This window comes from Scardinius erythrophthalmus, assembly GCF_964197995.2.
Source record: "Scardinius erythrophthalmus genome assembly, chromosome: 12".
NCBI lineage: Eukaryota > Metazoa > Chordata > Actinopteri > Cypriniformes > Leuciscidae > Scardinius > Scardinius erythrophthalmus.
In genome coordinates, this window is record NC_138232.1 from 9,872,072 (window position 1) to 10,016,250 (window position 144,179).

The 144,179-nt window shown below is 38.3% G+C and overlaps 5 protein-coding genes and 1 long non-coding RNA gene across 10 annotated transcripts; 3 read left to right on the forward strand and 3 right to left on the reverse strand.

Annotated features, from left to right (window-relative positions):
- Positions 1 to 5,238: 5,238 nt before the first annotated feature.
- On the forward strand, positions 5,239 to 12,050 carry tnfrsf18 (tumor necrosis factor receptor superfamily, member 18; the record flags this gene model as incomplete). Its single annotated transcript, XM_081379716.1, has 11 exons — positions 5,239 to 5,366; positions 5,508 to 5,582; positions 6,503 to 6,570; positions 6,671 to 6,752; positions 8,727 to 8,792; positions 8,908 to 8,990; positions 9,345 to 9,518; positions 9,721 to 9,808; positions 9,905 to 9,972; positions 10,621 to 10,779; positions 11,040 to 12,050. The coding sequence occupies 11 exons, from the start codon at positions 5,239 to 5,241 to the stop codon at positions 11,192 to 11,194; spliced, it is 1,146 nt and encodes a 381-aa protein (XP_081235842.1). The 3' UTR covers positions 11,195 to 12,050.
- A 671-nt stretch (positions 12,051 to 12,721) lies between these two features.
- arl8ba (ADP-ribosylation factor-like 8Ba) lies at positions 12,722 to 26,655 on the forward strand. Its single transcript, XM_081381120.1, has 7 exons — positions 12,722 to 13,043; positions 22,206 to 22,286; positions 22,403 to 22,476; positions 22,577 to 22,670; positions 22,763 to 22,830; positions 25,337 to 25,407; positions 25,504 to 26,655. The coding sequence occupies exons 1-7, from the start codon at positions 12,921 to 12,923 to the stop codon at positions 25,551 to 25,553; spliced, it is 561 nt and encodes a 186-aa protein (XP_081237246.1). The 5' UTR covers positions 12,722 to 12,920; the 3' UTR covers positions 25,554 to 26,655.
- A 494-nt stretch (positions 26,656 to 27,149) lies between these two features.
- edem1 (ER degradation enhancer, mannosidase alpha-like 1) lies at positions 27,150 to 38,071 on the forward strand. Its single transcript, XM_081381541.1, has 12 exons — positions 27,150 to 27,780; positions 28,259 to 28,331; positions 31,006 to 31,109; positions 31,419 to 31,590; positions 31,666 to 31,849; positions 32,595 to 32,769; positions 33,175 to 33,295; positions 34,445 to 34,615; positions 34,711 to 34,784; positions 34,870 to 34,966; positions 35,120 to 35,281; positions 36,648 to 38,071. The coding sequence occupies exons 1-12, from the start codon at positions 27,317 to 27,319 to the stop codon at positions 36,735 to 36,737; spliced, it is 1,887 nt and encodes a 628-aa protein (XP_081237667.1). The 5' UTR covers positions 27,150 to 27,316; the 3' UTR covers positions 36,738 to 38,071.
- Positions 38,072 to 39,468: 1,397 nt separating this feature from the next.
- Positions 39,469 to 45,249, reverse strand: gnat1 (guanine nucleotide binding protein (G protein), alpha transducing activity polypeptide 1). 4 transcript variants are annotated; one of them, XR_014031219.1, is made up of 10 exons: positions 44,543 to 44,746; positions 43,567 to 43,609; positions 43,304 to 43,445; positions 41,938 to 42,095; positions 41,697 to 41,825; positions 41,387 to 41,516; positions 41,129 to 41,282; positions 40,723 to 40,934; positions 40,158 to 40,605; positions 39,478 to 39,785 (listed from the first exon to the last, which is right to left on the reverse strand). XR_014031219.1 is itself a non-coding variant. In XM_081380854.1 (9 exons), exons 1-8 carry the CDS (start codon positions 44,646 to 44,648, stop codon positions 40,744 to 40,746), a joined length of 1,053 nt encoding a protein of 350 aa, XP_081236980.1. In that variant the 5' UTR covers positions 44,649 to 45,249; the 3' UTR covers positions 39,469 to 40,605; positions 40,723 to 40,743. The 4 variants fall into 4 exon arrangements, 1 of the variants encoding a protein (XP_081236980.1); XR_014031220.1 differs by having other exon boundaries at positions 40,141 to 40,605; XR_014031221.1 differs by having other exon boundaries at positions 39,478 to 39,773; positions 40,124 to 40,605.
- Positions 45,250 to 46,337: 1,088 nt separating this feature from the next.
- Positions 46,338 to 93,157, reverse strand: sema3fa (sema domain, immunoglobulin domain (Ig), short basic domain, secreted, (semaphorin) 3Fa). Of its 2 annotated transcripts, XM_081381656.1 has the most exons (19): positions 92,806 to 93,157; positions 91,848 to 92,017; positions 61,889 to 62,049; positions 61,683 to 61,745; positions 61,455 to 61,574; positions 60,530 to 60,619; positions 59,256 to 59,349; positions 59,004 to 59,123; positions 57,971 to 58,110; positions 56,685 to 56,799; positions 53,228 to 53,297; positions 52,207 to 52,351; positions 51,890 to 52,112; positions 51,451 to 51,539; positions 51,159 to 51,200; positions 50,750 to 50,907; positions 49,325 to 49,392; positions 49,090 to 49,223; positions 46,338 to 48,122 (listed from the first exon to the last, which is right to left on the reverse strand). In XM_081381656.1, exons 2-19 carry the CDS (start codon positions 91,975 to 91,977, stop codon positions 47,700 to 47,702), a joined length of 2,385 nt encoding a protein of 794 aa, XP_081237782.1. In that variant the 5' UTR covers positions 91,978 to 92,017; positions 92,806 to 93,157; the 3' UTR covers positions 46,338 to 47,699. The 2 variants fall into 2 exon arrangements, with proteins under 2 accessions (XP_081237782.1, XP_081237783.1); XM_081381657.1 differs by lacking the exon at positions 60,530 to 60,619 and having other exon boundaries at positions 92,806 to 93,103.
- A 25,137-nt stretch (positions 93,158 to 118,294) lies between these two features.
- LOC308699088 lies at positions 118,295 to 119,816 on the reverse strand. Its single transcript, XR_014031141.1, has 4 exons — positions 119,756 to 119,816; positions 119,225 to 119,281; positions 118,686 to 118,760; positions 118,295 to 118,595 (listed from the first exon to the last, which is right to left on the reverse strand). It is a non-coding gene; the product is annotated as an uncharacterized lncRNA (long non-coding RNA).
- Between the last annotated feature and the right edge of the window lie 24,363 nt (positions 119,817 to 144,179).

Sequence of the window (144,179 nt, forward strand, 5' to 3'; positions counted from 1 at the left end):
TCTTGTAGTTGTCATTCAGTGCAATGGGTCTGATTATATAGTGTCTGATGTACAATTTTAAATAAAGGACTAAATCTAAAAGATTGTTTATATTCTCCAGTATTGTTATTTTTCCTGTTGTTCACATTTAAAAAATAAAATTCCTCTGGTCTCAAAACTCTTCCCAACGTTGATATTTGATTGATTTCATAAAAACTAGGACTAACATTTATAATAGATCATGCATTTTCATCATAATGGATTTTTGTATTTGAAGTGCACTTAGCAACGTCAGAGATGGTATTGTCCCCTCCTACATGTATGTTTCTTTCCGATAGTCGACAACGTTCCCTGCCTCTGTCTCTAGAAACGCGAAACACTCTGAGGTTCTGGGGAGGCGACAGCTTTCGCTTGAAAATTTCCATCCACGCACAAGCACTCACGTTCCTGAAGCTAAATGGCGTTCTGCACCTTCCACTTATGAAACCACAAGCAGGTGCTTTACACTGAGGGCTGTTAACAGTTTAATTCTAAACCTTGCATCTGCTTATTTGGTTAAGAGTCTTTACTAACTTCTACAATAATATTCTTAACAGTTAGGGTTGTGAAATAAGGGACACCCATTCGTGGCCCCCTATTCCCAGTTTTTCAATAATGTTACATTATGATTAGAATCAAAATTGAACAAGATGTTACAAAGAGAACAGTTTATCATTTATCTCAAACATCTGTTTTTCATATAATTCTTCAGATTTCTGTCTATGTGTGTTCTACGTTGTTTCTGAATGAATGAATTTTGTCCATTTCCTAAGCGGTAGGCCTATCTGACAAAAATTGACAAAATTCATTTGATTCTAATCATAATGTAACATTATTGAAAAAAAAAAAAAAATCAGTACAAAAATGCTAAACTGTGACAAAGAGTATTATTTATTGTTATAATTGTGATTTCATAATATGTATATGAGTCCAACTAGAAAAAAAATAGTGTAAAGATGTCTTTTTGTTAGGCAAATAGTGGAGCTCTGAACCCATCTACTGGCTTAATTATAATTTTTTACTTTTAAAACTGCATTTTCCAAAAGATGGGCAAAAATCTTTATTAAAATGAAAGAATTTTACTAAAATCAAATTATCCATGTTATCCCCATGAATGAAAGTTAGAAATTTGGTTCCTTTTTTGTATAGATCTGAAGTGTTGACAACTTTACAAAGTCTCATGCCATATGGACAAAGATCATTTTTTTATTATTATTATTTCAGAAAACGTCATTTGGGGTCAAAATGACCCCGAAAAGCGCACAGGGGGGTTAAATGGTTAAAAACCGGCAGGTTTGCAGCGCACGTTCATGGAAACAAAAGCGCTACAATGCAATCACGCATAAATTTACTAGGCATATTGTTGTTGTGAAATTGATTTCTTTATATTTGCTCTATTCTCTACACTGCAAAATCCTTATGTTTTTGTTCAACTAGGCTATGTGTGGGTCTGTGAAAAATACGGGACAAACTATTGATTTGATACGGACGCCTCATTTTACGTTAGGCCTAAATAGCCTGCGGGACAATTCCGTATTTTAAGGGACGGGTGGCAACCTTATACAGTAACCTATACAGGTGAGATGTATACTGAAAATCAGTTATTTTATGATAAATATGTTATTTCTGTAATATGCCACGGAGGTAATTTCTAAGGGTTTTCCATTTTTTCTTGGTATCACTCATAGACTATATTTAAACGTGGTGATGTCTCTTTTTGCATCAGAGTGCGACGTTGGTAAAACGTTTTGTAAAGGGATCTGAAACGAGAAGTCAGATTTGTTAACCAACCATAAAATTCCAGACAGGCCGTGCGGCTCAATCCAAGATGAATCTCAGAAAGAATGGAGCCCTTTTGTGAGAGTAGAAAGCATGTGAAATACTTGAAAATATTTTGTCTTATGTTGTTCATAGAAGAATATTCATAGCTAAATTAGTCTGATATTCATTTCCTCTTTATTTGAAGTAGCAGCACCATCTGCAGGGCTGCACGGTTGCAGATGTCAAGAACAAGCTCTGCAGAGTCAGACCAAAATCACACTTCCTGATCTATAGCCTACGCATGAGCAATTTGTTTTTATTTTTATTTGATCTAATATGCCCAGATAACTGCTCTGCAATGCTTTCGTGAAGAATAGCACATTTTTGATGCAATCTTGTAGCATAGTGGTCTGAGAGCTTGGTAATCTTGGAACTTGTTCATTTCCTTACTTCATCTGTTGTTCAAGAGAATGAACCACATCCCTTGCCTTCTTGTCAAAGAGCCTCATTGTCACGAGATCAGCGTTTCCCTGACATTCTTCAATTGAATTCTTGTAACAGAGAGTAGGCCTTTGCAAACTTATGACACCAACTAATCGTTTGACTGCAGAGACTGCCGTCGAAAATAAGCTGAATGATGCGTTTAGAGAGTCGTTTTGAATTTGCACAGTCCCTTTAAATCTAAACCTTAAAGATGCAAACAAGAACACTCATTCTATAAAATGGCCTTTGTCATTTTGGAAAATCTGATTGTTAGATCAGGATTTTAAACTTTTTTATCAGAATGCTTTTAAATGTTGACGTGGAAGGAACATTTAAAACAAAACACAGCAATATCAGCAATCTTTTAATTAAAAGACTGGCTATACCTCCCTGTAAAATGCATATACTTATATAAAATATGTATTATAAATAATTTTTTATAAATAATATTTTTAGTTTAGTAATTTTGTATATTTTGAACAAACAGCTAAAAAAAATACACATTCAGTACATTTTTCATGCTTTAATGAATTGCTTGCATTAATTTTTTTTGTGTTGAGCAGCTTGTATAATTCGTATTGCAATATATGGTAACATGAACTCTGTGATAGGCTACTGTGTGGTCACAATTATTGTGACGTACATGTGCTCATCAATTTTATTAGCATACACTGAACCGAAAAAAAAACACCCCTATGAAAAAGTACAGTGTGAACGTGTCATTGCTAGATGTATGCTTTCGTAAGATTAACCTCATGCTGTGACATTTCGCTTAGACCACTACAGTCAGCTGCACCGAAACGGCAGTTTTGCCTGGTGTAGGCTACCCTTTGAGAAAGACGCGGGGGGAAGCTCGAAATGAAACCACCAGATAAGTGCAAGTGACACTGCAAGACGTCGGCAATACACGCAGACCACCTCTTCTTTATGACATCAGCATAATTTTTTTTTTTTTTTGCAATAACTTTTATGATAGTTGACCTTCAATACAAAAGAAAATATCACTTAAATATCAGTTTTATATTTTCATTTCAACCCTCAGCCTAATTTTCTATCAGATAATAATGCATGGGTAACACTTTATTTTGATGGTTCCCTTTAGACATCCTGTAGGTTGAATTAGCCTAAATAAATTTTAGCCTAATTTTTTTTTTACATCCCTTATACACAACAGTTATACAATTTCTTTTGTCGCTCACACAGATTGAAATGAAAATATAATAATCTCACCATAAATCAAACTACTATTTTTTTATTTTATTTTTTACTTTAAGACCGGGGTAAAGCAAGGAAAACTATAATTTACCTCAATAAGGCGACATAATGAACAGCACTCGTCTCATTCGTGGAAGTGGAAAAATAAGTTATTTGTGACATGCAAGATTTATTGCATTAAAATTTAAATGCAAAAGAAAAGGCATGAGAGTCGGCTGTTTTTGTCAAGTTTAAGTTTTAATTTATTTTACCACTTGCTTGAGCAACTTAATATATAAATCTATATAGAACAATGCTGACACAACTTTTTTTAAATTAAAGTTGCTGATAACTTCTGGATTTGAAATACAAATGAGTATGTGTTTGTGGTAGAGCCGCGGATCAGTTACGCAATGCAAACGCAGCATGTGAAAGCACTATAGCGCGTGCTGCTCCTGCACCGCATAGGCTACGCACTGCAACACCAACGCATACGTACTGCAAGTATGTGTGAAACGGGCGTGAGGTCTTCAAATCTCAGGCTTTTCCCCTTGAAATCTTATTAAAACAATTACAATCACATAAGATGCAGATACAAAGCTTAGCTAAAATGGTTGGATTTAGCGCTGTCAGTACAGGGGTGTGAGGTGTGAATAGTTGATGTTTGTGCGGGTTCATGTGCGTCTTTTATTAAAGGTCATAGCTCACAAGCAAATCTGCTCGATTCATCCTATTCTCTCTCAAACACACATACACAGAGTGATATTTAAGCATCCATTAGCTTTCAGTTAGCAAAGATGTTTGTTCCAATAGTCTTTGTTAAAAATGAATTTACTTTTAATTACAGGTCAAGCAAAGAATATAAAGGTAAAAAAAGTAAAGAATATAATATAATTCCACTGATGTGACAAAGAAAATGACAATGGAAGAACAGTGGAAAAGACAGTGGAAAAGGAAAGTTATTTCAGAGGAAACAAGTCATTTTGATTATGAAAGATAAACAATGTCCAACACAAATGTCAAAACAATTTTTGCTTTTGAATAAAATGCATCAGTGTCACAACAATACCATACATGCATTAGGAAAATAAATAGGACCAATTCCAATTTCATGTTGAATTTTGGTTTCATAAAAATAGAAAAGATGTAATATGATTATCCGTAGGTCAATATAGTGTGTAAAGCAGGACCTGTAAAAAGAAAAGAAATAGAGTTAAAGAAAAAAATGTTTAGTAATCTTTAGTCAAAATTTAATAAATTGAAATGTCTTTCTTTTTTTACATTATGTATATTTCTTTTTCATTCTAATGTTAACCAGTAGCTGAATAGCTATTTGGACATTTTAGCAAATGCAAATTCGGTCTGGTTATTCTGTTATGGAAATCATCTTGGGGTTATGTATCTGTTCCCTGAGAAGGGAACAAGACGCTGCATCAGTTGCTGCCACTATGGGGACACACCCAAGTGGACTCAGGTGTCTGAGGCACGTGCACAAACACTCCATTCAATGGTTGACGCAGTGCGATGACGTTGCAAGGTGCGCCCCAGCGCCGTCTGAGAACACATCATCAGATTCGTATTGTCTGAAGGAAGATGTGCCGGCATGCCCGAAGCATGGCAGCTTGACGCTTCTCTGGGAACCGGGATTACATATGTAACCCCAAAACCTTCCCTCTCAAAAAAACTTTTACGCTGCGTCAGCTGCTAACGCTCTGGGGATACCATACTAACTACGCCATGCTGACTCATACCTTGCTGACCAATGCCTCAAACTAACAACCTATGCACTACGCTCAGAAGGCTCAGCCCCGAACCATTAAAGTGTCAGCTGGCAAGCACTACAGGGTATCAGGGAGCCGAAAAGCAGGCTTCTTGGGCTGTAGTAAAGCAAGCTCACCTCTTTTTTCAGGGTAAGGAGTGGGCCCAACCTCAGTTTAGATAGCCCACGTCCTAAAAAATAGTCACAAGTGCCAGTCTCTACCTGATGCCAGTCATCTCCTACTTTTATTCCCATCTAAAAACAACCCCTTGTACCCCAACACCTTCCTCAGAGGGGAAGGGATGGAGGGGGAGACTGGAAGAAAGGAAGAAGAAGAAAAAGAAGAAAAAGGGGGCGAGGGCTCAGCGTATGCGCTTTTTATTTTTGCAACCAGATCTGTGTCAGGCTTCTATATTACGGTTTCGCTTAGATCCCAGAAAGGGAACAGACGATTTAGGAGGAGCTAAAAGGAATGAAAAAAGGGGGTGAGAGCTTGGGCCGCAGCCTTGCTCAATCAATTTCCTCTTTCTTCGTTGCACCCGCAGCATCCCAATCTGTGTGCGGATTTCTCCTATTACAATGTTTTTTCCCCCCATTCCTCGAAGGGGGAACTCGAGCAGTCACACTCGCCTTCTGCTTTTCTCTCCAGGAACTCGTTGAAACCTCAGAAACAATCCAGAGGGCAAGACAGGGGCGGAAAATTAAGCCACGGATACTTCTCCGTTGCTACCATAGCAGTCATGGACCGGCCCTGTATAGCTGGCCGCCTGCTTTGTGGCACAGGGAGTTAGATCTGTGGCTATACACAGTTCAGAGACCGCCTCAGGGATAAGCCCGCCCCTTGATCCAGGTCTTTGAGCAGATCTGCCTGGTAAACTTGCAGTACAGCCATATCACCCTGTAGCCCAAAACTGGTTGCCCACTGAAGCTAAGTAGGGTTGAGCCTGGTTAGTACCTGGATGGGAGACCTCCAAACTAGGTTGCTGCTGGAAGAGGTGTTAAAGAGGCCAGCAGGGTGTGCTCACCCTGCGGTCTGTGTGGGTCCTAACGCCCCAGTATAGTGACGGGGACACTAGTCAAAAAGCACCGTCCTTCAGATGAGACGTTAAACCGAGGTCCTGACTCTAAGTGGTCACAAAAAATCCCAGGATGTCTTTTGAAAGAGTAGGGGTGTAACCCCGGCATCCTTGCCAACTTTGCCCAGTGGCCCCTGTCCATCATGGCCTCCTAATCATCCCTATATACTCATTGGCTTCATAACTCTGTCTCCTCTCCACCAATAAGCAGGTGTATGGTGGGCGTTCTGGTGCAATATGGCTGCCGTCGCATCATCCAGGTGGATGCTGCATATTGGTGTTGGTTGAGGAGATCCCCCCCTTCTATGTAAAGCGCTTTGAGTGCTGAGAAAAGCACTATATAAATGTAATAACAATTTTTTTTTATGAATTATTATAGTGTGCAAAGCTCCACCAGTCTTCCCAGCCGCCGCATATACTCTGCCCACAAACTTCGATGTGCATCTGACATGGTTCAGAGGGTAAAATAGGAGCCATCAGCAATGGGGATATCCTCGCTAAATTCGCTAAAATTCCTTTCCACCTGAGGCATCCACCCATAACCCTGCTCGCCCAGCCTCAGCAAACGTAAGGCTAGAGCTGCGGGGTTCAGCGCCCGGGAGCGGAGTTTCCTCAATGGCAAATCATGGAGGAACACAGTGTTTGAATTGTCTGCTTGCCACATTCGGCTTACCTTCATATTCTTCACACAGCACACAAATAAGCAGCTTCCTGAAGACAAAAAAGTTGATGACATATTCTTAGGCACCCTATACAGTGGGGCGCACCTTGCGACATCATTGCACTGTGTCAGCCGCTGAATGGCGTTTTTGTTCACGTGCCTCAGACACCAGGTTCTGCAAGGGCGTGTCCCCATTAACATCTTTTTTCACATGGAAATACATCACATTACCATATTAAAATGGGTTGTGAATGGTATTTCACATCAAGTAATTTTACAAATGACACTAAAAAAACTGTTTACGACGCAGTTGTCAAATCAACGAAGGGTTAAGAGATCCTTTGACGAAGTGGTACATCCTGTTATAGGCTACTACGCAGTCTAGATTACCTCGATAACACTTGTTATCAGAGACAGAGATGTTTTTACTACCCATAGCAGAGCTTTTTGTAGGTGGTGGAGAAATGTAAATCAGACAGTGATTAAATAGTTTCTGTGACATGCCACTCAAAACTGGTGATAGTGGTTTGCTTAGGTTTCCTAGAAATATACACCAACCAAGGCCACTGCTTCAACAGCAATAAGGACGTGATGCTCAGCTGTATCGATCCCACTCTGCGTGCTGGTCTGAAAACGAGGTGTGTTCTGGCGCATTGTTGGCACGTTTCTATTTTGAGGCAACAGAAATAGACTGCGCCATTGACCAACTGAAACCTGGTCTAAAGTCAATGGCGCAATATTTTTTTATGTGGCGGGTCCACAACGCGCGTACACTCTGCTTATTAAACACACAGGGACGCACAGCAGCACACAAACATGCCAAATATTTAAAATAAAAGGATTACAATGCAAAAGATTATTATTGTGAACATAAAGATATGGTGGAATCTGGCTTGTCCCGTAGATGGTCTGCTTGCACACTTTTACCTCAGATGGCTTTGTTCTTTCCACTATCAAATTCCGTCATGTAAATAGCGAATCTGCCATGGCGCGAGCGCAACTGGCATTTAAAGGGAATGGGAGATTGACTCTGATTGGTTTAATACACGTAAATCCAAAAACAAATCCATTACTCATGTGACTTTTGCTGACATTAAAAGAGAAGTTGTCCTTTCACCAGAACGATAGGTAACTCTTCCCTATTGGCTGCCTCATGTGATAAGACCCGCATGATTTCATTTTTTTTTTTTAAGAACACAAGAGAAGAAATTCTGAATTTTCACTACTAAGAACATAAATATTAATTATCTTTCATTATAAAGAACCTTTTTGTCCAATGGAAAGGTTTCATAGATGTTTAAGGTTCTTCATGGAACCACAGATGCCAATAAATAACCTTTATGTGTAAGTGTGTAATGAAAGTTGAATAAAAATAAGCTACTTTAACATACATTAGGACTATTCTATTGCATTCCTCAGAAGAAAGAAAACTCCAAAGTTTGGAAACAACATGAGGATGAGTAAATGTTGGCAGAATGTTTATTTTTGGATTGACTATGACCCACAACCTCATGCTCTATGAAACTGTGAATTATAGTAAATGTCTTTGATATCCACATCCAGCCATACTTTCCATGTCAACCAACAGCATCAAATACATTGTCCTTAAAAGGAAAATATGAAAAACTTTCAGGGGTATTTATTTATTCCACCCTATAAAGTGAATTACACAGATCTCATGCTTTCCAAAGAAATTCTTGGAAAGATTTTCAGTGAGCTGAATAGAAGAATTTAAATTCACATATTCTTGCATGTCTTTGCATGTCACTCTCAGTTCTGTTGGCTCTTTGGTTTTGACCTCTGTCTTCCTCATCATGCTCACGCCTCTGCGTTTGCGGGTGTAACGTCAGACTATAAAGAGTGAGAAATGAAAACAGAGAGCAAACCTCAATCTACCGCTGTGATACAATGGACACTGCTAAGCTCTGGTTTACACTGCTCTGTGTTTGTGGCAGCTGGATTTCAAGTTTGGCTATAAACTGTGACTGGACCACTGAGTATGAACTTGAACAGAAATGTTGTAAAGCCTGCCCTTCGGGTAAGATGACCATGATATTCTCAAGACTATGATAAACACTGTAATTTATTCTCTGTTCATGATTTTTGCATTCAGAGTGTTAAAGTTGGTGATGTTTTGAGCTGAACTTATGTGTCTAATTTAAGTTACAGCTAATTAGCATTATATTTGATAGCATTATATTTAATAGCATTATTTTTATTTAAACACTATTAGATAATTGATACCTGAGACATTATATGGAGTTCCTTGGTAGAACCTTATGGAGAAACTCATAATATCATCATAATATTCATCATAATACATCATAATACAATCATAATATTAAAGTAAGATGTGAAATGCTCAAACTTACTTTAAACTTTGTTTTGACAGGTGAGTATCCCAAAGGCTCATGTCAAGAGAAATGTGAGAAATGTCCACAAAACCCTGCTAGTGCTTCGGATAAGGTCAAATGTTTCTGTACTAATCAGTTATGCTTAAATGAAGACTGCAGCAGTTGTGAGAAAAGAAAAAGCTGTAAACCTGGACATCAACTGAATAGATATGGTAAGGCATTTGATTTTATTTAATCAAACAAAATGTCTCCACAATGATTAATATTTAGAGCTCCTCCTCTCTATGTGTCTTTCCTGGGGGCTTTTTGTCAAATGGTCATAGTGTGTAAAAGGCATGAGGACAGAGAGACATTAAAGTGATTCATGATACTATTTTAAACCATTCAATTGCCTTTTTTCTGGTGTTTTGACAGGTGCCTTTGTTTACAATTACGTTTGTGAGGAATGTCCAAAAGACACTTACAATGATGCTGAGGGCGGCAGGTGTAAATCCTTTACAAAGTAAATCTTTGTATTTGCTACATTTCATTGGAGTTCTTAAATGAATAGTAATGCCTTGAGATTGTTTATCAGGTGATAACTGAGTTTCACAATCAGGTGTGCTGGTGATAAGATCTTCCCTGGAAACAAGACCCACAATACAAGATGTGCACAAGACTCTTCTGGTTTGTACATTTTACTACTGAAACACATACTGTCATTATGGGGTTCCATTTCCATTCATATAACAAATTTGTAATTAAAAATGTATGATACACTACTGTTTAAAAGTTTGGGGTCAGTAGGATTTGTAATGTTTTTTGAAAGAAATCTCTATTAATTAATTAATTTAATTTATTAATGTGATGGCAAAGGTAATTTTCAGCATCATCATTGCTCCAGTCTTCAGTGTCACATGATCCTTCTGAAATCATTCTAAAATGCAGATATGCGCTCACGAAATATTCTTTATTATCAATGTTGAAAACAGTTGTGTTGAAATATCAGGATCCTTTGATGGAAGTTAATTAACAGCATTTATTTGAAATTCAAATCTTTTAACAGTACTGGCACTTTTGATCAATTTGATGCATTCTTGCCAAATAAAAGTGTTAAAAAGCTTTTTAACCCAAACTTTTGAAATGTAGCGTGCATATATTGAAATCTGAAAGTTTATATGTATATATACTATATATTTCAATATATTACCATTGCATTTATTGATGAGTCGTTGAGGATTTTGAGGAGGAATCTTAAATTATGCTCTATCCGAAATAGTTATCTTACAAGGCATTTCTAACACAACCCTGGTACTTCTTCTAAATTTCTCATAGGTGTAAGAAATGATACAGACTCCTCAACAAAAAAACAAGAAAATGGGATCCAGTCTCATCCGCTCATTGTGACCTGTTTAATAGTCACCGTGTTGACCTGCTTCGTTTTTATCATGTATACTGCTTTCCAAATTTTCAAATACAAGATGCTCCTAAAATGTAAGTAACATTTTCATGTTTGTCAAATTTCTAGTTGTCTAATGGATGTAGAAAATGGTCATGCAGAATAAGGCATTAATATTGACTTTATAAGTAATAAACAGTCAATATCCTTGTAATATGCATGTTAATAAGCAACTAATGAGAATTGCACCCTAAGCCAAACCGTTACCATATCCAAAATGTATTGTTGTATGTAATATGAAATCATTTTTTGTAAATGAAATTCCTATGTCTGATATAATCACACCTTTCCACAGTAAGAAAACCATGCACACACGTATTGCCCTCAGATACACGCAGTTGCAAACTGTCCAAGGAGGAAATGGGTGATGGATCTGACTCCAAGTCAGAGGTATCAGAAGAATATAGCAAAAGTGTGATGTCAACAGCTTTCCTTGAATGTTCTTTGTGATGTGAAGAACACCCAATGAATTGGTTGCTTGAATGAATTGGATCTGTATTGATCAGGGTTCTTGAGGTCTTATCACTTCAGTTTCCAAACAGATGCACATGAGCTGAGATAACAGGAAAATACCACGTTTGTTTTTATCTTGATGGAACATTTGCTCTCTGAAGCTGAGTCATGCAAGAGGATATTTACTGTTAACTGTATCTTGTAAGTGTTAAACCATTAAAGGACAGCCTTTCAGATTTTCGGAAAGAGCAGAGGACAGTTAGTGAATTATATATTTAAGCTAAAGTAGTCAAACATTACATATTTTTACAACAGATAAAACCTTTGGGATGCACAACTACCAGCATCTAATGCTCATGTTTGTCTTATTGTATTGATGTTCTTCTGATCACATGTGTAAATATGACGTATAGTTTGCTCTCTGTCTGCTTGTACAGCTATTTCTGCTTTAAGGACAGTTGTTTCACTTTCACATCTGTTTTGATTTGACTGTCAACTATTATTCATTATTGTATCAATATGCACCATGTTCTACAAATATATATATATAAAATCCATCACTTTGATATTTTTGCTAAACAACACTTGAGTCATCTTGTTGCAGACATATGTATTTTTGTGAAATAATTTCATCGCAATTTTGAGTAGTTTTATTTGTAGTTATTAAATTTTATGGTCATTAGCCATTAGAGTTACAATGTAGACTTTTTTTTTAGAAAGGAAATGTAACTGTATTTTAGTATTTTTTATTGTGAATTAAATGAAGTTTTATGTAACAAAGTTCGGGAGGAGCATGTTCAGGTAATCATCCAATCAGCACAAGAAGAAGCCAGTATAAATAAAGCCTTCCCTTACCTCCTGTCTCATGACAAATTTCTCAGCATCCCGCCATCACCCCATCACCTCACATTCAGATGGGTCTGCTCATAGATACCCATGATCTATACATTATAGGGGGGAGTACTCTGGGGTCGGGCCGAATTCCGAGCTAAGCAAGCCAAATACGCATTATAATATTACATCAGATTTCATTAACATGTGAACTCGTGAAATGTTATGTTCTGCATTAGTTTTATGAGCTGTATGATGGAAACAATACATTGATCTGACATGTGAAATTCAAATAAAGTGGTAACACTTGACAATAAGGTTCTATTTGCTAACATTAATTAATTATGTTAAATTAACTAACAATTAAAAAAGCTTCTAATTTATTAATCTTATTTAATGTTAACATTTTTTAAATGAAAAGTTAATATTATTTAATGGACCTGTCCTGAACTAACAAACAATAGGCCTAGTGTTTTTTCATCAACAAATACATCATTCTTAGTTTCATTAACGTTAACTAATGGGCATCATACAACTTAATAAACCAATAAAAGACTGCAGTATGTGCCTAGTAGCCTACATATGGTTTTGTTTTAAAGTTGTTGAGCTTGTAAAATGCCACACCGTGCTTCATGACACAAACGAATCACTGGATTGGCCTTTTTTGTAACGGACTTTTCGAAGGAACCGATTCCCGAAATGAGTCGGACTGCAGGCCTGCGCATAAGGGGCGCAGCTTCAACGCGAATGAACACACATTCAGTTCGCAAACGTATCACAGTCAGTCATATGACAGCGGTCAGTTCCTCCCAAACACTACATTACGTTTCTAGTGGTGAAAAACAGTGCAAACAACACAAATCAACACAGACCTGTAAAATCTTACATCAAAATGTTGGCACTCATTAACCGCCTCTTGGACTGGTTTAAGGCTCTCTTTTGGAAGGAAGAAATGGAATTAACCCTCGTCGGGCTGCAGTATTCGGGCAAAACAACGTTTGTTAACGTAATCGCGGTGAGTATTTGCGGTTAGCATGAGCTAGTTTAACACATCTAAGGGACTGAATGCCATTCTAGTACACTCGACAATTAACATAATTGCTTTACTAACAGATAAGGAAGCTAATTTTACTTAAATTCGCAGTAGGCGTCTGGAAAATACCTACTTAGGGACTGTAAATCAACGTTTTTGGGAAAGCTAACTGGCTAACGTTAGCTCCCATATGACCATCAATAATTTGATTGCGTAGGTAGGCGATGGTTTGTGTTGACAACAGTTGACAGTTTACTGTATACATCCTGTGAAATGTGCTTCACGTCCACATATTTTCGACCCTATAAACTTGTTATAATGTCAGCTCAATTTAACCCTGGAACATTTTTGTTTTCTTGATCGGAGTTCTAGAGATAAATCAAAATCCAACTATTGGTGGCAGGCAGCTTTCTGTAAAACTAACTCGTTGAATTAGTTGTTACGTATTCCTATCCCAAGCATGTGAATGTACAACCCAATGTGTTATTCTCAGCTTTAAGGGTGCACTCAGTCGTTTTTATAATAAAAAAATATGTTATACATTAAGAAATCAACAACACTTTTTAGAAATATGATGGCGTGAAGACTCTAGAATGTATCAGTCTTCTAGAAAAATATTTAATTGTACATGGAGGGGGTCACCCCATCATGGGCGCCGCCATGTTGACGTGAAATGATCATAGCCATAATTGATAAACAAACTTTATGCATCAACACGGAAAGACGTCAGTATAAAGTCTAAAACCACTGCAGGATTTCATGCTCAAATATTGTGTTGTTCCCTTGATGAGCTTGTTTTTGCTGATGGGAAACGGGATGTTTGGTTTAGGAAGCACACAAGTAATCACACTTGTTTATTTTCTCCATAACATCAGTTTTCATCAATCCAGGTATCAATCAATAAATCAAAGAGTCACTTATTAAAATCTTTGCTCATATACAGGCAAGGCAGTGTAATAATAATTTATTACATTTATATAGCGCTTTTCTCAGCACTCAAAGCGCTTTACATAGAAGGGGGAATCTCCTCCTCAACCACCACCAATGTGCAGCATCCACCTGGATGATACGACAGCAGCCATAGTACGCCAGAATGCCCACCATACACCAGCTTATTGGTGGAGAGGAGACAGAGTGATGAAGCCAAATACATATATATATATATATATATACATGGGGATGATTAGGAGGCCATGATGGACAGAGGCCATTGGGCAAATTTGGCCAGGATGCCGGGGTTATACCCCTACTCTTTCGAACTCGATAGTGTAACTCGATACTTGTAGTATTAAAGGGATAGTTTACCCAAAAATGAAAATTCTGTCATCATTTACTCACTCATCTTGTTCCAAACTTGTATGAGTTTCTTTGTTCTGTTGAACACAAAAGAAGATATTTTGAAAAATGTTGGTAACCAGACAGTTGACAGTAGTCATTGACATCCATGGAATTTTTTCCTACTATGGAAGTCAATGGCTACTGTCAACTGTCTGGTTACCAACATTCTTCAAAATGTCTTCTTTTGTGTTTAACAGAACAAAGAAACTCATACAGGTTTGGAACAATCTGGGGGTGAATAAATGATGACAAAACTTTCATTTTTGGGTGAACTATCCCTTTAATTGCATATGCCTATATGTGACTAATAATTAATTCCTAATAATACTGTTTTATCTGCATAGCATTGTGTTATGTTGTTGATTGGACCTCCTCTGTCTTGAGGCAAAAATAATAAAATATAACCTCATACTCTGAATCAAGACTACATGTACTGTAGTACTTGTTCTGCAAGATCATTTCCAATCCTAATCTAACAAGTAGTTCCACTCTCTGTTCTTGCAAGCACTGTACGTATGTTTCTAGTTTCTGGCATTAGTCATAAGACTCACAAACATTTAATGCGGTTCTTCCTGGTCAAGTGACGTCCTCCATCATGTGATTTGGTGCACGAGTAAGCAAAATGTGTAGTCACAGTAGTTCATTGTTTTTTTATTTACCATGGTAGAAGACTAGACACTATGAATGTAATGTGGTATACCAACTTTCAAATTGTATTTGTGTTGCTCAAAATGCGCATTAGTTGTTGGCTGAAGTGTTCAGTGTAAGCATTGGTCTCATGTGTTGCCTATATTTGTAGTTCTCTCTTCTGTAACCACTTCCCTCAAATTGTCAAAACAGATTTTTTTTTAAATTGAAAAATCAGAATGATCTTCTTTCGAAAAGGTCTAATTGACCTTTTGAGGGAGAGTTCTTATGAATAACAAGCATGTCAGGCTTGCAGAAGATCTTGAGCTTCAGAGTATGCTGAAGGAAGGGAATTTGTAAAACTTGGAGTCCCTCATAAGCTGTGGCGTAATACAAATCCTGTGACTACATAAGTCGGATTCGTCACCTAAACTTCACATGAATTGGTCACATTAGCCCATTTTTGTGTTTTGCATCATGTAATATGAATATTCTGTTGTATATTTGTTTTCATTCATTTCAACTGAAGAGGACTTCGATATGTAGAGATAGATACCATTTATAGATTTGACATTAGGTGTGAGTTGGGTCAATGCAGCATAATAGAGTTCAAGGAGTTCCTTTCGGAATATAGGATGGAATAAAAACATGTTACATTTACAGTTACATTACATTTTACAAAATGTTTTCTGATAAGAACTGCTAGAAATGTTGTTACTACTAGACATGGAAAAGCAGACATATAGGACTTTCCCTCATCAAGGCAGACCACCTTAACTCTGAGTCATTGCAGGAGGGTGGTCATGTGGTTTAAACAAGCATCTTGCTCACTTTTTTTTCTATAGTAGTAAATACTAGGAATTCCTCAAGATAAAGATACATAATGATCATCATGAGGCTATTTATTCGTGTAATTAATTATATAGTTAAACCAGTATGGTACAGAAAAACTTCTACACACACATCAATTATTTATTTATTTAGTGTTTTCTAGGCAGACATACTGCAGCTAAATTTGTATTATGCATCATTTAGGGAATTGCTGTCTCACAGCGTTCAAGAGAATAGTTTTTGCTGTCTTCGCCCCATCGTCTCTATAAAAACTCTTGCTGTGTAGGCTAATCATTCATTTCAGCGCTTCAGGTGGGAATCACATCTTCTGAGGTGACCATGTGTGCATCTCATTAATTGTTTAAAGGAACACTCCGACTTTTGGGGACTTTAGCTTATTCACAGTATCCCCCAGAGTTAGATAAGTCCATACATACCTTTTTCATTTCTGTGCGTTCTGTAAGTGTTATTTGACGTACCCAGCGCTAGCCTAGCTTAGCACAAAGACTGGATGTAAATGGATAATGGTAGCATACTAATCCCAATAAGTGACAAAATAATGCAAACATTTTCCTATTTACATGTTGTGATCTGTATAGTCACAGCGTGTACAAATAACAAGACCATATGAGGCAGAGACCATTTTTAATCGTATAAATACTGGGAACTATATTCTCACTAGGCGTAGGAGCACAGCTAAATCAACAACAGGGTGTCTCGTGTGCTGCGCTAATCACTCCGCCCAAGTAGCCACTCCGCCCAAGTAGCTGTGCTCCTACGCCTAGTGAGAATATAGTTCCCAGTATTTATACGATTAAAAATGGTCTCTGTCTCATATAGCCTTGTTATTTGTACACGCTGTGACTATACAGATCACAACATGTAAATAGGAAAATGTTTGCATTATTTTGTCACTTATTGGGATTAGTATGCTACCATTATCCATTTACATCCAGTCTTTGTGCTAAGCAAGGCTAGCGGTGGGTGCGTCAAATAACACTTGCAGAACGCACAGAAATGAAAAGGGTATGTATTAGGGATGTCAACGATTAATCGACGATCGATTAATTGTCGATAATACATTTAATCGATAGAACTTATCGATCATCGATTAAGCAGGTCTTCATGCGGGTTCGCGGCGTACTGCTCAACCGCGAAACATGTAAAGCGAGCGCGCCGGAGTTATGTTTGGGACCATTTTACACCTTCATCATCATGTAAGTTTGCGTGTGCATTCGCAGCCTTTTGTTTTGTTCAAATGTAAGTTGTAATACTGTTTATTTTGTGTATGCCTATCTATATCTGATTTATCTCATATTGGATGCATTTGGTTAAGAACTCTGTAGTAAAGCGTCAGCTTCAGCGCGCGCAGCTCAAACGGCAGTGCACGACTAATAATGACTATTGGGACTGTAATATTACATAACATTATAAAGAGAACAATATTGTTATAAAACATTGTGAATTATTTGGGTTTAGTTGCCGTGTCGCGTTGCTCCAGGAAGCGCGCGTCCACAAAAGGAGTAGTTCTGAATGAATGGCACGTACTTAGTTCAAGTTCACTTGTGCATGAATTTGCGTCATTTTGTGCAGATATAATTTGTAATATTGTTTATTTTAAATATATCTGATTAATCTCATATAGGATGCGTTTCTTTTAGATAAATAACGTGCTAGCAAAGTGCTCCAGTTTAACGGTTGCAGATTCATTCAGCGCGTGCAGTTGTTTCAGGAAGAGCGCGTCCACAACAGTCACACATTCTAGCGCATGAGGCGGCGCTGGTGACGCGTTGTATTAGTAGTTATATTTGATTATTCAATAATTAATTTAATTATCAATCACATCGAAACATTTTACAATCCTACTAGCCCTTTTATTTAAAACCATTCTAATCGATTTGGTGAGGAACATTAGCATTTGCAGACCCTGTCATGCTGTTGGCCATATGCCTCTGCAGTTGACGCATATCGCAGTATTAAGCTAACGATTAATCGATTAATTGATCGTTAATTTAAACGACGATCGATCATGGGAATTTGTGAAAATTGACATCCCTAGTATGTATGGACTTATCTAACTCTGGGGGATACTGTGAATAAGCTAAAGTTCCAAAAAGTCGGAGTGTTCCTTTAAATGGAGTAACAAGTGCAATTAAGTTTTCATCAAGGCACAGAGATGCGAGAGATTGTGCACTCAATGTCCCATTTGCACCTGCCTGTTTGTTTCCCAACCACTGTGCACACTAGTGTGACAGGTTGTCAGGTGCGCCGTGGAAAAGTATCAAATGCCAAATAAATAAATTCTACGATATAAGAAAATATCGTCGCTGTCACCTTCTATATTTCATAATTTTTGTTTTATTTTATTTAAAAAAATCAATGCTATTGGTCAAATATTTTGGTTTTACAAATATTTAACCAATGAAAGTATTAGGCCTAAAAAGAGCTTGTGACTAAACCTCGTAAGTAGTTCTACACGATTAATCAATATTAAATCGAATGTGATTTGGCAAAGGCTGCGATTTGAGTTTGGAGTAAAAACATGTTATTAGATGTTCCCTTTTGTTGGACAACAGGTTTTTAAATGCTTCTCATTTTTGGAAAGATGTTTGACGCTTGTTTCTTTTTCAAAGGCACGTTATAAGCGACTCAAACACGCAGTGCTTTTAGCTGGAGCAGCATTACTACTCATCACTGAGCCGTGCTTCACTGACAAGCTACGCATAGTAAAATAATCGCACTAAGACTGATCGGTTTAAGCGCGATTTAGTGTTAATTCCAAATCGTGCAGCCCTACTCGTAACTCCATTGAATCCTCAAACTGTCGGTCAAACCCATAGGGTCAAACTTTATAACTCCACCCGCCTCTATTGTGAATGTAGTGCCACACACGGTTTGGAGAGTCTCTGCTTGTTTGCAGTGCAAGGGTAAATACAGAACTGATGTTTGATTAACTACAGCATTTTATTTACTCAAGAAACACTGTCTATAAAGGCTAATGTTTTATATATTCGAAGAGCAGATAAGAGTCTTGTATTTGCCGTCTAGTTCTGTTTTAAATAGCCTTTGCATATGTAATGAACAACACGAAAAACTAAGCGCCCACTAGAGCTGCATGATTCTGGGTATTCTTGTTTTGTTTTAAACAGAGATACTGCCTCAGACAAATCTCTCATTCGCTGGTTAAAAACTTCGCAACTCCATCTGAGCTTGATTTTCATAAAATGTTAGGCTAATATTATGACGACTCGTGCACGTGTCGGACCATATATAAAGCCACAATACCAACTTTGATGACGCAGTATTTAATTATTGAAAAAATTACGACGATATGTAAATTTGTTGTTTTATCATCACAAACAACATCATATAACTACTTGCATGACTGTATTGTGTTCTCCTACCTGACTTAAGTTTAACATTAAATGTGAGTGCTACTTTAAATACAATATCCAGATTAATATGCCATTTAAAGCAATGCATGATTGTGCATTAGTGTGCCGTGAGATCTCTCTGAGTAATGATGGCTGATAGTGTGAAGGGGCTGGTTATCTTTCTCCCTGTTGCCACACAGTCTGAGATAGTGTGCTGACTCAGTAACCCTTTGTTCACTATTAGCTGCAAGAGCCGTGCAGCCAGAGCTGTTGACACCGCAATCTTGAGCAGCACTACATGTATATTCTCTTCAGTTATTTTCCTTAGTTAGCCTACTTTGCAAACATGCTGTCAAATACTTAATTTAGTTTTTTAGTGTCCTTGATTGGGTTACAGAACATTTGTCAAGGGCAGTTAGTTCCATTGCATGTAATTGCTTTGGTATGATACTTACTGTACACTTTGGGATGCTGCAACTTCAAACGACTCTTTTTAAATTCAAGTTGAGCATCATTTGCTTCGTCACGTGAAGGACAAAAACAACAACAAAAACAAATCCAATAGGCTGTTTTGTGTACCTGCCCTAGAAAATGAGTAGGCTATATTGTTTGTTAGGTTGTTGGAGTTAACAAAATCCTATTTCATTATGAGTAATTTTATAGCACGGTATCAGTAAGCATTGTGATATAATCTTTATTATTGGAATAATTTTCATTATCAGGTTGAGGTATATAATTGCTAATATTAGCCAATAGAAGAAATTACATCTACAGATTTGACTATGCAGTCAAGAACTGAATGAGTGTGTTCGAATGCTTTGTGGTGGTCCTAATGTTTAGAAAGAAAGTTTTACTGACAACTGTGTGACGAATAAGGGAAAGTGTTTATAGGGAGGGAATTTTCCCTTATTAAGGCAGACCACATCAAAACTGAATCATAAATGGAGAGGTGGTCTTGTGGTTTAGACCTGCCTCATAAATCAGGCAGGTCTAAACCAGGTCAGTAATATACTAACAGGGAACTACACTAACCTTTTCCACTGGTGGCACTTGCACTACTAACTTTTTCAGTTACTGGCGCAAAACATGATTTGGTCGCACAAATTGTTTATAGTAAGCCGCTCTGGATAATAATGAACAATAATGAAACTGTATTGCATACAGATGTGCTTTTTATTTTACTTGCCATCTTTTAAACCACATGCCTTCTTGTTTTTGTTTTCTTTAACATTGGTTAGGATAGATTTACTGCAATAGAAAATACAGTACACAATAAAGTGCAAAATGGATTTCAACATGCTATGGTTGGCACAGATGGGCAGACTCCTGAACTCTTAAGTAGTGATGCGCCGATGTGAAAATTGTGGCCGATACCGATAATAACCGATATTAATATTGCTGTTATGGTCGATATCGATATCTCTGTATAGAAAACAAATTTACTGATAATCAAATAAAGAGAAATTTTCCAAAACGCTTTTCTTTTTTTTTTTTTTCTTTTTTTACTTTAGAAATGACTTATGTTGGGCACCTTTACCTGTGTGCAAAATATGTCACACATAGGACACACATGCATTATATTGCATTGCATTGCATATAATGTGTGCTGGTCTAAAATTAAGAAACCCCTAGAAAACAGTAAAAAAACAAAGGAAAAAAAAAACAAAAAAAAAAACAGGTGTACAATAAAGATAGGCTACTTAATTTATTATTCCAATAACCAAATATGATACTAAATAGCACAGGGAAAAGGGCTTCTATTCGTGTCGTGCTGTCTTTGCCTTTGAACATTGCACATTTTAAACAGGACAGGCATCAGCTGCATAAATGTTAGCCAATACAAACATATTTATAGAAAACAGTTGACAATGAATAGACAGGAGTCCAATAATAGCATAACGAATCACTTATTCTAAAAATAATATCAAGTAGGCTAAGTTTGACGAATCCGACATATAACGAGGGCTGTGTTGTAAAACGTCCGTCATTTAACGAATTTTAAAAACACGGATGGATAATACAATATGCTTTCCGACATTTTGAGAGAAAAAAACCCAAGCAAGAACAAAATTTAAACTATAGCCCGTCAATTTTCATTTTACAATTATCTTCTCTCTGTGTGTGCGCGCGCGCGTCCGTATTAGTGAGAGAGAGAGCTCTCGAGTCGTGCAGATACAATGGTACGTTTTAATCTAAGTAACGGTCGCGGGGCTAAAGCCAACTTGATGTGTTGAATGCTCAGAGCACGTTATAAAACGTATTCTTAAAATACACATTTCTGTTTTAATAAATGCTCATAGTAAATCATAGCACATTGCCTAAAACATAGGTACAAAAATAATCAGTGATACATTTGCGACCCATTAAAATTTTTGGTCGCAATGGCATTTCAAAAGGTCGCAGTGTAGTTCCCTGACTAATAAGTTTTTATTAATGATGTGACTAAAATACTGTGATTGCGGACTACTAAAGATGAATTCCTAAATGGTTGGCATTTGGCAAATATCTTATTGAGATTGAGTGTCTTGTTTGAATAAACATTAGGAATGCAAGAAGTTTTATTAGAATCGCAAAATATTGTAATTGTATAATAATCACCATATTGGCACAGAACTTTTAGAGTTGACTGTGGCAATGGCCTGAGTTTAAGAATCTCTGTAGATTAGTACAGTAGGTGGTAATATACCATGAAAATTTCCCAGAGCGGTCTTGAGGTTTTTTGTTTGTGAACTTTCATTATGAATCATAGATAAAATAAATGTTTCTGATGGGAAGCCCTTAACTACCAATCACTGCAGGCCTACGCTTACAGCAATAGGAAAAGAAACTGGGCGTCAAGAAATCCAAAACAAAGTAAAGAAGTTGTTTTAGGTAGAATAATGGAAACATTTCATCACAAAAAAGTCTAAGTCCATGAGTTGTTCATATATTATATTATATTATATTATAGTTGTTCTATATTATCCCCCCCCAGTCAGGCCAGTTCAGCGAAGACATGATTCCAACCGTTGGGTTCAACATGAGGAAGGTCACAAAAGGCAACGTCACCATCAAGGTTTGGTCCTTTTTAATGCATAATCTTGGTTTCTTTGGATTCAGGAGAAAAATAAGGTGCAAGTTTAATTGTAAATAATAAACACTGAAACTAACGTGGGTCTGATTACTGTGCAGATCTGGGATATAGGAGGTCAGCCGAGGTTCAGGAGCATGTGGGAGCGATACTGTCGTGGGGTGAATGCAATAGTGTAAGTATCTCTACATTCATATCCTATAAGGGAAAGAGGAAAGTTTTCACACTACCAAAATAATAAAAAATGTGCATCCTTTCTCCATTTGCTCTCAAAGGTACATGGTGGACGCAGCGGACCGGGAGAAGGTTGAAGCTTCCAGAAATGAGCTGCACAATCTTTTAGACAAGCCACAGTTACAAGGAATCCCTGTAAGACATTTCCTTGTTTTTTCCCCACATCATTGCTCAAACATATCTTCATCTTCACTGCATAAGTTCCTATGGATGTCTTTGTCTTTTAGGTGTTGGTGCTCGGCAATAAGAGAGATCTACCCAATGCGCTGGATGAGAAACAGCTAATTGAAAAAATGTAAGGAGCTGTACACCACACATGTAGATGTTTCCCCGCTGCTTTTTTAAGTAAAGTCTACATTAAATCAAAATGGACAATACCTAAATTGATTTATCAGTGCAAATTAAAAAAACAAACAAATGTTGATTGAAAAAACTGTAATTTACTTACTCCACCTCAAATTTATTTTATTTTCGCCTGATGTCACCCTGGTCAGATTCCTGGGGAAAGTAGAATTGTTAACCAGTATAGGTTTTTATATTACTGTCTCTCTAGGCTACTAGTTCTCAACTGGTTTGGCCATGGGTCCCACATTCTCCCATTCGACCTAAATTTTTAGGAATTTGAACCAAGCAAATTTATTTCTCAGAAATGGTTGAAAATTATTATTATTATTATTATTATAAGGCTGTTAAATAGAAATCCTAATTTTTCACATTACCCTAAAGTTAGTAAATTGGTATGAGCCACCACAGTCATCAAAAATACAGAATAAAATACAGTGAGAAAATTAAGTGGTATTTTGGGGTTACGATAATAGTTACCATGGTAAATACACAATACTAACATGAACTGTTAATAAAACATAGACACTGATCCTGATAAATAGAATGAACACACAATTTATTGGTAGTTTTTGGTAATTTCATGACCTAATTGACAGCGTAAATACAACGTTGTATGCTCGTAATTTCATTATATATATTGAAGTAATATACAGCATGCGCCTCTGCATTTGCACTCGCACAGTGTGCACAGGATACTGTCCGACAGGGCAGGAAAGTTTGTTTTTCTGAGGTGAGAGACTTTTTCATAACATTTTACTAAAATGTTAGAATAATCACACTGACATATAGCCTGACAACATCTCATCTGACAGCAGATACTAAATCAGGACAATGCATTTTCTTTGCCACGCTTTACTCAAACTGTGTCTGACAGAAGTGTCATCAGTATTAACACACGTCTTTCAAAATAAAAGTCTTGCATCAGAAAAACATTTACAATTCAGTTTTAGTTGTTGTTTCTTTGACCACACTCTCCGCAACCCAACCTACTTTTTCTTATGTGACCCACTTTTGGGTTGTGACCCACCAGTTGAGAAAAGCTGATACATAAATGTTTGTGAAAATTGTTTCAATAACTGATCCAGCTTATTCGTATGAACGTTCTTGGTGGGACATACATTCCTAAAGCTGCCATATTGAACGTTATGATTTCTCCCATTCATGTACGAGTGGACTATCTCGGCCTCATACAGCCTCTGATTATATTCTGCCAAATCATATGATGCTAATAAGATTGCCTTGCCATAATAGAAAACTTAATATCATTATAATAATTAGGAAATTGCATTACTGGCTCTGCTCATCCCTGTTTATTTTTTTCTTTTATCTTCATTACAAAGGAATGCTCTATTTAAAAGACAACAACACACAATTTAAATTCTCTCTCTAAAATCATCTTACTGTACGTTCACACCGCCGCCGACTTGAGCTTCCAAAGTTACCGGAAGTCATTCATTTTCAATGGAAGCTGGCTTCTCTCAGCTGCAAGGAGCGTCAAATCCATCGGCGTCGCGTTTTGGGCGTTTTGAGCGTCAATCAGAAAGTTGAAAGTAGCTCAACTTTATGGTAATGGGCTATGACGCGGTTCAGCGGCAAGCAGCGGCAAACGCCAGCAACCAATCGGAATATAGACGTCCTTCGCGCTGGCTGATTCCGGAGAAACATACGATGTAAACTTTCGTTCCTACCAAAACATTACTTCCGAGAAAAAATTATTAATTGCAGAGTTTAACCATCATAGAGTGAAACTGTATCATTTGCATGTGTTTTTAAGTCCTGTCAGTTTAACAGGGCGCGCTTGACAGGGTATAACGAGCAGAGAGAGAGCCCCGCTGTCTTGAATGCAAGACACTTTGCTCTCTCTCTCCCTCGCGCATATTAATCAAAATCAATTGATATGATGGTGTCGAAAAAAAAAACTCTCCAGTGATGAAATGCATTGCTTGTTTTTTCTGTTTGCATTTCATGGTGTGACACTTCTCTTCTCCCATGATCGAACATAGAATGCTGCTACGTCAGAGCGGCTAAAGCGTCAACAAGCTTCCCCGTACTTTTTGACAAGCGTCCTTGACAGGGCAGCCAGAGCTTCTTTGCAGCTCAAGTCGGCGGCGGTGTGAACGTACAGTTATGCATTTAATAAAAAAAAATAAAAAAAACATTGGATCAGATTGAGAATTTTTGTGTTTTCTAAGAATTGTGTGAGAATGAGATGAGTCACAATGACCAGTTTAACCATCTGTCTGCATGAAATGGAAAGGTCATGGGGTTTTGGGGTCTTGTGTTGTTGTAAGAATTACTGCCATCTATTGGCTAAGAGTTGTATCTGCTTCTATATTTTCCTGTTGCTGGACTACACTCTGTTTACAGCTTTTCCTGAAATAACTAGTAGGCCTGAAATGAAATACCATACCATATAAATTGTTTTATTGATCCTTTCTCATGTTCTATTTCTTTAGGAACTTGGCTGCTATTCAAGACCGGGAGATCTGCTGCTACTCGATTTCCTGCAAAGAGAAAGATAACATTGGTAAGTAATGTTCCATGAGGATGAGTTGAGATTGCTGTATGGTGTTTCTAGTCTGCTATACTTACATGGCACTGTTATGTCCCCTGATTCTCACAGACATTACTCTTCAATGGCTAATCCAGCACTCAAAGTCAAGAAGAAGCTGAAAGTGTCTTCTGAGGGCCCGCTGTCTATCCGCTGCCATGTTCCTCTCACACCACATCCTGCTCGCTTTGTGAAACTGTACAGTTCTCCGTACCGCTCCCCTTACACTACCCTGTTCGTCTGATCCCATAATTCTTCACCAGCTCCTCTTCCCAACTGCATCAGTTATGTCAATGATACATCAGTCGCTAAAAGACGCTAGCCTGCAGAATGAGTTCCTCCACCTCTTACAGCCTGCTGTCGGATGAACATTATGGATTCATGGTTTTGCAAATCCCCTCAGCTCCAGTGATCTCCACTTGGGGTTTCCTGGACAAATCTATTGAAAAACTGAGAAGAATCTAAACTTTAATATAGTGTTAAGCCTATTGTTCTCTTCAGTCTGTCAGGTTATGCTCATGAGAGAGTATAATATCATTTGGACTGTTGCTTTTATTTCTTTCCACACACCCCCCCACACCCCACCCCACCCCTTCGTCTCTTGAGAAATCTGTCAAATCTAAATGGGGAGCAATCTAGTAAATAAACAGCTCAACAGAAATGTACAAATGATGATCCAGAAAGATTTTTACAAAAGTGAGTGTACGTATATTAGAGAGGATGAATGTTTTGCTGGTAAAGGTTTTCATTTAGCTCAGTGATGCCTTGAATCCTGTTCATGAGCTGAGAGAACGAGTAGGTGAAGTTAAAGTGCCTTGTGCAGTGTCTCTGTCCCTCAAGCTAAACAGTATACCAGGTGTGCCTGCCTGGAACTAGATTGGATCAAGACAGCTTACTTTGAACTGCAAGAACCGAAGAAGGCATGCTTTTTAAGGTAGATTGTTGTACTGTTGTCATTATCAACTAAATATTTGTGAAAAGAGGCAAATGTTGGAAACCCCACTATTATAAATGCACTTTTGTAAATACGATGAACCAATAAATAGATTGTCAACATGTAGGAGGAATCTTGCATTGTTGTGGTTGATTTCTTTTTATTTCTTTTTTTTATGTTGTGGTCAGTCAAGTAGTCATATCTAAAGTTGACCATTAATGTTATAAATCCTAAATATGCGATCTCAAGTTGTCAAATTTCAAGTTATAAAGGTGCAGCAATTTTTCTTGCTATTGCTATTTCCATATAAAATCAACATACAACCTGTTCTCAAGATTTTGATATAAAATTTATTTCAGTTATAATTATATTCATAATATCAATTTGATTATAGTTATATTCATAATGTTATATATATATATATATATATATATATATATATTAAATTTAGTATCTTAAGTGTTTTTTTTTAGTCTGTAATGTATTTAGTATAAACTATTTATTGTAATACTAATTTTATAAAACTTTAATTAATATATCTTTTTTTACTTGTAACATTTAGTAGTATTATTAGGTTATAGTAGTAGTGGAGGGGGTAATGGTTAACTGTAGCTGTAGTTACAACTAAACATACAGATAAGACTTTATGTACTCCGTCACTTCACACATGTGATTTTCTCATTGGCTTAGAAATGCAGTTTAGTTAGTTCAGCTGCCACGACATCTCCGCTGCTCACTGCGTGTATGAGTAACGCCTACATTAACTATTCGCCCTCTTCGTCATGACGTTGCCGGTGGCTGACCAATCAGCGTTGAGGACCAGGGAGGGGCTGGTTTGTTGACAGGAAGTGTGTGAGAACTGAAAGCGGGATGAAAACTGTTGACTTTTGCGCTTCGGTAAGTCGCAACGTCGAAGTAAATTATGACTTTTAAGGACAACAGCAGGCAAAGATGCAATGGAGGTCAATAGTCGTGGGTCTTCTTGTTTTGAGAGTGGTGCTAAATTGCGCGGTGTGGCTAGTGTTTGGACTGGGACCCAGCTGGGGCTTTGACTTCCCCATTAAATTCTCGTTCAACTTGCATAAAATTGAACTTCTCAATGATGGCGAGAGAGCCACCGTCAAAACTAACGAGTGGCCACAGCACGTGTACGACCACAGAAACCTTCAAGCAAAGACCTGCTCCAAGATTAATGGGAATTCACCAAAGAAATCCTACCTCAGCTTCTTTCAGGAGGGCAGAGATGAATATGACAGAAAGTACAGCTCCTTCCCCGACGAGCTGAAAGTGAAAATGAGGGGAATGGCGCGAGACATGTTTTATTTCGGATATGATAACTACATGAAGTTTGCCTTTCCAAAGGATGAACTTAACCCTATAGCTTGTGAAGGTCGAGGGCCTGACGTGCTCAACCCGTAAGTTAGGCTACTGACTAATCCATATCAACCTTCAAAACGACCATCTGTAATGTTTCATTTCATGTTAACTATATGCTTTAGTGAATTCTCAAGAGGAACTGACTGAGAAGATCTTGGCATGACCCGTGTATATGAATTTATATTCATCTACACTTTACAGTCTTTCTTTATTCCCTTTTCTTCCATACATTGTTCCGGAAAAGAAGTGTCCTGTGAATCAAATGCCTGTGTAACAAAATGTTGCTAATCAAGCTTTTTTCCTTTAGTTCCTGTTTAGATAACAGGTGAGTAACAAGTAGAAACTTTTCAAGTCAGCCCCAAAGTCTGTGCATAGGAGACATGGAAAAGGAGAAATATCTCTATATCCAGCACCACAGATTTTTTTGGCTTTAATTTATCCCAATGTATTTGAATAATGGCAGCATATCAAAACCGAATAGACCTAAGGATACATTTGCTTGTGTATTTCTACTAGGTCAAATATCAACATCAACGATGTCCTTGGAAACTACTCCTTGACCCTCATCGATGCTCTTGATACGCTGTTGGTAAGTCGACCTCTTAAACAGACAGATGACTTAAGGTTAACTTAAAGGTAGGGCAGGCAATCCTTTTATAAAACCTTTTTGTTATACTGGTTGAAACTCTCTTCACATCCTGATAGCAATCAATAATATAAGTAGGGGTGTGCGATATTACAATTTTTGATCGTGGATGTTTAAAATGTCTCCACGATCTGCTTTTGAAGAAATATAGTATCAAACTAGTTGCAGTTCTGGTGCCTCTGTCTCAACATACTGTACACGCAACACATTCACATCACATATTAATGCAGAGGTAGACTTACACTCACGGGATAGTGCAATTCACAAAAGTTCATTATTTGCATGTGCTTTAAAGCCTTGCCAGTTAAAAATTGAATTTGTGTGCTGTTCCTCTGTTCTAACATTTGCTTTTCTGAGCGCATACACAAAGCTCACGGGCACTAAAAGCCTGTCAAACAGTGTCTGGATACTGGACTAAGTTATCTTTCGAGTCTTATTGCGCTAATACTGTCAAATACACACAAGGTTTACATAAACACAGTTGATTATGTCTAAAGTGAAAGCAAACATTTGAGAAAAAATGAGGTGCATGTCATATGCGTGTTTATTAGATGTGTGCCGGACACTGCCGGTCCTAAAGTAGCCTAATAGTAAACATGCTACCGCTTGTCCTTAAAAGGATAGTTCACCCAAACATGAAAATTCTGTCATTATTTACTCGCTCTAATGTTGTTCCAAACCTGTATTAATTTCTTTTTTGTGCTGAACACAAAAGAAGATATTTTAAAGAAAGTGGCTCTCCAAACAGTTGCTGGTCCCCATTAGTCTCAGCCTCAGACGTGAGACGCCCACGGACCGTTGGCTGAACGTCTGATGCATATGGCACACTTTTCTGGAAACACTTCAGGAGTTTCGAAGTTGCGATCTGATTTGTTGAATTCTACAGGATGTGTGTATTGCGATCTTTATCGGTCCGCCTGGAAACAAATGCCATAACCCCTCGTGAAATAAGAAAGCCGTTGTGTTTACATCTGTGACAGTGAGCGCTTACCAGGATCAACTAAACGCTGGACCAGAAACTGTTTGGTTACTTGGTTACTTATTCTTCAAAATAACTTTTATTTTCAACAGAAGAAAAGCTTATTCAGATGTAAAACAACTTGAGAGAGTAAATGATGACAATTTTCTTCTTTGGCGAAACTATCCTTTTAATTTTTGTTTCCTTTTTTACATGTTGTTTCCTTTTAAGGGTTTGTTTTTAAAATGGGGACATTATTTTGGCTGTAATGCTCAGTCACTTGCAAAATAGTAAAACCAACATGAAAAAGAATCGTGATAAAATTGTGACTTGTGATTTTCCCGGAAAAAAAATCGTGACCCACCCCTAAATAGAAGTTTTATGATATACTTACCAGCATCAGTTATGTAGCCTCACTGCCATTCATAAATCCTCTCCCATTGCCTCATGGGATAGTAAAGTGTCCATCATATGCACACTTCAGAATCTCGCTGGAAGAAGTAGGTAATTTGGGTACTTTTTGCCTCCTCTTGGTATGAGTACTGTGAATTTAGACACACTACTTTTGTCACTTACTGTGTTTCACCTAGTGTAGAGTAGGGAAGTATGTGACTTTGGATGAACCATGCTGCATTCACGCCATGTCATATCTGTAATTACGAGATGGCAACCTGAGACTTTCTATCCAGAGCTGATCTCAGACTCAGATTTTTCGCTTTTCTTTGTCAACACTATCAATGGCGAAATGAATCTGCACTCTGCTCTGTGCGTTCATGTGTTTTGAAGGAGGTGTGGCTTAGGAGACGCTCTGAAGGGAGAGTGGGATCTCATGCTTTCAAAGCTAGCTTGCGATTGCTAGCCTCTCCGAAATTGCCTACCCTACCTTTAAGGTTAAATCAGTTCTATTTAATTCTCTAGAGTTAGAAATAATTAGTTGACACTGATAATTGTACAAGCCTTCTAGTTTAAGTATTTTTTGTCTTTCTTACTATTAGTAAATTATGTTTTGTGATTTTGACTAATTTTGCTACAAAAATCAGCTGAACTGCCTAATAGTGTAATCTTCTAAAAATAAAATAATTTGTGCCATTCTGTTTATAGTCCTAAAATCCAGAACATATTTAGCATTTTTGAGCCATGGGTTCCCTCCCATAGATGCTGGTTTATGATTTATAAGTAAAATAAGGTCTGCGTTTTGTATTACTTAAAGAGACTTTCACATTTTATTCTACAACATAAATTACAGTCGTTTTTTTTTTAACTGTTGCTAAAATTTGTTCTGCTCATGTTTCATGAAAAGGCCCATTATTTATCCTTTACTACATGAGAAGAGAAAGAGGGAGTAGCTGTTTTATGTGTGTCCCAGTAAACAACCTTGAATTTATCTGCACTTATGATTAACTTTCAGTTATCTAGTGAACAAAAACAAAAATTGGCTATTACTTACAGAAAATCTCTAGCCTGGGAAAACCCAGACAACTTCCGGCAAATTTAGATTTGATCTGCAAGTAAGTTACTACTGAGAATGGTCTGGTTTTAACCAGGCTAGAAAATCTCAGGAATTCCTCACTTCCGTGTCACCTCAGCTTAATTCAGTAGTCATCATAGTATGTACATGGATGTATAATGTACTCCCATGTTTGGTTTCCATTTCTGCAGGTGCTTGGAAATGTGACAGAGTTCCATCGAGCTGTTAAGCTGGTGATTGAGACGGTGTCTTTTGACAAGGACTCCACTGTTCAAGTCTTTGAGGCCAACATTAGGTGCAGTATTTCACTCTTTTATTCAGTCCGTCAACACCCTCGTCGATTAGTTGATAAAGGAATCCTATCCATTCCCATTCAATCATTGTATGGAAATAAGAAGTGTTCTCCTTTTGTGTTCTATGAATTTATTAATTTTTTTTTTTTAAAGAGCTTTGTCATTTGACAAAACAAACCATTTTTGTAATAGAATAATTAGGCTGATCTGCTACGGTTCTATTCACACTTTTAAATAAAGTGAGAAGTGTGTTCAAAACAGCATCTTTGTTGTTAACCAGGAAGTAACTGAAATAAATGTTCCCTTTTCAGAATTCTTGGCAGTTTGATCTCATCCCATATTCTGCTGACTGACCCACTGCATCCTTTTGGGGACATAGGGCTAAAGGACTATGACAATGAGCTACTGCACCTGGCACATGACCTTGCTGTTCGACTGCTACCTGCCTTTGAGAACACTAGCACAGGCATCCCCTATCCCAGGGTCAGGCCCACGTACATAGACATGGCCTAGTTTTTGCTGCATTTGACTTTTGTATCTTACCATGGTTTTGTGCAGGTGAATTTAAAGAAAGGTGTTCCTCCTGACAGCATTAATGAGACGTGTACGGCAGGGGCGGGTTCTCTGCTCGTGGAGTTTGGCATTCTTAGCCGTCTGATTGGCGACTCCACATTTGAATGGGTCGCCCGGCGGGCTGTTAAAGCTCTGTGGAACTTGAGAAGCAATGAAACTGGGCTGTTGGGTAAGTGGTTGCATTTTTTATCTGTTTTAGGGTCAAAAAAGTTTTTTGCTTATATGTGAGACAGGTCTTTTTTTTTTTTTTTTGTCATAACAGTGTGAACAGCACAAACCACATGGAATCTAACCTTTTTGATTCTGATTTGGGTCACTTCCATATGGGGTCCTAAATCAGAAATGGGTCTGATGTTTTGCAATGCGACCTCAGTCTGAATAGTCATGCAACATTTATGTCACTCTAGATCAACACTATGATTTATGATTCTACATACCGGCATTTGTTTGGTCACTCAGTGAATATGGAAGACTGCAGCAAAGTCTATAACTATATGAGAAAAACTTTGCTCTCTTCCTCGTCTGTGTCCTCCTTTTCACCTGCGCACAAATTCACTGGCTTCCTTAGCACAAAACGCCTTAAAAGAATGTGTTAATCCTGACTTTAGTAACCTCTGTTTACATCTGTATGACAGCGTGCTGTGTGCCATCTTTGTTATTGTTCTTTTGCGCGTACGGGTCAGTTCAGGATCGTGACCTGTTTCCATTCATATCTGATATTGGCCACATTTTAAAAATAATGTGAACAGCCAAACAAAAAAATCTGAATTGAACGCTAAGGCTTGCAGTGTGATGTCCTTCCTTAAACAATAACTACAGACCTTTTCTTTTTCTTTTGTTTTGGATCCAGTATCTTTAATTTGTGATCACATGTCTTTGTCTGACCAGTGATGATCCTTTTGTCCCTTTTCCAGGGAATGTGGTGAACATTCAGACTGGTCAGTGGGTGGGGAAGCAGAGCGGTCTTGGTGCCGGCATGGACTCATTCTACGAGTACCTTCTCAAGTCTTACATCTTATTTGGAAAGAAGGAAGATTACATGATGTTCTCTGCAGCTTACGAGAGCATTCAGAGCCACCTGAGAAGAGGGTGATTATAAACATGTGCATGGGACCACAGCTGTTTGTGGCTGCAGTTTGAGCTTACAAAGACCAAAGGAGTTTGCATGTGGGTGTCTAACCACCTGCAGATAAAGTGTGTCACTTGGAATTTTTTGTAGTTTGGCATGGTTTGCAGCCAATGAGTGTATTGCTTGCAAGTTAATTTATTATAACCATTTTTGGATGTGAATGTGTCATTCAAATTGGTTTAGGTTTCTAGACTGACATTTCAAGGTTTTTATTCATTTTCTATAACTATACAGATATGCAGAAGTTTTAGCGTGACACTTTCAGGGTGTGCATTAATGATTTCTTATTAAACTATTGTAATGCTTTTGTTGACACATCCTGGTTCTAATTGTGCACTTTTTTTTTCTTTTCTTTACTTTTACAGAAGAGAGGCGTGTAATGAAGGAGAGGGTGACCCACCACTGTATGTGAATGTGAACATGTTTAATGGGCAGATCATGAACACATGGATTGACTCTCTGCAGGCATTCTTCCCTGGACTACAGGTCTAAAACATGTCTTAATTGTCTCCTGCTTCTCTCGTTCAATCTCTCTATTGTCTTTATTTAATCTAATCTAAGTACAGTACATTCTGAATACAGTCTAGCCTTAGGTCTTAAGTACTAAATTTTTTACCTCATACCTCAAAAAAAATGTGGTAACACTTAACAATAAGGACTCATTTGTTAGCATTAGTTAATGTATTAACTAACATCAACTAACAATTAGGAATACATTTGTTCCAATATTTATTAATCTTAAAAAATAAAAATCTAGCTGTTCATTATTTGTTCGTTAGTTCACAGTGCATTAACTAATGTTAACAAATACAACATTTGATTTTAATAATGTATTAGTAAATGTTGAAATTAACATTAAATAAGATTAATAAATGCTGTAGAAGTATTGTTAATTCTTTAAGTTAACTAATGAAACCTTACTGTAAAGTGTAACCAAAAATGTTCTAAAATCTAGTATTATGTCATTATTATAAGCAATAACTTACATTACCGTTCAAAAGTTTGTTTTTTTTATCACAAAGGATGCAAATAAATACTGTTCTTTTGAACTTTGTATTTATTAAATCACAAATTATTTTTGATCAGTTTCAATAAAAATATTAAGCAGCACAGATGTTTTTAACATTGATAATAAAATATATAAATAGAAAAACAGTTCTTTTAAATCCTGATAATATTTCACAATATTATTGTTTTCACTGTATTTTGATCAAATACATGCAGCCTTGGTGAGACTGCTTTGATAAACATCAACAAAATCTTACTGACATCAAACTTTTGACAGGTGGTAGTAGTATATATATATTTTATGTTTATTAAAATATTTTGTCGTTAGCTTAGCAACCATTTGCTCCCTATTTAGAGTGCTTCAAAGAGGCTCCATGTGAGGTTTTGTTTCTATTTCATCTGAAGTAGCTGCCTATGAATAAGAGAGTATTGGTGATAAACATCAACTTTCTGATCTAATATGAAAATCCAGTTGTTCAACTAATTGGACAGTGTTTCAGTTATATCTGTGGAATCTACTTGACTCAAGTGCATACAAAAATGGACCAAACCAGACCTGCTGATAGCCTTTTTCCATTGTTCATTAACCAGGGTTTCTAACCAGGTGCACAAATTTCTGTTGCTCAGGTTTTGAATGGAGATGTTGAAAACGCCATTTGCCTTCATGCCTTCTACTATGCAATCTGGAAGCGTTTCGGGGCTCTTCCTGAGAGATACAACTGGCAGCTTCAGGCCCCAGATGTCCTCTTCTACCCTTTAAGACCTGAACTAGTGGAATCCACATACCTGCTCTATCAGGTACAAACCTTTTCTAACTGCTCTTTTTCGATTATGACCAGCTTTTTAGACTGCAGCATTACAGTATAATTACAGATGAACTTGACTTTCTACAGGCAACCAAGAATCCTTTTTATCTTCACGTTGGGATGGACATTCTTGAAAGCCTCGAAAAAAATACCAAAGTCAGGTATGTGGATTAAAATGTCAGGAAGGGATTTGATCGGGATGCTGGTATGTTCTCAAGACAGATGTTTTGTTTGACTGCTTCTCAGGTGTGGTTATGCCACTCTCCATCATGTGGTGGATAAGTCCAAAGAAGATCGCATGGAGAGTTTCTTCCTCAGTGAAACCTGCAAATACCTTTTTTTGGTAAGTTTTCTGTTTCTATATGCTCTCCATTTTAAAAATGTTCTATTCTCACTTAAATCTTATAGTTTAAATTTATAAACTATAAACATGGTCAGTCAAGTTTTATGCTGCTGCCATGTCAATCACTAAATTATATTTTACAATCCTTTACAGCTCTTTGATGAAGACAACCCGCTGCACAAGTCTGAGAATAAGTACATCTTCACTACAGAAGGCCATATAGTGCCGATAGATCAACGCTTCAGGGAGAAAAGTTGGGAAGAGAAATTCCCATGTGAAGAGCCCAACAAAGAGCCCCCAGCCAACATAAGCAACGTAAGAAATTGGTTTAATAGACACTAGCAGTCATCCCACTTATGAATATGAATTATAGTGGCGATCTCAATGAATCTTTTGAGTCATTCGTGAATGCAACGTCTTTAATCAGAAAAGTTTTCTTTTATTAAACTTGTTTAGGTGCAAGTTAATTCAGTCAGCTTGTCCAGTCAATTATATGCTCCTTCACAACCTGCCCTTTAAAGATATTCACTTAAATGCTGATTTTTCTCTTGCCACAGGCAAAAAACACCAAAAACAACAAAGCAGTCACCTTATTTATCAAAGGAGGGATTCAGTGCTTGGAAGTGAAGCAACTGCAATAATAGTGAAATTATGTGAATTAAAGGGGTCATGATATTTTTTATTATTTTAAATGTTTCTTGAGGTTTACTTATGTTAATGAAAGTTTTTTTACACGCGCACAAAACAGTACAAACAAAAATATATATGTATATGCAGAAAAATGAATATTTTCACGCCCTCATTCTGACCGTTTTTAAGGGGCTGCTCCTTTAAGGCTTGCCAGTTAAGGGCAACTGTTATGATTGGCTAATATCACTGCATAGAAAACAATATCAACGCCCACTTGCTATTGCACATGTGTAAGTGTTTTGAAAACATTATCCACTAAGCTTTCTGAAATCATTTACTTCAGGTTTGTGATGCAGCTGTTGTCAGATCCAATACAGTTGGGTGCTTCATCTTTCTACAAAAATTTATTTCTAAAATCTCCATTACACTGTGCCTCGTTTACAAAACAAAATGTTCCGAACTAATATATACAGTATATTCCTCAGACGCTATCCGGGATGCCATTAAAAACCATCCACTTGTTTCCGATGCTGTGATCCTTCTGAAGACTGTAGAGAGATGCAAATGAGCTGTTTAAACTAGACTCGTCAATGCACATGTCAGCCATTAAGACTCTGAATGTCAGTGGGCGGGGCCTATCATGCAATGTTGTATATCTATTTGTTGAGGTCCTGCTCTGGAGGCAGTCATATGCAAATGTATGTGTGATCTCACAGATCTCGCAATATCAAAACAAGCTGTTTTTGGAGAAGGATAAATGCCTTGTTTGTACTGAGGACATTTTAAGCTCTGAAAATGACAGAATGTTTTAATGGTACGAATACCTCTTATATGTCAAAAGATCATGGCAAATTTGATCATGTCATGACCCTTTTAATTTATATTTCTTTTTAATTAACAAATTACAATTAGCCACTACCAGCATTTTTTTTTTCAGCTTCAAATATAATTTCAATATTAAAGTGTTTAATCGGGTATTTTGTTAGTGACAGTATGAAATCTAAAAAGCGGTCATAGAAATAAGAATGACATATTTTCATTTGTCCAATAGTGTGAAAGGATTTCCGAAGAGAGACGTTATGGCCTTCCTCTAAAGAGCATGTACATGAGGCAAATCGACCACATGGTGGGGCTGTCCTGACATCAGTCCTGCTCCCTGGAGGTCTCAGCACCTACAAACCCCCTGGAGGGGTTCAATAACTCTCCCATCAGATAACTTTGCAGTCTCTTTTTGCACATGGAGTGGCAAGGTATTTGGTCAACAAATCGACCAGTACGTTTTGTTGTGGCGTTGTATTTTTTTATTTTTTTGACATGAAAGTGTCATTCTTAAGATGGACCAGGTGTTTGGGTTTGGTTACATATTCAGATCCAGCCAGCAAAGTCCACAGCATAAAAAAAAGCACATTCAGGGAAGTTTGGCTCTTCAGAATCGTAAAAATCAATCACAAAACTGTTTTTGATTCCTAAGGCTGATCGCCTTCTGCGCAACGAGTGTGTTACATGTTTTCTTCAGTGCCATGTATAATGAAACTTGACCTAGTATTATTATTAAGGGCTCTAATGGGTTGACAGATGGTATGCATGTTTCAGTTTTCTTCTCAAGGAACAAGCATTCAAATAAGCTTTATACTAGAAAAACCGTTGTTTATCCAGTATATGTCTTTCAGGAACACACACAACAGATGGGCTTCATTTATAACAAATCAAACTGCATTCTGATGACTTGTTCACTTTGCAATTTGACACATTCTTCATTGTTAATTTTGTGCCTTGGTTTGCAAGGTGTAGAACACTGTGGCCTATTTTTAGTTTATTTGCATGATTCCATATTTCCAACTGTACCCATTCTGATGTTGCTGTCAGTGTATTGTGATAAAATTGGAACGGTTTTGTTATGTAGCATACATGTTTGGTAAGTTTGAAATCTCCACTCATTCGTGTATTTTCACAGAGCAAACCTCATATAATTTGGTACGTTTTGCACCGCGGGTCGAGGAAGTGCCGTAGATTCTCTCTCAATTAGGTCTAGTAATTAGTCTCCACTCTTCTATTTTGTGTTCAAACAAACAAGAAAATGTAAAAATGTTCTTGGACCAAATATGACAACATTTAACAAAAACATGTGCCTTTAACAAATTTATTTTTCATTTTTCTTCAGTCCTCAGGATCAGTAGTTTGCCATGATGCAGTCACTCGAGGTGATATGCATGTAATGTGTCAGTAACATTGTTAACTTTTTCTCTTTTAATGCTTAGATGTCGTCGCATATGTTTTCTGAACAAAAGTCGAAAATAAGGGATTCTGAGAATGATCATTGTGCTGATGAGATAAGAATTCATTTCTTCGGTATTCCAGATTATTTCCTTGGGGCACGTTTGGAGGATACTCTCAGTAATTAGGGGTTGATATTTATTCCAAATTTGTTTTTATCAAAAACAAGTATTCTAATTAAAGTTTATTAGATTAATGGTGTTCTGCTTGTTGATTTTATTGTGATTAAAGAGACAAAGGTGGATGTCTACACTGTGCATTTTATCAAATCGACATTAAAACCATGACTTGGCAAAACTGTTTGATAGTCTAACTTGATTGAGTTGAAACTGCAAAAGGAACAAAATAGAATCGGTGTGTTTGGTACTGTACAATCATTCTATTAAACATAATTGAAACTGCAAAAATGCTTTGAATATTTATAACACTGTAATGCAAAGCCATTGGAACAGATCCATTAATAAACTTGGATAAAGTGGTGTTAATGGGCTTTACTTTTGCAGGTTGCGCTCGCAAATTATCTGTGGGGTATTTTCAGTTAAAACTTCACATACACACTCTGGGGACATCAGAGACTTATTTTACATCTTGTAAAAAGGGGCATAATAGGTGCCCTTTAACACAATTTTTTATGAATAATTAAATTGTAATTAATTTTTTTTATATATATATATTAATTATTTGTGTGTGTGTATGTAAAGTCTATATTTATAAATCAAATAATTCTTAAAAAAAAGAATGTAAGGGAAGGTGTAGGCTATACTGTATAAGCTAGTAAATAATGTGTAGCCTGTTTTCCACCTGGATTTAAGCTGTTCATGGGTTTGCATTCTGCCAGACACTTGAAAGACAAACATAGCCTGGAAAAACCCAGACAACTTCCGGCAAATTTAGATTTGCTCTGCAAGTAGTCTGGCAAAGAGCTCATTCAAGCCCATTTCCATGCCGTTGAAATCGCGGCACCAATCAGAAACGTTGAGGCGGGCTTTACACGATGACGATCGCTCTGATTGGTTTTAGGTCTAGCCTATCCAATTGCGCCCAGAGGCATTTGAGCGACGTCCGTTCAACTTTTAAATGCATTATTATATTCAAATTGCAAACACATGAGGACAGTCTCCATGAAAGACCCACTGGCAGATGAACGTGCTACTACATTTCTCTCCGAAACGGTAGGAAATTAAATTAGATTTAATAGAGGATTTTAACTGTGACAAGATGATTGACGGCAGTTTAAGTGACAGATTGCACGCGACAGATCCGTCCGATAAAGATGATGACGAAGTAGTATGTCCCAAAGCTTGCCTACTTTTTTGCTACACATTCAAAAGTAAATACATTTTCTTCACAAAAAGAGTACATACTTTTATGGCGTAGTGTAACTTAGGCGAATTGGGACGCAGTATATGGCTTTACACGATGACGATCGCTCGGATTGGTTTTAGGTCTATCCAATTGCGCCCAGAGGCATTTGAGCGACGTCCGTTGGTGACGCCCCTTTGGAAATGAGTTATTAATGAAGCTTTGCCAGACCATAACTCAGTTACTACTGAAAATGGTCTGGTTTTAACCAGGCTAAGATAAAAATACATCAGGCTCAGTCTTTTCTACAGAAGCTTTATTCATTCAATTTACATTTACATGGTTGGTTCTGGTTTTGCAGTCAATTGTGCCATTTTAATCAATATTCGCTGTTGTAATTTAATCAATGCACTCAAAAACCGTTGTCTCGCAGCTAACTAACTGTGCTCCTGATAAGCATCTTATTGAAATATTATCACAAGCTATCTTTTCATCAAAGTTATCCATCTTACATAAAGATTCGGATCATGGGACATAACATGATATAACTCCTCTGTAAATAACACAGAACATAGCATCCCAGTAAAGTTTTCTCAATCAGCTTAAAGGGTAACTAAACCCCTGGTCAGAGCCTGACTCCACCCACTGGCAATATTTGAAAAATGCTGGAAAAGTGGGCAGAGCCCAGTGCATCTGAGACACATCTCTCTGTAGGCAAGGGCGTGGTTAGCTGGTTCCCTCTGACGTCACAGGGCACCACAATTTTCAATAGGAAAATTCAACTGCAGTAGCCACTGTTCAACCTGAAGAGGGCAGCACTCAGAAGACGTTTTTACACCATATTGTAGAAACCCAAATGTCAAAAAAATTACTTGAATCAATGAACAGCATTAATAAAGCCCCAGTTTTACAGATCATTAACTAAAAAAAGTTGTTTTAGGGTTTAGTTACCCTTTAAAAGTATGAACTTTACACAGTTAGTAACTGCTATAACGTATAACTGAAATACTCTCTGGACTTCATAATGTGTGCTCTTGCAAAACATTATGCTGAAGTGCATATGCAGGTGTTTCAGAAGTTTAGTTGTTTGGTTTGCAGCTGCATGTAGTTGCAAATCTAAAGGATAAATCACTGCGAAAAACTAATAGGGCCAAACACCAAACACCCTCACAAGGGCCGGTTCTTCAAGCAGGGTGACGCTGCATGTGTTGTTATATATGACTTGCTGCAGTGAATATGTATTAAGCTCTGATATTTAATTAAATGCAGTGTTTAATCAAATGTATAGCAATATAATTTTCTTCTTCCAGATGCAATCAATTCAATTCCCTTGTGTGTGTGTTTTTGTGTTTGGTTATGTGTGTATGCATTGGATAATCCCACATTACCCAGGGAGGAAAACAAGGAGGGGCAATGGGTCAGTATTCAGTACTCTGTAAAAGAAGAGACATTTTAATTATACACATATAGAAACTTTACTGATATTTGATATGCTATAATACATTAATTATTTACTATACTGTTAATATATTATATTGTATTTTATTCACCTCTTCTCACAAATGGCTTGTTTAGAAGAGACCGCAGTCTTTGAGATTTTCTTTGATGATAATGTCTGTTACGGCATCGAACACAAACTTGACGTTCTCTGTGTCTGTGGCACAGGTCATGTGGGAGTAGATTTCTTTGATATCTCGTCGCAAGTTCAGATCCAAGAACTGCAACTTGATGTAGTTACCCGCATCCTCAAAGGTGTTGGGACCTGACAGAGGCATGCATTATATTTTTAGCGTAGTTTTGCATATCATATGACACAAATAGTTTTGACATTTGGTTTTGTTCCATGATAGATCCTCACTGAAAATGTATTGATATTCCGAGTTAAATTGCCTGGTTTAATGCCTATTTTAAGAACATTTATGTTAAAGAATCAAGCTTCTGATTTTGAGGTCTCACCATCATAATCAGGGAAGCACATGCTCAGATGAGCTTTCTTGATCTTCTCCAGGAAGACATCCTTTTTGTTGAGGAAGAGTACAATGGATGTGGTGGCAAAGTAACGGTGGTTACAGATGCTGTTGAACAGGTGGAGACTCTCATGCATTCGGTTCTTTGGTTGAAAGGACAAGATAAACAGGTTGCTAAAAGGCATAAAAGTAATTCTGTAGTTCATGTGGTTGGGGTTTCATTCTTGGACCACAAATGGCAACCTACCACTTCATCATCCTCCACCAGCACCATGTCGTATGCGCTCAGTGCAGCGATGAAGATGATACAGGTCACACCCTCAAAGCAATGGATCCACTTCTTCCTCTCTGAGCGCTGACCGCCCACATCAAACATCCTGCAGACCAACATCAGTTAACATGGCATTGGTGTCCTTTTAAGCTTGTCTTGAAACTTCAACTTTTTTTGTTTGTTGCTTTGATTCTCTAGACTAGAGTCTAGATGATGATGGTCATTGGGCAGTTGAACATGCCATTGTTATCATTATGAAAGCTCTAGATGACTTTGTTTAGAGTACCTGAAGTTGAGATCCTTTAAGCCGAACATGGTCTCGATGATACCGGTGGTTTTCACTCTTGATCGCAGGACGTCCTGTTCAGTAGGGACATAGCCAGGCTGGATCAACCTCTCCAGGTCACTCAGATAGCTTGGAGATAGAGTAAGAGAATCAATACAATATTTCCCTATACTTATTCATTGAAAAGTTAGCCTTGCTGACTGGTATTTAATGCTTTAAAAGACTAATTCGAGGTCCATACTATCCGGCAGAGTCGTTGAGCTGGTATTCGGAGGCTCTTTCAAAGCACGCCTTGATGCCCGAGTCCTTCCACAACCTCAGGATGATGTCTGACAGCTCCTTGGGCATGGTGCCTTCCTCGATGGTGTCCGCTAAGTGCATCAGCTTCCTTCCATCATCCTGCAACAAACAGATAAAAACAGTTGGATCTAAAAATCTGTATAATCCTTCATGATTTCATTGTCTCTTTCTTTTAATAGTTTCTTTCAGATGTCTATCATTCATGACCTCTTCTAATAATCTAATTTGATAAATCCTCCAGTTATTATGTACAATTATCTTTTGTTGTATAATCTGACTAGTGTGCTATCAAATTTACTTTCATTATGGTTTTGATAAAAGAAAAATTGGCAGGAGATTAAAACAAAACTCCTTAGAGTTATAGTACTATCCACCTTATTCTGCTCTAAACAATGGGCGCTGCCATAACGACGACTCCGGTTCCATACTTCCGGTTCGTAGCGCTTGACCTGTACTAGTAGCGAGAGAAGTTCAGTTTTAACGCTAACCACTCTAAAAGTTTACTTTATTGAATGTATCTGATACTGAACTGGACATGGGCATTATCTCCTTCTTATCTTATGCTCGAAACACTCAGTTTCTAAAAAGTTTGAAATCTTCTTTGAATTGTTAAAACAAATAACAACAGCACATGAGGAGCTTATACTCATTCTCTCGCTGCTTGTACAGGTCAAGCGCTACGAACGGAAGTAGGCAACCGGAGTCGTCGTCATGGCAGCGCGCATTGTTTACTGAGCAGAATAAGGTGGATAGGCTATAGAGTGAATTTGGTTAATCTGAGGACACCTACACATTTTCACATAGGTGCTACTCTTTATTTTACAGTCCTCTTTTGCATGCACATTCTATGTACTTATTGAAGTAATCACAATAACTGGGTAATAACTAGGTTCTAATGCTGAAGCTACACCTAAACCTGACCTTAACCCATGGAGTTGTCTTACATTACACCCAACTCTCGAAAGTGGCAACATTGAAAGTGCACGTACTGTAAAATAACATGCAAAACGCAAAAAGTGCAAAAAGTACAGTACATTGTTACAAACAATGTATTTGTTTTGATGTAAAGTATACAGTAGTTAAACACAACTGATATATTTTTGCGCAAGGAGGATGAACAATACCATGGTGTTTTGGACATGCACTGTACATTGGTAATACAATACCTGAAATAACCTAGGTGTGCCATCATTCAGTACTTTGGCATTACCATCTGATATCATAAATGTGCCATGGTATCACCAACGGTATATTCCATACTTTAACTTATTTATTTCTATAAATGACTAATGAATTCTGTAGAGCACCTGTGCAGCAGCGTCTCCATAGGAAATGTTGAGTGTGGTCATGGCCTTCACAACGGCCAGCATAGACTGCAGGGTGTTGCTGTAGATGATGACAATGAACTCCATAGACTCTTCAAGGGAGTAACCATCTTGGTGAATAATTCTGTGATGGAAAATAATTGACATTTAATTGAAGTTATTTGTTGGTTATGATATAAAAGAGCACTGAACATGAATCATTAATGAGGATAGCCTCATGTAATACTTGTTTTCTCAGCACTTACTTCATCTGTTTGACAATTGTGCTTTTACCCGACTCGCCAGCACCTGAATGGAAAATCATCACGGATTAAGGATTATCAAGGTTATTTCATCCGTACACATACTGTTTAAACGTTTGGAGTTGGTTAGATTTGAAAACGTTTTTAAAACATCTCTCACCAAGGCTGCATTTATTTAATCAAAAAAATCACAGTAAAAACTGTAATATTGTTAAATATTCACAATTTAAACAAAATGTAAAATAACTTGTGTATATATATGCAATTTTTAACAAAAATATAAAACAATTTACAGTATGTGGTACAGTATACATCTGACCTCCAGGTCTGCGGACACCCGGTTAAAAACCACAGATCTACATTGAGCCAGTTTTGAGGGGTAAAACCCTCAGTGAACTACTGAGATTTGTCAAACTAGATGTTTTTTTAGAACAATCACACTGTAATATTTGATTTATTTTGGCATGAATAAGAGAATTAATGCCGGAATACATCCTCCTTCTCTCCTCTGTCTTTGTTTATCTTTTGGTGGATTACATTAAGAGGCTTGAGGCTTATTATTATTGTCTTAAGCCCCTTCAAGCTTGATGTCCCATAACCCTGACCCACATCACTTCACGGACAAAGACGCAGGCAGTTATGAATGTACATTTAGATATTGTGCGGTCAATTTTGTGTCTTCAGTTTATTTAGCTCCACTTTGGTTTGAATTTCAGTAAGGCGTCCATTTTGATGAGCTTTTTTCTTGTATTTAAGCTTAAGATATCTAATACTCCTTTCATATCGCAAAAATATGTACAAAAATTAAACATTAAATGTTGTTCAGAATCTTTATGCTCGCAACATGAAGTCATTGCCTGTTTATTATGAGGTTTTAAATGGGAAGGCTACACAACAAATCTGCAATATACCATTTTCCAAATCTAGCTGTTCTTCATGTTTTGGCTTCAAAAATTTGAGTCTCATCATGCGTTGTTACCTAGCAGCAGAAGTTTGACGGTCCTGGCATCTTTGTCGGCATCATCTTTCAGCTTCCTCTCTAGCTCCCTGGAGTGCTTCTCCTCGGCGCTCGCCCCGGCCCCCATACTGACTCTTGATCAGGGAAAAGAAGTCCTTTCTGGATGACCACTCGCTTGCCCAGAGGCCTCCAGGTGCTGTCGACGATACAGCTCACACCTCAACTGGATCTTGGTGATCTGATGAATTGTTTTGAGTCTTAGAGGGATTTTGGGGATGTCTCTGACCACCTGGGTTGGTGGGGCCAATGAAGAACAAGGACAGAAGGCGTTCAAAGCGTGGAGAGGTCATCCAACCTCAGATTTAAGGAGAAGGTGCTGTGCTCAGCAAAAGGTGATAAGCTGTCGGTGTCTTCGCGAGCACATTAAAAAGGACTGTGCGAGTGGTAAAATGTGACGCTACGAATGTTACAATTGTTATGCTATACAAGAAAAGGCAGAAGGAGACTGAAAAGTAAATGGGTCTCATAAATGATTGGATATGTTGTCTGCCATCTTTATTTTCTGTTGAAAATATGCTCGACATCATGAAAGCAAATTGCGTCTGTTTGGCTTTTTCAAAATAGCCAGAATTTTTGTAATTTTTTTAATAAAACGACTGAATGTGAAGGTGTTCTGAAATCTCCATGAGTAATTCTAATCTCACCTTCCCACTGTAGTCATCAGAATCAGTTTCCACATAGTGTACAGTGTGTGCAGCGCAGCGTTTAAAGAGCTTTAGTCTTTTACCTGACAGCTCATTGACCCCAATCTGAAGATTGATACATTTTAATCCTCAGGCATCACAGGTAACAGAGACAAAGAAACAGGAACACTTTTTTTTTTTAGGGACTTCATTATTAGCAATTCATTTGATGTCTCAATGTTCTGAGAATATGCCTGAAAGAACCATTTATGCACATAACGTTTATGATCCCATTTATCATAGTAAACATTTAGCTTAAAGATCAATCTAAAAAAACGACTACCAAGAAAGCTTTTCATTGGCTACACTGGGTTAAAAATGTGTTCGCATAAACCTGAGTATTAATTGGACATTCTTAGGAGCAATTTGTGCAACATTTTTACAGAACCGTCACATTATTTGATAGATTTATCTTTTAGTTTAGTTTAGTTTGTAATGCAAAAATAATTGGGGATTTTTTTCAACTTTGAGAATTTGCATGTCACAATTACATTATGCTTCATAAAGTTACAGTAAAAAAATGATTTTAACTCAGTGATCAGAATGGTTATTACTTTAATAATTTATTTTAAGATGTCCTTGTTACAGTGCAATTATACATTTAAGTTCTGAGTAATATTAATTAACAGAATATACTTGCTATACAAATCGGGTTAGGGTTTAGTAAGTTTGGTTTAGGTTTAGTTGCTTAATTATGCATAATTTACTGCTATTACAATAGTAAGTACATATGTAACAAGGACACGGTTACCATTTTTGTTTACTTGGCACAATGTTTGCAATGGTATGGTCTGATGACATTTGCTAATTAAGACAGTTTTTTATTATTAATAGTAAAGAAAATAAAATTTTCAGGCACAAATCATAAATGTTATTGTGAATGACCCTAATGTGAAGTTCGGTTCATAAAATATGCAAATCAACAGCTTCCTTAATCCACTTTTGGTGTAAAGTGAAGACGCTATTGCTTTTTTATCAACCGTAAACTCTTCAGGGAAAATGAAAAGTTCACATATACAGTAGGTATACCCAGCAACATTTCTGAAGAACGGCCAACCTAGATTTGTTATAAAATATATAACTTTAATTAGTCAACGACAAAGATGTAAAATAAAACAAATAAAAAATACATTACGATAACGTTAACTGTTCATAACATCTAATTCATGATCTTTTTCACATTAGAATATTCTAAAAAAGACAAAACAATAGGACAAACCACAGTGATGAATAATGTCTCACAAATGAAAGAAAAAAAATACATTTACAACAACCATTTCACACAGCTTGTTTGCTGTGTGTTTTGAGAAAACACAACAGAGGCGAAACACACACATCAGGTAATTGTGCTTGATTCCATCACTAGTTCGGCAAAGTCCTCTGTCTTCAGAAAACAGTCTCTCTCTTCATCTCTCTCTCTCTCTCTCTCTCTCTCTCGATTCATTGTCAAAGACCATACAGCAACACATCCAGAAATCGACTACATATCTGTACAGTACAAATACAGTTCATGCAAACTCAAACAAGTTTAGTTCCAAATGATTTAACGCTTCCAAATGATCACCTATTAAAGTTTTTTTTGTTTTTGTTTTTACATAAAATGTCTGGAGTTACATATTTAAGATTCGCTTTAAAAAATTTTTTTTTAAACACCTCTGCTCTGCAAAGAGATGGACAGGTTTTGAACCCCCAACTTTTTGAGATTCTTTGCGTGCAATAGTACATATTTCTATAAATGAAAAGAACAAAACAAAAAGTGATGTACATACTGTACAGGAGGCTGTAATTAATAATAAACCAAATATATAACGCACAGAAACGACTTTATATTTAACACACATTAGCATAGCAAAATATGGAAGATCAAGAAGATTAAAAGATGAGTGATAAAGTGTTTCTCAAAGTCTTTTGGGAGGTCACAGAACACTCAAATAGACGTGGAAATGCCTTTATCCGAACACGTGCTCAGCTAAAAGAGTCAACGGCTTCTGACGCAGTCCCATCGCAGCTCTGGTATCGAAACATCAAGCGCAGTCAAACTGTCCATCGGGAGTTTCAAATGTCCAACTATCCGGTTAGTGGTATGTACACAACGTTTTATAACAGTCGCACGGTGTTTTATGACGTGAATACCGTTGTAATAAATATATTGGAAGGGAAGTACAATGATAACAAAATATTTGCACAGATCTATACACAAAACTTTTTTTTTTTTTGCTCTATTTCCATACAAAGATATCCACAGAATCTAACTATGTACAACCTACAATAAATACTATGCATTTTCAAAAACGTACTGTTTATTTTCTCCTCGGCCGTAATGGTTGTGGGTATACGCTGAATATTTTGTGTGTAATGGCGGTCGGAGACTTTGAGGTCAACCTCAAGTCTAGCAGGGAAATCTCTGTTTGGATGGAGCGGGATGTTTTTCCCTCTCATGTCTCAGCCATGCTGCTCTGCTCCTGGTGGTGTCTCCTGTTCCTTGGCTTCCGTGGGTCCTTCTGTACCTCCTTGAGGTCCTTCTTCTTGTGTTGGTCGTCCCCCATCTGCCAGTAGTCTTGGCAGTACTGGTTGATGAGGCCCATCTCTGGTTGGCTGAGGATGGTCAGCAGGTCTTTGTACTGCTCTGCGCTGGGCGTCCAGGCGCTGGACTGGAGAGGCGGTGTGACGGGAGCGCTGGATTCCGTCTGGATGCTGTTGATGGTGCGGGCGGAAAGAACCACTAGCTGAAGCTTGACCAGCGTGTGCTTGAAGTTCTTCTCGGTGGAGGTGCACTGGTACACCCCTCCGTCAGACAGCTGGAGAGAGCGCAGGAGGAGACCCTGCTCCGTGCGAACGACGCGCCCGTCAGAGCGGATCTGAAATACATGGGTTGGTGATAAATATCAACTTTAGGTTAAAATCTATATTAAAGGGAATTCTCTAGATTCATTGTCAAAGACAGTTCAGCAACATATCCAGAATTTGACAAATACAGTTCATGCAAACTCAAACAAGCCCCCTAAAGTTAGTTCCAACTGATTTTACGCTTCCAAATAATCACCTATTAAATTGCTTGCTTGGACAAAATGTGAAAATAATTTTTAATGTAACTAGTAAAATTCTATCAATTAGTATGAGGCCATAAATATTCAATAATACAATGCATATATAAATATATACATGTACATATATATACATACATATATTTATTTATTTAAAAATTTGTCAATTAGAATTACTTTTGTTTACATTTTTATATATATGTATTTTATAGGGAGCATAACACTGTACATCACAATATTGCTCTAACTGCATCAATTAGTATGAGGTCATAAAAATGCCATAATTAAATAAAATCATTTTGTTTAAATGTTGTTTTTAATATTTTTTTTACAGAGAGTAACACTGCACATCACCACATGGCTGTAACTGCTTATATACACACAGAAACTAAATGATTATTGGCAAAATAATATAAATTGATTATTTTACTTTAGTCAGAGGGGAACCGTCAGGGCCTAAACTATTGTAAAAATAATATTTGTAAATGATGATTTGCATTTGATTTTTTTTTTGTTCAATTTTGGTGATAACTCACGCTCTCTCTGGTGTTTGCTTGTGGCATTTCCTGTCAAAGGTAGCATGCAGTATTATAGAAGAGGACACAGTAAGCTAGGCTGATTTTAGGCTGAGTTGACTTTTTTGCAGACGAGGGAAGGGGGTGAGAGTCACGGTTCGCTACTGACTTCAGTAAATAACATCTCAATAAATAAATGCATGATTAAAATGACACAAAATTCATTCTAACAATTATGGTATAACGAGACATTATGCCACACATACCTCTCTCCTTCTATCACTGTTCTCTTTCTGGAAATGCCACTTGATTGACACATGAGGAGATCTGGCCTGGCACTCCAGGAAGGCTGTGCTTCCCTCTACTCCATACTGTACTGTCTCCAACGTGTTCTTATTAGCTGGGAGGAATTCAAACAAAATATCTAAAACAATAACCAAAATCCAAAGATTTCTTGTACTTCTTCCAAAGTAAGTTTTACTCATCAATATCATTCCTCACCATTGGAATTGTAGCCCCTGCATTGTCTTATAGGGTTGCCATACTTCACATCTTGCCTCCGACTCCGCCTTCAAGATTTAAACCACCAATAGCAAATGAGGAAATGAATTCAAACAAATCTCATGGTGAGTTCAAGTCCTCCTGGGAAGTTCGCATTTACGATTTGGTAAGTCGACGATGTCAGCAAGATTGTACCTTCTCTTAAAGGGTTAGTTCACCCAAAAAAATTCTGTCAGTAATTACTCACCCTCATGTTGTTCCAACCCCGTAAGACTTTCGTTCATCTTCAGAACACAAATTAAGATATTTTTGATGAAATCTGAGTGCTGGATCACTCCTCCTGCAGGCTTATGGACACCTTAACTTGCTGGCCCAGAAAATGTATTAAAGACATTGTTAATTTAGTCAAAGTGACTCCAGTGGCTCAATCTTAAGTTTATAAAGCGACGAGAATACTTTTTGTGCGCAAAAACAAACAAAAATAACGACTTTATTCCACTTTTCATTTCCTTCTCTCTGGACCTCGAGTCTTTTCACGTAGTGTTTAAAGCGTAGCGTGTCTGTGTTGCACGTCACCACGTAGGCTCACTATCGGGTGACTCAGGTCTTGTGTTATACGTGGTGACGTGAAACACAGACGCGCTACGCTATTACACTACGTAAAAAAAACTCGAGGTCCAGAGAGAAGGAAATGAAAAGTGGAATAAAGTCGTTATTTTTGCGCACAAAAAGTATTCTCGTCGCTTTATAAACTTAAGATTGAGCCACTGTGGTCACTTGGACTATATTAACAATGTCTTTAATACATTTTCTGGGCCAGCAAGTTAAAGTGTCCATAAGCCTCCAGGAGGAGTGATCCAGCTCTCAGATTTCATCAAAAATATCTTAATTTGTGTTCCGAAGATGAACGAAAGTCTTACGGGGTTGGAACAACATGAGGGTGAGTAATTACTGACAGAATTTTCATTTTTGGGTGAACTAACCCTTTAATTAAGGGTTTTAAACTCTACTACTACAAAACAAAGAATGTGCATCAGGTGTGCTTTGCTTTTTTATGTTTTTAATTCATTTATGAAGCCACTAAAAACTTTATTGTTAAAAACAATGTTATATTACAATGCTATTATATTTTGTGCAGCCAATTAATTTGCTTATTTTGTCGTTAATAAAAAAGCTTGACAATGTGCTGCTAAATACCTATAAGTATTGTGGTATTCCGCTATGTTTCTCACTGATCCCCCAACTCGTAAACTTAAAGAAAATCCCGAGCTTCCCACTCGTGTTTACGACTTTGTGGTGGTGTTCGTCTGCTTTAAACTCGTAAATATGATCTTTCTGACATGACTTGAATGCACCATTATATTGACTTGTATTTTAAATTCAATGACGTGATGATAAAGATATTTACACACATGCAGCGCTCACCTTTTTTGGTTTGCAGAGTAGCGGGAGCAGGACTTTCCATCCCAGGCACAGTAAGGGTCTCTGGCCAAGCAGCAGTCAGCGCACGCCTCTCCGTACACATCACACCTGTGCAGAGCCAGATGAGTGACACCCGCCGCTGAACTTACATACAGCTGTTGCTACACACACACAAAGACAGGAAAATAAAAGTTACTTTCATTCAAAACACATCTAGTGATTCCAAGAATCCCAGGATGACGAATGTTCCTCATTTGTAACTAACTTTAAATAAAGCATCTGCTAAATGACAATGCAATGTAAATATTCAATTTTAACCTCTATTTAACATTATTAACAAATTTACTATTAATATTTCAGAATTAGTTTTCTTTAAGTTTTTAATTCTAAATGAATTTGTTGTGCAGCTTACCCGTTTTGGGGAAATCTTCATAGTAATGATTGGAGTTGGAACCTGCAATATGAAAATAATTATATTTTTATCAAATACAATAGTATAAGATATATGGGTGAATTCAGGTTGATTGGGACACTTTTTCTAAGTCATCTCATTGGCAAAAAGTCTCCCAATCATCCTGAATTCACTGTATAACATAATTGTATATATTTTAAATTTTATAAAATATAATAAAAAAAACAAATATAAATATAAATATAAAACACAAAGTGACAAAAATGGAGGTGTAATGGAAAGATGATCTTACTCTAAAGACCTCCACCTCCTCCAGAACCAGCTCTTCAGTCTGCAAATCATCTCTGGGCAGGACAATAACTTTCTGAATGGTTCCTCTATCTGTAAATGACCAAAAGAGAGGGATCAGAAATATTTATAAAACATAATATTCTTTGGGACTGAATAAAGAATAAATATTCTTTCATTTTCTGAAAAGCCATCAAAAACAGAAGGTGTCAATGACTGTAGTTCACTACTGCATTCCTAGATCTAGAGCAGCTTTATTGTGTACAAAAGTGTTAATATTAACTATGTCACACATTTGGTTGTTTGGAAATAAACAATGATTTAGAATTAGAAACATTTTCATTGTAGTCTCAGACTTTTTGGCTCCACTGTTTATGTATAAAATAAATATAACTATATAACTTAACAAGCCATCTGTATGTGTAGATGGGTAGTAAGTTCACCTGTTCCTAAGAAAAGAACTTCATAGTTGCCATCAGCAGCAGCCACTTGGTCCACTGTGATGGTGGTGAACTCATAATCCACATTGGTACGGACCACTAGAGGGCGCTTGTGGACTGGATAAACAGAATTGAACATGGTGGGATGGTTGCGCATGAAGTTGATAACCTCATCTGGGTAATCTTTAGTAGACTTCATGTTGGGGGTGAACGTCCCTCCTGGACACTATGAATAGAAAGATACACATCAAATGTATATCAGCTTCTAAGAATTTCAAACATGAATGATTATTATTCTAAATGTTACTTGTGACACTTACTGTTCCTGGTCGGGGGTAAGGGATTTTACCCTGGTAGGCAACCCACTGGTAGTTTGGCCCTTCCTTATGAGCGAAAGGGCCATTAAAGACCATGCGAACATCAGCCATTGAATACACACATACTGCTGAACCTTTGAATACAGACCTAGAGATGTAGAAAGAGAAAGATTGATGTGTTGAGAAGATCTAGACACAGTATTAGACCGAATCACACAGGCCTTGAAAATGCACAATTAGCAACATATTCACTAGTATTTTCACTTTTGACAGCACTGTATGTCATAGTACAGATGTAAAATGAGTTGGGAATGCCTTTTAACAAATTAGCACAAATACAGATACAGATTTTGAGAGAGAGAGAGAGAGAGAGAGAGAGAGAGAGAGAGAGAGAGAGAGAGAGAGAGAGAGAGAGAGCAAGAGACAGAGGGACAGATAGAGCTGTGAAATCACTAGCAGTTGATGGAGAGAGTCTTCACTATTATCACCAAGAATGGTACTTTTGGGTTTAGAGAGCTCAGACAGAGCCTGAGGGCTTCGCTGATTTAATCTACAGCTAGACTGTGAATTGTCATAACACACACAGTCTTGTGTATTTACAGTGGATGATTAGCATGTGAACCTCATCTAAAATGTTGCTTCCTCTGAGGCCATTGTATAATATTTTAGCGTGTATGAATATCCTCTCATAACTGCATCTGATAGTGGTGGTATTATGTAGATAAGTCCTTATGAGAATATCACATCTCAGATTCACAGAAAAGCTTCTTCCTTTGTGCTGTTAGCGGACTTGTACTACCGTCTGTGAAGCCTGCCAAACACTTGTTATTCAGTATGTTAGAGACAGTCCTCAGCAGTGGAGAAATGGGGGTGTTGCCCCGCGGGCAACTGGAGTGTGAATATGAAAGCAAATCTATTCAAGCTCCCTTGCCAATCTGATAAGTGGCCTGATTAGTAAGAGGCATCGAGGAGAAGTGAGGATTGGATCTCATATTTTGGGAGAGACCGTTGTGAACTTACGCACCCAGATACGGAGAAGACGCCGTAAATGACAGGATTCTTGATGTCTTGGGTTTTCTGGATGTACACGTCCCCTGAAAAGAAGATTGAATTACTTTAGTAAAAAACAAATGAGCTATTTCACCTACTTCTGAAGTGTGTACTTTGGTGGTGACATTAAAAAAAGTAAATTCTTTTGAGTATATGGTGAGACAGTGAGCAGGTAATGGGACATATGACTGCATCTAGATACCACAGATTCCTTTGTTGCATAGCACCTTGAAACATTTAGCATCTAGCCTAATTCATTATTACTTAAGTGTTGTCAGCATTGTTTTTGGAATATTACATAAAACGTCCTTACTACCTGACTGATATCACTAAAATAGGTTTCCTTCGAAAATTGCATTAGTCTCTGTGACAGCTATAGCTTCACATCAAAAAAGAGATAGTGAAGTGGCTCGCCCTTTTTCAGTCACTCACAAAATATAGAATGTTTTGATACTGCTGATATTTGGTTAGCTGACAAGTATTTGAAGGGCAGAGTTTTGGTGTGTGGTACATGGATGGGGGATCTAATGTAGTGGCTAACTGATAGCAGAAATTAGCAAAACAGCTAAAATTGCTATCAGCCCCTTTGAGTTTTTAAATTTAAAATCTGCTATGGCAGCTTCGTTATTGCCTTCCTCACTACTTTTGTACAGAAAAAGTAAAACAAAAAACAGTCACAAACTCATCTCTGTTTGCACAAGGCATTGTGGGAAATATTAGCACACTGGAAATTCATTGGAAATTGAATGCCGTTTAGGCACCTCTGGCATGCTGTTCTCTATGGAGCCTCAAAAGGTGGTAGAAAAAATTTGATGTGAGAAACAAAATATTTTATTGCAATTAGCATTCTTATGCAAACCTGAGAAACTTTGCGCTTACTTGCAAACTTTTTGTGATTGAAATAATATGAGGTGAGAGAAAAAACTATATTCTATTTAATTTCTGAAAGAATGCAAAGGTTTTGCAAACCAAAAAATGCAACGTTTCTTGGGAAAACGCAATACTTTTGCTAGAGAACACACAAGTATTGAAATGTACTGTTCTTTTTCCTCAGATCTCTTTTTTTTGTCCACTTATGGGTTCTGTAGTTTTCAATGTACTATGATTCAGGACACACTAATTCCAATTTTGAGCTTTATTTACGGTCCGGTATAGCAACAATGGCTAAACCAACGTCACAAGTTTGGGGGCGGAACTTCTTGTTTTTCCTGAACAATGGAAGATTGGCAAATTGTCAGAGAAACCTGATTGAAAACATTGATTATTTGTGTAACTCAATTTAGCACAGCCAGTGACACTGAAATTGACACTGAAATTACTGTAGCTTAATGTCAGCAAGGCGCACAAAAAGTCAGATGTCAGTGAGTGTACAGTATGTGGGAAGACAATCAAATCTATCTCAGTTCAATTACATCACACAAAATACTTTGCATTGAGAAGACAATCCTTCCCTCTTACTGTTCTCCTCTGTCTTTTGTCTCAGTCTCCGAAATTCTCCTGCTTGTTTCGACACAAATTAACTGGTCCACAAACGATCAGTGATAGTATGCTAGCCAAAATGAGAAAGATGGAACAAGGCCATTGGGAGAAACAGAGTGTAATGGGCAGAGTGGGGGGAGGTAAGAGCAGTTTCTTGAGGGAGATTGTAAGGGGGATGAGAGATAGAGGTACGTAGAAGAAGGGTGAAAAAAGGGCAGAAGAAAAGGAAACAAAAGGACACCCAGATAGTTTAAAATGTAAGGAGGGTGAGTGGTAAAAGAATAGACAGATGTCCCATCAAAAACAGAAAGAAGATGACCTCAGATGGATAGTCACGGCTAAACGGACTATTAAGTAATCAAGCACTGAGGGAAAATCCCACACTACATCGAACAAATCTCGCTCTAGCCAAGCCACAAAAAACAACCCATAAAACCTCACTGCCCCTCTGAGGATAAGGGAAAACATCCATGCAGTCAAAAACTCCACTGACAAGTTCATTCCTCAAACACAGTGACAGAGGGAGGGTGAATGCCCAACCACAGTGAGAAAGAGAGGGCAGAGACGGGGAAAGGAGTCCTGAGGGTACCTTGTGCGCTGTTACAGGAGCTGGGAAATGAAGCGCATAGAACGGTCGCTTACTCAATTTATGCACGTTGCAAAAGCAATAAAATTCCAGCATTCATGCGCTTACATTCATTTGCCTCTTAAGAGTGGCTGAGGCTGTTACAGCTGGTTTATCAGCCAATCCTCTTCAGTCCTGTCAATCAAACTCTCCCACAACGGGAAAGACTCCATTTTGTGTAAGCCTGTTAAGATGCAGCTTACATGTATGCGTTACTTCACACATGTGCACATAAATGCACAATCATGTATGTAGCATAATGTCAAACCACAAATATAAGACGGTTTTATATTAAGACAGTTTTAGGACAACTTTTTAAAAGCCTAATTTGTCATTTAAAGGTCTACAGAAACTACTCAGAACTGCTTGCCACTTTATATTTCTCACAGGCCCTTGTGGCACCTCACGCTACAGCACAAGTGCTAGACACTGCACATACAGGAAAGAGAGGAAATTACTTTTTCCAAGTTATACCCTCTGGAGAGACATATCCATTGAACCATCAGACATGAACGGTTTCCACAAATGAGCTATATCATGCCCTATCCTGAAATAAGAGGCCTCTTATTTCGGCAAGTATACCGTGAAAATGAACAGAACAGAACTGATTATAATGTGCATTCGGTGAACACCTCACTGTATATATGGAGTCAATCAAATGTTAAAGCTGTTTTATTCTATATTTTGTAATACAAGACTTGTCCATAGAAATAAAACAGCATAAAATGTCCTCAAGGTAAATTAATTAGACAGAAAGATTTATCAAATAATCAGTAGTGCACTAACAAAAAGCATCTTTTTTTTAGACGTACCATGACAATACGTTAAGCTGGATGTTAGATGTTAGTACCATGGTATTCTTGGAAGCGCCATGGGGTTCCTTTTAAAAATCATGCATAAATTTAAATGTATTGTATTGTCAGAATGTTTTGTAAGGGTCAGTATCATGGAATACATCAAGGTACCATGGTATTACACTTACTTAAAATACTTTAAAGTACCATGGTTTAATTGGATCATACCAATAGATTTCCATTGAGTGTGTTTTTTTTTAGGAAACTAGGAAAGGACATTTAAAGACAATTCAACTACTTTGAATTGTCCACTTGGACTGCTTGTATTTAATTTAAAATATCCTGTTAGAAATAATCAAATGCAAGCAGTCCAAGAATTTTTTTTTTTTTCTGATGTTAGAACATTAAACCAGATTTGCTTTTGTCAGCATCCTGGTCTGAAGTCATGTAATAAAGATCAACTATGTAAAATATTCAACACCAGTCTCAGGAAATGATCCATAAACTACAACTTGGCAAAAAGAGAGACTTACGGAGCTCATCAAAATGTGTCTCAATGCCATCAGAGCCGGTCACAGAGCAGATGAGCCGAGCCTTCAGGAAAGTACTCCACTTATTCACCAGACAGCAGTGTCCTCCATCATCATTCTGTAGAGGAAGTGAGGTCATGTTAGCCATAAAGAATCACTGTTAGACACCACACAGATTCTAGCTGTAAAATTTGATATGATGGACACCTTGACACCCATATCTGTGAAATAGAGACATTTCTTAACATCAGTATCTGTCCCTCTCTCAGGGCTATTTCTGTGGGTTTGCATTAACTGGCTGTGACTGGGTTGTAAACATTGGCTTTGAGCACTGCGCAGCCCCATCTGCTATGGACAGCAGCCAACTTCAATAATGAGACGCAGCGATGCCCGGTGACCAGCCGCCAGCAGCTACCCACTTATTACAAACATGCTTCTTTGATTCACATTAAAACAGCAAAAAATAACCAAGAAACAAGCGGTTGCTCATGTAGGAGGCATTGGACAATGATGGATCTGAGGACACTGAGAATCTGCCAATCAACAGTTATGTCCTGTAGGACATGATTTCTTTAGCATCATGTTCAGCATAGGAACACCCAATAATTGAAAAATGTATAGTAAATCATAAGAATATTGAATGGGAATACGTCAACATTTATTCACCCTCATGTTGTTCCAAACTCATGTGACTTACTTTCTTCTGATTAAAATTTAAAAAAAATGTACTTTTCTGTGCAGTTACAAATGTGGAGTCTTCTGAAGCCACATGAAATCTTTGTGTAAGGAGGACCGAAACTTATAAATAAAGAAGTATGATATCAACAGCCACCCCAGATCTCTTTGGCGTGTTAGAGATGTAGCAATTTCCAATGTGAATGAGTCATACTTGAGTCAGTTATTTACAATGAATCAGTTTACAAAAAACAATCTAACTGATTTGTTCTTGAAGAAGAGTATAATCCTGTTATTGAGCTCAACTCACTGACTGACTGATTTGGATGCTTTGACTGGAGGGGATGATTATCAAAGAATAATGACTTAAATTTTAGTCTGTTATGCATACAACGCTATTGCATATTGTGGCAATGTGACATGTTGTCCGGACACTTTTATGATGCTTTTATAGTTCTTTTTGAAGCTCCAGCCCTCATTCTTCGTAACTGCATGGAAAAGTGCAAGCACAAAGAAAGTTATGCAACTTGAAGGCAAATAAGTGAACTATTCCTTTAAGGATATGCAGATATGTTGTACTGGAATAAAAGACAAAGGTTAAGAAAATGTCACACCAAACAAATTCTGCCAATCCTGGACTGAGCCATGGGAGTCTGACCCATCTCAGAGGCCTTCTCACGGAAGAAGAAATACAGCTTGTCGTCATTCTTTTCTGCACTATCAGGGATGAGCTGAGCATGGACGAATGTTGGATCTGAAGGAAAAAGAAAAAGAGGGATAGGAAGGGAAAAACCAGCAAAAGAGATAAATCATAGATGGAGCAAAAAGCAAAGAGGGAAAAAAAGGAGAGCCAAGGGATGATATTAAATAACATTCACTAGAAAAGTGCAACTAATACAAAGTGCATGATGACCTCTCTCACTGTTAGTCTACCCTCTCATTCACTATACTGAACAGTCTGAAAGAATCTCTTTGAAGCCTGTGATGATTATTACAGTAAATACTAGTAACCAAAAAGGCAAAACTAAAGTAAAAAATCTGGGCCAAAGAGACACACTTAATTCAAGAGAAACCCAGTCTAAAACATTGAAGAATTAGTGTACTATTTGTGAACCATTAATGAAAACTATTAGATGAAAGGTAGCTGTAAAAAACACATTTTTGTTAACTACAATAAAAATAAAAGCATGAATTTGAAAAAGAACATTATCAGCAAGTCCTGCAGCATGCTGTTGTTGTGAATTTGGCAAATAAAACTCAGAATTAATTATATTGTTTTGAGTATGGTGCTGTCATATAGTGTGTTTACTCACTAGTAGATGGAACAATCTGTGGTTATACATATGAAAAATAAACTATATAGAGCATAAATTAATAAAAAAATAATTTTCTTAAAAAAAATAGTGAAATTCTCGCAGCAATGATCCAGTCAGGCATTTTAATAAAGGTCAAGGATTGAGCTTAACTAAGCAGTAATTGCTTGAGGGAAATTGTCCCCCCCCCCCCCCCCAAGTTTATTAAATATGAGGTTAGTGTGCAGGAGGTAGGATGAAGGGTCAGTGTTGAATATTCATATCTGGCACTTTCTCCACTAAACAAAGAACTTTTTCTTGGTGGTACGCCACGGTTCAAACATTTTGTGCATACCGTGGAGCCAGCGGGAGTTATACTGGTCGGTCCTCATGGCTGTGTGTTTGCCCAATGTGCGAAAGATGGCCGAGTCTGTTCCCATAAAATCAATGTAGACGCCGGCATACAGCTGGCCATCTGCCAAAATGGAGTGAGCATAAGGGAGATAAAGAGATGTAGACAGATAAATTGAGAAAAATGAGCTCATCCAAGTCTGAAACAAAGGAAATGATGCTTTGTATAAGTATGATGACAATGAGAGGTACGTACTTATCAAAGCTGAGACGCTGTTTAGTTTGGGGTCGTAGGGGCATTTCCCTTTCCCAGAATCTACTTTACCAGGCTCCAGTCGGAAAATGTATTCCTGGAATGGGGAGAGCATGAAGGTTTCATTAATGAGAGCACAATTGATCACATTAGATGAGCAGTATTGATTCTCTTTCCAATGTTTAAGAGTGTGTGAAGGTATAGCCAGGAAGTGAAATGCGGACAGGTTCTCTGGGATAAATGGAAAAATAACTAGTTGGGGCTGTAATAAAACTGAAATATGTTTAGGTAACCTATTGCGTGTGTGATTTTTTAATGTTGGCTTCTTACATATTGTCTAATGCCAACACCAATATCTTACCATTTGACAAAAGGGAGCTGGTGAAAAACTGCCCAGAAGAAAGAAATTAATGCCATAATCCAAAGTTTCCAAGGTTCTTGGTAGTTGCCAAAGAAAATGAACAGTTTCTTACAATCAGCTTCTCAACATTTGGATATAAAACTGTCTATATGGCTTCTTTGGGTTAGTGACAATTATTCAATTCTGGTATTTAGGAAAACAAGATCTTGCTTCATGCTAAAAGCTTCACTCTACTCCATGCAGTTTGCATGCTAGCTACAGTCAAACAGATGCAAACATTTTTTTTTAAAGTATGGTGACTGCTGTGTTTGCACCAAATATGTAGCCTACAGCAAGTGGAAATGTCTACCATGAATTAACACATTAATTAAAATCCAAGCAGAGGTGTAGAAGGACATCTAAAGAGTCTACAACATGCCGCTAAAAATATATCAGCAATTCAGCAGATTCAAGTCTCAACGAAAGACTTGTTTTGGATAATATACAAATATTTTTTGGATCCTTTGTAAGATTTACACGCACACCGCAAATGTAATATAAGCCACCGATCAAATCTGAGCTGACTAACCACTTTTTAGCATGATGGAGTGTGGGTGTGGGAGTAATCTCTGCACGTTCTGCTAGATATCTGCGCCAAAGGCAGGCTTTGGACAAGTGTAGGCAAACTTGAGAAAGACAAGCTCTAAAGACAACATTTCCTCTGCTGTTTCTCTCAACACCTAAGAAAACCAGCTGTTGAAAAACCAAATATTGTGAGAACAGAACCTTTCCTTAAACTCCTAAGTAGTAAAAAAAAAAAAAAGACCCAATCATCTAGAAACTCAAATGCATCTTAAGAAAAAATAAGTCTAAAATAAAGTTCAAAAAAGGACTTCAATCCCATTGTTCAAAACAAAGGGAAGAGTTCATCTCCCACCTTGGGTGCGTATGGTTCTGGTGAGGCACTAGGGTCTGCAGCTCGACTGGTTCGGCCTCCTGCGCGAGGCATCTGATCTTGGAGCAAGCCCTATAAAACAAGGGGTGTGCCTCAATAAAGTCCTGTTTCTATGAATTCAGGACCCAAAAGAACATCCCAGACTGTGTCCAAACAAGGAAGATGCTGATAAGCTAAAAAAAGATGGCTGCAGTTTGGTGTATCAATTGAGGACAAAGAAGATGAGCAGATGTTGTGTTTAAAACATGCACATGCTGGGAAACCTTGTGAGCACATGAACTACCCTTTGCATGCATATGAAAGAAACAGATATGCAAATTTAAGAACCCCATTAAACATGAACAAATACAGCAGGATCCGAAAACCTGAAACCACAAGTGAAAATGCTAATTTTTCATTTTTCTAATTTTCATAAAAAAAATTGTTCATTACAAATCAATATGTGACGGAAAACTGAAAAGGGGTTCACATGATTAATGTCCCAAATTTGCTAATATTTGAATAGTAACCAAGAAAGAGCACATGATTTGAATAATTTTTCATTATTCAGTTTAAATTTGAAAAAAATCCCAGATTTGCATTGTGATTTCAGACCTTTTTCCACCACAGTATGTATGAACAACTTTCTGAATAATTTTCCAGTGGTCAGTGGTTAATGATGGTATGTGGTCATGGGAAAGAAGGGAGGTGGAATAAGGACTGTTTAAATGCTATTGCCCTCCTAAACACTAGGAAGAGTTTTTAAGTAACAGTGTCAAAAGACATGCAGGTGGTAAAGATTATCCTGTTTGTTCTAGGGTGGGGAAACATTCCTCTCTAATGACATAATACCTTTTGACTAAGGTAGCCAACAGTTTGAACCCTTGACCTGCAAATGGTAGCAGGTGACCTGCGAATGATAGTTTACCTGTGCCCTTTGACCTCTGTCCACATAGGTACAGATGGGGTTATAAGCTCCCGTTCCACACACATACAGGTGAGTCCTGTTCCATGACTCGATTAGACGGATGAAATTACCACACTCGCCCTGACAACACAGAACATAATGATATCAGTGATGCTGTCATCGTAAAACAATACTTCCATGTTGGAATAAATAGTTTAGGATTTACAAATACTGTGGTACATTTCTTACATTGATGTCTTTCCCTGAGAGGACACACTCAGTCCTCCTCTGAGGAGCCACAGGCCAGTGAATCTGAGGAGAAAGACAATGATAAATAAACAGTCATGCTAATCCAGGTCATCATAATCCAAGGAACAGATTCAAATTTACTACTGCCAAGCCTTGCTTATAGTTTTGTTTGTTGCAATTTGTCTGGTGTAATTGAGAAATCTTACAATGAGGGGCTCTTTGTTGATGTCATTCAGGTCAAGAGACAGGATGTAGTCCTTGCTGCCCACGTACATGCGATCATGGTCCTCGTCCATACGAAGGATTCTATAGTCCGTCGAGTTGAGCAGGAAGGCAAAGTGATGGGCGGTTCCAGTAGACTTCAGCTCTATAAAAAAAAATATATATTTTTTTTTAATTTCATTGACATATTTAGCAGAGGTTTTTATTGAAAGTGACACACAAATTAGGAAAAACAACTTTTTCAACTTAGAATTTTTTTTTTTATATAAAAACCTTTTATATGGTTATGGAAATGCTGAAATGTCATTTATGCCTCTCGCAGCACTAAATGTAACTGCAAAAATAATGACCGTTTCAAACAAGTTTCCACATCTGCATTCGGCTCAACCGACTGCATGGGTTTGGGGTGGGGCTACCCAAAGTAGCCAGTGTAGCTGTGTTGCAAACTCTTGGTTTTGGGCACTTAAACTGAACAACTCTGCAGAAACGCATCCCAGATGAGACTTAAACCCACAGTTCTGAGCTTAGGAGGCCAGAACCTTTTCATTAGCCCACTGGGACTGTTGGTCGCAGTGTTTTATTGCCTATTTGTTTTATTTACAGTAGTTTCTGGAATTCTTATGGAACAGTTGAACTTGTCAGTACAATAAATGAAATGCAACACATTATTGAAGATAACAAGGGAAACAAAAAAAAACAGAAACAGCCTGAATACTTATCAACACCTCAGAAGATTTTTTAAATATAATAGGCTTTCTACCGGATACATGTCCATGCTCCAAATCCACAAACGCTAAAAGGGCTCACATACAATAAATCCAAACACAGTAAGTGTTGCCAAGTCACAGTAGTTCCTCAATAAAACAGCATCTGTACAGCTGTATGGATATGACCAGGCTGCAGTCTCTGCTGAGCTGGCTGGAGGGTTTCCCTGAGGTTCAATGCCCTGGATACATTCCTAGGTCTTTTGTTATTATTATTTTTTCAGCCCTGTTTTTACAGGGTGGATTTCTTATGAATTTTTGTCTCTCAGAGAGTTCTCTTGGGGCCTCCCTGATTCTTATATTTAAATACTACTACTAAAACTGGGGTGTCATGCTTTATTTTCCTCTTCCTCCAACAAGCTTAGTTCCTTTTGTTGGAAATTGAGTAGAGTATGTGGTCTGAGACCTCCATGCATTGCAGCGATATGGGATATTTAACTATGCATGCTCATATTCGTTTTAACTATGCATGCTCATTTTTGTATTTAGATTAGTTTTACTGTAATCTAACACTCACAAGTTAATCTTCAAAAACACAAATAATTTAATAATGTAATCTTTAGAAAAATATCTAAATGAATATCCATTTTTCATAATGCAATTCTCAATGCATCCCTCCAGTTATCATGAACCAATACCAATACATATGTTATGGTTAATGGAGTCCACCGCGCACTCTCTTCGGATGACCATGGAGGACTGTGTTGTAAGTTCCACTATTGCAGAGGTAGAAGGAAACCTTTGGAAACCTTCACTATTGAAGGAAACCTTTGGAGAATGGAATGCCACGACTTAACACAGCATATTGGCTTCTGTCTCTGATAAGGTCTACCTGAGAATCAACTGCAGAATGTTGGATGGCTTAATAATGCATTGCAGATAGTCGGCAAAGCATACAAAACAAAGAATGGCCAAGCAAAATTTCAATTTCAAATCTTACTGTAACAGTTCCCCAACCATTCAGTTGTGAAACAGATCTGTGCTGAAAGTCTTGACCAAAAAAACAAAGGTCAAATTTTCCACTTCATAATAAAAAGAGACACCAGACCACGTAACACCATCATCAGAGTTTAAAAAGACATCATTTCTGATTGCTCAAGGCCTAATGGATGGAAAAGTGCCTTCAAAATGTCTTTCAAAATGTACGAAATAGTCTATAATATAACCGCAAGTACATGATGTCTACATAGATGTAACAAAACACTTTTAAAATAGTATAAATGCGGCCTCGGCTTACTTTCTTGACTTGGTAATTGTTTGTGGTTTGTATAGCAATGATGATTCATGAAATTTTGCTTTAGAAAGAATCACAAAGTCAAACAAGACAAAATGACATAAAATATCTCGGAATTTACTTTTCCTAAAACATATTATGTTTTGGATCAACTGTCTTATGAAAAAGGAATCAGACTTAATCGTCACAGGAATTAGGTTTTTTAACATTTTAACAACAACAACAACAACAACAAAAGTTATTCTACAACAAGATTCAATAATCAAGCTTGGCAAATGTTTCACTGGAAAGTTTGGGAATCTAGAAGAATGTACAAGCCACAGAGAAGCACTCGTCTCTGCTAAGTACCAGTATATGAACGTTCTATCAGAAGACATAATCTACTCTGCTCTTATACAAAGAGATTTCGCATGGGGCCGCAGACAACATACAATCTCATTTACCTGTGTGGGCATTCCTGGCACATAGCAAGAATTCCTCATCTCTTTCTCTTTTCAGGGTTCTAATTAAGCACAAGGGCAGGTCCACCATGTTCCAACAAGTTCTCAGCCATGTCTCTGTCTTTGTCAGCACTAATAATGCAGTTAAGTAACAATCTCTATAAAGAGAATAGCAATGGTAAGTGAACATTTTTCCATGACATAAGTGTTATTATTTTTAATGAGAGCGAGTTTTGTACTGCCACACTTTAACCCAACATCTTTAACATCTCAGACCTGAAGCTGGGGGAATGTGTTGTAAGCCAGATTTGAACTGGCTTGTGTCAGAGCACATGCTCTAACTGCTAGGCCATGGCTTCAAACTTTATTTCTCTATTTTTTTATTAAAGTTTTAGTTTTTAACTGTTTTATAACCTGCTTTAATTGTAAGAACTAATTATTTGAATGTCGGTATGAAACAGAGGTTGCAATAGCCTTTTCTTCCCTATTGTGAGTGAAATGGCTTCTCAAACAAGAAAAAATGTAGGACGGGACTTGAGTTTGTTCATCAGGAATTGATTGGATTATTGTGGTTTGCTATTGGTCGATCTCATGTGAGTGACAGGTTGTCCCGCCCTTGCGCCACTAAAGACATCATCAGAGAAAAAAAAGAGATGCCGCTACAAGAGGGAAGGGAAGTTATTATTAAAGATTTTGAGAGTACATGAATTAAATTATAATGATGTGAACGTATAAATCATTTATTATCAATACTGAAATGTTCCATAAAATTTAAAAAAACAAAACAAGAATTGTCCCGTTTGATTTCATGGTGACTTCTGTATAAGAGCAGCAAAGGCATCTGGACACTGAGGCAACTAGTTTTTAGTACTATGAGGACTCAGTGAGATCTAAATTTAAACACACACACATACACACACACACACACACACACAGAACTTTATCTTTGGAGTCTTTGGATCTTTATTCTTTACCTTCAGCTATCCAGCCTAAATGATCACTAGAAGATTAGGTCTTATCTCTTGGCTTCAAAGGGCTGTCACTTGACAGCTCGCATGGATTTGAGTGACCAGTTGAAGGACGGTGGACCAAATGTAATGGAGAGAGAGACCTTACCTGCACTGCCTGCCATCATTGAGTTGTGTGTGTGATTCAATCTAACCGAATGAAAACTTTCCTGTCACGTTCGGCATGTGTATGAGGCATTGATTTTAACAGCCCTCATCCCTGACAGAGGATTACCCTTATCTTCTGGGAAGACAGGGCAGGGTGATTAAAGTAAAGGATTTAATCAAACCACACAGATAAAATGTTTTTTTCTTCTCTCTCATCTGTCCATCAAAATCTTATGACAAATAAGGGCAAAATAAACAGACAAACTTACAACTTGCTGAGTGCCCACCTGGTAGAAGTTCCCAGCTCAGAAGTCATGAGGGACACATTCAAACTATTTAGATGAGAGGGCCACAATATATACTGTACATATACACAGTGGTCTTAGTATCTCGGCACTTCAAATAATCCACACTTCAAATAAATGTATTTCATTACATTAAATAACAAAACATCAAACCAAGTGGCAACTAACTGAACTTTTCATCTTTTAAGTGGGCCTGTAAAAAAAAAGTTAAATAAAGACTGACCTCCAAACCCATTTTCCCTTTCTTTCTTGCTACCATTAATTCAAATATAAAAGTATTATAATACTTTTACTGATGAGCTCTCATTATAAATATTTTTATTAAATATAAATATAAAGTTTTATTGAATGTTTTGACATTAAGTGCAAATAGCCTGCCTATGAAAAATAAGAAAAAGAAAGAGTGAATTGGGGAGAACAGTGATGAATTAAAATAACACAATAGGAATAAGAGAACCAAAATATCACAGATGAAGAAAGAGAGGCAAGGGGGGTGTGTGAATCTCTTTGGTCGGGAGTCTCGCCTCAGGGAGTGATGGGAGCCACTGTTTGCTTTGGCCCACAGTTTCAGTGAGAGTGAGGGTCATAGATCACGCTCACAGACACAGGCACACACTTAACGACAAATCGAGCACCGCGTGTTACCCTGACCCATGTGATCCTACAGTGAATTGTTTCTGAAAATGGGATGAAAAACTTCATTCCTCCCTTCTCACAAACCTAACAGCAGATACATGGTAATAATTAACAGGCCACGGCTCCATTTGGTGCGATGACCCAAAGTCCTTGCTCTAGTTTAAAGAGCTTATTAAAGATGTCAGAATGTGTTTTCACAAGATCACAGCTCATAATACACTATAGTTAGGCCTATTTATTTAACATAAGAATTTGATGTGACAGCCTATTATGTATGGTATGTCTGGTAAGCCCTGACCTTTCTCATTTCGCCTTGTGTATAGAACACAGCCAAAAACAACACCTCAGATTCTTGATTCATATCGATTAATGTGCTTGAAGAATCAGGTTTAGCCTTGGTGAACAGTTAAACAAACTTTAGCAATCTTTCTTAGGTGTTAAACCCAAAGAAATGTGGGAAACGATGAGCAAAAAACAATCCTAGCATGATGTGTGCGATCGATTTAATTTCACATGCTACACGACATGTCAAATATATGTGAGGCAAGTCCATTCATAACAAACTTTTCTGAGTTCTCGTGACCAAAAAATTTTTTTCCTTCTGCATGCATCCAACATTGCTCTGCCTGATGAACCTGATTAGCTTTCACTCTACAGAAGACCTTGAGGTGTTTATCTCAACATCTTCTGATATCACAGGGATGGTTCTTCTTAAATGAGGTTGTCAACAAACAGACACTGATAAGCGCAGCTCCTCTTCCTGTTTAACGTTATCATATTGGTCAATCTGATGGTTGCGGCAAATCTTTTCAAATAAGCATTCCAACAAGAAATGCCATCAGAGATCTGTTGTTTCCTTCTCTCCTTTAATCTTTTTCCTTTTTAACATGTTTCAACACCAGATCGGTCCTCCCTCCTATGTTTCACACCATCATGGTAGCGAGCGACAATGCGAAAGTCATAAAAATATCAAAAATATCTTTGAAACAAGAATCATTTATTTGAAAAAACAAATAGATATACAATATTAAAACTCTGAGTTTGAATTTTATTTGCTATATCACTAACAAAATGTTGGACTTGTTTTGAGCATAATCAGAAATTAAGTGAGGTCTGTGAAAAATTGGGGAGAGCAGTTGAATTAAATTGAATTAAAGACAAATTCAATTAACCTTGACATCTTGCACATTTACTTTTCAAAGATGTTTTGATATTTTTACTGGAACAAAAAATAAAATCATCCTGATTGAAAAGAAATGATAGCATTAAATAGATTTCATTAGTTTGGTCTTGCCTTTTGCCTCTTTAGTTTCTTTCTCTTTCTCCAGTGAGTGTGTCTACATACCAGGGAAGAGATGATAGATAATTCTGATTCTTCTCACTCAATCTCTTTTTTTCACACTCTCACTTACATTTTTCTATCTTTTGCTTTTCCTGGGTCAGATGAGAGTGTTAAATAAAGAACAATGACAGAAATACACCATTCCTATTCAGCCAGGGAATGCAAATTTGCTTTTGTTGTGAACAGACCTTGTAATAAGACACTTTTGTGAAAACCATGAAATTATCTTTTTTTAACATAAGTATTAATTTCTTTCAAAATGATTTACTGTAACTATAATGAGCCTCATACATACGGTATGCCCATTGCTACATGTACTGCAATAACATCCCTCTCTGAAGAGAATGACCCATTCAGAAAGTATAATCTTTTAGACAGCCGTACAGAAGGACCATACTTTTGTCTTGGTCTTCTCTTGACGTGTTTTTGAATTAGCAACACATGAGTTTACGTAACATGTACTGTAAAAGGCTGTGACATTCAATCTTCTATCCTGATTTCAACACGCTCACGCAATGTTGCATATTTCTGTCACAAGACATGAGACCTCACTGAAGAAGAGATTGTCATCTGGATAAGTGAAATACTGATTACCAAATCACAAATTCACAGAAGCATTGTTCCTTATAGCAGGGTGTAGTCCTAATCTCAGGAATCTCGAGAAGCATGTTCAATAAAACTGGAAGAAAGAAAGCTTTTTTTCTGTTTGTTCAGTGTCCTCTCATTTTAAATTAACCTGCTGGGGTGTGAAAATCAGTCTTTTCACAACTCCATTGTGCTTTAGTTTGGTGGCCATCTCTCTGACACCACAAAACCATTCAACACACAATGACTACGCTGGTTAGTTAGATCAGGGTCAAGGGGTCACAAAGGTTATCATACACACTGGCACTCCAGCCAGAGGCCTCTGGGTCATTAAAGGTGGGGTCAGTGGATTGCCTACTGGATACTCAACACACATCCACTTGACCTCTGTTGCTTGGAAACAAGGAAGAGGTCATCACTGGAGTGAATAGTCACAGCGACCCGTAACCAAGCAGAAGACCTTAACGGCATGTGACAGGCGAGAAACAAGCATCTGAAAGCGGCAGCCGCAGCTCGCCTGCTGATTAAGAGTGTGTGAGAGAGCCTGTAAGCTTTGATTTGGCCGTTGCGGTCCACTCATTCATTGAGTGCCTTTCGTTTCTGTCTTTGCCTTGATTGTGAAAGCTGTAAAAACATGTGACAGACAACAGTCTTAAAGGGATAGTTCATGCACGAACGAAAAAGTCTTGGTCTGCATATCTTAATGTCGCTCTAAACTCATTTACCCTTTCGCATATTCAAACAAAGCATGAGTTCATGAGAAGTTGGAGAGAAATTTCTTGTCCTCCTTAAACGGTGTCAAGTGTGCTTTGCTTCCTGTTCCTATCTTTAGCAAAATTTACAAAGAAAACTATCACTTTCATTCTATAGAATAAAAGAAGCCTGGCTATTCTGCTAAATATCTCCTTTTGTGTTCCATGGAAGAAAATCAAACAGGTTTGGAATATCAATGAGTATAAGTGGATTATTCATTTTCATTTTTGTGTAAAGTAAACTATTCCTTTACAAAAAATGTCCATTATTCGCTTAGTGTGAAAAAGAGAGCTTAGTTTTATAAGAAAAGCTTTTACAAAGGTGCCTCATTGACAAGCTTGAAAGGTTATATTTTTGCACATTTTTAGTGTAATGAAGTATTATCTTTAGCTTAGAAGTTCCAAAATATGCATTTTAAGAACTCTTAATGCACTACCGTTCAAACGTTTGAGGTTGGTAAGATTTTTTTACGTTTTTGAAAAAAGTCTCTTATGCTCACCATGGCTAAATTTATTTGATAAAAAAAACAGTAAAACAGTAATATTGTGAAATATTATTACAATTTAAAATAACTGTTTTCTATTTTAATATTTGTTAATGTAATATATTCCTGTGATGGCAAAGCTGAATTTTCAGCATTCTGTGTTACATGATCCTTCAGAAATCATTGTAATATGCTGACTTAATGCTCAAGAAACATTTTTTATTATTATTATCAAATGTTAGGAACAGTTGTGCTGCTTAATATTTTTGTGGAAATATACATTCTTTCAGGATGAACAGAAACTTCAACATTATTTTGATAATTAAGTAAGGAATCATTTATAACATTATAAAATTGTCTTTACTGTCACTTTTGATCAATTTACTGCACCCTTGTCGAATAGAATAGGTTATTAAATTCTTTCAAGAAAAAAAATAAAACAAACAAAAAACTTTTCTGAACCCAAACTTTGAACAGCAGTGTAGGTGGGTGTTAAGATGTGGGTTGAGTAAATTTACACCCTTATTAATTGTCAGTGCAGTATCATTTAAAGAACAACATTCTCAAAACTAATTTAGTATAAAGGCACTGATTCTCCGGTGCATCCTGCCATGCGTTTTCAAAAGCAGAGGCTTTCAAAGACACAGCATGAGATGCATCACAGTGCCACCATACAGTGTAATAAAACAACCAAATGCATCAATGTCTCTCTTCGTTTCACCGTTTCTCATGCCTCTCGCATGCACAAACACACACACACACACACACACACACACACACACACACACACACGTGTGCAAATTGAAGCACATTAACATATGTAGCTCAGTCTCAGGGGAGAGAGACCATAAGAATTGGAAAGCGTAGCCCCACCCCCCATATAAGAGTTGTCAGTCAAAATGCATATTAACCACTTAAGGCACTCAAATGCCTGTGAGAAAAAAACCTGTGAGGAATGACTCTATTTAATAAGGCCTGATGCCGGCGGCAGCAAGCCATCTTAAAGACAATGAATTAGAATAAATTCACAAGTGGAAATGAAGAATATATAAAGGTTTAGACACATACTGAAAATTTTATTGTGTTTTTGTGTTTTATAGATGTGCATGTGTGTGCATCTGTTAAATTCTACTGCATCTAAACATCATATTCATCTCCTATTTCAATGACTTGGTAAATAACATAAGTCAAACATGTTGACGCCAACTTCATAGTTCCTATAATGAACTGTATTGCATTTAAATGATTAATTTAGCTTTTTAACCAAAACGACTAACAAATGTGGAAAAACAAAGTAATATTAGCAAAGCTCCAATACCAGTCAATGACCAGTTTTTTAAACAAAAATAGTTAAATTGTGCTTTCAGCAGAAATATAATTTAAACACATGTTTGAATCTTAAAGTGGATTTTAAAATCAAAGTAGTTCAAATCCCATTTGTCCACATTTTCCATAGAGAAGCTATCAGTCAACAGACAGCTATATTTTCACTCCTCTGAATGACACAAATCCAGTTAAATTTGTGATAAGCAATGAAAGTGGTCTTTGGCAGGTTGAACATGCTAAACTTAATTGCAATGCAAATGGCCATCACCTCTAGACACTGACAAGAAGTAGGCCTATATGGAGAAAACTAACCCACAACAACTCAATTTCAATAAAAAAAGAATTTCAATAAAAAAAGTCATTGCATATTGAAAAACAGTCCCTGATTAAGAGAGCAGTCTCTATTTCGCTTTTATCTTCAGCATAAATACATAATACCCCATGCTATGCTAAGCTGATTGACAGCTTGACAAGCCAATGGATTACTGCCTCTATGCAGTTCATGGTGACAGACAAGCTAACCCCGCCCACTAAAGGCAACCATGAGCTTTAGGGCTAAAGCCCTCTTTTTCATTTGACAGACAAGTGGGCAGCTCTTTCCAGTGACCCTATGATCTCTGAGCCCTGACAACAAAGATCATGTGATTTGCACAGAGAGGTGGCATTGAACTTCTCTTTAGTTCTGCTCTTCTTTTGTTGCATTAAGCGCCCCCATCCAACACCAGCTCTTCTAGAGGCACTTTAGCTGACAATATCCAGCAGAAACAGAAGGAGCAGATGAAAGAAACAGAATAGCGAGTGTCTCAAAGTGGCTAAATTCCTATTATTAGCATGATGGAGATTAACATGAAAAGGGAGAGAATAAAGTGCATTTAAAATCACAGCCAGTGAATAGAAAAAGTTAACAAGCTTCAGTGCAGGAGAAAAAACATCCTATTTATCTTCTTTCATTTGCTGGTTTGACATCTGCAACAGATAGTCCCAGAGGTTAGATGTGCCCCCATAAAAATGGATCACCTTACATGTTTTAATAAGACCAATCATTTAATCCATGTTACAGGCAATTAACTCCAAACCAGCCATGAAATTATCTAATGCGATTGTCTCTTGTTCGGATAACTAATTGAAATCACAAGCCAAATGAAACAAGCTAGTGATAAACGACCTGTGAAGGAAAACAAGAAAAAAATGAAATGATAGGGATAAATAAGGTATGCTTTCGTTGGCAAAGTCAAAATGATCAGTCTTCAGACGTTATGATGTGGGAAATCGTAAGGCAAAGTCTCAACATGAGGACTTAATTGGGACATTTTGATAAGGAAGTTCAAATACACAGGTCTTTCTTCCTGCGTTTGGTTTCTCAGGACTGTTGAAAAAAGGAATGTTATCTTAGTCAAAATGCTTCTTTTGAGTATTGTCAGTATGCGTTAACTGCTGCTAACAGCTATTCTGATAATCATTTAACTATAGGCTATTGTGTTAAACTGTCGATCACTGGTTTAATCAATTGACTAAACAGATAAAGATGGAAAATAAATCTTGTACAGCATGCTGACTTTTTCACATTTTCTCAGCTATTTTGGATAGGAAATCTGTAGAAATGGGTTTAAATGTGCGGTCAAATGTGTTAAACAGAGCTAAGAGTACTACAATACACAAATTTATCCAAAGAATTTTAATAAACAAACACCAAAGTGTTACTTTGGACCCAATTGACTTTCATTTTATAGAATTGCATGTATTTTTTTTTTTTTTTTTTGCATGTTCCGTAGAAGAAAGAAAGTCACACTGGTTTGGAATAACATAAGGGTGAGTAAATGATGACTGGTCATTTACGGGTGAATTATCCCTTTAAGTGCCTTGGACAACAACGGCATTTGTTGTCAACCATTAAGTTACTTTAAGTTTATTTATAAATGACTAAACAAGGCAACCTCCCAACACACACACACACGTCAGAGAAGCAGCTTTGAGAGCAGTAAATATGTTTTCACTTGATTCTCTCTGTAACAAAATCAGCAGGCAGAGCAGACATCACGTTCAAAAATCGCAGAAACAGATGTTAGCCGACTCTAGACAGACACCTAACACATTCCTCCTGGCGTCTCTCCAGCATGCACCTCTCTTATCCTATTACGCTCTTTTTCCCAATACATCCCATCTACATTTCCATCTTGTTATCAAGTCAATGCGTTCTCAACTTACAGGAGACTCACAAAAAGACTTTGAATTGTGGGACGGTTTGAACATTTGGACATACACACAAAATCCATCTTGCTTTCCTATATCACATCTGTTTGTGTCTTTTTTTCCAGCAAAAGGTATAATTTAGTGTATCTATTTTGCAAAGTCTCCAGTGGGACCAGTTTGATAGACTCAAGATTCAAGCTGTAAATCACCGCTATAAAAAGAAGAAAAAATAATAATCTGGACCCTGTGCTATTTTTTAGCTTGTGGTTTTAACCTAAATGTGTCTGTAAGAGTGATGATTTTGACTTTATAGCTTTACCGTTTCTATGATGTGAGGCTCTAAAAGTCTTCAGAGGTGAAAATATGATCCAATATCCTGTCCAAGTACTGAACTGAATCAGAGCGCAATTAATGAAATCTCAAGTCAGGCTCCATCCCAAAAGACTTCCTCTTGCAGACATATTTGACATGCTTCTGAGAAAATAGTACTTTCATTTGATGCCTAATATGTATATGGCAATGTTAAACTAATCTGAGAAGAACATTTTAAATCAGGGGTCTCAAACTGTGAGCCAGGTTTGTACAGCACAACCCCTCAAGTGTCAATAGCTTATAATTCAAAACCAATTATCAATGTCTGCGTTGGCCTTTAATATTATTTAAAAGTTTTCTTAAAAGGACTATTAAACAGTAGCATAATATATCTTTTTCCACACAAATAAAGTTGAATTGACACGTCCGTCAAGTTGTACATTGTATACGTCTACCAAATAACTGTATACAGATACAATTCATGATCATAAAACATTTTTATTTGCTGAGTTTGAGACACTTGCTTTAAATAGCTAAATGACAAGTATCAGAATAGAATTATTTGATTGTTCACTTAACTCACACATTGTGTTGTTTTAAATCCTAATAGCTCCTTATCAATCTATTAATCTCTTTATAACAAATGCAAACCCCACTTATTAACATCAATTTATATCCACATAAGATAAGAACTCATGTCTGGGACTGAAAGATAGTCAAGAGTATTCCCTTCTTGTGTAAGAAGAAAAGGGACAATCGTTTTTTTTTTTTTTTTATTAAAAATGAATTCCCAGAGTAATTGTAGCCAGCAATATTTCACTATAGCAATATCAGCATGTCAGTCAAAGTTTCATCTGCATTTTTTGTTTTTGTTTTTTTGCAAACGTGCACCTGTCCATGAACAGGAACTGACCCAGACCTCACTATTAATTAATTGGATGGAATACATAATTGTATCAAATTATGAAACATTCTAAAAAATATATCAGTTAGATTTATAAAGTTACATAAAGAAATATATAATATGTGAATAAATAAATTACAATTAATTGATTTCCATATGGGCAACAGAAAAAAGAGAGGAATGAGAGAGACAGCCGGGACAAAAAGAAGAGAGAAGAGACCAAAAAACAGACAGAGACAGCGGCCAAGTCTAGAAGAACCAGCGCAGCCTTAGGGCCGTCTACATTCACAGCCCTTTACTTTAAAGTGCAAAAATAGAGGAAGAATGGAAACGGCATCATCTCTTTTACCTCCTAAACAAACTTTGCCTTTAATGAGCATGAGATCAGTTCATCACACAACAACATGAGCAGACAGCTCGCAGCCACCACAGATGACACCAACAATTCCAGTCTCATCTCAGACACTCACAAACACACATCCACAATCTACTCACCATGTAAAGGCATTTGAGACTCCAGCTGAATTTGGCTCGGAACCACAAGCACATCTTTCCCACCCATCTAACTCTCCAGCCCACATGTGCCATTCCTCTGAAGTGACGAGGAACATCTGGAGGAAAAACTTACCTGAGAGATGCCGAGACACGCACAGATGCATACTCTCACTGAATTAAACATAAGAGTAGATTGCCAGTGTGCTTCCACTGATTATGATTGTTACCTCTTATCCACACTATCATTAAATTGTCAGGTATGTAATTCATTCTAACTTGTAAATGCTTTAGAAAGCACTACATCAACATTTAGCAAGCACAGTGAAATCAGGTTTCCTATTCGCTCTCATTATGTAAACGGTCAAAAGGCCAGTAAACAGCAATATGGTTCCAGCAGCATTTAACAGTGCTGGTATCAGATGACAATACCATGGTGCTTTGATATACTGATTAACATATTCATCTGACACATTGATATTTACATGATACTTTAAGGTATAATCAAAGAATTTCCAAGGTATTTCATGGTACTGATGTTTCTTCTAAAATCCCTTCCACTGAAATAAAAATTAAAAGTGAATGAGACAACTGGTGACAGAGTACTAGTCAATTCATTTGCATAGATTATTTGTTCTTGAGAGAATCTGATGGGGAAATCATACATATTGCTTTTATGAGTGAGTCATTGAATCATTTATTCAACCAATTCATTCAAAAACACTGATTCAAACACCACCACTGTGTGTTGCTTGGAGACACAGAGCAGTTTTGTTTTGTTTAAAGCTTTTTGTGATAACAGCAATGTTAAGTTACTCAATATTAACTTACAGGCTGATCTCAAACTGTTCAGAACAGCGTTTCTACTTGTGATATTGCATTTAATCAAATTAAATAAGCAGCGTCTCTCTATTAATAGTGAAGCTGTGGGTTTTATTTACTAAGAAATATATGCTAGAACTTCTCAGTTTCTAAGCTATTTTATTGATATATCACAGAACAGTGTTGACAATACATTTCTGTGCTACTGAATGATTCTGTGTGTAGCGATCTGTGTGCGGTGTGCGAGCAATGTGTGTACAATGAAGCAGTGCATTAGTTTAGAACAGTGATTAACTTATGTGTACAATAAGCTGTTTAAAAAGTGCATTCACCCGTTATGTTTTGAGCATCCGGATGGAATAATCAAACATATATTGTGGAGAGCTCTAGGATTATGCATTTACTTGTCATTTTAATGGTTGGAAACGGAGCGTAAAAGTGGACTTTCAACCTGTTGCGCCCTCTATAGGTCATGATCAGCAACTAGTCGACGTCAAGCTTAAAGCACCATGGCAGAGCATTATAGTCGACTAGTCTGTGCAACCCGTAGTGTGTGGAAACTGTGAAGCCATTTTCAGGATTCTTTGATGAATAAAAATTTCAAAAACACAGCATTTATTGAATAAAAATGTCAAAAACACAGCATTTATTTGAAGTAGAAATCTTCTGAAACACTGCATATGTCTTTAGTCACTTTTGATCAATTTAATGCTTCTTAACTTCTTTTTTTCTTACCCCAAATTTTTAAATGGTAATGTATTACGGTGTCCACATATTAAGCAGCAAAAACGTTTTTCAACATTGATAATAACAATGATAATTTAAATTGTAATACAATTTCACAATATTACTGTTTGACTTGTTTTTAATCAAATTAATGTAGCCATGGTGACCATAAACTTTTTTCAAAAACTATTTAAAATCTTTATAAACTTGGTCTGTGTTTATACATGTATGTATATTATATAAAAAAATAAAAATACATTTTATTAATACATTTCTGTTTACAGGTTAAGGAAAAACAAATGCTGTTTTTTTTGTCTCATTCTCTTTTCTGTCCTTCTCTGTCCTCTAACATGATGGAGAAATGCCAGCCAGTCAATGATTGACACATTTTTCCTTTTAGCACCCCATAACCCCTGTTGTGAATTCACATTATGTTCCCTCCATCCAGTGGTGTCCCTGCTCTGTGATTGGCTAACTTTCCCTCTGTTTCCACTGTCATGATGCTTTGGTGTGTCAGCACAGGTCATTGTCTGAGTCTAAGTACTGCCATGGTATTAAAGTCTGTGCCTGACTGACAGATGGTAATAAATGATGGCAGTCTAAAACAACATGAAGGGAGAGGCGCCCTTGACCTCACACCCCTCTAAGGTCGAGCATGTCTGGTAACCTCATAGATGTAACTCCCACACCCGGACCACATCTGGAGGGAGAATCTCTTTCTCTGTCGGTTTGTGTGTGTGTTGGGGAATGTAACAACTCATCTTCTCACTGTTGTCTACCAAGAATTAACGTTTATATCTGTTGTCACTCCCATGGCAATACTTAAAAATAAGACCTCCCCTATTTGGTGAGATCAAAGGGTGTATTTTACAATTTCCAAGAACTTGATGTACAAAAACATAGCTATCAAATAAAAGGTGAAATGTGCCGTAACGCAGTGACAGGTAACAGAATAAATGCTGCCATGGCAACCAAACCAGTAGACACACAAGGGAAAGGCATTGTCTTTGCTGATGGAAAGGGTATATGCAGTGCACACAGACACACACACACGCATTCATCGTAATAAGCACACACACTTTTTTTGTGGGGGGAAATTATTAGTAAAACCCACCTTTCTGCTCTCTCTGGCTGTTAAGGGGAACAATCTGTCCTTAAATGGATAATTGACCAAAAATTTGAAAAAATCATTTATTCACCCTCATGTCATTATGAATCTGTGGCCATGTTCACACTGCAGCGAAATATGGTTGTCAGTCCTGTATTTGAGTCATTAATACAGTTACATTCACACACAGTTCAGTTATTTACGGTGACAACCGCATTCTATAACCAAACTCACACCCAGAAATGTTCAGGACAGCCGCATTCTGGTTGCTGTGTGAACGCAACCGGACTGGACAACTAGTTGTCTGTAACGTCATGCAATGTTAAAGCCGCTCTGCCCTGCACAAACACTTATCTACCATGTGTGTTGCGGGTTTTCATGTGTGTTTTCGGTAACTTAAAGAGACATGAGCTGTGTGTCATCTAAAGGTTTTAGATCAGGTCACTGTTCTCCACCAAAGCTGCTTCCATCAGTTTTTTGTTCAACGCACGACTCAAATACTCCGCCCAGATATAAAAGCTGCTGTCAGTTAATGAAGATTTGAAGGATTAACTAATGCCTCTATTGGACTCTTGTCTTGTCAAAAGTAATACGACTTTTCAGTTTTATGGACCTTCGCAATCTTTGATATCACTTTGGTCACTGTCACTATGGTTAAGTGTAAGAGAATACAGGCTTGACTCCTGTTGCACACGTTCATACAGACAGTTTGAGACGCTGTTCGTAAGTTGCTGTGTGAACGGGACATTTCGAGACCCACAACTCTAAGTAAATCCCAAAAACTGACAATGTGAATGTAGCCTGTATGTTCATATTTTTTCCATGCAACACACACACAAAAAAATCATCATAAAAGTAGTCTTTATAACTGTTTTTTTTTTTTGTCCTTTTTAGAGCTTAAAAGTCACACGCTAAATTCTTCAAATCTTCAAAAATTTTCATTTCATGCTCCACTGAAAAAAAAAAAATACAGGTTTGCAACAACACAACAGTGAGTAAATGATAATTGATGTTTTTATCGTACACTAATGTTTGGGGTCAGTAAGGTTTTTTCTTTTCTTTTCTTTTTTTTAAAGAAAAACAATCGTATTCACCAAGGATCCATAAAATGAATCAAAGGTGACAGTAAAGACATGTAAAATGTTAACATAGATTTCTGTCAAATTCTATTTATCAAAGAATCCTGAAATAAGGCAGCACAACTTGTTTTCAACATTGTTATTAACAAGAAATGTTTTTTGAGCAGCAAATCAGTATATTAGAATGCTTTCTGAAGGATCATATCTGTTGCTGTTGACGACACTTGTCTTTGCATGTGTCTCCATTGTCTATATTTCTCACATTGTTAAACAGCTGCCTTAACTGCACAGAAGATGTCATGGGGGTCCAGGTCTGGGGTTCAGCAAAGCTGCCTGCTGACAAAACCTATTGTAACCTCTCATTATAAACAGACCTGAATGATGGTCTGTCTTACTGAATCAACTCACAGTGGACCACACAGTCTTTCTCTTTCTTCATTTTTGGCAAAAACCACAATAGGAAGAGACAACATGGATACTCTCTGAGCAATTAAGGTCTGGGAGAAGACAGAGACCCGCTCTCACCAGAACAGTTGTCACTACATTTTACTGTAACTAAAGTTTAGTTTAGGGCTGCAACAGCTACTCAATATGATATTCCATAAAATCCACTCAAAATAAGTAATAAATGTTAAAAATTAGTTGGGTATTTGCATTGTGCACAGAGAATGCCTGTTTGTGTGTCCTCTAAGAAATAATGCAAGATGCATTTCTATAAAATAAAAAAACACACACATATTACTACTTGCACTAATGTCCAAATGTCTGGGTCAGTATGATTTTTTTTAAAGGAATTAACACTTTTATTCAGCATTTAGAAATGACAATAAAGACACTTAAAATGTTACAAAAAAACTCAATTACAATTTATACTGATCTTTTAAACTTTCTGTTTAGTGTTTCCCATACATTGATTTATTTGTGGCGGCCCACCACAATATCAACACTGACCGCCACAAATACATTTCAGTGTTTCCCATTTATTAACTAGACTGTGGTGGCCCGAAAATATATTTAAACTTCTCATAATAACATAAAATTAATGTCTTTAATGTCGTGTTTTGCACCATTGCTGTCAAACAAACTAAAATCAAAAGCTTGATAAGGCTTTGTGTCTTTATCAAATCGCGAAAGACTGCCTGTTTGCGCTGCGCAAAGATAAGTACGCGCTTCGCTCACGCGATCAGCTCCGCGTCTCAGTTCACAGTGTGTCACAGAGTTTAGCGTGCATTTGGCAACGTAGCGGGCACCAGTTATGCATCATTTCACATCAATATTACTGTTTTTCCTTCATCTTTGACTAAATAAATGCAGCCTTGGTGAGACTTTCAAAGCATTAAAAAAAAATCTTACAACCAAAAAATTAAAATGTAAGCTTATTTAAACTGTTGATCTTTCCTATTTTCAGTCTAAAGAGTGATGGGACATTTTAAAGGAGCGGAGTCAGGAAACATCTATCAGGTTATTTCCATTCTGTCTGACACATTTCCATCTGTCCTCACAAAACACAATCAGCATGGGAGGGCTATAAGAGACACTATCACACACACAGAAACTTAGAAACAGAGCATCTTTGTCTTGCATCAGTGCAGAACACCAACCCTGCCTGTTTCTCAAAGTGACAAGTGAGAAGATTTGCCTCTTTTTCCCCAAAGCTGCTCTCCAACAGCAATAGAAAAATGTTTTGATACTCTGCATGAGTTTTTGCATTAGGTTACAGAAACCCCTGTGTTACACTCCAGAAAGAAACACATCAAACTGGCTGACAGTGCAACCATTTATCCAGAGCGAATAACCTTTGGTTTTGAGGTGGTTTTATAACAAGGCAGCCATAACACTCCTGACGCTTTTAAATGCCTTTGAAAAGAAACAGTGTATTAGAGATGAGGAGCTGCAGACCGATAGAAAATAGAACATGAGGGGAGTGATAGTGTCAGAAACGAGTGAATGCGAAAGCCGATTAGCGATGAGAAAGGTTATGATAAAACACAGGCTGAAGATGAGTGTTACAAGACAAGCATGAGTGTTTGAGTGCTGTGAATATGGCTGTTTTACAAGAAGAGATAAGAAAAAAAATGATGACAGACAAAAATCTCTGTGCCTCCAGAGGAAGAAGGTCTTTTATAGACAAAAACAGAGAATATTATGTATTTTGTAGCCACATGGAAAGAAAACTGAGATGAAAAATGTATTGTTGTTGATGTTCCCTTTACATAATCAACTACTTTTTCCCCAAAATTCCTAAAAGTCACCTTGAAATCAAACAGACAATTCTTATTTTTTTAATGGAATATTGAGTTTACTGGTGCTAGATCACAGCAGTAGCAAACCACAACAATCCAACCATCCAATCAATTTCTCATGGAAATAATATATATAATAATATAGAAGTCATTGGATATATGTCACAATATAAAAACAAAACAAAAAAAACCTTCCATTTCATAGGAGAAATTAAAATAGACGCAAATTAAAAAATTATTGAAATGCAGTAACAGTAGAGCTCTAAAATATGTGGAAAAGCATAATTCAGATAACTTAGTAAAGACATTTGATAACTGAGAAATTTAATATTCTCTTTTGACTGCAGACTTTGATATCATAGCAAATCTGAGCAGTTTGAAACATTTTAAGACATCTTCTGAAACCCTACATGACGTGAGATAACGTCTGTTTCTAGAAACATCCAAGTAAAAGTCACTTTCATTTAATCTCATTGCGGTCTACTTTTTTTTTAGGAAAGCAACCAGCAGCTGGTTCTAAAGTACATCACAAAATGAATAACTTGTAAAGCACAAACACATACGACCAGCGCTCAGATAGGCCTTAACAAGCAGATTAAGATGATCATTGAAATACTCAAGATCATTTGGTAATAAAGCCATACAACTGATTTGTCATTAAACCACAAAAAGGCCAAACATTGCATATGTAGCAGCCATCTTTCTCTCACGATTGGTCCTGACATCCAACACGTGACATATTTTAAAAATGAGAAGTATGACCCAGTGTCTCCTTGCATAGAGGATGGTTTTCTCAAAATGAGAAATTCTTTATGCCATACACACCCACAACTAACCCAATGAGTGACTCATCTGAGGAACCGTGACCCAGACCTCACTCAAAATGAATGTCTGCACTCTTTCTCGTCTCATGGGAGCGTTTCCACACTCCTTCAGGGGGTGACATGTTAGACACCTCCCCTGGGATTGAAGAGAATGAAAATACAGCACAGAAAAAAGAAGCTAAAGGAAGAGAACCAAGAGATGAGGAAATAGAGAAATGGGAATTGATGGAGAACAACACAAAATACAAGAAGTATAACTAAAAATAAATAACTAAAAGGATGGACAGATAGACAAGCAGAGAGATTTACACCGTGTCCTAACTACATGCAATGCAACGACACACAATAAAAGGTATATTTTCCATGTTAAAGGGTTAGTTCACCCAAAAATTAAAATTCTGTCAGTAATTACTCACCCTCATGTTGTTCCAACCGCGTAAGACCTTCGTTCATCTTCGGAACACAAATTAAGATATTTTTGATGAAATCTGAGCCATGTTTCACTCCTCCATAGGCTTCTATGTGACCGAAACTTGCTGGCCCAGAAAAGTTATTAAAGAGATCGTTAATATAGTCCAAGTGACTCCAGTGGCTCAATCTTAAGTATATCAAGCGACGAGAATACTTTCTGTGCGCAAAAACAAATAAAAATAACGACTTTATTCCACTTTTCATTTCCTTCTCTCTGGGCCTCTAGTTGGTTCGCGTAGTCTTTTTGCGCACAATGCGTAGTGCGTCTGTGTTACACGTCACCACGTAGGCTCACTATTGGCCGACGCCGGTCACGTGTGTGTTGCGTGATGACGTGCAACACAGACGCGCAGCGCAAAAACACTACGAGGCCCAGAGAGAAGGAAATGAAAAGTGGAATAAAGTCGTTATTTTTGTTTGTTTTTGCGCACAAAAAGTATTCTCGTCGCATGATAAACTTAATGTAGTGCCACTGTAGTTACTTGGACTATTTTAACGATGTTTTAATAACTATTCTGGGCCGGTGAGTTTCGGTCACACTGGAAGCCTATGGAGGAGTCAAAATTCTGTCAGATTTCATCAAAAATATCTTAATTTGTGTTCCGAAGATGAACGAAAGACTTACATGGTTGGAACAACATGAGGGTGAGTAATTACTGACAGAATTTTCATTTTTGGGTGAACTAACCCTTTAAGCCCCGTTCACACCGCCAGCGACACTTTGTCGCTAGTCTCTATATTGCGAGTCGCTTGTGGGCGTTCGTAATGCTGTCGCTCTAATGTTATTGGTAGACTGCACGTCTGGCCATATCTATACAAAATACCATCACAAGTGATATATACAACTAGGCCAATATCATTTTAATTTGACTAGGAATTAGGCTCAAAAGAATTATATATCTATATACAGTGCAATGCATAAGTGAATACACCCATGCTAAAGTTGACTAAAAAGAGGAATAAAAAATCATATTTTGGAAATTGAACTTAATGCCTTAATTTAAAAAATTAGGAAAAATCCAACCTTTAAGGACACCAATTTTCTTTGTGAATGAATAATGTATCGTAAATAAATAAATGTTCTTCCTTAAAATACATGGTGCATAAGTGAGTACACCCCTATGTTAAATTCCCATAGAGGCAGGCAGATTTTTATTTTTAAGTATTTTATTATTTTATTTTTAGGATACTATGCATCCTGATAAAGTTCCCTTGGCCTTTGGAATTAAAATAGCCCCACATCATCACATAGCCTTCACCATACCTAGAGATTGGCATGGGGTACTTTCCATAAGATCATCTCTCAATGCAAATCAAACCAGCTATTAAGCTAACTGAAATAAAACCATGCCAATCTCTAGGTATGGTGAAGGCTATGTGATGATGTGGGGCTATTTTAATTCCAAAGGCCAAGGGAACTTTATCAGGATGCATAGTATCCTAAAAAAAAAAAAAAAAAAAAAGAAATACTTAAAAATAAAAATCTGCCTGCCTCTATGGGAATTTAACATAGGGGTGTACTCACTTATGCACCCTGTATTTTAAGGAAGAACATTTATTTATTTACGATACATTATTCATTCACAAAGAAAATTGGTGTCCTTAAAGGTTGGATTTTTCCTAATTTTTTGAATTAAGGCATTAAGTTCAATTTCCAAAATATGATTTTTTATTCCTCTTTTTAGTCAACTTTAGCATGGGTGTATTCACTTATGCATTGCACTGTATGTACTTTAAGATGATGGCCTTGCCAACTAACTGAATAGAAGTGTTTTAAAAAAACAAATATTAATAAAATGACAATTACTAAAAATAAAAGCTAATTAAATTTTTTACAATTTTAAAATTATTTAACAGCATAATGTTAAATTAACACTGTTCAATGTACTACTATTGTATTTACATGGGAACTTCAAAGAATGATACATGATACCATGTCCAAAAATCCACAGTATTGGTTTAGTGCATGTCCAAAAGACATAAAGTTAATGTGACAGATACATTAGTGGTACTTTGATACATAACATGGTTCTGAATGATTACCATGGTACTTCAAATAATACCAACATGTCTAAAAAATCCCTGATAGTAACAAGGTACTTTGTAGTATTTTTGTTAGTGACAAAAAGAGGAAGACAGAGAAGAGAAAGTAAGAGAGGAGAGGGGGTGTAGGAGTGCAGGGTCTCTATATTTAGCCCTGCTGCTGTCACCTCCACTCTTCTCTCACTGTGACAGTTTAGATCCAGCGCCGCAGCACAAGATGCTGGGATGCACTGCCACCTTGACAAAAACCACACTGAGACAGCGTCTGCTGCACCCTGGCATCACAAACAAATGTGTTTGGTCTAAAATAAGACAAACAAAATGTAGCATAATCAGGATATTCAGAAGAAAAAAATTATCCGCAAGACTTAGACACCATAATTCAGTTAATACAGCACACCCCCGGCAATAACAAAAACAACAAAGAACAGAGAACAAAGAACAGGCCTCCCCTTCTGAGCCCATGCCTGTCTGAGTCCCATGCACCCTTTTCTAAGTGATTCTTATGAAACTGAAACTCAATGTAGGGTCAAGAGGTTAAGTTTATTACTCTGCCAAGAGCTCCATTAGAGAAAGCCTCATGGGAACAGCTCAGAATAATGCATTTTTGATGAATCTCATCGCTTTTGGATTTTAATACCGTTCTGATACATCGCTTGGGTTTCGCTTATAAAGTGAGAGCTTGACTGAGCCTGCACATTTCAGCTAAAAATGGAAAACCTCAGTGTTACCTGAAGACAAACACATTTTTTAGGTTGATCGGGAGAAAACTGATACAAAACACAGATGAGAAAGACTGAGGGTCGTGCCAAAAGTAAAGAATGATGGATGAACACAGCTCACACAATCCTTTCCAAATACTTTCCCATCAACGCCACAGGTGAGCTGGATGCAGAAGTAATGAGAGTAACTGAATGGCACTACAGTCTCAATGCAGCTGTTAGTTAGTGTCTCTCTAGTGCGGGTTTGAGAGAGACAGTGTCTCACCTTCTGTCTGAGCAGTTCTCCTAGGCATATCTTGGCAGGTTGAAGGAGGTTCATCTTTCAGAGAGACAGTGATTGCTCCAGGGCTCTCTCTCTCACACGCACGCACACATATATATGCTTTCTCATTCTCTCTGTATCTGTGTGCATTGTCAGAGGGAAGCACTTGCTGAAGTCTCTAGTGTCGCAATTGACCTAGTTAGAACCCAGGTAAAGACAACATGATGGATAAACCTAATCACGTCATGAGAGGAAAGTACTGAATGGTGAATAAATGTTATAGTATTAAGGTTATATTTATTAGAAAGATCTTTTTTTCTTTCTTTCGTTCTTTACCTGGTGTTTTAATCCGTCTCTTTTGTCCACTTTCAACCACTTCTGTCCTGATTTCTTAGAGGAGAGGGTCTATGGGCAGATAAATGTATGTTTTTTTTTCCAGATCTTTCGATCTAATGGACAAAATAGGCTCACTCAATTTACATGTGAACAGTAACACGATTGGAGATGATGGAAAAACATACATCAGCTTTCGTTTCTGCTCTGATAGCCTTAAGACCAAGCCGAATGCAGTGAGTGTGTGTTAGAAATCAGGAATAGTGAGAGGACATTGTGCTTACTAGTATGTTTTTCGTCTTCAAACCAAACTTGGGTCTCCAGCCAACGAACTTTAAATCCCGTCTAGCTACTGTGTTTCATAGTGTTAACGCATTAGGTCAGTAGGCGGAGAGTTCACATGACAACATGAGCATTTACACAACGAAAGCAATCCGGTCAAATACGTTTTCGACTACCTCTAGAAGTGGTCGAAAGTTTACAAGCTCAAAAAGCTTTGGACCCAGTTAACAACTGTATTAAGCGTTGTCCACTTGTGATCCGATCGACCAAAACACATCTTAATATCAATTGCAAACAGGGTCTTTCTTACTAATGCTCAGTCAAAGTTCATCTTGAAAAACAATCTTTTAAATGTAATATTAAAGGGGTGGTTGAATATGATTTCACTTTTCTAACTCTAGTTAGTGAGTGATGTTTCTGACTTCGGTTTGAACATAAAAGGCTTAAAGTTTTTGAAATTTTCAGTGCATGTCTGTGTGAGGTAACATGACACAAGCTGTTGTAGCTTTGCCCCCTGTGCTGGGAGCAGCAGCTCATTTGCAATTAAAGAGACAGACACAAAAAAAGGTGCGTTTCTGCTCACTCTCAAAAAGGGACAACTTTAACATGCTATATAAAAATATATGTGGGGTATTTTGAGCTAAAACTTCACATACACACTATGGGGACATCAAAGACTTATTTTACATCTTATGAAAAGGGCGTTATACCACCCCTTTAAATAAATCCGAAAATTAATATTCAGTTTTCATATTGTACATTATAAATGTTGTGATGCCCAAATTCACTTTCTGAGTTTCTGCATTCAAAATCCTGCATTTAAAAAGACTGATTTTAGTGTTTAGTGCTATTTTTTTATTTAGTCAGAATTAAGTAGATTTTAGTAGGTTTATCCAATATATTTGGAAGCTTGTTTGCGCCAAAGAATAAAAAAATTATTGCGACTTTTTATCTCACAATTCTAACTTGAATTATGAGATTATAAACTCGAAAGATATTAATGTCACAATTCTGAGAAAAAAAATGCATATAAAGAAAAAAAATCATAATCTTAAGATAAAAAGTTGCAATTATTTTATTTATTCCTTTATTCCATGGCGGAAACAAGCTTTCATAATTATCGAATCAGCCATAACATGAAAAAAATCTGTGCACCCCAATTTTTACTTTTCTTTCTTGTTCCCTATGCTGCAATTGAAGACAGATCATTCTTTGTCCTTTTCTCTGATTGTCTTCATTGCTCTTTTTTTCTTGAATATAATTTGGTAACACTTAAGGCCATACTCATTTACATAAAAAAATACTAAATGAGAATTGTTAAAAGGGAATTGAGAACGTTCTACAACATTTAAAGATAAGCCACTAAACATCACCATCAGCCGCACAATACAATATGTTCTGAACTAGAGAAGAGAAAGCCAGCGAATTCAAAAATGTGATGAGATGTTAATTGAAACACGTTCCAGAAAGGCAAAAAAATCTTGGAAGCTGTAATGGACAATTGTTCCAGTAGCCGTTTTTGAGATAATTTTCTCACTGCATTATTGTAATGGTCTAATTGGGTGTTTGGATATATTTGTATAGCATTTTTTTTCAGTTTTTTCAGGCACGGCCAATTATGCATCCAGGTGTTTCTCAGATATAATGAAATGAACAGCGAGAACAGAGTTAAATGCTTTTAAATAGAGCTGCAGATTAGCATTACAAGCATTTATGGTAAGAATTTGTTCACTTTTCCCACACAGCGAGGACGGATCACCCTGACAATGACCTGCTTCTGTTTTTTTGGGGTCACAACCTCAGCCTCTGGCACCCTCAAATAGGCTGTTATTAGGGCTTGTTTGAAGATAAAAAAAGCCTCCAGAACAGACAAACGCACACACACATATATTGTGCCCAGGTCAAAGCCTAAACCTCTAGATAATTTTCAACATGCTCAACAAGCTGCTGGAAGCAGGTGCAGGAGCTTGAGCATATAACTTTTTGGGTATTTGCAAGAACTGGTAAGTCTATCAGCAAATATAGTATATGAAGAAATGCAGATTGGCCATGTTTGATTTACTACAGTTCATTGCCAACTGCATGACAGACAGAACCATGATATTTTATGACATTTCAAAACATAAAGCAACTAAGCGAGATTACAGGAAGGTACGTCAGAGATAAATATATCTTTGATGTCATTCTGCCAGTACATTCAGTGACATAGCTGAAACTCACACACACATATACAGTACACACATCCTCCAAACATGCATGGCTTTAATATTTACCTATAAATACAAATAAAACATTAATTTGTCATAAAAAAAGAAGAAATTATTATATAAAAATGTTAATTTCTTTATTAAAACGACAGCCACACATGTAAGCAAGCCTTACAAAGCATAAATCTGTGTTTAGATTTCAGAAGAAACATTGTGACATTTTTTAAATATAAAAATGCTGAGAGGCCTTCTCTGTCAGCTGATAATATTCGCTACTGTAATACAGATGAAAGTAACTTAATAAGCCGGGAAAATTCCCAACTTTATACAAATAATAACCATTCAAATGTTTGCATTGTAAGAAAGTACAGGGAGACCTCAGATATAAAAACACAAACTCATTAGGTAATTTCCTATTAATTCAATAGAAGGGAATACTAGGGAATACCAATATGGCAGCACGGTGGCTTCACTTTTGATGCCGTCATGAGCAATCCAGTCATTTATATAGATCAAAAATCTAAACAACACAGATTGACCTCTCTGATGAGACTCTAACATGGACGAAACTCACAGTTTGCGCTGATACCGCTATATATTTTAACTTTAAAAAAAAAAAATCTTATTTTTTAATATTACTGCTTTCTTACTAGACCAGAAGCCCTGGAGTGTGACATCATTTCCACATCATAAAAAAGCACATTTCTGGGTCATGAATGTGCGGTGGATAGGGTTTATTAGCACTTTGCATTAAATGATAACTCCTAAAGCTCTCAAACAAAGAGCTTTTCCAGTCTCCCATTAGAAAACCACACAGACTATCATCTACAGCAGATGGACTGTTTTAGTGTTTTTAAAGAACGCTACCCAGGTGTTAACTTGAACAGCAAAGGAAAATGAAGCACACTACTTTAAATGCCTTGTATAATTGTGATAATTTATGCACTGCCATCAGCCCCACATTGTAGTTGATGCACCTTGAGATACTTACTTTAAAATGTTTTCTGTCTGAGAACATTTGTCTAAATTGAGCAATAAGCACTCTGCCCCTCAGAGAATCTACTAATGGAATTTAAATTAAAACAATGTGCACAAACAACACCCGTGGCACCATTTTCAAACACACATACACACTCACAATATAGCAATTCACACACAGCATTCCTTCTTGAATCATCCCTGGGCTCTCATAACCACTGTAAAGTGATATAAGATGCATAAACACGGCCATAAATCCACTGTCATGTCCAAAAACTAGGAGTTATGTGAGGGCGCATATGCAAAGAAATTAACTTAGGCTGTCATGTGACTCTTCGTAAGTCCTCTGGGATACCTTTTAGCATGTAAATCCCAAGCTTGCAGAGATACATGGGAAAGAGGGGATTTAAAAAAAAGTGTGTGCATGTGAAAGAGAAGGGCAAACGTAATATATCATAGTTACTCCCATAAAACAGGGAAAAGATGAGAAGAGCCATAGAAAAGAGTCTGAACTTGTAATAAGTCATGTCTGCAGAGCCCGAGACCTCGAACTTCACAGATGATTGGGCTTCCAGGGACGTTTCTGTGGTCCGGACTGTCTGTAATGCGTAAGGGCACAAGAAGACACCAGTATCTGCTCTCTGAACTCACCGACATTGCTAACAGCAGCCAAGTCCTCCCTCAGAGCTGAAAACTGACTCTGTCTGGCAGAGTTCCCTGCCCTCCCTCCCTACATGCTCATACTGGAGAATAAGAATAAGAAAGAAGGGGATCTCGGTGAACCGCAGTAAATGTGTGTGCGTGGGTGCATTCATGTGTGTGCTCAAGCTTGCGCTTATGTATGAGGGACGGACTTGTGAATTACCTGAATCTCCCAAGGGAGGATTGCATAAAAGGTATTAATTTCTTTCTTTACTAATTCCTTAAACCGGACTTCTAGCTAAATTGAATCATCATGCTCCATGCATGAAATTAAATATTCTCTAAACCAATACTACTGTATATCAAACACTTTAGTGTTCATTCAACATATTACAACACAGGGTTGTGCAAAATTCAGAACTGAAGAATTTATTCTTTTAATTCATGAGTTCACATTTAAACTCAATTGGAAACAACCCACAAGTAGAAGGATTGGAATCTGAATTAGAAAGACAGAAAAATCAACCATTCAATCAATATTTTAATCTAACCATTGTACACAGTAGAATCTATCTATCTTTCCGTCAATCCATCTCGACCTACAACCCTTCAAACTTGAAGGCTTTTTCTTAACATTCAAACCAACCATTTTCGAAGCCAACATTCAAATTTGTCTATAAAAACTTTGATCAAATTAGTTCTATTAATTTCCTTGAATTTTAATCCATTTTATTTATATTTCCTTAATTCAAACTGCAGTTGCACCCTGTTTAGTTTGTTTCAAGAATGAAATGGAATTTAAGCCATTTTCAAAGCAATCATGAATGGCGCAGAACCCTGTTACAACAGCGAACAGATGATGACCTCATTGCTCAAATAATAGTCACATTTAAGCAACTGAAAGGGATATAAAACAGGATGTTTTGTGTGTCTCAAAGAGTGCAGGCACAGAGGCAGGCAATTACAAAGAAAGCCTGGATTTTGGTTAGCCATCATTAATGATTTTCTAATGACACATCCCAAGTACGAAACCAAAACAAGATCCCACTAAGCTTGAAGCTGTTTGTGGGAGAGAACAGAACGTTTAGTGAGTATCCTAGTAGTCCTAAACAAATGTAGCCGTCTTCACAAGACGTTCAGGGGAGGAACATGATCCAAGTGTTTGGTCAAAGCTTTTGGACAGGGGAGCAGAAGTAGCCAGAACTAAAAACTATAATCCATCCAAAGGTCCTCCACTACGTCTTACATAAAGCAGACTAGATCTTTAATTTCATCTTTAGTTGCACTGTGTTTTTGATAATCTCCAGAACACTCATAGATCTTTTTTTTTTTTTTTTTTCATATTGTAAGTTGGAATATCCTATCCTGTGCATGCATGTAGTATGTCTCCAGTGTATATTTTGGCAGTCAAGAGTGGCCAGTGTCAATGTTGACTGACAGAAGTACACTAAGATTAGGCAAAAGGTCCTGGGAAACCAACCACACCAATATCATATACAGTATCAGTATTCCATTTTGGAGGAAAGACTGTAAACATATAGTTTAAGCTTACAAGCAAATATTACCTTTCAATTGCGATTCCTGAGCATAAAATAACAATAAAACTGACCTATTATAAGAAATCATTGATGCGTAGTCCTGGAAAATGGGCTGCTACCAAGAACATGGATATTCAGGAAAAAAAAAAACAGTTCAGAGAATCCCATGGGAAATACTGTTTCAGAACTAAAAACTAATTGCATTGCTTAGCCAACCAAGAGCCGTGCACAAACCCAACATGAAATCCAATTCCCCCAGCAAGGGTAACTCAACTCACAGTTGTGCAAATTCTGAATTTAGGTCCTTTCTGGTAGACATGCTCAATCCCAAAGAGTGTTCGAAAAACCAATTAAAGAAACACAATAACGGGCAACAGAAAGTAAAATTAGTTCAGGCAGCAAACTGTGAAAACTCCTTGAATTAGAAAGGTGAAATTGACATGTAACATAAGAAGGGAAGTAGCTTGCTCAGCACAAAACTGAAGAGATTCCCACAAAGCACAAATAAAAAAACGTATTGCCTAATACGACAATAGAATAGAAGCGCATTAAAAATGCACATTATGAGACTCGGGTTTCCTGGAAACACTGAGGACAAAAATAATAACGCATATTTCCCATGCAATCTATATCATATCAATTGCAGTTGTTTGTTTATTTATTTATTTCTATATTAATATGAACAGGAAAGCAGTGGATGCCATCTCCAGCAGGGGCTGTAAGCATCCAGAGAGCAACAGTGTGAGACAGTCAGAGCAAAGACAACAGAAATGCATCTTACCTTTGAAGGACAGGAAGACTCGTGGAACAGAGGCGGGTGGCAGGGAAGACAAAGGGCTGCTGTGGACCGAGACAGCTGAGAACACAGAGACCAGAAGGGTCCCCAGCACCAAAGTCCCGACTCCCTGCATGATCACTTTATCCAAAGACCCACAAGAGATTTATTCGGTCCTGCATGAGAGGGGAGGGAGGAAGGGGGTGAGGATGATCAACATTAGACAGATATAAATGAGCTGAAAGAGTTCCTCATATATTCATGGTTTCAATTTTACATTTCTTCTTATTCAGTGGTAGCAAATGAAAATTGTTAATAAAGATAAGTTTGAGTGATTTTTATTCCCAGATATTTACACATTTCTACTCGATTGGTTATTGGTTCCTTAACATTGAGTCTACTGATAATTGGTAAGATATTATTTTAAATTCTTTGTGGAAACCTTTCACTTTGTAATAATTGACTTCTTAAAATATTCATAATGCACGTTATGTTTTTTGTTGTAGTAACGGTACAATGACCATTTAGTAATCTGAGCCAAAAAGCAGTAAAAGATTAATAATAATAATAATAATAATAATTAATATATATTTTAATTACTTTAAATAAATAATCAGTGAAATATCGTTTTTTTCTCTGTCACAACTAAAGCTTTTTTTCATTCCTTCCAAACAAATCAAATAGATCCATTATGGAGCTAATAATATGACTTGCAAATGAACTTCAACGATCAATAGCATTGTCATTTCCATTTTCAGAAAAACATGTCTCAATAAACCTTTCAAAATAGATAGTTTCCATCAGATTTCAGTAGCGTGTAATGGACTGATCCTCTTAAAAATAAACATTTGGATAACAACTGTGCTGCTGATCTTCTGTACAAACAAGTACTTATGATGTATGTGACGTGAAGCATAAAATACATGTTTATCTTAAAATTAACTGAAATTAACGCAGAACTCACCTACAAAACGTCCGTCAAAAACGACCCTGTGTGTCCAACCGTACAAACCATTTACAATCCAGCGCAAAGAAAACGTACAGAAACAAAAAGCAATGCGTCCAGTCAAAAGTAACTGCATACACGTGTCCACAAAGTAGTTGCTCCTTTAAACTAATTCATTATACTGATTCCGTGTCAGTTCAAATGAAGTGCAAGTATCCCCTCTCGACCGGAGTTTTTAAACCCGTCTCGTGTATTTTTGTCCACGCAGCAGCACCAGCAGCAGCAGCAGCGCGCGCTTCAGGTCCACTGACTGTCTGCTGCTGAAGTAGTCTGGCAGGTGGATGGAGCGCTGCTACTCCCCCTGGGCGGAGACTTACCTTAAAAGTAACACCCATTTATGTTTTGAACGCAATTAGGCAATGCAAATACATGTGGCGAAACCAAAACAAAATCATGAGACATGTTAGTAATGGGGGTGCTACGCTTATCTCCACTAAATCACACGTAAACATGCGAACGACTCTCGCGTGCGCTCGCCTCGCGCTCTCTCTATCACCCTGGGCGACGCCCACGCGCTACACGCGTTCAAAACAGTAGCTGTTATTTGGAGATAAAAGACAACAATTTCATTGCATTGTTCTGAAAAGAAAAGAAGCAATGTGTATAATTAGGCTAATAAATATCTATATTTATTAAAAACTTATGATACAACGCACCTCTTATGGAGAACGCATTTTCTGCAAAAGTGTATGGTGATCAAAAAAAATATTTTTAGTGAATCCTGATGGAGAAGAAAAACTAAATTACAAAAGAAGATTGTTTCACCTCCAGCATTGAGCATATGGGCCCTATATGCGCCTGTACTATATGCAAAAAGCAATAGGCCTAAGTCAAATGAGTATTCATGAAACAGTATTGATCCTGAAGTGTGCAACCAGTGGATACTTTCCTATCCCATCAGGCCGCATAAGCTGAGAAGCCAAGAAAACTCTGATTTTAAAATGTAAGTGCTACAAAGAAAGTTGTTCAGTTAAATAAATGATTTTCACGGTTGTTGGTACGTCAAAAAACATCCAGGTCAAAGAGCAATGTAAGTTGGTGGATGCAGTATGCTGCCATGTTAATGTACGTTATACGTTTCCTTTAAACGTTATTTGAAAGAAACATTGATGTTAATACCTTTTACAAAAATATAAGTCATAAGTCTTCTGTTGCATAATATATATGTAGGTTCAGAGATTCTCATTAGCAACATAAATCTGCAACATTTTAAGCATAAGCATTTCGTTGATTTTACAGTGCATGACAACAAACATATGTGTTTGTTGCTATTCAGTGCTGTGAAAGAGTCGAGGGCTCAATCCACGATAGCTTTCTCTGTTTTGCAGAGAATCAGTAAATGCAATTTTTCACAATTTGATTTCATAGAATAAATTACACAAAGTATGAAATCTGCCCTAAGGAGACAGAAGTAGAGTGAGAATGACATGTTAGTGCAGAACACATAAGGATTATTAGATTTGTTGAGACTTTTATGTAAAAATGGCAGTGCAGAATGATGATTGTTGTAAATTTGTTCATCTGTGCAGTTTCACACATGCACAGTATAACCATGGGGTCATAGTGCAATGTGGACTTGCATGCTTGTGTCTCAGTATTCGTGCAAAAAAAGCGCAACCTGATGTTGCACCAAGTTTGCGCAAAACAGCCATTGCCTGACCACAGAAATGCCAGTCAGGGCTATTCATCAAATAAATGGCTGAATTGCAAAATAAACATCCAAACCACAATACACAAACCTTTAATTAAGAGTGCTCAATGACAGATTTGTGAATTACATTTATTTATTTTCTTTTATGGTTTTAGTGCTTTTGTGTGTGGTTCAGGTATTCCCTACGTTAGGATAGTAAAGATAGTTAGCATAGAAATGCCATACATTTTTGTGGGGACCTTTTTTTGTCCCTATGAGGAAAACAGCTTATAAATCATACTAAATGATGTTTTTTTGTAAATTTAGAAATGCAGAAAGTTTCTTTCTTGAGGGTTGTGTCCATACGATGGCTGTGTCTGTGTGTGTGTGTGTGTGTGTGTGTCTGTGTGTGTGTGTGTGTGTGTGTGTGTGTGTGTGTGTGTGTGTGTGTGTGTGTGTGTGTGTGTGTGTGTGTGTGTGTGTGTGTGTGTGTGTGTGTGTGTGTGTGTGTGTGTGTGTGTGTGTGTGTGTGCGTCTGTGTGTGTGTGTGTGTTTGTACCAGAAAGTGAGAATGAGAGCAATTTATAGTGGAAGGGCAGTCAGTGTTGGTTGCAATGATCTGACCCAACCCAATTTAGCAATTTATTTATTGGTGTTTTGAGTGAAAATAAACTGCTCTTTAAAACAATGAAATATATGGGCTGGATTCCAGATCAGTCACATGGTTTTCTTTTTGTGATAACTGATGAATCTCTGCAAGATTTCTCTTTAAAACTGGAATGTGTGTGCAAGCTCTCTTTCTGTCTGTCTGATGAGGCCAGTGAAGAAGCACAGATGAAGATAGACAGATATTGAGATATTTCATCCTTTCAACACCTGACTGTCTTCTAGCAAAGCATGTCATTCTGTGCAAGCGTGTGTTTGTGCACTAAAGGAAACAGACAGAAAGTCTCGATAGCCAAAATGACTGGATTTTAAAAGCCTCAGCAATGACGACCAAATGTAGCACACAACAATATCATTGAATATGACAGATTTAAACAGAAATGATTAAGCAGAGTACTGTAAGTGAGAGTGTGTGAACTATAGGTGTCTGGTTGCAGTCGGCTCAAGCAGACAGATAACAGGTGTGATCCAGGACGACAATGACACAGAGACACGGAATGGCCTTGATTTTCACACACCAAGCCAAGGCAATTACCACTCGTAGCTCAGTAAAGCATCTCATTATCTCTGCATCAGCAGTCAGTCAAAGCACAGGCTCATGTGTGCGGGTATATTCCAATCAATTTCATAAGTTAGAAAGGACATGGCGATACACACTGGATGACTGGATTAAGTGTGATTTATGTGTGGTCTGTTCTGTAAAGTTTTAATTTAGTGCGATCAACTCAAACCCAAAATATTTGCTCAGTATTCAAAACTGGCCACTCAAGTTCATATCATTTTCCATTATCTATATGCAAATATTTCCATGTAATTTATAGCTGCAGGCCTGTAACCTTAACATACATGGTTATCCCTACCTTTTAATTATCTGAATGATTTTTGCAGTTCTTTTTACACCTCATAATCTCATTTATGATTATCATCAACTAACATGATTGTACGACCAGATGCTGGGTAATTTAGATCAAATCAAAATGACATTCAAAACGAGGCAGATGTCTTGGGATTTGTATGGAGTATCCAGATTTGACCGTATGGAATATTATTAATGGGATACATAGCCTCCTCCGACATTATCTTTGATAATAGTTAAAAACTTCTGGGGAAATGGATGGATCCTGTGAAGTGCATTATAGTAGAATGGAAAAACACTTATCACTTAAAATCAAGGAGAAGAGGTATTGGAGGAAATGGCATAATTCCTTTGTAGTGACTTCAAAGATGGAGGTCAAGCGAAAGTAGTACAGAGTTGGGGATGTATTTCCCCTATGACAAAGATAATCCCTGGATCCCAATATACCTACTTCCATATTAAATAGACCTTATGCGCCAGAGAAACAAGCGCGCAGCCATTTTTAGCATACTGTGTTTGAACTTCCGTTTTTGCGGTAGTTCTGTGTATTTCTATGGCATCGCTGAAGTGGATTTACTTATTGTAGAGTTAACGAAAGTTATCATTGTAATGTTTGCAAATGTCATAACAAATATCAGTAGACCGGGAAGATATTAAAACGAGCGGCTCATTCATAAATCCGTAAGATCTTACTTTCATGCTGTGGAAATACAAACCGGAAGATACACCACAACGAGCGCAGCACTGAAAAGGGGCGGGGCTACATAAGGCCTATAGTAGGTGAAAAACAGTATGTGAGCTACTATTTACGGCGAGATTCTGAAGTGCGCATCCACACCTTACTATCCCATGAGGCTAAGGGAGAGGATTTGTGAATAGAAGTGAAGCGGCAAAACTGACGGTTTAGATCACGTGGCGGTGCCAACTTCATTCATACTACACACATTCATAGTATATAGAACATATTTTTTTAATGATCCTGAAGTTTAAAACCAAATGTAGTACCTACTACACAGTATGCCATTTCGAACACAGCTAATGACTGATGAAAAAAATACATTATTTTTCACATATTTTACATTGTTGCAGCAATTCTCTACCCAATCTGTCTGTAATGACCTGGGGTGCGTTTCCCAAAACCAACTATGGTCGCAAATTCCGTTGTTACCAACACAATTCTATGGAACTTGCGACCATAGTTGGCGAACAATGCTTAGTTTCGGTCTCTTTGAAGCCCCTCCTTCCGAAAAATCAAATGTGCGCTGATTGGTCTACTGCACCAGTGTGTTGTGATTGGTCAACCGTTTCAAGCGTGTTTCAGACATGTCACGCCCCTAATAACCCCTTTGTTTGCATATTGGGCAGGAATTATTTAAATGAGGAATATTGTGACATGTACGTTCCCTGGAAAAAGTCTACAAGACTCCCATCGAGGCGTTTCAGGTTGTTCAGAAACATAGCTTAACGATATAGAGAATAACTCCCTTTAGAGTGGACTTTGTGCTTTAAAAATGAAAAAAAATCTTTAAATTAAAATATTTTATTAAAAAACAAACACACACACACACACACCTTTTTAAAGCTAAAAGAGTTGATTCATGTATGTTCACAAAAAGACACACACAGACATACACACACACACACACACACACACACACACACACACGCACGCACGCACGTACACTTAATCATGTTCATAAATACCTGTGCTTTGTTTTGCCTAATTTCTTTCAAGACATGCCTGCAGGAATAAGCATGTTTGCTCTCTCTCTCACACACACACACACACACACACACACACACACACACACACACACACACACACACACACAGGTCAGATCAGCTCTGGTGCATGTAATGACTGATCATGTACTCACCCCTCAGTCACGGCACAGGAGCTGCTACCTTTTACCTTTGAGATAAGACATTAAAAATGCACAGCCTCCACCACCACTCTCAGGAGTCCAGCCTACTGTTCATTAGCATTTAAATGAGAAAGAGATAGTCGTGTTTGCCTGAAAGTCATATACCTACAGCAAAGAGCGGAGAGACTTCAGTAGACTTCCTATAAATTTCTACACCTCTTCTGAATCTATCCCTCCAAACAACTATAGAAACTGCTGCTTTTATCCCCATGCTGACAAAAGACTGCTTGATTCTAAACAAATTAGCCGTTGTGTTTTGAGGACAATTTAGATTACCGGTATAGTTCAGCAACATGGTTTCCAAAGAAGTTCACTGAACATCAATGCTGGCTATTTAATTTACATTTGCATATTCATGAGAACATACCCTCTCAGTGTTTGTACTAGAAATTTACATTTTAACAGTCAGTTTTGAATGCTTGTTCAATTGTTCATGTATTTGCAAAATTATTTTATTTAATGAACACAAGCATGTCTTGTTGTATTTACAAATTGTCAAAAATGACAAAAAATTATATTAAAAACATTACCACTGAAAAATTTTGTTCTAACCAAAAAAAAGACCATGCTTGTTGACCAGCATTTTTGTTGGTTAGCAGCACCAAACCAGCATCAACCATCATAAATCTGGTCTTTTTAGCAGGCTAGCATTATCGAATATGCTGTGAGTTATGGAAAGACAGGCTGCTTTGCCTGAAAGATCAATCTGTCAATCTTTGGAACAAGTAGCTTAAAAGATGATAGCCTGCTTGTGCTTGATCTTTTCCAGATCCTGAACTGATGCAACCAATATAATATGGTTTCAAGGGAAAGAGAGAGAAAGTTGAACTGAAGGCTTACGCATGTTTCCGATTCGTCACCTCAGAAAAGCAGTCATATTTTAATAATGTTTTGTCTGTGGTTTTCATGCTGGCTTTTGATTTTTTTTTTAAAGTGACCAACTATCTCTTTTACAGTAAATACAGTAACAACAGACTGAGTGTCACTGGATTTTCCTTGTTCCCAGGACTGAAACTAAGCTTCACTGGTCACATATGGATCTAATTATGGCTGTTACAAACTGAGGTGTCCCACGAATAACAACAATGGTTTCATTTTCAAATGGCCCCCCGTCTGAAAGAGCCTCTTTCCTCACAACCCGTGGCCAGCAGGGTTGTGTAATCATCATCCTGTCAGAGTTGGCTGAATAAAACCCACCTCAAACTCCTACTTGCCGCCCCAGAAAACCACAGACGGCCCCATTTGGACGACTAGCCCGGTGAACGCTGCGGAGACATGCTCCAAATCTGAACTATGTACTGAATATACAAAATCCAATGCTCTAGTGACCAAGGAAATGGGCTGAAGACATGAAGGATTCTACTGAAGTGGAGGTGATGGTTTCAGAACAAGAAAAACATGGTTGCGTGAGTCTTTTTACAGTAGGGGATGGAAAAGAATGATCCAAGAACTGGACTAACAAGATCTAATTCACTTGGGATTAGATGAATACGATGAGAAATGCAGGAGGAAAAAGCAGGAACTACTTATGTGGGTCACCGCAGACTTGAGATCCATTATTGAAGTCTGCTGGATACAAAAGAGTACAATCTTGTCTTCATATGAACTGTCTATTTAAGCTACAACCTTCCCATTTAAAGGAATGGATCCCACAGAAATTATAATTCCGTCATCTTTTTATTTGCTCTCATGTCATTCCAAACCTATTTGACTTTGTTTCTCGCAATTTGAAGAAATATTTCTGATTATTATCAATGATGAGAACTTAATATTTTTGTGCCAATCAGGATACATTTCCGAATTTTTCAAAATGAATTCATGGATAGGCCGTTTAATGACTCATCAGTGCAGTAGTCTATGGTCAGAGATGCTGACATTTGCACAGTTGCCCAGATTTAGGGCAGCGAGAGCGACTAAAGCCCTGAATCACTCAGCTACATCTGAACATGTTTAAATCCCCCTGAATTAATGACAGTTAATCCTTCATGTTGTGGACATGAGGATAAGCATGTCATAAATGGCATAAAAGCTCAGAATAACATAGGTTTTCATGCAATTTTCTTTGCATTCTTTTGACTAATTGATCCAATTTGTGCGTTTAAAGATTTATTTATTTTGGGGGGGGGGAGGGGGGGGCATTTTTCTCTTTTCTTTTCTTCAGCAATTTTACTTCTTACCTCTATCTGTGTACTATCCTGGTACTGTGGTATAACAAATTTTTGTGCTTTTACCATTTGCACCTCGCTTTGGATAAAAGCATATTATGCTAAATGAATAAATGTTTTCAGGGGTCACATGAAAAACAAATACACAATATTTAAAGACAAAAAGTACAAAATATGTTCTCATGCCCCTCTTGGTTCCTCATTGCATAATCAAAAAAGTGTGAAGTTGTTCAACAGCATGTCATTCAGTACAAGGGTAACATTCAAAAGTAAAAGTCATACGTCACAGCTTTTAAAGTGACTTAAGAAGCATCTAAATCCCTGAAAGATTACATAACTCCATGATATAAGATGATGTATAACACAACAAATGTGAGTTGATAAGAATAGAAGTAGTGTTATATGGCAGTGTCGTTTAATGTGATAACCAGCACAACTACCTTCACACATCTGCTCCAGGAATTTCCAATAGGATGTATGTTTTCAAGAGACATGCTATATCTTACCCAGATGTCAGTGCGCAGTATGGGGTATCTGGTGCATGTGCAAGCTCACTGTGGTTCGGATTAAACGCCAAAAAACACAACATGTGGCTCTGATCTTACAGTGATGTCACAGCTGCCCTTTTATTAATCCTTGAGGAATGTTTGTGATTGGTTGCAGTGTGCTCTACATCATTACCCTCCTTAAGTAACAAAACCCAAGCCTGGATTTCCACAGCTATGGATCTATATAAACCTCACTGCAGGGCCTGTCAAAGAAACATATGATAGCGGCCATTATTCTTGTTTAAAAGCCAAATAACACTTGGTTGTTTCCTTTAAAGATTAAATCTGCTGAACTGCCTTGATCCGGCTTACTTTGAATAAGAAGCTGCTTTACCATTTCCATTTTTTAGTATTATTAGTCCTTTGAGTGAGTGCTCAATTTTTAAGCACCACTTACAAATATTCAATTCAACATCGATTCAAAAGTTACCATAATTTATTGCCTCTGAAACAATTTATAGTAGAATTGACATAATTAGAAACTGTATGTATGCTCTTAAAAATGGTTCCAAAGAGGTGTTTTCGCAGCAATCCCATTGAAGAAATATTTTTTTTTTTGGTTCCCCAAAGAACCTTTCGGTGAGCAGTTCTTAAAAGAACCATTTTTTTTTCTTAATGTAAAGAACCTTTGGTGCAATGGAAAGGCCGCATTAATGTTAAAGGTTCTTTATGGAACAATCAATGCAAATAAAAACTTTATTTTTAAAAGTGTATAGTAAAAGTAAAAGTAAAAAGTACTGAAAAGTATAAGTTTGCAGGTTTACAACAATTTAAACAATCAAACGCACCTTTTTGAGAAAACAAAAACAATGGAAGCCATAAGAACTCTTTTCTTTTACTATGCCTGTAACAAAATGATAAAATTATCAAAACATAACATGATACTAAGAAAATATGAAGCATGTTCATCTTTTCCCAGACATATAGAGAATGTACCCTCCAATTAAATGTGTAACCTCTGCACTAACATGCATATTGTATGTGTGTCCTTTTCACAAGGCATATTATAATATGATCTTCAAAAAAGCTAATTCAGCGGGAACAAAATTATCCGAATGGTTAACCTGGAGACCTTTTTCCAAAATGAGTCAATTAAAACCTCCATACCTGAGCAACATTTCTGCTGCATGAGCTGAAAAGTTCAAGCACTGTAACCTCATGTGACCTCTTGCTCATTACTCTCACCGGTATATGCAGGGGGAAGCTTGGTAGCAATGCCACTCTGCATCATAAATATTTAGTTATAATGATCAGTTCTCTTTTTAACTGAGTTTGCATCTATCCACTAGCACAGAGTCATAAGACAGTGTTTGCATAAAGCACAGGTAAGACGCTATTGGGGGGGTGAGAAAGCACTGTCAACTTGACATGCTAATTTTCAATCAGACAAATGAGGTACTAATGAGACACGGCATTTTACACTGATGAGCATTTGACTGATGAGGTGACATTATAAACACACACACACACAACTAATCATTGTTCATAAATCCTGCCCACTAATATAACAATTCATAGTCAATGTTTAAAACATACAAACATACCATTCAAAAGTACAAAGAAATTCATCAAATGTGACAGTTATGCCATTGCTAATGCCATTGGTTTTTTGAACATCAGAGAATGCTGAAAAAAGTATAATGGTTTTCACAAAAAATATTAAGCAACCATTTTCAATATTGATATCAGCACCAATTTGCTTATTAGAATGATTTCTGAAGGATCATGTGACACTGAGACTGGAGTAAGGACGCTGAAAATTCAGCCTTGCATCACAGGAATGAATTAAAATATATTAAAATAGAAACAAATTAATCTGTAATAATATTTCATAATATTACTGTTTTTATTGCATTTTTGATCAAATAAATGCTGCCTTGCATGGTTTACGTAAGAGTTGCAAAAACAAATTGACCAATCTGGAACTTTTGAATGGTAGTGTGTATTATACACACTACCATTCAAAAGTTCCGGATTGGTCAATTTTTTTTTTATGTTTTATAATAAATATATATACAGAATATCCTTTTGTGCTCAATGGAAAAAAATCAGTCAAACAGGTTTAAAGTGACATCTGAAAAATCTCTTTAAAGACGACTGCGTATGACTGAATACATGCATATGGTCTTTATTTGTGATAACCATCATGGTATGGAGCTCATTAAAATAGGTGTGTAGGTCAGGCTTTGATAGACAGCGAGATGTCAATCACAAATTCAAATCTTGAGAAACTGGGTAAACCATCCACCTCCCACAGGTCAAACCATATAGATGGAATTTGTTTTTCTTTGATCAAAAATAGTTTTCTTATAACACCAAAACCTCAACCAAGAGTTAAGTTCAAGCGCTGTGCTGTAACACTGACAAAGTTCTCTCAAAGCAGCAAGTGCTCTTCAGTATTTTACAGCTAGAACTTTAAATTACACCTTTAATTTGGCATTAGCTGATGCGTGAGGTGCATTTCTCGCTTCACACGTTCTCAATGTTCATGCTTGTCTTACCTTCCTATTCACCTTCAAACACTCACTTCTCTCTCTCTGAATTGGAATGTTAGCTTGATACTGCAGCAACAAAACTAAAATTTAAAGGGATAATTCAGACAAAAAATGAAATTTCTGTCATCATTTATTCACCCTCACGAGATTCCAAAGCAGTATGTCCTTCCTTCTTCTGTGGAACATGAAAGAATATTTTGAGAAACATCATTTTTCCCCATATAATGGAAGTCAATGGGTTACAAATGTTGTTTGGCATATACCCAACATTCTTCAAAATAACTGTTTTGTGTTCTGCAGAAGAAATAAAGTCATACAGGTTTAAAACGATGTTTGGGTGAGTAAACGATGGCAGAATTCTCATTTTTGGCTAAACTATCCGTTTAAATTTGAGTTTTGTTGCTGTAACATTCCATTTCAGAGAGAGAGAGAGAGGGAGGTGAGTGTGTGGAGGTGAATGGTAAGACAAGCATGAACATTGAGAACGTTTGAAGCGAGAAATGCACCTCACGCATCGGCTGAAGTTCTGAAACTGCCAAATTTATTCTAATTTTAACGTTTAGTCTTTTGTGTTTGGTAAAAATAAACAAACAAACAACATTAAAATATCTAAAATTATAATACTACTAATAGTCCTTGAGTGCATGAGATGGATGCAATTGGAGTTTTTAAAAACTATATTAAAAAAATAATTACGTCAGGTTTCAAAATGAAATCTTGAGGATGTGCCACCTATAGGATCACATATCTCCTTGTTGTGTCTTTAATAAAAAAAAAATTTCACTTTATTGTTGTCAAGTGTCATTTGTTAAAAATATTTAAGAAATATTAGTATTAAGTTTCATAATGAATCTTGAGGAGGCGCCACCTATGATCACATGATCATAAATGCCAAAATTACGTACTTTGAGTGGCGCCGCCTTCTCATTGTGCCTGACACAGGTTTCACAGTGGCTGTATCACCCATGAAGATGGGCTATAGCCTAAACCAAAACTGTAAACACCACAGACATTAAGGGTGATGTATAAGAATTTTGCACAAATTATATGATAAATTATTGCATTTGTTCCCCCCAATACTGAATGTTTTTTTAGCCTTAGTTCAGACTCTCTCTCGCTTAGATGAACATGAACTGAAACAAAAAACACAAGACTATCTTAAGTATTCTCTACCACATTTGTCTTAATACTTAATTATCTTTCTTTATAGTCATTCTGTTTGATCGTGGCGCTGAGATAAATTGCTAGTCTGTGCAGTGCCAAGCCTTCACATACCTCTTTAACTATTGTGTGTGTGTGTGTATATTTGTGTGTGCATGTCTGATACCTCTGCTCATGGGCCTGGGGGATTTTATTCTGTCAGGTCTCAAACAGCACTATGGGAAATATGAAACACTGATAGGACCTGCCTATGAACTGAAGCTGATAACAGACGTTTAGAAGAATGTGTGTGTGTGTGTGTGTGTGTGTGTGTGTGTGTGTGTGTGTGTGTGTGTGTGTGTGTGAGAGAGAGAGAGAGAGAGAGATATTTTAATGGATTGCAGGTAAATTAAGGTGTGTTTTATACACATCAAACCAGCTTTTATCTGTAAGACACCGTAATTACAATTCAGTGCAATAACTGCAATGGTTAGGATTAATTCATTCACAGCCTTAAGTAAATACATGCAAATACTGAGTTTGAGCTTAAAGACCATGATAAAAAAAGAGAGATGAATAAAAATATTTGTGCTCATTCCACATGCACTATGTAGCTTGCGGTTATTTTTCACCGGCTTCAAACTGCAGAGAGGAACATGCAGAGCCGCGGTGTTGATTAAAACTGATGCTCCAACATGAAAATGAATCACTCATGAAGAAATCAAAGAACTATCGATGTCTCTCTCCCTCTTTCTCTGTGTTTCTCTGTCAGTCAGAGGTTGGTGCTCCTCTAATCAGCTGTCATCAGTGTAAATGTGAGCCGACTGCTCTTGGCCACTGAGGACATCAGGCAGCTCTCTGCTGTCAACTCCCATTAGCCCTCACTAGCGTCATAGCAGACTTCTGCCCCATTAGCAGCATGGCAATATACATTATACATACCACAGCCTAAAAAAGGTGTTATGAAACATTTGTCTAGCCTGAAATACAGCCATCTGACCATCTGCGGCATGGATGTTTGAGAAACAAAGCACAGATGTGGGATCTTAAAAGCAAGAACATCCTCCCAACATTTCAATGAGCATGTATGCATGCACGATCTTATACCGATTATGGTTAATAACCCAACATGTAAGATCATGTAAACACCTTAAACTGTGTACTTTTCTCAAGTAAAAGCCATAAATATTTTAAATCCATTTCCGGATAAAGACTGTTGTCCACTACCCCAAATATCACTCTCCTTTCCAGGCATTCCGGTGTTTTATTTTATTTATTTTTTTTTCAGCCTATGCACGACTTGTGTGCATATGTGCTTGTTTCTATGTCAAAACCAGAGAAAAACATGTCAATTTCAAAATTAATTTTGACTTAAGTTGACAGGTTTTTATACTGAGCTGATTCTTGATACATGTAAACACAATCAATGTTATAATTAAAGACTTCATTTCATACATTGTTTACAGGGAACAGGCAGATTTTTTCCCCCAGATTTTCTCCGTTGCCTTAAACAAATCTGGAAACAGTTGGATATAAAAAAAAATGTGTGGATCATAATGTTAAATGGAGCCGAGACAAATACAATACTATATATCAGCCAGTTTAGCAAAGATATAAAAAAATGGTTGTTCAAATTCTGCAAAAAAAAAAACTTTCTAGAAGTTTTCTAGCGTTACCTACAATATAAGTATAGGGAAAATAAATGATAAATTATCAATCACTAGCTCACTGACCTTGCAAAACAGCTAATTGCAATGAACCTAAAATCTAATCCAGTTCAATTCAAATGTGAATTAATAGTGTGCATTTCCCACTATGGCATTCAGGTTGTTATCAGTTTGGATACTTTGATAATAAATGTTATACCACAGTTCAGAAGTTGCAGTTAATCATGCAAATTAACCTGTGGAATTTTTTTGTGATTGTAATGGACAATTATAATTTATTTGTTTTTATTTTAGTTCAGATTATTTCATTGAGACTTTCAAACTTGAAATTTTGAGCCCAGGTCACTAGAGGAAGACAACTGATTGCTCCTAAAACCCCAGCTGTCGTGATGGAGCCACGGGAACCTCATCAGCCTTGGCGCCCTAATCTGCAGTATACGGGATAGTGCGAGGGGATTGGTTGGGGAGTGGGGCATGTCACCCTTTGGCTTTATATCTGAGGAGTTTAGCATGTGACCAACTGCAGAGGGGGGTCCTTTCAATATTAATGCAGCACCAGGAGGTTTAAACCTCAGCCTGAGAGAGAGTTGACAGGTCTGTGCCGATGGCTGGTATTGAACATATGTGCACCTGCATGTGTTAATGCCCGTGACCCAACTGGGACCATTTAACACGATTTTATCCACAGCGGCAAAGCACATTCTGAACATAAAGCAGCATTACAACAGCATGTGGAAAGTTACTTTGGATAGTTTGACAATGTAAAATGGGAAAAATTCGAAATCTTTCATCCATGGGGATGAAACCATATATATCTACAATAGTATGGAATATGATCAGCAGCCTAAATGTTGAATAAAATTGATTGATAATAATAATAATAATAATTTATTATTTAACACTGTAATGATCAGTATACATTGTATTTTAATTATAAATATAGATATTTTTTATTTAAAAATATAATATAATAATCTAATTATATATATTTTGTTAGTATAAATGTATAAAATTATCTATCATACACAGTATAAATGAAACAATTAAGTGACCCTTGTACTTATTTTAGAGTGGCAAACATGATGTGTGTTATTCAGTAACTCTATCTGGGACAGGATCTGCATAAAAAAAGCTGACTAATGACTGAAACACAATCCCATACATTCTAGCCCTATATTAAAAGGTGTTTATTGTGTTTCAGTTGAGGACTGCCCAGTTGAGGATTGTTAAGTGACATTGCTACTTCGTTGGTCATTTGTCAGTTTCCTGGCTATCAATTTCTCTGTAGCTGTCTATTTGAATGACAAAAACCAAGTTAATAATAAAATTAAAAGAAATATCTCATCATTCTCCATTACGCGGTTGCTATTTACATCTTATATGTCTGTAAAGGCAATGATTGATGCATTGGTTTTACATTCCAAAGAGCTCTTGGAACTGTTAAGCAACGAGACAGTTTGGCCCAGCGGTGGAATAGTTGCTAAAGAGCACATCTTATAGTGTAAGAATATGTTTGCAGCGATGAATGGCAGGAGAGGTTGTGCGGAAAGCCCCCATATGGAGATGGTTTGGGTGTGCATTATGTTAATTACTATGCTCCCTTGTTTAGAATAATCTGGACAAATCATAGATCAATTTTATACGCATACACACCTGTTGTGAATTCCCCATAAAGTTTGCATAAAAACTTTTTATGTGCACATAAAAACCATATAACAGACCAAATAACTCCTGATAAACAATATGAAGAAATATTATTTCAGAAATATGCCTATTCTTGTTTGTTTGTTTGTTTTCAACAGCTGTTCCTGATCCTTTCAAATGTGAATGCTGACCTCTAGACCACGTTTATGAGATTGTAGTGTCCATCAGGCCTGCCATGCTTGTTAAGACTGGTCACGCTGAACAAAACGAGCTTTGTCACACTACAGACCACACACACACACACACACACACACACACACACACACAAAAGCTGTTATTGCTTAGCACAGTTTGCAGACTTTCAATTATTCCCATTACCAAGTGATTTTATGGCTTTAATGTGCTGACTACCCACTGATATGACCAATGAACATTAAGGATACACACTAGTTTATTCATAGCTTAATTTTTAAATGTGGGCATGATTTCTGGCAAAGTACCTTTCACTTTACCTTGTAGAGACACCATCGATCATTTGTTCATATATAACTGCCTCATAGAGGGTATCATCACTAAATGTAAGCACCTGAGGTTTCCCTGAATAGATGAAACCCCAATGAGAAGAAAAGAAGAAGGACTGAAGAGATGAAGGGCGAGTCTCACCTGTCTGTGATGAATTATTCAGTGAAACAGCCAAGAGTGACTGTTATGTAAAGGAAATGCTTCAGGCTTGCTTAAGGTGACGTCCAACATGTTCCATCTGTGATAATCTGTCACAGACATTCAGAAAATGAGCGCAAGTACAATTAACACACACACACAAAGAAATACACATATACAAACACACTCCATCTCACACTCTCTAAGCAGCATCTCAGAGAATTGTGTTACCATAGAGACAGAGGGATGAGTATTTTAATGAATAGTGCATGATGGGTGAAGAGTAAATACTGGTTAACAGGACCCATTCAAGACCTGCTTTGCATTATTAAAAGCAGGGTTGGTGATTTGTTCCAGAAACATTTTTTGTTATGCTTGTTTAAAGTCTCTTCACATCCTAATAGCAATCACTAAGTTAAGTGGTCTAAATGTATACATATATATCGTCTGTGGAAGGCGTAGGACCATAAAATGTTCGTCAAATAATTGAATTCAGTCTGAATGTAATAATATGATGTCCTACCAACTGCCTGTCAACGTATGCATTTCCATACATCCGCACACCTGCTCACACAGACATCACACGTCATCAGTGTGTTTCATGCTGTGCAGATTTAGACAGACACCTGTCACCGAGCACCGCAACCACCTTTTACAATTCCTCCTGATAAAACAATGAGCTTATGCTGTGTTCGCGCCATAACTACCGCAATTTGGAAGAGATGGAAACCCGCGACTCGAATTTATGCATTTTCAATGGTAACACTATCAAGGCTGAAATGAATCTGCAGCAGTCAGGTGATACAGGTCAGTGCTCTTTGTTGTTTATGTTATATGCTTTGAGATATGAGGTAATTTAACGCCGCCTCTTGTGACTCTTTTGTTTGCCCCCTCTGTACACGTTCATGTGTTTTGAAGGAGGTGTGGCTTTGAAAATGCTCTGAAGGGAGGGCGGGATCTTATGCTTTTAAAGCTAGCTCGCCTCTTCGAAACTTGCCTATCCTACATTTAATGTCTTAGAATTATTATTAACATAGTTTTAAGCACACTTTGTAGTAATGAGCGCAAATAGCAACTATTAACTAAGGATCCAACTATTAATTTTTTAATAGCTAACATAATTTAAAATCCATTTGCAAATTATTAATAACGTACCCAACATTTTTTCATAATTTACTCACCGTTATGTCATTCAAAACCTGTATGACTTGTATGTCCAAGCTGCTGTTTTCTATACATTAAAAAGGAAATTGTGACCACAACTGTAAAAAAGCAAACAAAATTTTTGTAAATAACATCTTCACTTGACCCTTCGCAGGGAGTTAGATTGACATGCGATCTGACCAATCATAATCCGCCATCTGCCATTTTTGTCTGACAAAGCAGTCAGGAAAGTTAGTAGATTAACTTTTGGAGGATTTGAACTTGAAAAATGGTGTGTACTGACGTCTTACCGCGGTTAAAACAACATTCCTTCTTATGTTTATTCATGTTTATTTGATGCTATAAATTAACTAAAAGGAAGAGATAATTGGTTCACGAGCAGCTTTAACTGAGGCTCTACAGCGATCTGTTAGACACATTAAAGAGCCACAAATAGGTATTTATTGTTTAAATTTCTTTTTTAAAAAATTACCAAATTTGAAAGTTGAGACTTTGATTCATATCAAAAGTAACCTGGTCTGTTCTGTCTGTCAACGCGTTGTCACTGCCCTTTTTGCTCCGCAATGTATTTTTCACTGCGTGAGAACATGGTGTGGCGTGAGAGCGGCGTGGCTTGTCGGACATAGCAACAGTAACTAAAGGGGGCGGGTCTTTGCAAACAGTCAATTTAATCTATTTCCTCACACAATCATCATATGGCTTCAAAAGACCTAAAAATATAGGCTATAAGTAATATATAATTATTACTTTTTTGTCCCTGGTTACCATTTACATTTTAGTACATAGAAAACAGCACAGTGAACATTTAATTTTTTTTAAAAAAAATCCTCCTTTTTTGTTCCACAGACAAAAGAAAGGGTGAGCAAATAATGACAGAGCTTACATTTTGGGGGTGAACTGTCCCTTTAAGAGATTTTTTTTTTTACAATTTATTAAAATTTCTGCAAGAAATTGCATCAGAGTTTGGCCTGTTTTAAATAAGAAGCTGAAAATCGCTATAAATTCAAAGAGTCTTTTCCAGAAGTCATTGGAAAGACAGTCAGGTATTGAATGTCCTCTAAATTAGGATCTGTGTAGCCATGAAATGTCTCCAACCATAAGTACAGCAGCCTTGGCCAGTTATGATGCCAGAACACCCCTAAAAATAAAGATAATCACAGTCCTGACTCGCAGAAAACTTTCACACACAGGCCGTGGTCCAATCACTGTCACCTAGCAGTGGGCTTGCGGATCATATTGCAAAAATTGCTTGGACAGTTGATGATTGTTCTGTATCTGCAACTAATGTATAAGTAATTTCTTTTTTAAAGTCTCACGTGGGCAAAAATTTGCTGCTACGACCAACTTGTTAGACAAATGTCTCCTGTCTCATTGACTATCCATTAAAATTACAGGATAGCAAGGGAGAAATTAATGATTGGAATAGAACTAAAGCAAAATGCTTGACAGTCAGAACATAGCAATCTGTCTGCTATATTTATATCTATTTCACACCACCTCTGAAACAACATGAATAACAATGTTTGCAATAATGTCCTCTGAGGCCAATTTACACAGTACATCTCTATAACATTATTTTGAGCTCGATCTGGACAAAAAAAAAAAAAAAAAAAAAAAGTGAGCTTGCATAATGGGCTCAATCTTGCTGAATAAACTTCCGAATGTTTGGCACAAGAGGATTCATGGTCCATCAACTCTCACATGTCCAGATGACCCTAAGAACATCCATCTGGTCAGAAACTATTCAAAACGTCTCCTCACCTTCCTCCAAGGATCATGTGTGCTCAATAGGCCACATGTTTTTCTTCTAACACATACACGCACACACAGAGTTCTACGCAGCTTCACTGAATTAACTTGAAGCTTCAAGTGACAAGGTGATTTAGAATTCTGCAAGTAAAAAAAAGTGTTTTTAGCAAGATGTACCTGATTTTGTGCAGGCAGAGAGTTCATGTAAACTTTGAATGTTGTTGGCAAACTGTCAAGCTATTCCAACCCTCAGTCATCTAAGTTCCTGGATTCATCAATACTCCAGAGTACATTCTTGTTGAAGGTGAAGGTATTTACCGCCTGGGAAACAACGGGAATGACAGTCAGTCTTAAATAATACTGAAATTTGAGAATTTGAGAGCAACAGGACTGTGTCATCACAAAATTCTCACCTGCCATCCTCATAGTATTGTTATTTTGATGGGTTTCCTATTGCACTCAAACCCTTTATCACCTTCTCTTTCTCACTGGGCTCAATTTCTTTTGGATATTTGCCTCTACGAGCCACAGAGACCCCTGCCTCGATGTCCATATCTAGAAAAACAGATTATGAGAGGTGAAAAGAATATAGTTCACCTAAAAATACAAATTCTTAAATACTCACCCTCATGTTGTTTAAAACCTGTATGACTTTGTTTTTTCTGTTAAACACAAAAGGGGAAATTATAAAGACTGAAGAGGCCACTCTTTTCCATGATGAATGTGAATGGGGATCCAGGCTGTCAAGCTCCATAATAATAACCTTAAAAGGTTTAATAAAATACATGTAAGAATATGTCAAGCCATAACTTTGTGTGATGAACAGACTCTATAATAGAAATTTCTATAATAGTTTTTTTTTTTTTTTTTTTATATAGCATTAGACCACATCTGCCAAAATGTTTGAGGCTGATGCTCATTCTTCTAAATGCTGGATGTTATTCTATACAGACTAAACACACCATATGATTTGAAAGCGAGCAGCAAACGAGCTTCCTTTTCATAGTTACTTGGTTGTCCACTCATTTCCTCCACCATATGGAGAACTTCCTTTCACCAAACTACATCGGCTAGCAAATATTAGTGGAGCGAAGGTCTGTCAATGGCTTCCACTGACCACAAAGGATGTGACCCCTGATCTTTGCCCCTGCACTGTCAATCATAGTGTCTGGTTTGTGTTTCCATGGTTGCTCAAGTTGATGCGTGACCCCGGAAGGATTAATGAGAAAACAGGGTTTGGTTTCAACCTTAAGGGAATCGGTTTCTTCTTAAAAGTGCATCTTTTGTTGGTGGAGTTTGTTCCCCATTGGCAAAGTAAGGTTGAAGAGTACAAAGTGAGACTGATTAGATGAGACGGGAGAGATGAGACAGAAATATGATCATTGCCTTACACTTGGAGGGAAACATGGGTTTAAGTGCTTTTAAATCCCAAGCACATGTGTGGTAGAAGACATCATGTCACAACGGGACCTCGGTCAGAATCAATCAACTTCACTGACTTTTCTCATGACATGCACACACACCCAGAGACATAGATCATATATCTATGATTCCCAAAGAATCTCGTCTTGACTTTAGTTATGCCATCTCGTCATAAGCTAGGCCCTGTAACTTAATTCAAGATGATCAACGATACATAATCAAGTGTTATTTATTTGTTTTCTTTATTTGCATGTTAACACATGGAAACTGTACACTTCCATGGCGGAAAAAGCGGTCACATCTTTCATGCTAGACAGCTAGACATGCTGTTTCGATTCTCTTTGATGTCCCTTTAGCGACTCTCACTCTTGAAGATTTGATTTCATTGACCTCTGCAGTCTTACAGTTCATGTCCACCAGTCTTCAAAAGAGCGTCAACTTCACAGCACTTGACCGCAACCTCTATCTTGTTATGCTGTTTGAGGCACATCCAGAGCAGAGGAGTCAAAAGTCAAGTACAGCCAAAAATAATCTGTTTATGGGAATCTCAAAGATGTGCTCAATGTTTATGCCCATAGCTAAACTCTTTGAAATTCCTATGAGCTAACGACATAACACAGTACAACTTTATAAAGGAAGGCAGTAGATGTGGCAACACTGAATGGTGTTTTTCATTGCTAGCAAATGGCTTTACTACCTCATGTATTTGACATTGTTAGAAAAAAAAAAAAAAAAAAAAAATTATATATATATATAAAATATTATTATATTATATATATCATATCTCAATTTTTTTTTTTTGCATCATAACTAGGGGTGTAACAATACAATACAAAATACAAAAATGCAACAATATGTATCATGGATAGTGACAGTATTGTGTATAGTGAGAAAAAGTTCAAGTTTACAGAGTTTAGAGTCAATACTACATTAAACTACTACATATAATGTTGAATATAATGTATAATAATGTAATGGGGGAATATTTTTGGGTCCCGATAATGCTAAATGTCTTATGTTACCAGTAAAAAGTGGCCAACATTTAATTTAAATATATCTAGCCAGTGACAGTGCAATCATATTCGTCAAAATAATTCTGTATTTTCAGCTTCAGAATCATGAATATTTTTATTCTGGTGTCACCATTGTCCTGTGTATTGGGTTACCAGCACCAAGTCCAAAACTATTCATTTCCACCCCCAATGTAATACCAAATTCAGCAATTTAATCAATCGTTTTTATAAGTATCGCAATGATTGTATTGTGAGTTCAGTATTGTGATATCTATCGAATCGTGACATGAGCGTATCGTTACTCATTATTTTTTTTAAAACATTTTGATTATATATTATTTGAATTTGCATTACTTCATTAATTAGTTTGTTTCTGTATTACAGAAATGAGAATGGGATTTTTCACATTACTGTTTTAAGAATGGGGGCAATGCAAAAAATAAATTATAATATTTCTAAAATTAGGCTTAAATTTTCTTTACATAAAAATAGCATTCATAATTATATTATTATAAGTATTTATTTATTTATATTACAAGTTTTTTCTTTTGATTTTGTGGTGAAATTTGACCCAAATATGTTCTTGCATGCATTTGTCTAAAAATGTTGTATGTTCTTAAAATGCAGACTGTGATGAGTAAGATGTACATTTAAGCATTTACTCCACCACATACCTCACACAAACCTTAAAGTCAGCTCAGCCCCTTTGTGCTGATAATCAGTACAATCTTCACGCCTTCCCATCTAAAATCTTATTTTCCACCAAATGGGTCTCACATGTTTCTGCTGATCTTTGACACTGCACTGCCTTCGGTTGTGATTGCATTGGCCTCTGACGCTTGTTTGTGTAAGGTCTCAAGTTTGGATTCTTGCTGTACCTACCAGGAAGGGAGAGAGAAACAATGAGAGAAGTTTGCAGATAGAATGGATTTGTTGCTCTCTGGGGAGGACAAAGTAGACATCCACTGATCACAACTGACATCACCTTTCACAGACGAACAAGATTGTTTGCTGCAGGGTTAAATGGAATTCTTAAACAAACGTCCAGACCAATCTGAAACCCCAGAGGGCAATGTGAGGGTCATGAGTTAGACCCCTTAGACACATTCACAGTACTGATGGATCATGTAAACAAACTAGATATAAATCGACTGACTTTGATGAGCTTTAGTTGTAGTGCAAAATGCAGTGCTGGTTTCCATATCCAGATTTTCTAAAATGGACTGACACCACTTTCATAAAAGCTGAAGAGCTATAATGGCACATTCTACATTTAGCTTTTTGTTCATCTAAATACCAAAACCGCCCTCTGGTGCCACTTTCTTAGTACATTTTTACTAGCCACATAAACCTGAGGGGCCAAAAGCAACATCTCAAAGTTTGTCCTTCCTCCCCAGTGGGCTTTAAACTGGCTCCTCACACTGATTTTTAGGGGTAGAGGAAATGGGTTTCAGCAAGACAGCACATCCAAAGGGAAGTGATTAATCGCGAGAGTCTCTTCCACAGCACGTCCTGCTGAGCTGACATCCTTCGAGAGGCTCCGTCACTCCTGAGAGGTAAGCAGCACACCATTAAATCACTACAGGAATCTCGCCTGCATCTAATGACCTATGTTTAAAAAGCTTTTCCTTCTAAATAAAAGATAATGTAAATCACAAGATGTCTTTGCCCCATTATTGATGTTTTTGACCACATCAGTTTCAAATTTTTGCTTTCAAGAATGCAACAGATGGGTGAATCTCTCAAAACCTGTGGACATGATTATGCCTTGGTCATAGCACATAATAAAATAAAATAAAATAAAATAGGGTTGCGATTAATATTGTTTGAATTGTAACATTATTTTCAAGCACATTACATTTTTCATCAAGCTAATCCCACCCCCAATTCAAAAAACTAATGTGAAAAAAAGACCTTTCACATTTCTGTAACGCAAGGAAAAATTATTAAGGTAAATTCAATTATTTATCCGTAATTTTGTTATTTGTTGTACTGACTTGAATTTATTCTGATTTAAATAAAACATTACAGTATTTATTTCCAGAAATAGTTTAAAAAAACACTACTACAATTTAAAGGGACAGTAAGTAGGAATTACTCCCATCTAGTGGTGAATTTGTATTTTGCAATCAAACTAATTTTGCTCTCCAGCGCCTCGCGTTTTCAAATGCGCGTTGCATCTACGGTAAGCGATATGTACCAAAAAGCTATGACAGGATGTCTTCTAATAGCACCTCGTCGAGTTTTCCTTCAGGTGAACTGGTTTGTTATTTCAAACAAACTACAACTTGACACAACGAACAAACGAATGTTACAGTTTTGAACAAACAAAACTTACAACCTTGTTTATAGGACCTTCTCTACTTTACTCAATAGCTGCTATTCATCAAAGAGCCTGTTTAACTTTTAACTATGTTCTACTGTCTATATCAGTGTTTCCCAACCTTTTTTCAGTCAAGGCACCCTTTGAAATTTAAAAAAAAATGTGTGGCACCCTACACTAGTGTTGTCACGATTTTTTTTTTTTTTTTTTTTTGATGTGCACAAATAAATGACAGATAGGCTAACATAAGATTTTCTTCTTCCTGTTCCTTTTTTTTCTTCGTTCATGCATGTTACAAATGAATGAATGAATTAAACATTTTTAATTTTATATAATATATAATTTTGTTATAATTGCACAAGATAGCTTGTTTTTACTATATTTTATGTAGCCTAATAATTTCACAGTAAATCTCCAAATTAATGTAGAAACATCATAAAGACAGTATATTTCAAATAATTGTTTAATGGCATCTTTTTATGAATGAAGTGTTATTTGATTCTGATGTCACTGCTGCACTGTCACATGTGGATCCCACACGCGTCCCATTTTCTCACAACTCTTAACGTTCATTTAAGACTTTAACTAATTTAAGACTGCTCTCATGAGGATAGCCTACTCAAAGCGAAAGCGCGAAAGAGAAGTCGGGTCTGGCGCGCGTCGTGTCAGCATCACAGGACAGCGCATTCTCTTTTGTATTTTCTCGCTTGCATGGTTAGAAGCATTTGCATGAAGAAGAACGTGATTATATAATGTAACGCTAGCCAAAGGATGACAGAAAAAAATGCTGCTTTAATTGCGTTAAAGGGGTCATATAATGCCATTTTTGTACAAGCTAATATGATTCTTTAGGGTCTAAATTAAAAGTTTGTAATATACTTTAATTAAAAATTCTCATTAGTATTGTAAGAAAACACTAATTTTACCTGGTCAAAAACAGCTCTGTTTTCAGCACGCCGTTTCAGTGCATGTGTCTTTAAATGATAATGAGCTTTGCTCACCCCGCCCCTCTGTTCTGTGGGTACACCGTATTAGACACTAGGTGTGTTCGACATCGGCTGCGGCTGGATGCACCCGATCGGCGAGAGTAGCCGCGTGCAGGCGGGGAGGAGCTGCAAACGGAGACGTGAAGTCGGACACTTTCTGGGTCCCGTAGTGACCGCTCACGTGGTGTTTGCATACTTTACCACAGCTGAAGTGAAATAAATGCAATATTTGCCAAATAATGTTTCAGAGACATTTTCATTCAATACTTTATGTACTGCTTCTTACAGCGTCTGTTTGAACAAGAATAAAGTTCAACATAAGCTACTATCAATGAAGTGGAGTCTACGTTTTTTAATCAGTTTTACTTTGATAAACATGACACAATATAACATCACAAATACATGAAAAGAGTGTTTACTGTTTTAAAAAACTGATTTGTGCGCTTTAGAGGAACTAAAGGTGTTTGAATAAACACGCAACACATGTGATCGTTGTCATGCAATGGATTTGGCCAATCGTGCACTGTAAAAATAAAAGGTGCCTGGAGGAACCTTTTGGGGTTCTTCACTTCGCCACACCAGCGGAACCGTCTGTAGATCCTCTAGGCACCCTTTAAAAAGGGCCGGTTCTCTGAGGAACCACACAGGTTTCCTGAGGAACTCTTATATTAGGCACTGTGTGGAACCACTTTGGGTGCCTCCAGGAACCAAATTTCATTTTTTTTTTAATATTTAATTTCATGTTGTTACTATGGTTACCTTTGACTTCTATTATAATAAACAAATTGAACCAAATACAAAATAAGAATTGTTTATTACATATTTGATATTCATGTTTATACATACACTTCCATGCACATGGGGAAAAAAGCTAACTACAGATTAATATTAATGACTACACAAAAAAATAGTATAATACATAAGCAACATGAATAATCAACCATGTATATACAATAGATAAACAAGAAAAGACATCTCAACAAAATGCATGGAAACACATATGTTCCACGAAATAAATCAATGTAAAAAAATTACATTTGAACTAATTAAAAATGTCCATCATACTTAACTTTAAAACATTTGTGTTTCAGTCCGATGGTTAGTCTGACATCACTGTTTCCAAGTCCAAAAGCTCTATCAGATGCCAAAAACAAACAAACAGTGCTAATATACACTAATTGTGCTGTAACCTTTATCTCTATACTGAAATCTCTGATGGTTAGTTATTCAGCTATTTTGAATCATAAAATGTTTAAGTCTGGGATGCCGTTAGACTGGAGACTGTAATGTACACTATGGCTTTTGAAAAGCTTAAATGTGTGACTTGAATCAACAGTGTTCATAAATGGTTGTTGAGTATTCTCATGAAACAAGATAGAGGAAGTAGTAGAGGCTTCGACCCGAAACAGAGTTAAGGTGCAGTAAAATTATCTGTTGTTCTGTGAATGTTCACTGGTGAATTCAGTCATTTCAATATGAATTCACACGATCAGCAATTTCGTTTGTGGTCATAAATGTCACTATGGGACCAAGTTGGTGTGAGGTACTTAACGAGTTAGAAAAGTGAAAAGGTACAGCATCGTTTTCCGTGTTTTTCCTCTTTTCTGGTGGATGGTCCAGGCACTTCGATGATTTTCAGGTCTACAGGAGGATTTTTATTCTTGATCAAACTTGTATTTCAGCTTACCGAGATCCCTGCAAAGTACAAAATTTACTGTTAGTAATGTTATTAAAGTGATAGTTGTGAAATTTAAATAATTTCCTCAGCCTTGTGACGTTCCAAACCTGTTTGACTTTCTGTCTGTGGAACCCAAAAGCAGATCTCAGGCATAATGCAACCCCAGTCACCGATCGCTGACACTGCATGAAACACAAGCAGAAAACAATTGTGTAAATCATTCATGAAACCATTCTTATGCACACTTGTCTAGTTCAATTCAATGCAACAATTTATGTAAAAATGGTTAAGCTCCAAAAATGTCCCAGAAAAGATCCTAAAAATAATCAATGAGTTCACAACTCATGTGTTATGGGTTGTGTTGCAAGTCTTCTGAAGCCTAATTGCTTTTTCCTATTTATTTATTTTTTTGTTGAAAAAGACTAAACTTGAAGTTATAATTCAGAGTTAAAATGTCTATAGCATTTTTTGTGAATCAAACCTGTGATATTATTTTTCTGAGTAACATGAATGAGATTTGAGATCATGAGAAAAGATTTTCAGAGAGTAACTGATTAAAAAACACAAGTACACAGTCAAACAATACACTTTCACACAGAGAAAGTTCATAGTAATAAAGTACTTGCATGTGGTGCAGGTAACTTACTGTAATTCAATGTTGCCACTGAAATGTTCAGATTATTTTAGAAATGTAATGGTTGTTCTGGGGAAACAAAAGAACAAAGCTGATTATTCACAACATAATATTTATTGACCAGTAAATGGCTTTAAAATGGTATTTGAGAGAATGAGGGCACCTGTAGTAAAGTTAGGCTAAACAAAAACAGAGCAAACTATAACCTGTTTTTGTTATTCATAACAAACGCCAAGAATCAGAGAATTTTCTAAATTAGTTAGGCTATATCAGCAATTTGAAGACACAGTTGTACAAAATATGTTGAATTGAATGACTAAATCAATCTAAGACAATAAGTCAATCATTTCCATTTGTTCATTAGATCAACGTAACGTTAGTTAGCATCGCGGCTAAAACCTTCATACCAGATACTGTGCAATAAACGAGTGGTAAACACTGTAAAAACGTAGTAATGTATAATAAATTTAGTTTAGATATATGTGTGTTTAAATATATAGTGAGTAGACTCTGTATTTATATTTATTTGGCGAGTTTACAAACCTTGTAATGGAGAGCCGAATAAACGGCGGAAGCTTTGATGAGGAGAGCCGTTACTTTCCTGATGACGATCAGCTGAGCTTTGTTGCGCGCGAGCAGCGCGAGCATCACTGAAGCGACGACAGCAGAGGAATAGGCTAGCAGCAGTTTCGTGACAGAATAATACTTTTCTCCTCCTGCTTCTTCTTCTTCATATAATATTATTATTATTTAGTGTTGTTGTTTAAGGTTTAAATGACTTAATAAAATAGGCCTATACTAAATATATGTAAGCTACCCAAGTGAAAAAGACTATAGTTACTGTTAAATGTATTAAAAATGCATTAAAGTATATTTGTATTGTAGGTCTACTAAAAACACACTCAAGTACATTTTTAATACATTTAATAGTACATCTTTTTCACCTGGGTATGTATACTGAATCAAACTTGCCTATAATAATAATAATAATAAAAATGCATTAAAGTAGGCTATATTTGTATTGTAGGTCTACTAAAAACACACTCAAGTACATTTTTAATACATTTAATAGTACGTCTTTTTCACGAGGGTATGTATTCTGAATCAAACTTAAGTAGCCTATAATAATAATAATAATAATAATAATAATAGGATAATAATAATAATAATAGAATAATAATCTAATTCGGGCCTCACTGAACCATTGGGTTCCTCCAGATGCTGGCTTTAACATAAGAGATCTTCCAGGAACCACTTAAATGTTAAAAGATCTTCCAATAACCCTTTTATCGCATTTAAGTTCCTCTATTTTCCCCCAAAGCACTTCGAGGTCTCATGGTAATGAAAAGGTGACTCCAGAACCTCTGAAGTAAATACAAAGTGCTTAAAGGATCCCATAAGTTCCAGCAAGAACCTCAAAGATTGTCAATGGTCCTCCAGTAACCCTACTATAGGAAAAAGAGCTTTGAGGCACCAAAATTACATTTTGAAGTTCCTTGAGTATCCAACAGGATACTTGAGGCTCCTTTAGTTTTTACAGTGTGGAACAGCTGTGTCGTCATCAGCCCTCGTGAAGCCCAGTGCAGCCGCTCTTGAGAAGCTGCGCTGGCTGAGTTCTCCGGCTACTCTCGAATCGCTCTCGCGGTACTTTGATGGCATACGTCACAGTCACGTGGCGTCGGCGCTGGATCAAGTCGGACAAAATTTCTAACCGGCATGCACTGCTTTAAGTCAGCCGCCGATCGGTCTGCGCAGAGCTGCATGAAGTCGAACAAGCCTATTCTCTGACCGTATCTAACACAATAACCACGTGTTATTCGTTATAAACGTGGGATTATGAATTATATTGAGAACGTCGTACATAGAAAACATGCTGTAATGTACCCTGAGTGTAAACCTTAGACGCATTCATCGTGAAGCCTGCAGCAAGGTTTGCAAATTTCGCAAAGATTAATATAAATACTAATATAAAGGTTAATAAAACATTACACTCACATCTTCTGGAGGTTCAGCAGGAACACGTTGGTGCCGATCCGTTTTTTCTCTTTGTGAAGCTGTCTGGTGTGAAATGATTCGCGCAAACATGAAAGCACAGACGATCGTGGGGAATCCCCGTGAGGGAATCCCCGCGTCAATCCTTTGGGCATATCGCTTCAAAAACAAAACTCAGCCACTGCTTCTTCAACGGCTCGGATTTAGGAACATCCAAATGACTGCTGTGTTCCTTATTACATCTAAGAACAGAACACCACAATCGCTTAGACGCCATTCTACTCCAGCATATCAACAATGGCGGACTACTATGACGACGGCTGTCACAGCTTGCTCAGGGCGGGTCTTGTGTTGAAACACGGCTGTCAATCACAATAGCGGGAGGGGCGTACGATCTTATGACGTCACAATATCGAACGGCTTGATTTTAGAGATGGTCAAACATATAAGGAGATTAAAACAAAACCACTGGATGGATTTTTAGCATGATAGGATGGTTGTGTACAGGCACTGCCAACAGACATTTCAGTGCAATCAACTTGTAAAAGTGCATGTACCATTATATGACCCCTTTAAATATTTTAAATGTTAAATTTTAACGTGTTAAACTGAAAAACATTAATCGCACACGTTGCGTTGACAGCAGCACGGAAATAACCGATGTGTTTATGTGAATACGCGGCAAGACGGACGTTGTGACAATGTTTTCGTGTGTATTTGACTGTAAGCGCATCAATGAAAAATAGGCAGCTTTATGTGGACGCACTGGGAATGAGGCACAGGAATAAAATCATGCGCAAGCGCAACCTCCGCAATTCAACGCCGAAAACTTATGATTTGCATTTTTATCATAAATTTGTGCGCATTATTTGTTGTTATTAGAGACTTCCGACGATCCGAGATTGATGGTAAAAAATGTTTTTTTTTTTTTTTTTTACACAGCACCCCTGCTCTCGCCAGAAGCACCCCAGGGTGCCGCGTCACCCCGCTGGGAAACGCTGGTCTATATAGGCTAATTAAAAAATAAAAATAAAAAGCCTATAGTCGAGAGGAAAGCAGGCAACTTCAGCGTCTCTTTTGAAAGCTTTCTCCTGCATTAGCTATCCCGACATAAACCCTTGTTTTTGTAATCTCCGGACACGTTTCCTTTTACGGTCTTATTTTGGACTTTTTCGACGAAGATGACTCGTTATCCTGTGACTTAACCGTGAAGTGCAGCCTTTTAAACTTGCCGCGGCAGTGACAAGCGCCTCTCTCTGCTCTGCTCCTCCGCTTCTGTTGACTTCAGTCACGTGACGCGGGCTCTGAACGAAAACGCGTTGTGGAAACGCGTTGGCCTAGTACTTTTTGTCCCTCTCTGCTATTATAGTTTTTCAAGATGGCGGAACTACATGGAAGCCTCCGTGGACCTACCCGTCCTATGTATGTATAGATAATAAATTCTTCGTTTACGAGGACAAGTCAGATCATTGGCAGAGGTATTTGGACACCATTGAGGACATATTTATGAATAAAAATATTGATTTTAGATAATAAAATACCTAAAAAGATACATATTGTCCCTTTAAGAATGTAAAATGACTGGATGCATTAAAGTACTGACAATAATTTCTTATTACTTTCTTTTGAGACAAAATATTAATCATTTTTTATTTTTACAGGATGGTGCATGCTAAAAAGAACTGTAATATGTTAAGAACGTAATGCTCAGTTCATAAAAAAAGAAAGAAATGGGAACAGCCAATGACAGAGCAAGTGAAAGACAAATGTTACTATAACATTTACACAAGTTATTTGTAACCCCCATCATCTTCCCCCACACAGAGAAACACAAGCAGAGGGATACTGTAGATGATAGATCTGCCCGTTATTGCATGTACAGCCATTCTCCATCAAGACTAATCCTGTCAATGACAAGATAATACTCTTGCTTTCAGCCCCATGAGTGAAGATTCAGATATTACTTTTTAATCAAATCACGGCCTTATACACGACAGGCGGTAAATCTGACTTCAACAATAACATCCAGTTTCAGGAAAGAAGTATTGAAAATCATCTGTATGTTTCTTGCTGCACTACACATGCCCAAATTGTGTATGTGAATGAAGTTTTCAAGGAAGAAATACAAACTGGCTGCTGTCCACCAACCAAACCTCCTCCAATTTCCAAAAGTATGTTCGACTGTGTGCACAGTCGGTTTGTTTTGCAATGCATTAAGCACATACATTTTCAAAAATGGTGAATTATAGGTTAATAACCTAAAAACATACAGTATATTATATGATATTATGTTATAATGGATGATTGCCGGCTAATTATCCAAAAACATGACAAGTAGAAAACGAGCATTTGGGCTGTACCCTAGAAAAACAGAATGTTGCATTACTATTCATTTCTCTGCACAAAACGTAGTCACGCCGTCTCAATTTGATTGTGGAATGTTTGCTTAAACTGTCAACATGTCAGTTTTCAAAAAAAATCTGACAGAGCAGCCCAAAATGTTTTGACATGTTCCAAATACCTACATAGAAAAATAAATACATACATCACCCCAGTATCTCGTTCTCTTTTGTGTTTAAACAGCGTTAGTGTATGCAGTGTCTTCTCCGGGTCACTGAAGGCATGTCTGTATTGACCTTGGCTGTCAGAATGTCTCTCACCTTGTGTTGATAAGGGAATAAAAGTGTACGAACTGAGGGATGTCACAGGGGAAATTCAGTGATAATTACTGTTTGGGGGTAATACGGCCCAGCTTTAATTCCATTTCACATCAAATAACAAGCAAGTGAAGCGTAGGTGGTGGATGGGAGTAGACAGCGTGTTTGCCGCGGTGAAGGTCTCCCCGAGGTCCCCTGCTAAGGAAGGACGTGTGCAGTGTGATTAGAGGGGTCTGATTGGGTATCACTGAGAGTAGAAACCAATCAGCAGCTCATCAGGTCCTTTATCCATCTCAGTCTGTCAGTTGCTCTCTCTGTCTGTCTGTCCATCACCTTTTTCCATTCCTGCAGATTTAACTACTTCTCAGGGATGAGGTCCTAACACTTATTATTACATTTTGGTGTGTCGCTCATCCTATACCTTTATTATTTGTGCTACGGACATAAATGATACCTATTAGTCTATTTTGTTGATGAAATGGGTGGTTCTATTTTCTGTTTTACATTTTTTGACAAAAATCTCTAAAGACGATGGAGGGACCCGAGATTAATCTAGAGAACTGGATGTTACAGAGATTTTAGGGTGGGCTCTTTTGACTTGGGGCACTTAGCAAACACCTAGCAACTACCCAGAACACCCTAGCACAGTGTTTCCCAACCCTGTTCCTGGAAGCACACCAACACTATCCATTTGTGTACTCTTCCTAATCAAACGCACCTGATTCAACTTATCAGCTAATTAGTAGAGACTACAAGACCTGAAATGAATGAGCAAGGGAAACCACCGAAATGTGTACTGTTGGTGTGCCTCCAGGAACAGGGTTGGGAAACACTGCCCTAGCATAGAGTTTTGCATGGGCAAGCAGGAACCACAAACAATTTCTTCATAAATTATACAATCTAATTTGTCCATAGTTATATTTTACATATGAAATAAGACAATATTTTTGTGACTATTATCATCATTGTGAAAATATAGGGCAGGGGTTCTCAACTCTGGTCCACAATCTTGCAGAGTTTAGCTCAAACCCTGAACAAACTTACCTGCCTGCAGCTTTTTCTTGTAATCCTGAAGACTGTGGCTGCATCCAAAATTGCATACTTCCCTCCTGTATAGGCAAAAAACAGTATGTGAATGAAGTATGTTTGGATTGACAGTACTCATAAAAGAGTAGGCAAAAAGTACCTGGATGACCTACTACTTTTGGCAAGATTCTGAAATGTGCATATGATGGACACTTTACTATCCCATATGAGGCCACGGGAGAGGATTTATGAATGGCAATGAAGAAGTGACACAACTGACGCTGGTAGGTCACATAATAATGATAGCATGGCGAATGTATAGTGCGTCTGGATTATATTCATACTACACACATTCATAGTATATAGAACATACTTTTTTGCGATCGTTAAGCAATTACTTATTTAAAATAAGTAGGCTTCCTACTCAAGAGTATGCGATTTTGGATGCAGGCTCTGATTAGCTTGTTCAGGTGTGTTTGTTTAGAGTAGGAGCTAAATTCAGGAAATATATATTTATATTTTTATATGTAGACAAGACCCCAAGAACACATTTGATTCCTTAAACACCAGTAAAACCTGATCGCCCTCTATGTAAAATCTACAATCTCCAGATTACAGTTTTTTATGAAGATTAACTCCAAAATAATAAAACCATACCAACATGACAAAAGTATAGACATCCACTTCAAATTAATAGGTTTGGCTCGGCCCTTTAATTCCAGAGAAGACAAATCTTAATGCACCCTCATACAATACTATTCTAGACAATTGTGTGCTTCCAACTTTGTGGCAACAGTTTTGTTCCAGCATAACAATGTCCTTGTGCACAAAGCAAGATCCATAACAAGTGGTTTACCAAGTCTGGTGTGGATTGGCTAACTCAAAGTCCAGAACTGAACCCCAGTGAAAACAGATTATGAACTGAAACTTAAACTCAGTGGCAGGCCACAACATCCAACATCATTGCCTGACCTCACTGCTTTTATGTCTGAATGGGAGCAAATCACTACAGTTCAAACATCTAGTGGAAAGTCATCCTAGTAGTGTGGAAGTTATTATTAAAATGGTTTTCATGTCCATATAGCTTAAATGTGTTGCAAAATGCCCTCTGAGCTATTTTAATGCCATTGTTGCTCCTTAGTAATTAGATAAAAAAAGAACAGAAAAAAGAACACTAAATATATGAATTATGATTTCTCAAAGTGCTTTAGAATATATTTTCAGATGCATTCTGTAATAATAATAACCCCTCCTTGAACTGCCACCTTACCGTGATGGAGGGGTTTGAGTACCCGAACGACCCTAGGAGCTATGTTGTCTGGGGCTATATGCTCCTGGTAGGGTCTCCCAAGGCAAACAGGTTCTAGGTGACGGGTCAGACTAAGAGCGGTTCAAAAACCCTTATGATGCCTATAAATTTGAGGACCGTGACGTCGCCCGGCATGGCGCAGCCAGGGCCCCACCCTGGAGCCAGGCCCGGGGTCGGGGCTCGTATGCGAGCGCCTGGTGGTCGGGCCTCCCCCATGGGGTCCGGCCGGGCTCAACCCGAAGGAGCGACGTGGGGCCGCCCTCCCGTGGACCGTAAGGGGCCGGTGCTTAGTGGATTGGGTGGCAGTCGAAGGCGGGGGCCTCGACAACCTGATCCCCGGACGCGGAATCTAGCTCTAGGGACATGGAACGTCACCTCTCTGGCGGGGAAGGAGCCTGAGATTGTGCGTGAGGTTCAGAGATTCCGACTAGAGATAGTTGGGATCACCTCCATGCACGGCTTGGGCTCTGGAACCACACTCCTTCAGAGAGGATGGACTCTTCACCACTCTGGAGTTGCCCATGGTGAGAGGCGGCAGGCTGGTGTGGGTTTGCTTATAGCCCCCCAGCTCAGCCGCCATGTGTTGGAGTTCACCCCGGTGAACGAGAGGGTCACTTCCCTGCGCCTTCGGGTCGGGGGTAGGTCTCTCACAGTCGTGTGCGCCTATGGACCAAACGGCAGTGTAGAGTACCCGGCCTTCTTGGAGACTCTGGGAGGGGTGCTGGAAAGTGCTCTGACTGGGGACTCCGTCGTTCTACTGGGGGACTTCAACGCCCATGTGGGCAGCGACAGTTACACCTGGAGGGGCGTGATTGGGAGGAACGGCCCCCCTGATCTGAACCCGAGTGGTGTTCTGTTATTGGACTTCTGTGCTAGTTACAGCTTGTCCATAACAAACACCATGTTCAAGCATAAGAGTGTCCATCAGTGCACTTGGCACCAGGACACCCTAGGCCGGAGGCCGATGATCGACTTTGTGGTTGTTTCATCTGAACTCCGGCCGTATGTCTTGGACACTCGGGTGAAGAGAGGGGCGGAGCTGTCAACTGATCACCACCTGGTGGTAAGTTGGATCTGATGGCGGGGGAGGAAGCTGGACAAACTCGGCAGACCCAAACGTACTGTGAGGGTCTGATGGGAACGTTTGGCCGAATCCCCTGTCAGAGAGATCTTCAACTTCCACCTCCGGCAGAGCTTCGACCAGATCCCGAGGGAGTCTGGAGATATTGAGTCTGAGTGGACCATGTTCTCCACCTCCATTGTCAACGCGGCCACTCGGAGCTGTGGCCGTAAGGTCTCCGGTGCCTGTCGAGGCGGCAATTCCCGAACCCGGTGGTGGACACCGGAAGTAAGGGATGCCGTCAAGCTGAAGAAGGAGTCCTATCGGGCCTGGCTGGCTTGTGGGACTCCTGAGGCAGCTGACGGGTACTGACAGGCCAAGCGGACTGCAGCCCGGGTGGTTGTGGAGGCAAAAAAAATCGGGCTTGGGAGGAGTTCGGTGAGGCCATGGAGAAGGACTATCGGTCGGCCTCGAAGAGATTCTGGCAAACCGTCCACGGCCTCAGGAGGGGTAAACAGTGCCCTACCAACGCTGTTTACAGTGGAGGTTGGCAGCTGTTGACCTCAACTGGGGATATCATCGGACGGTGGAAGGAATACTTCGAGGATCTCCTCGATCCCGCCGTCATGTCTTCCATTGAGGAAGCAGAGGCTGAGGGCTCGGAGGCGGACTCGTCCATCACCCAAGCTGAAGTCACCGAGGTAGTCAAGAAACTCCTCGGTGGCAAGGCACCGGGGGTGGATGAGATCCGCCCCGAGTACCTCAAGTCTCTGGATGTTGTGGGGCTGTCTTGGCTGACACGCCTCTGCAGCATCGCGTGGCGGTCGGGGACAGTACCTTTGGACTGGCAGGCCGGGGTGGTGGTCCCTCTTTTTAAGAAGGGGGGCCGGAGGGTGTGCTCCAACTATAGGGGGAATCACACTTCTCAGCCTCCCTGGGAAAGTCTATGCCAGGGTACTGGAGAGGAGAATACGGCCGATAGTAGAACCTCGGATTCAGGAGGAACAGTGTGGTTTTCGTCCCAGTCGTGGAACACTGGACCAGCTCTATACCCTCTCCAGGATGCTGGAGGGTTCATGGGAGTTTGCCCAACCAATCCACATGTGCTTTGTGGATTTGGAGAAGGCATTCGACTGTGTCCCTCGCGGCGTCTTGTGGAGGGTGCTCTGGGAGTATGGGGTTCGGGGCCCTTTGCTAAGGGCTATCCGGTCCCTGTACGACCGGAGCAGGAGCTTGGTTCGCATTGCCGGCAGTAAGTCAGACTTGTTCCCGGTGCATGTTGGACTCCGGCTGGGCTGCCATTTGTCGCCGGTTCTGTTCATAATTTTTATGGACAGAATTTCTAGGTGCAGACAGGGGCCGGAGGGTGTCAGGTTTGGGGACTACACGATTTCATCTCTGCTCTTTGCGGATGATGTTGTCGTGCTGGCCCCATCAGACCAGGACCTTCAGCATGCACTGGGACGGTTTGCAACCGAGTGTGAAGCGGCTGGGATGAGAATCAGCACCTCCAAATCCGAGGCCATGGTTCTCAGTCGGAAAAGGGTGGTTTGCCCACTTCAGATTGGTGGAGAGTTCCTGCCTCAAGTGGAGGAGTTCAAGTATCTTGGGGTCTTGTTCAAGAGTGAGGGAAGGATGGAACGGGAGATTGAAAGACGGATCGGTGCAGCTTCTGCAGTAATACGGTCGCTGTACCGGTCTGTCGTGGTGAAGAAGGAGCTGAGCAGCAAGGCGAAGCTCTCGATTTTCCTGGTCAATCTACGTTCCTACTCTCACCCACAGCTCATGACCGAAAGGACAAGATCCCGGATACAGGTGGCCGAAATGAGCTTTCTCCGCAGGGTGGCTGGGCGATCCCTTAGAGATAGGGTGAGAAGCTCGGTCACTCGGGAGGAGCTCAGAGTAGAGCCGCTGGTCCTCCACATCGAGAGGGGCCAGCTGAGGTGGCTCGGGCATCTTTTCCGGATATCTCCTGGACGCATTCCCCTAGACCCCCGCGACCCGGCCCCGGATAAGCGGAAGAAGATGGATGGATGGATGGATGGATGGATTCTGTAATAATTTCCATTTTTTTCCAGCATATGCCATCTTTAATCTACTGTGCCACCAGTGGCAACTCATCAGACAAGGGAAGCACATAGAGGGATAGGGATAGAGAATAGGAGGGGGAGGCAAACTGATAATGTACTACCTGCCTTTATTATGGAGAGTAGAGATATTGTATATTTGATTGCAAACAGATTTACCAAGCTACTATTCGAACAGCAGCTACAAATTAAGAATGAAGGAAGACCACACACCTAAGTCGGATGTAGGCTACAGAAATCAGCTTCATTAAACAGCCAAACATACTCTTTTAACATGGACATTTAAAAGGACAGAATAGTGATAGGCTAGGTGAGTGACATTATATTTGTATTGTCTTCTTGTACTTGTACTTGTACTTTAAATTTTCTGTCTAATAGTGACCCAAAAATACACTTTAAAGCAGTTAAGCAAAAAAAAAAAAAAAAAAAAAAAAAAAAAAAAAAATCCTCTGAAGGGGAGACTGCTACAATTAAGTGTGTCTCTATTTAAACCCCACCACCCACCACTGTGTGCCACATGAACAATGAATTGAATTTGGCAGGACACAATGTAAATGGTGAAACAATGACAACTCAGGTAATATTTCATAAAAATGCTGCTTGAAAACAAACACAGAATCACATGTTAATGTTTTGGAAATTAAGGACACCTGAACAAAAAACTAAATTGTGGTAATTATCACAAACAATAAGATTTTATCTTTGGAGACACTCTTGTCTCGATACGAAAGCATCCTACACGATTATTTGCTGAATTAATAATCGAAGAATTTTAAGAAAAAAAAGTTTATTACAATTATTACCCTGAACAAGTGAAATGCTAAAGAGCTCTCTGTTAAACATGGCTTGCATTTGTGGTATATTTTATCGGTGTGTTAACACATACTTTACCCTGCATCATCTTCAGCCATCTTCCTAATCTTTCAGACTCAAACAAATGCAGACACTTTGTCTAAAACAAAGCGAAGGGATGGTCTCAATGTCTAAGAGCCACTCTCAATTCTGCTGCATGCCATAGAGATAATCGTCCAGGAACGCCTTTGTTCCTCAAGAGTGATGGGGGTATTTGACTTTGCATTTTTTGATGGCACGCATAGCAATGCCATGTACAGTATGTATAGCATAAAATAACATCTGCAGTAGCCATGTTTGCCTGACTTGTGCTCATGCTAACACTGCCAAAAACATAAATAACCCACTGGGTGATCATTCAGGGTGATTCATTCAAACTTGAATAAGTCAAAATTCAAAACTTAAATCAAAAGTCTACAGCACATTAAATTATAGAGGATATCTTTGCTCTATTTATTACACCCACACAAGTGTGCAGAACACATGATTTACCCTAAAATGAAAACAAGACGGTGGAATTACCAGAAGGGATCGATATCTTTCCCGGTTTGTGTGTGCTGCCCTGCATTGCGTGAGTAGATGTCTGTTATTGTTGCTTTTTCAAAGCAGTCAACAGGCAGCAGAGGATAACTATGTTTTGATTACATCAGGCAGATATTGCTGCGAAGAGAGAAGTTGGAAAAGAGGCACGCTATACAGTAGGTTATCCTCCCATCTCGCCCAAGCGGGATTGACTCACTATCACAGATTCGATAACATCATGCAATCTGTGCTCATGGAGTTCTATACATCTAGATGTACTTTGGGAGATTTTTGACTGGAAAATCTGGCCAAATGGTTTAATGTGACAATTGTTTTATACAATTTACTTTTCTGCGCTTTTCACTAATTTTATTAACTTTGGGGTCCAAAGTTTGTAATTCATAATAGAATTTAAACCTGCAAATAAAAAAGAAAGTTGGTAGTACTTTACAATAAAGTTCTGTACATTAACTTTAACCCTCAGTGGACCAATCAAAGATGTGATGTTATTTGCATAAACACTCAAAATGTTGTGGAATAAAGAAATGTCACATTATACCAATGCTGACTGCAAGCTCTAGTTAGTTATACTGCTAGGAAAATAAACTATTTTTTTCTCTCAGCTAGTGAATTTAGTGCCAAGGATAAGTCTAAAAATGAACGGAGATTGATATGCTCTGGGTTTTGTGATTTTCCCTTAAGTGCGCTAGCTCTCAACTGTCTCTTTGAAATGCTTCGTAAACACAGTCTGCAAACCATCGGAGAGCAAGTTTCCTCTTCATCATCCAAATGAGGAAAGATTTCTCCACTTAAATGCGGGCTGTACATATAACAAGAAGAACCAGTACTGAGATGCTATCGCAACAAAAGATTAAAAGTCAAGTGGATCTCGCTTGCTCTCATCAAGAGCTATGATAACTAATGAGACCAAAAAAATTATAATCTCAGACAGTCATCTAAATTAGCAGCACAAATCAAAACTTAGTATACTGATGGGGGGGGTTCAAAAGTTTGTCAGCAGGGCTACGTTCAGCCCCGACAAAACGTTGCACAACGTTTTTTTAAACAGAAACGGTTTGAACACACTGTTCTGATGACGCAAGAGTTGCAACTATGGCAGCTGAGAAGGCCATTCTTTGTGTTCTTTGTGAAGAATTTTTGGAGCCTGATGAAGTCGGTATAAATATGTGTTTAATACTACAAAATATGCCTGATGTTACAGTTACTGCACTTGCCGCCCAGAACAAAAGAGAACATCCAAATCGAGTGAAGGGATTTGTGGAAACTGAAATGGAAGCACACATCTTACCTTATTCAGACTAAAACACATCTATTTAGCCTCACATACTGACTTTATTTGTAGGCTATACTGTTTTAATACCCTGTATTTTCTTTCTCATTTTTAGGAAAAACACTTAATTACCATTGTTTATTTCTATACTGAATGTCATACACTTGCAATGAAGCTAAAAATACATCATGTTGATATCATATATTTTTACAATAAAACTTACGACAAACATGTCTTCTAATATCCTCAGTTGTTGCGTATACCGAGCTGCATCTAACACATTTGTATATTACTTTCCTTGAACCCATTGTGCGAGTTCACTTTAATACCGCGTGCTTTATATACATGTTGCTGCTGATTGGACTGCAGTTCTGACACACCCACCAAACAAGAGAAGATGTATCTCAAACCCCGTTGCACACCGGTGCACGCCGTTTCCAGGAAACATGACGTTCAACCCGGAAACCATAGCAAAATGTTGCGCACCGTTTTGAACTTGAATGTGCCCCAGGTTAGCTTAGTACAGATCTGTTAGCCCCTGCCAGTAGATACCAAAACTACACCATACAGTTTTAAAAGCATCTTTCTCCATTGCAGCCATTAAGCTGTACATTCTGATATAATAAAATTGATTGCAAGTAACATATATCACTTAAATTTATAGGCTCCATGTATTACAACAGCTTAAAATAGTCACCATCAGCCAATGAGCAATGTCATGACGTAATTTTCATATGGTTCCAGAATGATTTGTCACATAATTTATACAGCTCAGGTGATTGGTTCAAAAAGTTATGTGGTCCCTTAAGCAAAGACTACAGATTTCATCCAAGTACATCCAAGAAACTGCCATTGAGATGAACGGGAATGCTATAGCTTATTTCAGGTATTGGAGACCTCTTTGAGATAGACAGAAAAAAGGAGCATAATAGAATGAGATGGCAGCCCTCTAGACATTTCGAACACACACGCCTTCTCAAGTTACTCATGAAGGGCATCAGAGAGACACCACAACATGCTCATCCCTTTCTCCTGCACATTCCTGCTATGCAGAGCTCATAGAGCGGCACTGGGATCCGCTTTCAGCATCAAACAAGATTGCCAACGGGTCTGTCGTCAGTTGGACTTAGCTCCAGGGCCGGTGAAACTTGATCTTCAGCATAAAGGCTGGGTCGAGGGGTACAAGAGTGGAGGAGAAAAGAGAAGTGTCCCTGTTTGAAACTGTAGGAAAAGAAAAGGAACTGAATACTGTGGGAAATGGAAGTGGAAGTGGAAAGCATCTTTAAAAAGCTGGGTTTGTTAAAAGTGTGGGTCTCTAAACCTAAATGATGGTCAATAAAAAGACACTAGCCAGTGTTCTCCATCAAGATGAAGCCATTGATTTTAAGCAGAAATGGCATGCAGTCCTCATTTAGCAGCTAAGGGCTCAGCTTCCATTGAGGAAGTTCATTTAGGTATTGTGGAACACATCCTGTAACTGTATTAGGATGCTAGAGTCAGTCCTTATCTGACAGATCAGCTTTGAAAAGGGATAGGGAAGTCGGCTCACCATCTGCAAGAGGATCAGGTTTCATCACAACTTGTTGCCTGGTACTAAATAAACTCTGGCATGCTGTGTGGACACTCTATCCATGTCCAAAGGACCGCTGACCCCGGTGAGGATCTTAACACCCAGGGCCCCTCCTATCCATGGACCTAATAGGAACATATTCACTGCTTTCTTCCCCCTTGAAGGTGGCCTCCACCTACCATTATGCAAACCAAAATCGCTACTCTAACCGACAACCTGACATTGCAGTGATAATGAGACAACCAGACGAACCTGCTGCCCATTTTCCTGGACAGACAGAAAGAAGGAGGTTCAGATGGATTGACAACCAGTGAGTGAGTTATTAGTCCTGCCAACTCCCTGACCACATGTTTGAAGCCATTGAGCATGTTTGTGTACAGTTAAAATTGAGCTACAGTAAAGCTGAACTTGTGAAGATACTCACTGTCCTTCTCAGATCTGATCCAATTTTTTTGCTTACACAAAGCCTATTAAGCTAATGCTTATGTTATCCACGTGGACTCTAGCAAAGTGATTTTCTGGCATTCTTCTATACCGTAATGACTAATAATTGAAAAAAAAAAGGTAAAATAGTCTGTTGATTCAAAAACAAGCACCAATGAGACAATTAGCCTACACAATCACACACATTCACAGATTACGTTCTTTCATATTAATTTGCTGTGAAAAGGAAGCAATGCAACATGTGACAAGGAATCGAAGAGAAAAGTGAAAGACCGTTATTTTGTCCGTTGACTGTCGATGACGCATTTTTAAAACTAAAAATGTCTTCGTTAATTGATAAATAAAAGCTGAAATAAAATGAAACTTCAATGAAAACTAGAAATGGTGCCTTGGCAACTAGCAGAAATAAAATAAGCTTAAATTGAAGTGCTAAAATGGCTAAAACTGAAATATTTTTTTATAGATATGAACAATAAAACTAATAAACTACAAAAGCACATACAATTACTAAAACTTAAACTAACATTAAAATTTACAATAAATAAAATTAAAAGCCGATTCAAAATATGAATAAATACTATAATAGTATATAAATACTACTAAAATAACACTGTGATGATGACCTCAGAGGCTCAGACAAAAGAGGGTGCAATTTCAGAAAAAAAGGTGGTGTGACAACCTACTAAAATCAAGTTATTTTGAGTCGGATACTCAGACATTTTAACTACAATTAAATATATATAAAAAAATATTTATTAAAATACAATATGTGAGAATCTAGACTACATATGATGCTCGCATAAGGTTGGGTTTTTATGAACACATCAAGTGCTGTAAAATATCCTTCCTCACTTTCATCAGCGATATGTTCATTCAAACATGAAAACCCACATCAATTATTTAAAGTTTATAGAATCCAAGGAGACCCACAAGAATCAATTTTTTCTTCTTTGTAACAGCAGCAACCTCCACTGTCGAGTAGTGAGTTAGAGAAAGTAAGTCCTGCAGCATGCCATGAATTTATCATCACGAAGCTGTGGAGCAATCGATTGCACATAGAATGGAGAAGATGAAACTAATGCAGGGTTCAGATTGAAGCCTGCCAACTGAGGCAGAAGGAGAGGAGAAAATGATGGAAAAATCGATGGCCCCCACCTGGCACTCACCCAGGTGACCAACTTTCCCCATGATGAACAGACCAAGCAAACAGATAAACGAGGTGTTGCTCCAGCAGAGCATCATAAAGGCGATGAACCTTTTTAGCTGGTTGCTATTTTGATTAATTAAATAATAAAGGTGTGTTAATGAAGGTGTTTTGGCTTTATGCAGCATTAGTGCCCGAAAGTTATAAAGAAATGCGTGCAAGAAGCGCAAGGGTCCAGAATGTTACACATACAATGGTCTCTTTTGACTAGCAACCACCTAGAAACGATCCAGAACACCAATGTGCCAAAAACCCTCCAGACAGTTTAGCAATAGAACAAAATGAAGATATATTGTCAGCTTATAGGAGATAATAGCATATGAATTTTTTTTTTTTTTTTTTGATTTTAACAAGGAAGTAAAGATTGATTTCTAAAAAATAAATTATTTTTTCAAAAGCACTTACCAAGGGTAAACCATTGTTATCATACTAGAGGAAATTTTAGCTGAAATTATTTGTAGACACGAAGTTAATTTGACCTAAGTCATCACCATGCATACACATCCCTTTTCTCTATTCTTTCCATCCCTACAAAGTGTTCCCCCCCGGCGCACTCTTCTTTCTCTTCCTCTCCCAGGTATGTGACCCGTCAGTCAGGAGGAGAGCTCTTGGCTCCTGTGCTCATTTAGATTTTAACAGCCATAAGTTCCCATGACAGCTGCTGCAATTGAAATGATACAGAAATAACAACAGCTGGGTGTTGCACACACACTCTTGAGACAACCTCACTATGGCCCATTCAGCCATGTATCCATTTGCTTCAGGCTTTCATTAGTCCAGGAGGGGCAATATTTATGTAAAAGCTCTCGGTTTACCAGGTTTACTGACAAGAGAGGGCAGAAAAATTTACTTCTTAGTTTCCAAGCTGTTTTTCTGTTGCTTGTAAACAGGGTTGGAAGACATATTTTACTGTTGGTGGAACTTCTCAGACAGCATGATTTGTTCTTTCTTTTTGTGTGCCAGTTCCAAAGTGCTCAAAGTCTAAGGGAGTAGCAACCATATAAATATTTACAACTATATTTTAAAGGCTTAAATTTGCTTAGCTGCAAAGCTAAGAAAACATGTTTGTTGGTGACGTAAAGTGGCAGCTTTTACACCAAGCAGAAGCCTTTGCCAATCGACTGCATCAGCAGCCAATCAAACGAATGAACGCATAACCAGTAAGTAATCATAATATGGGTCGTACCTATTTACCTACTTTTCAGCTAATCAGACTTCTGGTGCTATGTCACCTAATTAATATTCAAGAGCCAGAGTTTGCCAGACTGATAAGGTGGTCAGATCATTCCTATCCCCATGTCAAGTTCCAATTCAAAGAAATTGTGGGATATTAACCCCTGGTTTCACAGACAAGGCTTTAAGCCTAGTCCCAGACAATGCATGTTTGAGCTGTTTTAACTGAAAGCTACTCTTAAAATATATTGTCTCTTATACTCTTATAATACAGTATGTCTTATAACTCTTATAATATGTCAGTCTCATTGTTTTGTCTAAAGATAAAAAAAAATCATAATAATCAAAAATAACATCTATTACATTCAGTAATTTCAATTTATTTAAATTGTACTTCCTTACATTTCGATTCAAACTGCAATTCTGCATCCTGTTGGTTACTTCAATTCACATTCAAGAATTGATTTGGAATTTAAAATGCATTCTCTATTTCTATTCAACCCTAGTCTAAACACAAAAACCAGATTAATCAGCATAAACAAAATAAAATAATGAATATCCGAGTCAGATTTTTTCCCCCTGCTTTTATGGTCTAAAAGTTACTTGGATGTATGAAACATCACTCTCCACTAGTTTAACATCACAATAGGACAAGTTCCTCAAGAGGATGTTCACATCCATTTATCACTCTAAGGCAACACTGCAACAACAACCTTATTCAGTGGTTGCTAAACAAGGGAAAACATTCCCAAAATAAAAAAGGTTAATGATGTTATTTACTATCATCTAAATTCCTCAGATAATTCTGACCCAGGAGTAATACAGCAGATGTTTAGTGGATACTATAGCATTTATGCGGGCATCTCAAATGTATAGTCTTTAAACTGATTTTTTAGGGCAACTTATAACAAAAAACACATTCTCTCTTAACACTTGGCCATTTTCCCATCACATTGATCAAAACCATGGGGGTAACATTCTCACACACTTGAAAGGAGTCATCTTCTCTTGATTAGCAACCAATGAACTGAAATGATTGTTCTGTATCTGCTTCATTTATTCACTGAAATCCATCCATGTCTAAAATATCATGATTGATTCTTTCAGTAGACGCTACAAGCCTCCCTTGTCCCTTAATTCATCCATCTATTCTCTGTCTTGTTGACAATACCTTTTCCGGTTGGCAACAAGTCATTTCTCTTCATTTCCCAACTGAACAGAACTTCAGTCCAAGGCTATTGACAAATGAGAACAAAACCTGGAACTGTTCCACCAACTGTCCACTCTGGGCCCCGGCAAGCCCTCAAACTCCATGGTGGCATTCCGGGGTGGACCTAAGACAGACTCCTGAGGGGTGGCTTTGATTCACAAAAATGCCACTTTTTGTTTCAGAAGAGAAAAGAGCAGGAAAACCTCTGCAATTTCTCACCAAGTATGAGGAAGAGGAAGAGAAAGAGGAGGGAAGATCAGCTCGGCTGGAGTTAAACCTCTCGCTTTGTCTGTGTTGGGTTGGGTGTTGTTTTGAGGAGGTGATTTTAACCCTCCAAACACTCCCTCCTCCTCAAGGACTCCCTGGAAACCAAAACCTTCTGTCCGTATCATCTCCATTCATTTAGCATCCAGTCAAGTGGTTGAATTATTTATAAAGGCACCAATGCCTTTTAATGGCTGCTTGGAAGTAGTTTGTTGACACTTCATGGCTAAGGGAGGGAAAAACAGACAATAACCCACTGTCCTGTCATTAGTGGATAAAGAAAACGAGAGCCTTGAGAATACATACTATGCCACACTTAAAGGAACAGTTCACTAAAGTCATCAAAGAAGCGAGATCAAATCAATGCTTTACTATAGAAAGGAATTTTCTATACTTGGAATTTTTTGTCTACGCACCTCATTTGGACTAATTTTAAGTTCCTAACTATTCTTCAGTATTCAGTCCTCTGCATTTAACCCATCCAAGTTAGTGCACACACATTAGGAGTAGTGAACACACACTGCAAACCGTGAACACACACACCCGGAGCAGTGGGCAGCCATTTTTGCTGTGGCGCCCGGGGAGTGATTGGGGGTTAGGTGCTTTGCATAAGGACACTTCAGTCATTTCCTGCCAGTATTGAGAATCGAACCCACAACTTTCAGGTTACTCTCTGACCATTAACCACAACGACTGCCCCCAATATAGCCGATACTGATATTCTATACTATTCTAAAAAAACAAACAAACAAAAACAGTACAATAAAAAATTAAATCAATCATTTTAAATGGTACATTATAATGTACAGTATACTGAGTTGAGTATTGAGTATACTGTCACAATATCAGATTATTCAATACACGGTTATCGTGGCCAAAAGAATTCACAAAAGCTTTGATATCACAACAATGTATTGTGATATCTATAGAAATCTTGAAAAAAAAGTCAAATAGAAATTATATAATTTTATAGTATTATATAGTGATATAAGCTATATGTCGATTGCATTATAAATATACATTTTCCTTATGAAAATATCCAAGATAGCTTAAAGAACACAGATAAACCATAATACTGTCGCAATGGTGTGTTAATTCTCTTCATGTTTAATCAGTCAAAACGTACTCGGTTACTAACGTAACCTCGGTTCTCTCTAGAAGAGGGAACGAGTACTGCGTTTTATCAAAACGCTACGGGAAAAGTCTCTTTTCACGAAACACTGAAGCAAAAATTATCCTTTAATTTTCATATATGTAAAACGCGTTGCGGCAGCAGCAGACAGCTATGGCGAGACGGCTTGCTCGCTCATTGGCTGCTCTGCGGCAACTGCTTAAGCCTATCGAGCGAGGCCTGAGATGACATCAGGCCAATGAGGGCGCTTCGCGCCCTCCTCGCCACTTCCCGCCGAAACGGGCGTGGCTTACCTCTATAAAAGGAGCTCGAGAAGGCTGACTCACTTGATTTTGATCGCCGAAGCGAACCAGAGTGAACCGTACGCACGGCAGAGAACGCAGTACTCGTTCCCTCTTCTAGAGAGAACCGAGTACGTTCTCTTACGAGAGTCCTCTCGTACTGCGTTTTATCAAAACGCTACGGGAACCCCTTGCAAAACGCCGTGCGTGCTGGGATAAAAACACTGATCACCGGAAGCTATTTCAGGCATACAGTGCATAATCACCAGATTGACTCACACAGAGTCAGGGAATAAGGGCGGGAGCCTTGATTCCCTAAATTGTAGCGTCGTAGAATAGACATGTCCACAGACGCAAGTATAACATCACATAGACAGGGTAGGGAGCCTGAACTAATGTGGAAATGTGGGTCTTACACAGTTCTGCCCAAGATAGTCGGTAGCGCATAGCGCGTGAGTTTCAGCGGTCTGACTAGACGGCTGAACGGATTACACCGACAAAAGCTTAGCCTGCAAGGCGGGAACCTCTAGGTTATAAAACCTGATAAATGTAGACGGCGAGGCCCAGCCTGCCGCCGTACATATATCCTGTAGGGAAATCCCGCTGGACCAAGCCCACGAAGAAGCCACGCTTCTCGTGGAGTGCGCTCTGACTCCCAACGGGCATGGAATGCCCTTGGCAGTATAAGCCAGCGCTATGGCGTCAACTATCCATCTGGATAGACTTTGTTTCGAAACAGCCATTCCTTTGGAACGTCCACTGAACGAGACAAAGAGCTGCTCTGTCTGTCTGAAGACAGCAGAGCGGGACATATAAGCTCTTAAAGCCCTAACAGGGCAAAGAAAACTCGAGTCCCCTTCCTCACTTGATGCCGGCAGGGCAGCCAGGGAAATGACCTGAGCCCGAAAAGGCGTGTTGAGGGATTTCGGCACATAGCCGTGCTTAGGTTTGAGTATGACTTTAGAGTCATTAGGACCAAACTCCAAGCACGCCGGGCTCACAGAGAGCGCGTGCAGGTCGCCTATGCGCTTCACTGAAGCGAGAGCCATCAAAAACACTGTTTTGAAAGACAAATGTTTGAGGCTAATAGACTGGATAGGCTCGAAAGGGGCATCTTTCATGGCCGCTAGGACCGTAGAAAGGTCCCACAAAGGAACTGAAGGAGGTCTAGGCGGATTCAGTCTCCTAGCTCCCCTGAGGAAGCGGATGACTAAATCATTCCTTCCCAGCGACTGACCCAGCGTTGAACCAAAGAACGCTGAAATGGCCGCCACATACACTTTGAGCGTGGAAGGGGATCTGCCCTTATCCAACAGCTCTTGTAGGAAGGAGAGAACCTCCGTTACCTCACACTCGAGGGGTGAAATGCTCCGAGCTGTACACCAGCCGGAGAAAACCGACCACTTCGAAGCATAAAGCCGCCGTGTCGACGGCGCTCTAGCCTGAGTGATGGTATTTACGACTCCCTCTGTGAGACCAACGGGTATCCGTTGAGCACCCACACATGAAGGGACCACAGTTCCGGGTGTGGGTGCCAAATCGAGCCCCCGGCCTGCGAGAGGAGATCTCTCCTCAACGGCAGTGGCCATGGATCGATATCTGTCAACTGCATAAGAACTGGGAACCATATCTGGTTCTCCCAGAACGGAGCTACAAGCAGGACTGGGCATTTCGTTTCCCTGACCCGTTCCAGCACCTGTGGCAGGAGGGAGACGGGGGGAAAAGCGTATAACGGGCAGCGCGGCCACCTTCGGGACAGCGCGCTGCCGGTTTTTGAAAAGAATGCGGGGCAGTGCGCGTTTTCGCGGGACGCGAAAAGGTCCACCTCCGCTCTGCCGAATCTCTCCCACAACAGCCGGACTGTTTGTGGGTGTAGAGACCATTCGCCCGGGGGAACATTGTTCCTGGACAGTCTGTCTGGGCCCACATTCTGAAGCCCAGGTACATGCACTGCTCTCAGCGAGCGTAAGTTGTGCTGAGCCCATAATAGGAGGCGTTTCGCCAGCCTGTACAGGGATATGGATTTCAGACCGCCCTGGCGATTTATGTAGGACACCACAGCCATGTTGTCCGAGCGGACTATGACGTGTTCGTCCTTGATGCGGGGACAAAAACGCGTCATCGCGTTGTGCACTGCCAGCATTTCTAGGCAGTTTATGTGTTGGAGCTTTTCTCGTTCCGACCACAGGCCGAAGAACGGTCTGCCCTCGAGCAGAGCTCCCCATCCCGAGGTGGATGCGTCTGTAGACACCATCCTCACTCTCGAGGAAGTCCCCAGGCTTACACCTGATTGGTACCAGTCGTCCGCCATCCAAGGCGTCAGGGCTGAAACACAGCTGTGATCGACCTTGAGGCGTAATCGACCGGTCGCCCACGCTCTGCGCGGTACCCGCGCTTTCAACCAGAACTGCAGCGGGCGCATGCGGAGCAGGCCCAGCCGGAGAACTGACGATGCTGAGGCCATGAGACCCAGCATCTTTTGAAACTTCCTGAGCGGGGTGACAGCGCCGCGGCGAAAAGACCTCGCCGCGCGCTGAATGGCCAGCGCGCGCTGTGGTGACAGCCGCGCTGTCATAGACTGTGAGTCCAGAACGACACCCAGAAACGAAATCGTTTGACTGGGGTTCAATGAACTCTTCGTCCAGTTGACTGTGATACCAAGATTCTCGAGGTGATCGAGTAAAATGGTTCTGTGCTCCACGAGCTGTGATCGTGATTGAGCTAGGATCAGCCAGTCGTCCAAATAGTTCAGCACTCGCATGCCTCTGAGTCTGAGAGGAGCGAGCGCTGCGTCCATGCATTTCGTAAATGTACGAGGTGCTAGGGACAAGCCGAATGGCAGGACTGTATACTGGTATGTCTGACCCTCGAAGGCGAATCTCAAGTATCGCCTGTGGTGTGACGCTATCTGTATTTGAAAATACGCGTCCTTCAGATCTATCGACATGAACCAGTCTTCTCGGCGAACGTGCGCGAGAATTTTGCTGGTTGTGAGCATTTTGAAACTGCGTTTCACTAATACTCTGTTCAGCCGTCTTAGATCCAGTATGGGTCTGATACCGCCGTCCTTTTTGGGGACTAGAAAGTATCTGCTGTATAGTCCCCCTTCGCTTAGAGCTGGGGAAACGCGCTCTATCGCCCCTTTGCTTATCAGTTTTGATATTTCGGCTCGAAGTAGGTGAGCTACTTCCAACGAAAACGTAGTTTCGACGCGCGCTGTGAAGCGGGGAGGGCGTCGGCAAAACTGTAGCGAGAAGCCTCTCTTTATAATGCCTAGCACCCAGTCCGAAACCCCTGGGAGCGCTGCCCATGCATCTGCATGGCTGGCTAGGGGCTGGATACGGAGCGCGCTCTGATCGCCGTGCGACAGAGGCGCTTCGGGGGATACAAACATAGGCGTTATGCCTGTGGCATTTGAGGCGGGGCGCGCGCTTAATACAGCGGGCGAGACGCTCATCCTCGACCTCGCTACAGTGCTTAGCTGAGTGAGGGAGGACTGAGAAAGTCTCATAGGACCCATGTGAGCGAGTAGATGTGGGCTGGGAGCGGGCACATTTACTGCTTTGGGCGCGGCGTCTGCCTGAGCAGAGCGCGCGCTCACAGTTCTCGTTTTTACAGAGAGCCTGTGATGTGTTAGACATAGTGTTCGTGGGCACTGGGAAGTGGGCACTCTCACTATGCTGGAAGCGCAATCGACCTGAGTCGATTTTATGTGCGCGAGCCCTAAGTGTAGGGCTGTGCTTACGTGCAGTGATGGGCACTGAGGAGTGGGCATCGAGACTACATTTATAGCACCATCGGCCGTGGCCGGGACACCAGAAAAAACACTCTTTCTGAGATTTATCTGGGTAGCCGTGAAAACGGCTTTTGTGTGCAGGCAAGCGGGCAGCAGTGCGGGCTTGCTCTCTGCAGAAAACACTGGAACAGTCGCAAATCTTGGGACTGAAACAGTGGGGCGCTTGGGTGAGAGGCCGGCCGCAACGGGACTCACACACCTGCGCTTTCCTAGGCTTGCTAGGACTTCTTCGGCACTTCAGGCTTTACCACGATCTTCGATCGCGGCCCGCGCGAGGAGGGGCGCCGGGCGCTGGACCGAGAGCGGGGCCTCGAGCTGCGCTGCTGTGGCTGCTGCGATGAGGCGGCCGAAGGCGGGGGCTGAGGCTGAGAGCTCCGCGGGGTCCGTTTGTCACGACCCGCTGCAGAACCGGAGCGCTTCGGCAGGAAGTGCTTGAAGGCTTGAGACGCTTTTTGGGCCTCGGTAAATCTCTCCACGAACTCGGAGAGAGAAGAACCAAAAAGGCCGGTGGAAGACAGCGGGGCATCGAGAAACGCAGTGCGCTCGGAATCGGCCATCTCCGTGAGCGTCAGCCATAAGTGTCTCTCAGCGACAGTGGCGGAAGCCATACAGCGTCCCATGGCTTGTGCGGCGGCTTTAGAAGCTCGGAGCGTGAGATCTGAAGCGCTCCTTAAATCCGCGATGCAGATAGCGTCAGGTCCCATCTCGTCCAGTTTACGGAGGAGATCACCCTGGTAGATCTGCAGCGTAGCCATGGTGTGTAGCGATGACGCGGCCTGCCCAGCGGCGGAGAAGATTCGCGCGAGCAGCGTCGACGTCATGCGGCAGGCTTTAGAAGGCAACACCGGTTTAGCCCGCCGTCCAGCAGAGGGCGGGCAAAGGTGGGTCGCTATCGCCTGTTCCACCGGCGGAAGAGAGAGGTAGCCTCGGTCTCCGGCATTATCCAGAGAGGAAAATGCGGGTGACACAGATGAGCGCGTCCGCGCAGAGAAGGGCGCGTTCCAGGCCTTCGCAACTTCTTCATGTAACTCAGGAAGAAAAGGAGCGGGCTTAGATTCCGGAGAAGTGCGCTCACCAGGGAGGAAGCTACCATCCAG

Excerpts from the sequence above, each read along its gene's own strand:
- arl8ba (XM_081381120.1), top strand. The coding sequence starts at position 12,921 with ATGTTGGCACTCATTAACCGCCTCTTGGACTGGTTTAAGGCTCTCTTT. Across the intron at positions 13,044-22,205 it reads CGTTTGTTAACGTAATCGCG|TCAGGCCAGTTCAGCGAAGA; the intron begins GTGAGTATTTGC and ends ATCCCCCCCCAG. Across the intron at positions 22,287-22,402 it reads AAGGCAACGTCACCATCAAG|ATCTGGGATATAGGAGGTCA; the intron begins GTTTGGTCCTTT and ends ATTACTGTGCAG.
- edem1 (XM_081381541.1), top strand. The coding sequence starts at position 27,317 with ATGCAATGGAGGTCAATAGTCGTGGGTCTTCTTGTTTTGAGAGTGGTG. Across the intron at positions 28,332-31,005 it reads ATGCTCTTGATACGCTGTTG|GTGCTTGGAAATGTGACAGA; the intron begins GTAAGTCGACCT and ends CCATTTCTGCAG. Across the intron at positions 33,296-34,444 it reads CATTCTTCCCTGGACTACAG|GTTTTGAATGGAGATGTTGA; the intron begins GTCTAAAACATG and ends TCTGTTGCTCAG.
- gnat1 (XM_081380854.1), bottom strand. The coding sequence starts at position 44,648 with ATGGGGGCCGGGGCGAGCGCCGAGGAGAAGCACTCCAGGGAGCTAGAG. Across the intron at positions 42,096-43,303 it reads ATGGAGACGCTGCTGCACAG|GATGATGGAAGGAAGCTGAT; the intron begins GTGCTCTACAGA and ends TGTTTGTTGCAG. Across the intron at positions 41,283-41,386 it reads TGGTGGAGGATGATGAAGTG|AACCGAATGCATGAGAGTCT; the intron begins GTAGGTTGCCAT and ends TTTCAACCAAAG.
- sema3fa (XM_081381656.1), bottom strand. The coding sequence starts at position 91,977 with ATGCAGGGAGTCGGGACTTTGGTGCTGGGGACCCTTCTGGTCTCTGTG. Across the intron at positions 51,540-51,889 it reads AGTTCTTTTCTTAGGAACAG|ATAGAGGAACCATTCAGAAA; the intron begins GTGAACTTACTA and ends GGTCATTTACAG. Across the intron at positions 51,201-51,450 it reads AGGAGGTGGAGGTCTTTAGA|GTTCCAACTCCAATCATTAC; the intron begins GTAAGATCATCT and ends TTCATATTGCAG.